We start from the raw sequence: 105,942 nt of genomic DNA, 5'->3' as shown, positions 1-105,942 counted from the left end.
ATGTCAAATAGACCGTTTAAAAAACACAAAAGTAAATAGGCTTGTCTAAAAATGTACCCAAGTAATCTTTGTTCAGTACGTCCAAAAATATATCGAAACTTAAATGTTGATGGCTGGGTAATGGAACAATTGGATAACTAGAACAGTTTCTACTTTTTAGTGGAATCTTTTTGTCATAGTAACAAATTTTATTTTGAGAACTGGAGAGAGTATGGAGACTGTAAAACAGTTAGATATCCCAGTAAAGGGAAAAGGCTGGGAAGAGACACCAGTTTAAGACACATTTCTACCAGAAACCGGCAAAAAAAATATGCCCAAGCATATGCCTCTTTTACTGTCATCTAATGAATTTTATAAAATTCTCCCAAGGAGACTGAAGGGACTCCATTAAACAGAATTGCTATATAAAGATCAGTTAGGGGGAAGCAATTTAGTGAGCTGCTTATTAACACTAAACAAGAGATTATTTAAGAGATACTGAAATATACTGCAGAAGTGTAGGGCTGGATCTGCAGTGAGGAAGGGGAAGAGCCTTCCTACATATTTTAACAAACTGGTACGATATATGCTGCCCGGTATTGTATGGGAGGAAAGGGGGGAGGGAGGGAGGGAGGAGGCAGCAGGGGTGGCGGGAACTGCTGGGCTCTTCCTTTTCCCTCCTTTCCTCAAGGCCGTTCCTGGCCGTGCCTGGCTGCTGGCAGATGCGGCTGCACCGGCTGCTTTCATCCCCAAAGCCCACACAGGAAAGGCAATTAGCTGAAGCGCACATTTGAGATCAACAGAGCTTTGTGTTTTGTACGGCCAGCTACAGCTGGCTTCCTCCGGCCCCCCCAGACTCGCTTCATCTGCAGTTACTGGGCAGGGGAAGGCAGCAGGACTAGGACCAGGGCCAAGGCAGGGCCAGGGCCAGGACAAGGGCCGGGACCAGGACTAGGACCAAGGCCAAGGCAGGGCCAGGGCCAAGGCCAAGGCGAGGTCCTCCGGGGAATGGCCGGCAGAGGGGGCATTGGCCAGCCTTCCTGTCCTCCTGGACAGCACCAGCAGGAGAACCATCCCTGTGAATAATTCCCCCTCCAGACAGCCACATTAACGATACCGGGTTTCATAAGAAGTGCTGAAGGACAACTGTGGTGGCGTTGGTTGTTGTTGTTTTGGGGTTTTTTTCCACAGCTTTAGGACCCAGCATGGTCCTTCTGGAAGCTTCAGGCTTTTCGCACAAGGCCACGCTGGTTATGAGGGACTGCACATCTGTGAGCCGTTCTGCAAGAACCGTTTATTGTAGTAAATAACCACACAATAATCCGAAATCTCTAGAATCCAGAATGAATAAGCTGTGCTGCCAATTGAAATCACTGAAAGAATTTTCTCCCTGCATGCTTCATACTCAGCTTTTTCAATACCTTAACAAAAATGTTAATGCAGGGAAGATCGTTTTGGTCCGGCAGTGGAATAGTTGTGCTCTGCTTTAAAACAGTGTTAAAATATCTCATCTTAGTATTTTTTTAGTTAGGCAATTAATAGCATACCTACCAAATGATGGCCATACAGACCAATTATGCTTTTGAGAAGCATCTCAGGATACTTGTGTCTCTGTGAATGACAAACAGTGCAGATGTTAATGGGGACAGAACAAATACATGGTCAGAATAGGATGTTCGTCTTGGGTTCAGCAGGATTTGTAAGACTGCAACACATAAACGATGGTAATGCAATCTAACTGTGCTAAACACTGACTGGAGATCAGCCTCAAAGTAATTACGGGGCGGTAATACCTCGTTTTGGCAAACCATGTTTTTTGAGTCTGCGTTTAAGCCCCAGGAGGTTCACCTGATTCTGTGTGCTGTCAGACATCGCTGGCTGCCGAAGGTGAACTTCGGGGTCTGTGAAGGAGGATGTAGCGGGGCCTGTGTTTGCCCATATTTCAAAATCAGTGTGTTGTTCTAGATGCTGGACTACTGATAAGTGCAAACAACTCTCTCTAGAGAATTGGCTTTATGGAGGACCATGGTGCTTTGCCAAATGACATTGTGTTTGGCTGAACAGTTTGAACGAATTGTTTCTTTTGGGATTATGACCAAAATAAATGGAATATTTAACAAAGGCGTTGAAGCTCACCATTTGCGCAAGGCAAAGCATTCGACCAATTTCTGTGCTTTGTTTTAAACAAAAAAAACCTCTGTATCATGTTGCTAAGAGACAAATAGGAATTTGATAGTCAAAGACAAAATATTATGTTATAGCCACATCATATGTTTTAATAGGTATCTGATAGTTCATTTTATTCAGCAGTTGTGTGTTCCATGAATGGTACATTCTGTGCTTTTTCTTCTGAAAAGCTCTGTTTAGGCTAGTTATGCTCTTAATGAGTCCAATTATAAATACTAAATCAGCACAAATATATGTTCTCACAAGCAATAATATTTAATTATTTTCTATCTGTTCAGAATTACTTATTATCTACATTTCTTTGATAATATGTCTAATGTCACAACATTTTCCCTTTCCTCCCTTTTTTTTTTAAGGGCTTCTGGGTTACAAAAACATAAGCATTGCTTTGAAGCCCAGTCGTGGTTCGTTAATGTTAACATCAAGTTCTGACTGTGGAAAACTGGCGTTGTTACAGCTTGTGAAGGAAGTTCGGGTTGCTTTCGGCATTCATGTTAGCGGTGAAGAAGGTCGCTCCATAGTTTCCGACATAAAGACATATTTAGATATTTAATTTTAGTTTGTGATACATTTGAGATATTCTAACCATAACCAGTTTCTCAAGACACTACAGTTAACTGATAGCCATGGGAAAGTAGTGTTATCAGTATTAATACCGCTCACAGTTAACATCCAGGCAGGAGATCCTGGCTCCCACCTCTGCCTCACTCTTGCAAAACACACTTCCAGTACGTGGAAAGTGATTCTTGAAAGAAAGAGCTTGTGGGAAAAAGTGTTCAAATGCTGTATACTAGGATCTCTGCAACGCAGAAAGGGATCATTTGCTGTTTGTATATTTAACAAAGTACACTTTCTTCTACTGACTTCAAATTGCATCTTTATTCAGCAATTAAAACATGTATGTCAATTAAAAGGTAAAAAGGTGTTCCTGAATTCATTATTTTTAATTGAAAAGCTTGAGTAAGTTTTGTTAATCATATAAAAGAAAAAATGTCTTTTTGATATGTTCATATAAATTTTGAAATTGAAACTTTTATGACTAGATGTTTCTGTCCCAGAGCTTTATCTTCTCCTCTCTTCTCTTTTTGCAACGTTCATCATCCTTAACATAGTTTTGTGCACTCTGGTTTTCCTGTCTTTGTGAATTACAGTTTACAGCTTAAAGAAAATATAAACCTTTTTGATTAGGACTCTCATCTTTCCCTAAGAAAGATATTGTTTCTACTCTGTTATGAAGAAATCCTGGAAAAACTTTGACGATTCGATAACAGTCAATTCCTGCATTAGGTGGTGATACGGATAAAGGGTAAGTATTGTAGTAGAGAGTCAGTTTACAGCACGTATTATTTATTTAGGCAGATAATCAATATTCAGACCTAAAACCACACAATTAAAAGATGGAAGTGGTAGATGTTTGGGCTTTGCAACAATCTAGGTTAATAAAGACCTAAATAGAGGTTTGAAATCTTGGAGAGTCAAACCCATCAAAGACCTTCCTGTCAGTGCAGTCCTCCCGAAACAGCAGGGACCGATGCCCAGGATGTTTTCTTGAACATCCCCTGTCACAGTTCCGAATGCAAACCCTGGAGAAATGGTGTGGCGAGCGGGTGCACCGCATACCTATCAGGTCTTCAGTTAGAAGGAGAGAATGAGAGAGAAGCAGGGAAGTTACAGACGCCATAATGAGTGCAAAGGTTCTCGGGCTGGATGGTAGCCTGTGTTCACTCAAAGTTGGAAAAAAACCTGTCTGAAACCACATTGAGCACCTTGGCTTTGAAAGAAGTCACACACAGCGGTGTATGTACTAACTAACTGTCAAGCAGGTAATGGAATATATTCCTATTATTCTATGCCACTTATAAAACTTACTCCTACTACTAGGCTTTGGTTAAGGGAGGGATCAAGATGGTAGTTTGTAGAAATAAACTTTTTGTTTTGCGTGCACTAGATCTTTATGCAGTATTCTAGAACATAAGGATAGAACAAAATAAAAGTATCATTTCCAGAGAATGGTGAAATCTGGGCAAAGAATGAAAAAAATCATCTTATATGATATGTACAATATGTACAATAGAAATTTGCAATGATGTTAGAGGCTTTACACTTTTTCTGGTTTGTCAGATCTTTCCTGGTCTCTGCAAAATGGTAAAGTTTTCTCCCAGAGGTTCATCAAAATCTTCATGTTTTTTAAGTAAACTGTGTTTTGTTTTGTTTTGTTTTGTTTTGTTTTGTTTTGTTTTGTTTTTATAGAGAGTAAGGCGCTCTCTGACATGTAAGGTCTATCTTTGCCTATTCAGATGTGATTTTTTTCCATTAAATAAAGGGAATTGTATAAATAAGTATTTGTATTTTCTTAGTTCAGAAGCAGGAATGGTAATTCTTACAGTTACCTAGCTTTGTTTTCAACTCAAGGATAGTATTCTTATAGCTAAGCAATTCCAAACATTTTTATAAAATTTCAGTTCAGTCTGTTGTACTTTTATAAAGGAAAAAAATCGTCTTTTTTTCACCAGCACAAACACATATGCAATGTAAAATGTTATAGAAGAAATAGCCCTTCATAGATACATATTTTTTTGTTCACAAGTTCCAAACAGTTTAATGAAGAATATTTGCAGCTGAACTGGCCTTTTTTGTTCTGGTTTTGTAGAACTTACTGTAGATCTCTCAGAAAACTGGACACAAGCCAACTGAAATGAGTATGTTCTCAGTGCAAATGTAAGGCAGGTTTTTGGTTTCCTCTAGATTGAAATTTTGCCCCTTTTTTGAAAACACCATGGTGAGATTATCAAATGGCAAGTGTAGGATAAATTTCTCTTTCCTGAATTCGGTCCAGACATTTAAACAGAGAGGTGGTTACTGATACCGCTGAGGAAACTGTTCCAGTGCAAACAGGTCAACGCTGTACGCTCTGCTTTTGGTGGGACTGGGCCATTCAAAGGCAGGGTTATTATGGGACAGAGACAGTCTTTCAAGAATCAGTGCTGTATTAAGATTTTAGTGAGGATCAATACTAGGCATTTTATTTCCTTCATAATACTTATTTTACATTTTCACTAGCCCTCTTATTTCAGTGTGAGTTTACAGGCCATCTGTTAGATCTAAAAGGAGGAGTTGTTAGAATTTAAGAACAACTTAAGAATTTAAGAAGCTCTTCATTCCAGCTTAAAACTCCCAGGACAAGGCAACCGCCCTGCTTTAAGGAACACCACCCACTGCCATAGTTCATGGTTTGCTGCAATCTCTCTCCAGTGACTCTGGACAGGTGCCACATCTACCTCAAGCCTTTATAAGTCAGGAAACATGAGCAACGTAATTTTTTGGTCTTGTAGCTAACTGCTTCTTGAGCTTGTCTTTCTTTTTTCAGATTACAAAAATATCAAGATTATGTAGAAGGTACCAGTTCTGGAGTGATACCGAAACCTTCAGTTTTGAAGGATCACAAATCCTGGCTCCAGGTGAAGGGGAACACCGAGGGTGTTAGCACAGCTGTTCCCACCGGGAATGCATCTTTGGAGCCAAATGCTTCTCTGAGTCTCTCCTTAGTCCTTCAAGATTTGTTCTGAAGATACTCTCTGAACTAAAACTTAAGCATAAATACGATGGCAAATAGCAAATCATGAGGAAAGGTTTACCCATTGCTACTGGATGTGTGTTCCAACTCTTTCATGCTATAAGTATTTACCTTTACGGTTGCTTTCTAGGTATATAATTTCAGTAAGGCCTAAAAGTTATTTGGCTTCCTGTGTCCCAAGGACGTGAAATAAGGCATGTGGAAAAGCATCGGGACCACTTTCTGCAGCTCATTCGCTAGGGGATAAGAGACAAACGATCATTCAGTATCTTTTTTCTGGAAGTTGATTTGCCTCTCCTCTCCACTCCCTTCTCAACTCTTTTTTTTAATGGCAAGACACGTAGAGCAGGATCTCGTTCAACTTATTTTAGAAATCTAGCAGTTAAATGGCTACAATAGTTTTGCAAGGCTCCCCTTATTGTCAGTGGAGAGAAACAAGTGTTTAAAAGGACCAGTTGTCTATCTATCTTACGTGCTTATTTTATATGAAACGAGCAACCTTCTGGAAGTTCCCATTACTCTCTATTGATTCTAAAGGGATCAGGAGTTGACTGTCTCTGATTTAGATGTCTAACTTTTAGTGGAGCCCTTCCCTGTGTTTCCTATTAACTACCATGCATGGTTTAAAAAGAACTGCTAAAACTCATTAAATAGTAGATAAGTAAGTCCTAAACAGGTCATATCAGAGAAAGGTGACAAACTTCACTGAATGCAGAACTTTTTTGTCCCACCCCTAACCAAACCGCTCCCAATTTCATCATGAAGGCAGACAAAGGGATAAAAAAAGTCCAGATCCAAGGAAGATCACGAAGCTCGTTCAACTCCAGTGCTCAGGGAAGTTTAGCACATTGCACACAACCCTCCAAGTATCACAACCTGCAAAGCAAGCAGGAACAAAAATGAACTGTACGTACTCTTTCTGAAGATATAAGCAATAGATGAAATTTTGCTCTGTTTTTGTTTTCCTGAGAAATACAGCTGTTTGTAGCGAGTCATAATGCCAAATGCCCAAGGTTGTGTTTGAAAGTAGGAAGACGGTCTGTTTCCAATGACCTTGTAACTGAGGATATGGTCTCCGATGCTTTTTTTCCCTATTACCCAAACCAAAACAGAAAAAAAATTGAGACAAAGACAAAATACATGTTATTTGATTTTCTCGGCAGTAGTTTCCATCTCTCCTTCAGCTTTCTGGGTGACTTGAGACTAGCTGTCTCTGCCTCTGCAGGATGAGCTTATTTATTAGGTGCCGCGTCGCTCACGGTACCTGGCAGTACGTGCCGGGGAGTTGTGACGGATCTGGGGAGCTCCTGTTTACAGGATGTGCAACTTGCCTGCAGGAATTCCAGGAAACAGCCTGCTTGCTGTGACCTCCGAGCAGCCATTTCAATCTACCACAAACCATCTGACAATAGCATTGTATTTACACACGATACACACGTTCACTAGGCTTTTTATTACTACCTGCTAGTCATAGATCACGAGAATATAATTTCCTACTCACTTAAGCTCTGGCCTCTGATTGAGTGATTGCTTGTTCCACTTTTCAGTCAACAGCTGCTAAAACTACCAGAACCACACTTGAAGTAAAAGCTCTGGTCACTTCCTTCTTGCTTCTTCATAAGGTCATAAATATTCTTTGTTCTTATCCCAAATATTTACTTAAAGGGGCAAATGATTTCCATTATAAATAATTAATCTGACAGCATTTTTCTGACCACGCTCATTCAGGTAAAGAGCAGCTCTATACATTAGGAGCGAACAGGGCTTTAGCTCCTTATTTAGGCAGAAAAAAAATATTCCTAAAGTTATTAGCTACATTATTTTTAATGCGACATTTACTTTCCAGCCACTGAAGAGATTACAACTGACCCCCCGGCACAGCTTTCCCAGCCTGAACAGGCAGACTCCATCCTGAACAGTTCCTGTTGCAAGTGAGTGGGAACTTTTTTCTCCCAGGGAAAACATACCTAAACATGCCCCAGGAGGCAGTCTTCAATACTTGTTACGATCATGAGTATGTGCTAAATTATTATGTCCAAATGATTTTTAAATTGTTTTTAATTTATTCTGTTTTTTTTTTTAAAAATTTTTTAATTTATTCTGTGTTTTTTTTTTTTCCACACAGCTGGTCAGCATGCTTGTTATAAGATAAAAGCAAGTCATGTGCAGTAGTGACTACCATCACCTCCTGACTGTAATTTTTTTCCTTGTTTGCTGTCTAGCAGGAAGGGAGGGAATAAGCAGACACAAAGCACTGTCTGTCTCTGCTCCAGGTAAGGGTGGATTTAGAGATTTACTGAGATTCAGAGAAGGTGAAAGAAAGATTATGTACATACTGGGATTTTTTTTTCATATGGCAATGAAATTATCTGCACTTCCTTCTCTCTGAGGTAGCCTTTTTCAGTGAGTCATCTCTATAGCTATCGCTTCTGTGTTGAAATGGGTTGAATACTTACATTGCTTGAAAACTGAAATAGAAACATGGCAAGCAAATTATTTTTAGTGTATGGATTGGTTGTGTAATACTGCTGTTCGTTAAATATCAAGAATGGTTAAATTGATCATTTAAAGACAGTTTGAACTACAAATGAACTGATTATGACTTTACTGGGGATGCAAAATTGCCACAATCAATGCCTTCTTAAAATTTAATAAGATATCTGGACTTCTACAGTCTGGCAGTCAATTTTGGCAAAAAAAAAGTTATAGCGAGGTATGCTCTAAGTAGATCAGATGAGGAGAGGGACTCAGTCACATCATGATCTCCAAGATTGTCCCTTGGCAGTTTTTAACATACTTCTGATCACCTTATTATTTGGCTGTCAAAACATGTAATAACCCATCGCTTTGCTGCAATCTAACTGACATGCCAAATAATATTCAGTCAGATAGCAAGATTACTGCTTCTCCATCACCAGTATGATTGTGTCCTGGAAAGCTCTTCGGCTCCTACTACAGATTCCAGAAATCAAAGCGCTGCCTGAAATATTTTATTCACTTGTTCTGCCATTGTTTTCCTTCAGATTTGGTATCTCTGGATGTGCCTCCAGATCTTGTGTAAACAGATTGAGTCTTTGTTTATTTTTGCAACAAACAAAATCCAACCACAGTCTGCCTAGCCAACATCTTCTAGCTGGAATGGCATCTTTGTTCCCATAAAGAACTCAACAAATTGAAAAAAGCATAAGCAAAGCTTTCATGCAAATAGGACACTCAGCAGCAATGAACATTTGCTGAACATTCTATATTTTTCAAGACTTTTTTTATATTTGTACTTTACTCCTTAAGTGTTATAAAAAAAATCTTCTGCAATACTAGTGACAACGCTGATTGAAAAAAACATCTAAAATTAGGAGATAATAAAAAAAGTCTCTGCAGATCTATAGCTCTAGTTTGCAGTTAATGACTGCTCCTTCTCACTGATTGAAAGAGATTTTGTCATTTTAGCAGCATTTTAGCCTATTACCAGGCAATTTGCTCATTTGAGAGAGACCTAGACTCTTGGTCATCGATAAGAAAATCATAAGGGCTAATACTCTCATCAGATAAGGAAAATGTTTAATTCACTTCCATTCCCTCAGTTCCAATTTCATTATTGGACTGAGATAACATCTATGGCCCATAGTTTATTAGTCCATTAAGGGCTGGGAATACAGGACCACTTAAAATACTTTGTATAGTTTCTTCTTGAGCTAATGACTTTCCCCCCTCAAAACATAAACTTCAGTAACTCAGAAACAACTGAGAAGGGCTTCCTAAACTGATCCTCTCCTCCTGGCAAATATAAAGCTTATGAAATTCCACCTTCATTGCAGATTTTATCAGCATGTGAAATCAGAAAACTAGAAGGTTGCAATTAGTACATTTTTTTGTAATTTGGGTGCAGAGATGAGTAACTTACCTAATCAAGAGATGACATGTGAATTTTACTCTCAAGCCTGTTCAAAATGATTGTTTCTTTTCAAAGCATTTGTAGAATCAAATCTTCTTGGACAACTTACCAACAATCTGGTGGTCATCGCTTATTTGGATTAACATTAACTTACTGTCAGTATGTATTTGCATTGTTTTTTTAAAAAACAAATCTGATGATTGCATTAATTTCTACCTGAACTTTTGCTTATTATTTCTAAGTCTTCTTTTCTGTAATGTGTTTTGCCCACCAGGTTTCTTTCTTTCTCGTCTGTTATTGTCAGCCTGTTTCTTTACCTGGTTAATATTTTTCCTCTTGAGTCCTCACATCTACCCAGAGCATTCCCAGCTTGTAGTTTGGAGAGACTGTAAATAGCACCAAACAGCAGCAAAAATATTTATTTTTTCCTTTATTCTACTGTTCAAACCTGCTTCCAGGGGTTTTTAGGGCCGGCTGAATGTATGTATTGGAAAGAACTGTGGGCATTAAACAACTCTGAAGATTATTTCCTCTCCCTTTTTCTGTTTAGATAAATCAATGGGCACAACAAGGCTAGGTGGATCATAAAATTGCTGATGGAAATGGCAACTCAAAGCAGTAAAATATACACTATAAAAAAAATTAGCTTTCTGCTCTGAAGATCAATGGAAGGATGGAGGACAGGACTCAAAAAAGCAGCTCAGGTTATCCATCCAGCAAAGTACACTCAGAAAATGTGACCAAGACTGTATGAGTCTATTAATACTGAGCAGGACTCATGACTGAAAGTAACATAAATGGCTTGATTCTAGGCCTTGAGACAAGTTTGGTCTCTGCAAAAAGATAAACATATGCATTTGTGGGAAATACTGTTGCAACACTTTATCTGCAATATAGCACGCACCAGTGCCAGACCTTCTGAGGGAAAGGTGGCTTTATTTAAAACAGAAATTGAAATGAAACACCTTTAACTCTCCGTCACACCCTCAGGGTGTCATGCTCAGGAGCACCAGGATGCATGTGTCCAGCAAGTCTGTACAGCCATGTGGCACCAAGGCAGTAGTGATCAAGCTGCCCATCCAGCACTGAGATGCCTGTGTCCAGACATCAGATGTAGGTCTAGCACCCATTGCAATTACATGGAGGACAAGTGATGTAAGCTGTGAAGTCCTCCTCATGTCTCCTGGGTTCTTCTTACCTTGGCAGCCATGTGCAGATTTTGGAGACAGCTCTTTGTAGGCTTTAAGAGCTGATAGTGATCAGTGTCTCCATCCTGTCCCACCTCTGTGAGTCATCAGGATTTCTTCATTGCTCTTTTTCTCCAGATTTGGGTGTCTTGTGAAACTGCACACAGATGTGCTGGGGTCTTGATGACCTGCTAATTTGGGTCCCATTAGCATAGACCATGCTGAGAGCCCTTTTACTGCTGTGTGCTCCATCTGGTGCCCCCACGCCCAGACATTATCATTCATTCTCCATTCACACCAATTCCAGCCTTTCTATCACAGCTGTCTACACCCAGAGGTAGAGAACACAATCTAAATAATTTTCCTTACAAGCATACTAACCCGAAGAACCACAGGCTCTGCTGCTGAATGGCGTAGGTGACCTAGCGATGAAGGATGGGGGAAAAGGCTGAGATACTCAAAGCCCTCTGTCGCTTGTTCTTCACTAGCAAGGTTAGCCCTCAGACCTCACAGGTCTCTATGCCTAGTGGCAAAGTTTGGAGGAGGAGACTACTAACTGTAGAAGAAGGTTGAATTTGCCACATTAGCAAATTAGATGTTTACAAGTCCTTAGAGCTGGACAGGAGGTGCTTTTGAAGGTGCTGAGGAAGCTGGCTAATGTCATTGCCCTGATTCCTATCACCTTTGAAAGGCTGTGGCAATCTGATGGGATTTCCAGTTACTGCAAAAAAGCAAATGTCACACCTATCATCAAAGCAAGGTGCCGGGAACTACAGGACAGTCATCCTTACCCAGCCTCTCTCTCAGAGAAGATCATGAAGCAAATCTTTCTGTAACCCATTTCCGGGATGATGGAGGACAAGAAGTTGATTCAGAAAAACCAGCACAGTTCTACCAACATGATTGCCTTCTATGACGAGATGATTGGCTCTATGGATGAGGTAATAAGAGCAGCACACGTTGATTTTAGCAAGGCTTTTGCCACAGCATCCATAGCGTCTTTGTAGTGCAGTAGGGGAGGTAGGGACTGGGTAAGTGGACAAGGTGGGTGGAAAAGAGTCTGAACCACTCTACTCAAAAAGTTCTGGTCAACGGTCCAAACTGAAACTGGCATGTGGTTATAAGTGCCGTTCCTCAGGGCTGAGTAAGGGGGTTAGACTAGATGACCTCTAGAGGTCATAAATTATTCTATGATTCTGTGATCAAGCCCTGCAGGGTGCTCAGCAGTATTTGGGCCCTCATATTGAAACCACAAGTCATTTAAGTTTCTGTGGATAAATGGGTTAGGCTGCAGCCCAGGGTAGGCACCTTCCTTGATTCTGAGCTTATGCAGCTGAGTCTGCATGGTATGAAGTGGCACTGCATTGAGAGGTGTTTCCATTTAATAAGCTTCTGATCATGAGATCTTCTGCTGAGGTGCCCTGACCAGCAGTGACCTCCTCCAACTCCAGAACACAAGCATTGCTTGAAAACAATCCATTCCATGCTTCCTGATTTGGAGACTCGTAGTTGAAAGCAAGAGGTCAAAATGAAACGACTTTGCAGGGGATTTTTAATAAGGATCATTTTCTACTTCAGGCCCACATCATTTTCACTGAAGTGCTCTCTGTTCGTGTCCCCGTCTGACAGCTATTCCGCGGTATGGCATTTCTCTATGGGACTCATGCAGTCCATATCCTTCGACTCCAGTGGCTCTCAGTCAAAACAGTTCACCCTCGTCCAGGAAACTTGCCTCTTTCATGTACCCTTTATAAATACCTCTCTCTTTGTATTTTAAAATTAACTAATTAATTAAATTAACAGCTGGGGTTTTTTTTTTGTTTCGATCTGGGGAATTTACTCTGCTCCAGCTCCCCTCCCTAAAGTTAAACAACACTGAACAAGCTTTCGTAAGATGAAGGCATTTCATTGTTCTCTTTGCGCGAGTTCTGCTCAGATATTGTTGGTCTTTAAAGGCTGCTGTATTCAGCCAACAGAAATGATAAGGCTATGCACAGACTTCACAATTCAAACAGAATTCATTACATTTAGACACATTTTCCAAATCTTCCTATGCTATATGGCTACTTTAAAAGTATTGTCTTGTTTTTTTTTTTCATAAAAAACATGTTTCAGCTGGGATAGAGTATGCACGTTAACTGTGTTGCTAGAGAAATTATTTCCTGCTGCATTTAATAGTGCTGTAATAATTTCACAGTTAGCTTTCTGGACTCTGCTGACCTGTAAAAGCGCTTGTACCACGCCATTTTATGCTCCTGTCTCCTGTAGGCTTTACAAAGCAGGCAAAGGCTTTTCTCAAGACCCTTTCAAAACACTTCTGTTATTTCTTAGGTGATTGCAATAGTTAACAGTGAATGTAACGTTTATATAGCTTTTACCATCCACGCTGCATTGTTTTCTCTTGTATTGTGTATCTGAGATGTTAGATTGGGTTTGGTCTTCAAAGCTGTGCTATTCTTGGTTAAATGACTCAAACCAGACTGGTTGAAAATCCCACAGATTTGGGCAGGACAAAGAACGATACAGATTTTATTCCCATTCACTGGCTTGGTGGGAATGTCTTAAGCAAAAGTTTTTTTGTTTTTGGATTGTTTTGCCAAGGTCCTAAACACAATTAAATCAGGGTTTAATCTTTGTGAGGGCTTAGTTTTATCGATTTCAGTTGTATGGGATCACATTTAAAACACCTTTTTCTTTGTTTTGTTTTGAAAGGGCTGTACATGCCGAACTGAAACTACTTTCACACATTCTTTCCCTTGAGAAAGCTCTCCTCAGGTGACTGCATTGCTTGCAGTGTCGCTAAGGACAAATTTCACGAACTGCAAGGTCTCCTCTTTCCCCCCCCGTAGCTAAAGCGTCGTTATGAGACGGCTTGCCTTTCCCGATCCCGCTGAGTAACCAGCCTCGATCCGAGGGCGTTCAGCGGGACAGGTGAGGGCCCCGCCGCCCCCGGGCCGCCGGCACTAAACCGCGGCGCGGTTCGCGGGCCGGGCGGGCAGGGAGCCGGCCGAGCCGCCCCTGCGCACCGGGGAGGAGGCACCCCCGCGGGAGCGCTTCGCCGCCCACAGCGGCCTACAGGTTTGCCGCCCTCCGACGGAGCGACGCGGCAGCCCCCCTCCTCCCGCGGCCCTGCCGCGGCTGGGCGCAGCCCGCCGCCCCGGCCCCGCCCCCGGTGACGTCACCGCGCGGTGACGTGTCGCCCGGGCGGCTCGGCGGCGGCGGCCGCCGGAAGCGGCGGGAGGCAGCGTGGGGCCGGCGCTGAGGCGGGTTGGTGCCGCCGGAGCGGGCAGCGTCGCAGCGGCGGAGCTCCAGCCCCTTCCTTCCTTCCCTCCTTCCTTCCCTCCCTTCGCTTCGCTGCAGCGGCGCTACCGATGAGCGGGCTCCGAGCGCCCGGCGGGCGGGCGGCGGCGACGCCGGTGCCGACCTGCCTGCTTCTGCTGGGGCTGCTCCTGCCCGCTGCCGCCGCCGCCGCCGGCGCGGGATGCGAGCTGGAGGCTGCGGACGTTGGCGGTGGCCGGCGGGGAGGACGAGGAGGCGCCGCCGCCTCTGCGGCGGAGACGGCGGCGGTCGTGACAGGTAACGGCTGCCGCGCGTGCCGCCTGTGGGGCGGGGGGAGCATCCCGCCGGCGGGCGGGGGACGGACGGACGGACGGACGGTCGCCTTCCTGCCGGGGCCCTGCCCCGCCCGGCGGGTCCGCGGGGTCCTGGGCGCCTCTGAGCCGCCTCCCCTCCGCCGCGGGGCCGGCCACGATGCGGCTCTGCAGAGGGCGCCGGGCCGGTCTGCAGGGGGTCCGGCTGCGGCGGCGGCACTGCGGTACTGCCCCGGCGGGGGCTGGCCGGCCGCCGGCCCCGCCGCCCCTCCCCGGGACGGAGCCCGCCGCAGGATACGTGCAGGATCCTGTTGAATAGCGATATTGTTGGGATCCGGAGCCGCCGCTTCCGCGTCGGCTGCCGCGGAGCCGCCCGGGCGGGTGGGTGTCGCGGGCGCCGCCTGCCGCGGCGCGGCCCCGGCCCTGGGCCGCCCCCTGCGTCCGCCGCGGCCCCCAGACCCGCAGGGCGCCTTCCCGGCGGGGCGCTGGCCGCCCTCCCGGCCGGGCTGGGGGCCTGCGGCGGGCCCGGGGGAGGAGGTGAGGTGATTCCCGCCCCCCCAGCCGGCGTGCGGGTACTGCTGTATCGCAGCACGGCTGCCTGCGGGGCCGCCCGGCAGCCCGATGCTGTAAAGACGAAGATGTCCATCCCGTGCCCTCAGAGGGGTTTTAGTCCTCCAGAAAAGTGTGGAAAGCTTTTTCGCCTTCACTTAATTATTTTAAAAAAAAGTGAATATATTCATACTACCGTACTTATGGCAAATGGTAATGCCTGCAGTTAAAAACAGCAGTTGCATGGAAACATTTAAAATAGTCTAATTTCAGCAGGCTTTGACGGCTCTGAATTGCTGATATGCATTCTGAATATCTTGTAATGAACAGTAGGAAGCTTTATGGTCTTTAGTCCGTTTACTTAGGAACACGGGATTTGTATGTTAGGAAATACTCAAAAACATTTAGAAGTTTGTAATGTCTCCTAATGTGCTTTTCAGAAGACTCTATAATTGGAGAGAGAGCATGGAAGGCAGAAGAGAGGAGAAAAAAAAGTACCCCTTCTGATTCAAAGCGGTGTGCATTTCTTATCGGAGAAAAACTTCAGATGTTGTCTGAAATAGTATTGACATCCTGAGCTAAAATTACCGAACTTCAGCGGATGGAACATGCATGGGTTTCTTCACAATGTAGCGCTTTAAAAACGTGAATTTTAATTATAATTAATGAAACTTCAACGGTATTGCTGGAGTAACTCTGAGATGGAGATGCAAGGCTATGTGATCTAGTGATCTTGTTTGAGGACATGGCATTTCTGAAATCTAAATTGTCCAGTCTGTTGGCTTGCCATATAAACTGAGGAAGTTGGAACATCCGTAGTCTGTGAAGCAGCAGTCATACCTCCCAAGGGTGTTGTGAAAATGCTGTATTGGAACAGCTTTTTTTTTTTTTTTTTTTCCCAGACCATAATTAATCTGGTTGTAGGTGGTATTAAACGATTCTTGCTATGCATGGTGCTGATGCTGTCTACATTTCTTGCTTAATCAATTTTGATGTGTCAGTCTGTATGGAAAAAAGTAATTTTTTCTATATTTTATGGTCTGTAAAAGTACTGAGACGCTTGTCAGCTGTTGTGGCGCCCGCTTCCCCCGCCCCCCGCAGTGAATCTTACAAAGAAATACATTTATTTGAGGAAATCTAACAGTGGATTTGTTGTGTTACACGACTGACTGGTCTGGAAAATACATATGGTTAAGAGCCATCTTAGAATCAGTTTTAATCTTTAGGAGGTTTTTACCATAGTTCCATGTTCATCGGCTTGATAAATATGGTGTTTCAGTTGATCACGTAAATTGTTTGCCTGTCTGGTAACTAACCTCCAAATAGTTTTAAGTTACTCTTTGCAAAGGTGGAAGAATGCTTGAAGGTTGGGAGAAAACCAGATGACATGTTCAGGGGATGATTTGGGTTCTATTATCTATCACTCTTTCCTTAAAAGATAAACTTACAGATGTGCCATCAAGTTAGGAGGGATTGCCAACACTCATCTGGAAAAGAAGAGAATAAACTTCTAATTCAGTCATTTCCATGGGTTTGAGAAGTACAATCCAGAAGATAAAAAGCTGCTAAGTATAAAATGGTCTGCTAGGAAGAGGCTATCAGATGCTCAAGTAAAGGTGTATGGACAGCACAGCTGTAGGAAATAATCCAGTTCTAGTCACAAATTAATCTGAATAAGTAATATTATGCAGCTGGCAAAAGTGGATACTATCCTTGGATGTGTTGATCCAATTGAAATTACAGAAGGCTTTTATTTTTTTCTTTTTGATTGCACTTTTGTGTCTAGTCTTGAGTATTAAACAATCCAAAAAGTACAGAGGAAAGTAGCAATGTGGATTGAGAGGCTCAGAACCTATGACTGATAAAAAAAAAAAAAAAAAAAAAAAAAAAAAAAAAAAAAAAAAAAAAAAAAAGCTTTATTTTGGGGCGTGGAAGAGGCTGTGGGAGGGGTGTGTATGTAAGAAGTAGTTCACAGAAACGTTTTGGTGTTTTTTTTTTTTTTAAATTATTTCCATTTTCTTTGTTGTTAAGATGTAGGTTAAGAGGAAGTAAATTGTAGTGGGCGAGATTTAGGTTAAATATAGGCTGGAAAGTTTTTGCCTATAACAGTCAAATTACATAGATCGTTCAACAAGTTCCCATTATTGGAGGTTTTCATTTGGTTAGAGAAGAAGCTGGCAAAGATAATCTAGACACTTCACAGAAAAAGGATGTACAATGAATTTTACGACTAGGAAAGAGCCAAAGATTCTACTCCTGTCATATTTCATCAGATATTCAGGGATTTACAATTGTTTATATAGATTATCATTATTGTTGTCTTCCTGTGCATATGTGCCTCTTTAATGGTAGTTTATAAATGACAGCTGTGTATGTAACATCTGACACTGTGCTGAAGGTATTTAGTCACAGTTATGAAAATCAGATCAACAAAACTGTGTTTCCACTGGATGGGACACCATGAGGCTATTTTCTTTTCATTTTGGCTCTGCTTGTTCACTACTTAATTTGGTAGAAAGTTTTAAGGAGCCTGCTATTCTGAGCCTGAAGATAACACTGGGTTTTCACATTCAGTATATTCATTGACTTTTAATTAAGTTGCTTTGTAATTCTGGATAATTGTGGATTCTTTTCTTGTTTAAAACTCTAAATTTAGCATTAATTTGGCTGCCTTTCAGGTGAGACAGAGAACCTGGACCTGTATTTGGCTAATAAATTTCTCTCAAATAATGGCTTATATAGTACTGAGCTAGACCATTTTTAACTACAGCACTACGTTGTATTTACTGAGGAAACAATGGACAACATAATGTAACCTTTTCCTGAAAGTCGTTCAAAGATTTTTTTCTTTTAGTTGAGTTTCCAAGCTGGAACTTATCCATCATCTTAACACACTGAGCTCTTCAAATTAATCTGACTTCGGCATTTGAGAAGCGAGGGTTTCTAGAAAACATGTATTTTTAGCTGCAACTTCACAATTGGTTTAAGCCATTCTCATGTGGGTGGCTGTCAACAGGTAGCTTGCTTCTTTGGAGCTGACCCCAGCTGGCCATGCAAGCAATATTGTTAGCACAAGAGAGCTAGTGGGACTAGACATGCTCATCCCAGTACTTGCAACCCACAAGGAGGGAGGGAATTCCTGCTGCCTTTCTACTTTGTACCCTCTTTGCCCCCAGTGTTGTGATGAGTGCTGTCTGTTGCTTTAGCTTGCAGGAATGTGAAAAGAAATGCAGGCAACAGAAAAAACGATGGATCAGACTCCTTCCTGACATGCTTTAAGCAGTAGCACCAGTGCAAAGAAGAGAGAGGTTGGGACTGTGCAGGTGGGGTCAGCAGTGCAGAAGGGTGGCCTGCCTCCTGTGATGGCATGAGCCTTGCTGCCCGTAGAATTGCCTCACTAAGGTGACTGTGAAACTGTGGTAGTGACCTTTTTGGGCTTGAATAATCCATTTGGAAGTTGGTGGCTGTGTGTGAGACTTCACGTATGGTGCAGTGATTTTTGGTCATGTAGCAAAATGATCTTTGCATGATTCTTTTGGCATGCACTGGTCTTAAAAGGTTGTCAGTGATGAGACTTCTGCCACTTCCCTAGCAAACTGCTCTTTAAGGCTCGTAGATTTCTCTCATGATGAAAACTGAGTATTTCAGGCTTTTTTTTTTTTTTTTATTCCATTACTTCTATCTGTTTGTCTCTAGTTAAGCTTTTCATGATCTGGTCTTATAATTTCTGTTGGGAGGCCAGAAATTTTGAGTCCTTTCTCCGCTAAAGCATGTCAACTTCAAGCTGTCATTTATTTTCTGTCAGCATCTCAATGCAGTCATCTGTCCCTGAAATCTAATTAGTTTCTGCTCTGTTCTCAGTTTCATTTAGTTTTTTCTTAGCGTATTTTTTATTTTTAGTGATAATGAACAGGAGAAACTCAGCAATAGGAGAAATCCAGTAAAGAAACCTTGTGCAACAAGGTTGCCAGGTTTTGATAGCTCAGTCAGCAGTTGGTGAATTGTCATAACTGCAAGATGGAGCTAAACCAGCTATAGCTGGCTGGATTTGCAGAGGGTTTTGAAACAAAGATTAAAAAACAGTTAACCAGGAAAAATCTTGGCATTTATGTAGCTGAGTGGCATTGGAATCCCACTCAGAGATAAGATCTCAAGCACTTGTAACTTCCTTTGCCCATAGCTGAGTATTTTTGCCTTACAGCCTTCCAGTGTTTTTACTGTAACTCTTCAGTGCTTCTGGTAGTGCATTCTGCACCTTCTAGTGTCCTGTGAGCTTTCTTTTCTTGACCATCAGCTTCACCTCTTCTGAAGATTTCCCTGGTCTTACTGTTGGGAATTACCCAGATTATTTAGCTAGTGTTTTCTTTTTCTTGTCTTACAGTTTTGTGTAGTAGACCCTTTCTTAAAACCCCTCAGTGTCCCTCCCTGAGATTCTTTGACTCAGTATCATCCCTCCATCAGCAGGTTTTTGTGTTGCCCTTTCAGCTCTAAGCTTTCTGAAGACAGCTCTGCTTTTCTGGGGACCTCCTACCAGATTCTGGCTAGCTGCTCCTACACAACTTGGGCATGACTCATTTTCTTCTAACTAACCTCAGTGATGCTGATCTGTCATAACTAGGTTGAGCTGCCATGTATTTGTCAAAGGAGGCCTGGACCAAATGACAGAGGCAGTTGATCTTGATAAGATTTCCCATGATGATAACTATCACTATGAAAAACACCTACAAATGTAGTTTCCTTTTTTTGAAATTTGTATGAAGTGAGCAATTTGATATCCTTTTAATTGATTTTTAGTTTGTGTGCTGTAACTTGTATGTCCTTTTTATATTTAATATTTGTTCTCAATCAGCATCGGTGGAGAGGAACATATTGCAAAGAGCTGTGATGTGGGAAAGCTAGGAAAATTACTACACGTTTGGTTTTTTTGGCCATTTTTAACGCATTGTCAAGAACTCCTCAGAAGTCGAAAGTGTATTATTTTGCATAAGAGTTGATTCTAATTTACTGCAGAAATCCTGATGTATGAGAAGACTTCGTTGGATTACTCTGTTATATCCTACCAGTGAAACTGGCTTTTTAAAATACAGGAACTTGAAATGTTTATCTTGACCACATATGGTATGTGTTAAGAGTAAATAACCACTATGTATGGCTTCCCCAAATAAGCACGTATGCATTTTACAAACCAAGGTGAGTTTCAAGTTATTACATAAGTTAGTGTTATTCTGCCTTTGGATATTAGTAAGTCTCTCCTGTTACTATGGAAACTATCTTTGCATATCTGAAAGGGGGAAGGGGTGAATAAAATGATAATGCGTGGTTAACATTTAGAATCAGCATAAACAGAATATGATGATTGTCTGGGTACTATAAAATCTGTATTTGTTTACTTGATCTCTGTGAGCACTTCGATCTTAACCGAAGAGAGTTTATTACTATATCTTTCATGATTTTTTTTTTTCTTCTTTTTTTTCCTCCTTCTGGACCTTGCTCCTTTTTCTTCCAATCCCAAAAGCACGGCATTTTTCAGAGACCTGTTAGAGGAATCCTTAAATCTGTATAATGAAAAGTACTCCAGAGTTTTAACTAAAATCTGTCTTGGAAATTGAAGATAATGTTCTTGTCAGAACAGTTAAGAATTTGAGTTAATAGCACTCATTTTAACAGAACTGTTGACTCATGTGAGTCAACAGAATTTGAATTAACAGGTAAGAACCACTGACCTTTTCTTTTAATCTCATTCTTGTGGTCTCTAGCAAAGACTTTTACGTATATCAGGAGAAAATGTCTTCTGTATGCAGATAATGCTAACTACTGCAGGTGAATCCTGCTTCTCCGATGATTCCTGGATGCAGAGGTGGGAGGCAGCCCCTCACTGCCTATTGCAGCTTGTATCGCAAACCACAAGCAGCACTGCAGAAACGTGGGTAAATTGGCATGGTTGTTGAGGCTACTTGGGTTGTGTGAAGCTTTAACTTTCGCAGTAGCTCAGAATTGAAAGGAATGCAAAGATAGCTTTGATCCTTTTCCTCTAGGCAATGCTTTCTGTTTCCTGCCTTTTCTTCTGCATCAGGAGACATTTAAAAACTGCCCTCTGGTACTGTCTCCAGTTAAAATTTTAATAGCTGATTTTTTGTGTGTGTGTACTTTGTTTCTGTGGTTATTGTTCGTTTGTAAGAAATTGTCATGTGCTCAGCTTCTAAAACTGAGGTGAGCAATAAACAGTAGTTTATCTGAACCTATTTAAAGCTGTGTTTAACAGCAAACAAACCTTGTGGTAGAGTATTAATTTAAACAAATTTTTGTTGAATAAAAACTTGGTGAAGACGTTTTGGATTTCTAAGCTCTGTGTAGTTTCTCCTTAAAATGGGGAAACTTTCCGTACACGAAGGTGTGGTATGAATGCTCTTTCTCGCTTTGTGGTTTGGAATAAAGGAAGGGATTAGTTGCATGTAATTATTGAGCACATGTAGTAATGTTACACAGATGAAGGAACAGTTTTTCTCGGTTCCATCGGGTGACTGTGTGAACTGAATTAGTTAAAATTCAGAGTTATCTGCAAGTTAAATATGTTATTTAGACAGGAAATTTTCACACAAATGGTATTTTATTCTTAATAGTAAATAACTCCTCTAGGCTCCCATTGAGATTGGTCATCAGTAACTCCTGAATGTTTCTTGTTGTTTTTTTTTTTTTTTTGTGTGTGTGTGTAGCATTTGATGAATGAGTGAATGGCTCAGTAGGTGATTTTTTTTTTTCCCCCCCTAGATTTACACTACAGTCTCCCTTTACATGTTGAAATATGTTCAGTGAGCTTTGCTAGGAAATTATCAACAATACTGTTGTCAATCTGTGGAATTTTTTTCGTCCCAGCCACAGGATTTTACTTGAAATGCATTCCTCCCTCCTGCCCCCTCGCTAGATGAAGTAAGCAGGTGAATTTTCTGTTTGTATGCCTAGATCTAAACCAAATAAAAAAAATAAGTCTTGTGTTGTTTCCCTCTAGTTATAGTTTGAAAATGACAAGCTTGATTTGCTTTTCTTCAATTTGAAATGCTACCCAGTATTTTTATTTGAAGAACAACAAGCAAGAAGTATTATATTGTTAACAAATAAACAAAACCACTCAAACCATGTGGTCTGTGACGATTCTCAAACAAATACGAAAGCTAATTTTTCTGAGTAGGAGACTTCCTTCTACTGTAGTTATAATCCTAGATTTCTATATATAGAAGGTTGCAGGATAACTTCTTGCTGTAACATTGTATGCCTAGATGAAAAGTACTGTTGGCTTATGTTATTTTCATTGCCTAAAGACTTAAAAATGATTTTGAAGTGAAAATGAAATTACTTTTTTAGTGCTACGTATTGTTTACTGTTTTGCTAAATATGAAAATTAGACTACATAGTGTCATGTAGCTCCAATTCTTGTATCATGATGTGGCAGGAAGGAAAAATATATTTACATCCTTTCCTGCTTGCGATTTGTAGTTGCAAATGAAATGCATCAAGACAGCTCTGTCTTCCACAGAGTATATTTTTAATTTTTCTTTGAAAGACTTAACTTTGCCAGCACTTTTTTGGAACATGGCTGCCTTAATCTCTTCTCTCCTACCTGGGTCATGTTCTCTGAATATGTCTACTGAAACACTGCTGTCAGAGCCATAGAGGGTATTGTAGTTACTTTGGAAACAGTAATATGTCAGTCTAAAGTACAGATAAGAGACAATGAAATTCATCCCATTGACTTCGATGTATGAACCTGTATGATGTATTCTCTGGGATTTCCTTTTAAGGCTGCATTTTAAGTAAATTAATATTTCGGTTTTGGTCTTATGAAACTGCACTCCTGATAATTGGTCTTATTTTGATTGTGTTGCAGGCAGTGATATGAGACCTGTAGCTCTGCAGTCTTTGAAGAATGTTGCTTTGTTGTTGATTTAAACTGGCCTTGGTGTAGGCTGTTGCTGCAGAGAGGGGTGCTCCTCCTTTGCGCTTGTTGCTTTCTCTCCCTCCCTGCCTATTCTGTGTGTTCCAGCTGCTGCCTTAACATTATTATGGCTGGAGGTGAGTTAGTTTGGGGGAAGTGATTGAGCTGGAAGTTGATATTAATATTTTTTCAGCAGGATCAGGTCCTTCTTTCAGGTCAGTGCACAGCTGTACAAGGGCATCTGTGAGAAGTTAACGGGTTTGGAAGAAAGTAGTATTAACCATTTTAGTAGAAGCCCACGCGTGCCAAGTACGTAGTAAGTGATTGAGAAAGGTGGGTAAGGGAGACTTAGCTACTCATGAAAAGCAATGTTTTACACAGATGTTACCAACTGTGAAGTTGAAAAATGACATTCAAAATTGGTAAGGAGGTATTTCAGCAATCCATAAAATTTGTAGAGGGAGACTTTTAGATTAACAGTAGAGCCAAGATTTTAGTAGGTCTTCTTAAAGAGGTTCGTTATGGTAGATGATAGCAACTTAGCTTACAGAAAAATCCACGTTTTGAAATGAAACCTTTGTTTCTGGAGTCAATTTGGTTTTTACCAGTTGATTTATTTTAAGAGAGAGTTCATGTATCAAAACTAGAATCACTTGCCTGGCATAACTATTTACTTCTATAAAGCATAACTGATGAAATGTGATTTTATTAATACAGGATAATGAAGACGCGTCCCATTCTGATTCAGCTGTAGATGTTTGAAAGAAAAAAAAAAAAAAACAAAACCAAACCAAACCACCTATCTCAGCTCTAAATGCATCCAGTTGACTGCTTTTAAACTTCGTTATAAAGGAATCCAAGTAAAACTGGTTTGCTTCCTTTATTAAGTAAACATCCTTCCTAAGAAACTATGTATCTGTGATGTGTTTCTTTTTTGTCTCAGAAGCACTCAGACACTTGTTTTATGTTGCCTTATGTCTGTTTATAGTATCCTGTGAACAGTAGTCAAGGCTCTAATTTCTCTTGATGTTGACGAGTGGTAAGACTTCTTATTTCAACAAAATGGAAGCTCTGTACACAAGCTTGGCTGTGATCAGGTCCACAGAAATTGCTATTTCCTTACAAAAGAGTGATAAGCAATCACAGGTAAAATGTTATCTTAATGGGAAGAAAAAGGAGGCATCTTCACTGTCCTAGAAATCATGAGTATTATAAAGGAGCCAACTATAGAAGACCGGTAGTTATTTTCATGCTATGAGACCTGGGGGCATTCATTGACAATCAGAAGAGGGTTTAAAAATAGATATATCCCCCCACTTCTCATTTTCCTGGGGGAAGGGGGAGAGCACACCTGCATGCACAGGTAGAATTAAATTAGGAAACTCATTGCAGTGGACTGTTTTGCAAGCCAAAAATGTGTTGTTTAAGGGGAAAATTGTTCTTGCCACCCCCCTTTGTACTGCACCATCTGCTGCGAGCTGGTGCTGCTCAAGGTTGAACGAGATGGACACCTCTGAGTCAGTGTGGCCAATTCATATGGTTTTGCTAATCTTCAGTGAAATTGCAAGGTACCGTTGTGTTTGAGACAAGACAGTTTGTCAAATACTTGCTGTTTTCCATTAGCATTTCAGTTTTGGTTTTGTGCAAATGTTTAAAGTGACTGCTAACATAGAAAGAATAAGGGTAAAATAGCTAAAGGAGAATGTCATGATGTTATAGTAAGCTGCATCATAACTTCTACAGTAAGTTTTTGGGAGATGTTACTAAGTCGAGGTTTTCAACTTGAGGACTGGCAAAATTTTTGCTGGCACTGACTTACTTTGTAAATTGATTTTATTGAACTGTGTTTCTTCTGTTGACTTGTATTGGTTTGCAGTCTCCTAAATGGTATCCTAAGGCTGAAATTTCTTTCCTGCGAGAAGTTAGTAAAATTACAATGACTTTTTTTGTTTTTGATTTTTTTACCACTTTTAGTTTTCTGTGGCCAAAATGCTGTCAGCAGCAGATTAACATTCTTGCAGAAGCCAAAGAACAAGACAGCCATTGTCTTGTTACCCAAATTATTGCAATTATTCTTTAAATATGAAAGTAGTAGTTGCTTATTCATTTGAGTAGATTTTTTTTAAGTTTTAGCACAAATGTTTTAGGAAGTGCCTCTTTAATTCTGGTCATTCATTGTTCTGATGCTGTATTTTTGGGGTCTGTGAAGTGTTTGAGAAGACTTTAGGCAGAGGACTAAGCATACCAACTGAAGATATTGAGTTTTTAGAATACTATAATATTGTTAACCTGCTTAAAGTCTAGATGTAGTGCCTTGCTATCTGTGACAAAAGAACCAGTCTCTAGTCTTTTACCTTCAGATATGATTCTGGGTGAAGTGGAGATTTTAGACAGCTGTGTCTTAGGTAGTAGTGCGACAATTCTGAAGATCAATCAATCAAATTTTTTTTTTTTCTCCAAAAGGTTTCTAAGGCTTATTGGAATGAAAATGATTGTTTCACTGCATCTAGTACGATTGTGAATACGTTAAGTGAAACTATCTGGTCTTGTCGTGGATTCTGCTCTGAAAACTGACTGCAGACATGTTTCATGAATGTGTCTAGTTCCGTTTGCCTTTTTCAGATTTGTTTTGGTGTACACAATAAAAATGAAAGTGGAACTGAAACACTGTAACAAGGACATTCTGCACATGAAAATTAAGAGAAGTATGGTGTTTGAAGGGGTGAAAATTGAGGTTGCTTTTCCAGGGCTGTGCTGTATTTTTGATGATCATAAAGAACAAGCTTAAATCTGGTCTGTTTATTGGGAGTGTAGTAAGAGACTTGTTAGAAGCAGGAAGGAACATGTATTTCACTATCAAGACAGAGCTATAATTATGTTTTCCTTGGCAAGTTTTGCATTCAGGATTTTGGAGAAGACAGACTTAAATATGAAGTTCTCTGGCACTTTCTGCACACAGACCAGAACTGGAAACATCAACTGTAAACTGCTGTGGAAAACAACGGCATATGTCCTGGGATCACCGTGGAGGCTGCCATTTGTACAACTGCTTGGATGTTTCAGAGAGCTCTGTTTGGCTAGTGAATTTAAGATCAGAACTTGAACGTAGAGCATTCTGTATTGTGTGGAACTAAAGCATATAAGGCATTTCTCTTAAGTACTTAACCGCAGGGTTGTTGGATACCTAGTGGAGTGTATACTTCCTGGATATTGTCTTAGTGTTAGTATGTGAAGTAAGTGTAAGTTAGAGACGTGGTAGAGGGTGAATTGTGATGTTCATACTGGTGGCAAGTACAGGTGCCAACACTAATAATGAAGTTCGTAAAGTATTGCAGTTGTAAGTGCTAGGATAAGGTAAATACTGTACTTTTCCTATGCATCTTGTAAGAGTTGTAAGTAGCCTGTTACGCTTGCATCAGTAATGAGCCTTTGGCTCTGACATGGTCACTTGTTGTATGAAATAGCCTCACCTGATGGTCTCAGGTTTCTCACTTAAAAATATTTTGAAACTTGCTTCCTCTTTGGACTATCTCAAACTTCTGTTAAACACAGATTACTTCAAGGTGCAAATTCTAGTTAGTTGATTTGTTAAACAGGCAAAGCCCCTTGATTTTACTGATTGCATGTTAGTAATTTTCTGTTTACTAATTGAAATAGATATGAAGTTTAGTTGCAATGAAAGCAACCTCAATTATTTCTTTCCTAACCTAAAAGATTATAAAGATAATTGGTTATATACCTGGATGTCTGAACATGGGTTAAATACTTCTACTATCATAAATTATATTTTATTTTTGTTACGGTGTCATCATCCAAAGGATGACTTTAAGGTGTCCTCTAGCTCTTGTCTGGTTGTCATTCCTTTCAGAGGAAGTAGGGAAATAACGAGTCGCATTTGGCAGGGATGGCAGAAAGCTTTGCTGTTGGCCTCAACGCTGCTTCCAGAAGGGGTTGAAGCATGTAGGATGGTTACTGGTGGGGTACAGGGCCCAGAGCCGAGGGAAGCAGGCAGCCCTAGCAGCAGCTGTTGCTGCCCACACTGGATATTTCCAGCAGTGAGCCTGCTTCCTTCTCCTTGGCTTTTCTGCCTGGCTGTTGCTCATGCCAAGACTGCAGTTGTTATACTGGATTTTGAGAATGTGCCATTGTTTGGGAGCTGGTGTTTCAGACCATGCAAACTTCAAGATGTGGTGGGAAAAGCATACTTGGGTAGCAATTACTGTGCAGTTTTCTGCTTCACCTCTTCATTATTTTCATTTGTTGTTTAACACTGTTGAGTTCGTAGGGCCCAGAAGTGTTAAAGTGCTTACCCATGGTGTTACTAGATCAGAAGCTTTAAGGGTGGGATTCATTTCACATCTCTTGAGGTGTCGGCATCTGAGCTAGGAATCTGGGCTCCTTCTATAACAGAGTAAACTTGTTTTGCCATGAGGTAGAAAGCCCTGTTCGGACACAGGGGTCACACCACTAACTCTGCTTGCTGTGTCTGTTAAATTTCTGTTGAGTGTGAGGGGGACGCTTAGTGCAGATACAGGGAAAAAATGTTGCTCTCCTGGCTTTATATGAGAACTGTTCTAGCATCAGTACCTCATCCTATTTAAGGAGCCTCTAACCTGTTTAAGTTTAGATATAAACTTAAACACTTTTTGAGTCAGATATTTTTGCCATGTTTCTTTAATGTGTTTAAGTTTTTTGAATGCTATAGAATAAATAATTACTGCTGAGGTTGGATATTAATTTGGTATTTATGTTCACAGCACTTCTTAAGTGCACTTAAGTTTTGTTTTCTATGTCATTTAGCTTTAAAACGTTGCAGGATTAGGTTTCAGCCAATCAGTAATACTACCTAGGAAGCTATAATTAATATGTTACTCAGGGGAGGGGAGGTGGTGTTAACTCCTTCTCCCCATCTTTGATAGCCTTGTTAGCCATAATTTATTACTTTCAGAAGGTTTGAGGCTTCTTAGTAGATTACTTATTTACTAGAGAAGATGATCTATGCTTGAATTCAATTTGGCTTTTGAACTGTTTTACAGACTTCATCTGAATGGGTGGGTTGCAGTGTAAGGAAATTAATTTTTTTTTTTAGGACGTAGTGTTTCAGAATGTATTTTGTAAGATTCTTTTAAATGACTTATCTGTTAAGTCATGCTATTGCATTTGTCTTGCCTTGCCTCCTCCATGCCAACGAATCTTGTGCATGTTTGATGTGTTCTGATTGTGTACCCCAACCTCATTAACAGGCCTTCTCACCTCATTTGATTCACCACTTGTATTTTGCTCCAGTTTAAGAATGGGAAAGGAATACTGAAAAGCTAAATACTTCCATTCTCTGTTGCCAAACTTTTGATGAAGAAATTGTGTGCGTCTTGTAAAGCGCTGGGCACAACAGTGCATAACTGAAACTGCCATGTAGGTTCCAGAAGGAATTTCCATGCTTTGCTAGATTTTTTTTTTTTTTTCCTTTTGTTCAGGTGTATAAGGTGCTCAGCTGGTTTTAGACCTATCCACCTATGTTCATAAGGAGTACCAGAAGTAGAGAGTAGACTGCTATCAGGTAATGTGGTTCTGGAACTCTTAACAGAAATATTTCAGATCTGTAGATAAGACTGAAGCACAGCTATGGAAGAAGGAAAGAACAATTCCACCTCTGCATTAATTGCATCTGGGAACTTCAAGTAACACTTTGTACTTCATAGCAGAATGTTGTGCTAAATTAGAAATTGTGATATTCTCGCCCACAATTGTTCGGTATCATGCAACTGTGATTGGTTTAGTCACAAGCAGAATACTGGTCTGCCTACTCTGTCTTTGCAAGCATTGGAGCGGCTCTTAGTGGTTCATTACTATGCATACGTGTTTTGCAGTAGGAAGGATAAGAGTTGTGGGCAATGTCTTTTTTTCTGATGGCATAGACTTGTCTTTGAAAGATACCAGAGAGACAGAGAAAATCTAAAATCTTGAAGAATGTTGTGTGACATATAATCTGCATCTTGTTAGGAGGCTACAGTTGTCCTGTGTTTGAGGATCTTTCACTAGTTGTTTGGAATATCTGATAGAATTCTCCTGAGTTTCTGTTCCCTTTTTGGGCTAACATTGGAATCTACAGAGAACTCTTGCCTGTTGTATCTAACTAATGCAAGTTTCAATAAATCAACATTTATGCTTAAATTCTGTACTGTACTTCTAAGCATAGCTGAATGTATTTCATGTAATTAAGGCTTCTAGAAATATGCAGGGTAACTCTTTATATGCAAATCTTTTAATAACTAAATAATATTTTTAGAAGTACTGATTTGTCTAGTATAGAATGCCTTATTCTGTCATGTAATTTTTTTAATTAATGCCTTCCCCCCATCACTCCCTTGGGTGAAACTCTGGCTTTGGATGCCTGTTCCAACATTACCTCCACTTTTGGTCACACCTGTTATTTACCTCCGCAGTTGAATGTCCAATGGAACTTGCTAAGCAATGTGTTCAAAAGGAAAAAAAAAAAATCCAGAAGTAGATTTCTGTGCTGCTTTTGCTTTTATGTTGTTTATAAGGTGGTTCAGTTCAGCTAGGGGGTGAATGATATGAGGGTGAGTACTTGAGAAATCTGAAGTTTGTTCTTAATGAATAAATATGATGCAAAGCCATTTAGATTAGTTAGGGCCTTATTACTGTCTGAATATATTTTGACTTTTTGTGTTTTCTGCCCAATTAATGAATGCCTGTATCATTGCATTCAGAGCTGATGGTTGACTGAACACTTAATGTTGGGAATGATTTTTCTGTTGAGTCTAACACGCTTCATAAATACAAAAGGACTTTATATGTGGTGTTATAGCATTAATATCTCCTGAACTGGGACCTTACTTGTGCATAGTGATGCTAGTGAATAACTGAATGTTCTATGAATATGAAATAATCCATTATTAACAGTAGCATAGTCAGCTTTCAGCAAAAGGTGTGTCAAAATTAACTTCTCCATTCTGTCCATGCACGTGCTTGGCCTGATGTTTAATGTGCCAACTAGCTGTCACTGTTGCCCAACCAGATTGTAGAAAGAAGAGAAGAAATAGGAAAATCAAAGGCAAATAAGAGTAACTAAGGTGAGGTTTCCAGCATGGCCTCATGAATGTTCAACAGAAGATGGATGTTGGCTGAACATTGGTAGAGAAACTAAATAAAAATTTCTGCTGAAACGAGGGATGGCCCAGGGGAAAGCTCTATCAAGGGAGAGTAGCGAAGATTGTGTGTGCTGCGCAGTGCATTGTAAAAATGCTGCATCTGTCTAGAAAAAAATATCTTGGCATTAATGGCATTTAGACGTGCAAGTCATTAGGATAGTAGTGGTGACAGGTTTGTTTTGTGTAGTGTTTAAAAGGTTGCATATGTAGTTCCGAGCAGTAAACAAGTTGGGGGAGCTGGGAAATGTTGCTTCAGATTACTTCTTCTCTCATTCTTTTGGTGTGTTTGTTCATGTAAGTAAACAATATTTTGTCATAGCTGTTTAAGAAACAAGTATAAAGCAAAATAGAAATGCTAAATTAAGACACGTCTTTAATTATGTTGTTTATTTTTATATGAGAAATGTGGTGATTCTGAAATTTTCCACTCTGAGGGTGCCTGGCAGGTTACAGTGTGTATTCTTTATTCCACTCATGGCATACTCTGTTGCATACTTTTGTTATGTGACTGGAAGTTGTTAGCTAATTCACTGATAAAACACCTTTTGTTTTTAGGGTAGGGTTTAGTAATTGGTTTATTTTTTTAAAAAACTTGGTTTAGTAGAATTTGTGTTAGTGTATGGATGAGAACTGATTGTCAAAAAATTAGTATTACTGAAATTATGCTACAAGAAACCCTAGAGGCTTTTTTCAGTTTTCTGTAAGTAATTTAGCCTTACTTATGAGTACCTGGTTGCTTTCAAAGAGTTGGATAACAGACAAGGAGGATTGTATCCATGTATCATATTCTTCTGTTGCCTAATTTTTTAAAAAGAATTAATGGAATCAAATTTTGGATGTGACCATAGATCTTTACAAACCACTGAAGTATTGTATTTGGAACAAAGTGATCCTGGGCAGTATTTTTACTGCTTTTATAAAAGAGCAAACTTACTTGCATTTCTGCAGAGTGTTTATCACTGTCGTCTGTTCCTCAGAACTGTTTTGCTAAAATTTCAATTCCTGTTAGGGGAGAGGAGTCAATTTCTGTGGCATCAACTTTTCATAAATACTGGTGTCTGCTTCTTTAAGAGAAAAGTCATGTATATTATCCATGGTGTTGTAATGTGGAAATCCATGGAGGCTCTGTAGGAATACTGGAATCGTAGTTTTTTCCAGAGATGGCTCTGTCAGACAACTGATGCTATTATTCACAAATATGATTTTAGGCATATTATTATGTGCTTCTCCCCCCTCACTGGTCCAGAAGTGACTGGTTAAAACCTTGTTTAAGAACAAAACAGTTTTACAAAACTGGAGAAGTAGCTTATCTACTATCTTAAAATAGCCGTCTACCTGGGGCTTGAGAAAAGGATATTGCAACAAGTCTAGCACATAGCTGCAGCACAGTGATTCAGTATAACTCTTCCTAACAAAAACCTTTTACTAGTTGCCTTATGTCCTGAAGTGCGAAGACTTGTTCCAGACTGCTTGATTTTTATCTTCCCTAATATAAACATAGCTTTATGTTCCATAACGTAGATCTCGCTTTGAGAAAAGTTTGGTGGCTTGGACATGATGATCAGTAGAACTCATTGTCATAACTGTGTATTACACCATGTAAAGGCAGTTTGAGGTTTTTTGGGGGTTGTTTTTGTTTTTTTTGTTTTTTGTTTTTGTTTTTTTTGCTAGTAGCTTTTCAAAATACTACCAATTGGAAAAAAAAAATCGCTGTTTGGTTTATTTTTCTCTATTTTCTATCGTATGCCTTTTTGATATGAAGATCTCCCCTTCTGTTGGAATTACGCTTGTTCGGTTTGGAGATGAGCAGAACAGCACACAGTACTGAAGCAAGGAAGGTGTAGTTACCTCTGCATTTCTCTGTTTAGCAACTTTTAATAGCTGCTTATTAAGCAAATAACTTAATGGAATTAACACCAATTAGCAATCTTTCTGGTAAGAAATTCTCTGCTAAAACATTCCAATGTGTATAATTACCTCAGGTGACTTAGTGCACACATCAGCAATGGTCAGTTGTTCTGCGCCTTCGCCTCCACATCTCCCTCTCCACAGCTCAGGCTTGGATTTCTCTCAAATTGTCGTAGATGACATTTGCTGTTAACATGCTTTACTTTGTCAACAGCAAAATTCAGTAGGAAGGAAGGAGACTGTTATGCTCAGTATCATTTCTGCAATTGAACTTGTAGCTATTCAGCATTGATGGGGAAAAAGGGAAGTCTCGGGTTTTGTTTTGGGTATAAACTGAGAAAGCCCCTGGGTATAAAAGATTTGCTCCATACATTGTGTTCTATATTTCTCTGCTGCATTTGTATCCCATCTCTGAAAAGTTGTCTTTTGTTTGGATTTACATGTTGTACCATCTCTTCTGTTGGGTACAACAGCTTATGAAAAGGATTTTGTACCATTTATTGGCTGTTGAATTTGACTTCAGGTAAAATACTCAATTACCTTCAAGAAACAAAGTCAGCATTTTCCAGACAGAACTGAATGTAGCTGTTTTTCTCCTAGAACATATTTCTGCAATATTTATTGTATTGATAAGGGAAGAGAAAACTCAAGGTACTCTGGTAGGCTGAGTAAAAGGAAAGCATTAAGGGGAAGTGTAGTTTTTCCTTATTTGGTAAACATTTTATGTTAAACAGCAAACAAATGGAGGACATTCTGTCAGCAACCTATTCACTCTACGTGACCAAGCATTCCTGTGGATCCAAACTGAAGTGAACAAGGCAAAATTTTCTTGATTTCTGCTAATAAAATGTTTTACCTACCAAATGATGAATACTACCACCTTTTTTAGAGTAGTTCCTATTAAGAAGCAACATTTTATTTACATATTATGTAAATTTACATATTGTGCATGTTTATGCACAAATCTTTGAAAATGTTGCTTAAATTCTAGTGAGTTATAGTACCTCTAAGTCAATATGTAATTATGGGAATATTACTTCCTTTAGTTTCATCGCATTTCTTGTCTCTCTTCTGTTCCGTAACAGAAGGGAAAGTATCTTTAAAAAAAACCCAAGCCAAAACCAACCACATATAAACACATGTTTTTGTCATGCAAAAATGAAATTCTGTTGATGCTTTCTGGGAAAACAAGAACAAATAGGGAAGTGAAATGCTTACAGGTTTGGTTTTTGTTTGGGTTTTTTGTTGTTGTTGGTGTGTTTTTTTTTTTTTTTTTTTTTGTTACACTGTGATTTGGTTTAATGGAGAAAAGTTCTAGGGGGGATAAACAAATGGCAAGACTTTGATGTACTTGTTTGTCTTTTTAACAAGAATGCCACTAGCATCTTTCACCAGAAATATTAATTTGGAATGAAAGAACACAACTACCATTTTGGAATGAAAAATAAGTGTATGATGGACCAAATTTTATGGTTCAACGGAATACTTTGCTGAGATCTCTGAGCTAGCGTAAACTTTGCCTGGTGCTGTGCAGATTCCTAGATAGTCCTAACTGCCCGCACTCAGAAAAGCTTGAAAGGCAGGGCTTTTTAGTTCATGCACAGCACTTAAACAGATTAACTACCACAGCAAGACAGCTGTAAGTATCATTCTGGCATTTCTGCCCTTGTGTTCATCAGTGTCTCTGATGGCATAAGGATGTTCCTGTATCAACAGAGTTGGCGTGCTTATACCGATTTAAGATGATCTTCCTTTACAATGAATGGCAATCGTCTTTGTACATCTAGAAACTTGTCTTTGTCCCTGTGATGACATTTCCTTCATTCTCCTCTTTGCAGTGTCCTATTTGAAGAAATAATTTTCAGAAATTAAAACAAAACAAAAAATTGGTTCTTAACGTTGTTTGGAGCAGTGTGTATGTGTGCAAAAATTACTTTGCCTGGTTCAGTGGAAAAAACCCAAACTGATCAACAATGTCTAGTTATGCATATCTGCCGTTCTGTTGCTGATAAAATGAGAAACTAACCAGAATGAACCACTGTAATATTGCCAGGGGTGGGAAGGGTAAAGACAAATAAATTGTTGACACTGCCTTTACAAAAAAAACCCCAAAACCAACCAAACAAAAAAACCCCCCAAAACCCCAAACAAACAGTTTTAGAAAGTGAAGAGCTGAATTTTTAGAAGGAAGAGGGAAGTAGTGGTCTTTGTAATCAAGTAAGAGAACTGATAGGTCACTACATATGACATAAATTATATTTATGGTTTAAAAAAGTTTAGGAAGATGCAGTAAGAAGATGGATTTGATATCAGAACGTCAAAACTATCTGACAATAGTTTGATAACACCCCTTTCACAGATAAGGAGATTGATGAGAAACTGGAATGAAAACCTTGTGACTGGAAATAAAACATGGAAGACCTTGAGAGGAAACCTGGAAAGAGAAGAACAACAATACGAGCAAAATAGGGAATAGCTGTGTGATGAGGTGGAGGAAGAAGTGACACAAATGGGAAAAACAGCAACCTAATTCATTGTAGGAACTGACAGCATCGAACACCAAAAGTAACAAGTTATAGTCAGTTTTCTACTAATTTTTAAATATTAAACTTGTGTATAGTAGGAATAAGCACTGTGTGCTTCTCCCGTCACCTTGGTTTACATTATAATACTTGTCGGTAGACGTAGCTATCTGGCAGTATATGTAGCATCTTGTAAACTTGTTTTTGTGCTAGGTTACAAGTTGAGTGGAGTGCTAAATATTTCTGTAGCTTGTTCAGATCATGCTGTTTTCCTGGCTGGGAATTGAGCATGCAAAACCACAGGCTGGTGGTTCTAGCCATAGACTGCTCAGTGATGTGCTAAAAGTGATTATGTTCGCTTTGCAAGTCCTGCCTGTGCAAGCTGAGTTAAGTATTTGCACCCATCCGAAAATCTCAAGACTGACTTATGAAATCAGCTTCCTATTGTCTTCCAGATTAGTTATGACATAGCACAGAGGCTGCAGCTTCGGCTTGCGCTGGGCTTGTGCTGCAGTTTGTTCTTCTGTCTCATGCTCATGCGAGGGACCTTGGGGTGGCTGGGCAGTGGAGCTCTGATCAGAGAAAGGAAGATGCTAATGAGAAGCGAGAGGTTTTTGAGTCAGTTTGCAATCTCGGAGGTGACAGGAAGACATGGTGCAACAGACATGGCTGATGTTTGGCCCGATTTCCTTGTTTCTGTTTGAAACCTCTCTGAGGTGTGGCTTATATCGGCCACATCTTCGTGTGGGTGGATAATTCTCTACACTACAGAAACTGATTAATCAAACTAGTGCACAGTGTGCGGGCAGAGCTGGGGTGACACTGTAAGATTTGGATCAAGATGCTAGGGGTGACTGAACAAATTATGGACTCTGGCATTTTTTTTTTTGAAGGAAAATGGAAAACAAAACTGTTGCCCAGGTTTGTTGTTTTTAAATTGCCATTCGGCTTAATTTGGACAAGGTTGAAAACCATTCTCAAATCCTTCCTTCCTTGTGAGTTTGACTGGGCTACTGCAGGTGTTTTTCTTAAGTAGGTCAATGGGCCTGTGCTCAGTTATTGGTATATGAACGTGGCATATATTAATGTAGTTTATTATGTAGCAATACGCATGGGATTAAAAAGAAAAGTATTGTGAGAAAAGGTAAGTCTTCAGAGGCCATTTGTATCAAGATGTCCCTGTGAAAAACTGCAGCTAAAATCCTGCTTGTCTTCATTTAAATTTTATTTAGTTGCTTGCTTTTTGTTAAATTGGATATTTTTTTATTTAGCAGTTAATGTACACACTTATTTGCCCTCATGAGTGTACTGGTTTTTGTGCATACATGGAAGCATACAATTCTGACAAATGCTGATCTATTTTGAAAAGTGAAAGTGGGTGTTTAAACATATAAAACATTATCTCCTTTTATGACAGCCCTCACCCTCTTGCTGTCTCTTTTTTGGAGTTGTTTCAAATTGGCCTGCAGGTAGAAAGCCTTTTCAGGTAAGAAAAGTGTGTGCTTGTGTTCATTTAAGGAGTTTTTAAAAAAAAAAAAAAAAAAAAAAAAAAAAAGTGTGCGTATGATGTTGCATATTATAGAGAGTGGGCAGGAATTACTTGTTACTTGTTTTTGGAATAAACGGAATACTTGCTTTTAGAGTAAAAGTATGTGAAAATCCATGTTCTGGAGCTGGGTATTTCATTTGTCACCTTGCTGGTCTGCATTTGTGGAATTTCTTCTATTTGTTTGACCTTAAATGATGGTGAAAGGAATGATTTGTTTCAAGGCAGTGCTTTGGTAGCAACATAGGACTGCATTTTTAGTAACGTAGATTTTTTTTTTTTTAGTTGTCTCTGCAGGTATTTGCAGAATTCTGTCGTCATTTGAAAGACTGTACTTGGCTCTCAACCTTCCTGTTATCAGAGTTGGTTGTTTTGTTTGTTTGTTTGACAATTTCTGTAAGTTTTTGTCATTCTGTACTTGGAATTGTAGATATTTAATTTTTGCCTCTGTCTAGTAGTCTCGCAATCTTGTCTATGGCTTTAAAATAGTGGTGTAATATTTATTTTAATTGCCAGGCTAAAAGGACTCTATTAATCAGGCTTTACTACAACAGATTATCCTTTGTAAGGGATCAGTAAATCAATAGCCATGTGATCTCGTATGAAACAAGGGAATTTAATGAACTCCAGTGTTTAAGTTTGTTATTAAAACTTGGGTTGAAATAATTACACTTGAAAAAAAAAAAAAACAAACCCACAAAGAATCTTCTATACAGTGCAGAGGTCAGTAATTTACATTACCTACTGACTTCTATACTCTCAAAACTTGTAGATTTAAAAACAAAACAACCCAATGAAGCTTGCAGTTGTTTATGCCAGTAAATTTAGTAAATTCAAGTAACATTTGATATGTTGATGTTTACATGTCAGTTTGCTGCTTGAGACTGATTAAGTACTGTTACTTAATGTTAATGGCTTTACTCTGCTTCCTAGGTAAGCTATTCCTGGCAAGTGTTAGAGAAAAGGTTTTAGTTAATTGCATTAAAGCCCACCTTTTCAATAAATAATGCTCAAGTTCAGTGTGCATTTATATGGAGCAGCTGATGCTGTTCAGAAAAGGTTGGAATGAACTCTTGTTACAAGTGTTCTGTTTAAGCCCTGAATTTGCTTCAGGGTTTGCACTTTCTGTAAGGTGCTGCTGCGGGTAGTTACACACAAATGAGCTCCGAGCTCAGTATTTTTCCTGTTGAGGTAGAACTTCTTTTGCATCCTGGCTTGTATCAGTAGTGTGGCCAGCAGGACCAGGGAGGTGATAGTGTCCCTGTACTCGGCACTGGTGAGGCCGCACCTCAAGTACTGTGTTCAGTTTTGGGCCCTTCACTACAAGAAGGACATTGAGGTGCTGGAGCGTGTCCAAAGAAGGGCAACGAAGCTGGTGAAGGGTCTAGGGCACAAGTCTTAAGAGGAGCGACTGAGGGAGCTGGGGTTGTTTAGTTTGGAGAAGAGGAGGCTGAGGGGAGACCTTATCGCTCTCTACAGCTACCTGAAAGGAGGTTGTAGCGAGGTGGGGATCGGTCTCTTCTCCCTAGTAACAAGTGATAGGACGAGAGGAAACGGCCTCAAGCTGCGCCAGGGGAAGTTTAGGTTGGATATTAGGAAGAACTTCTTCACCAAAAGGGCAGTCAGGCATTGGCACAGGCTGCCCAGGGAAGCGGTTCAGTCTCCATCCCTGGAGGTATTTAAAAGAAGGGTGGACGTGGTGCTTGAGGACATGGTTTAGTGGTGGACTTGGCAGTGCTAGGTTAACGGTTGGACTTGATGGTCTTAAGGGTCTTTTCCAACCTTAATGATTCTATGATTATTTTAGTTTAAGAACTGAACTCTATTGGAATAGATTTGGGTACCTTTTCAGGGTGTTGGTTGTATTAATTCTGCGTATCTCTTTAATTTCACTTAAGTTATCTGATTTTGGTTCCTTCTCTATATTAGTACCTTTCATATATGCAATCATTTCTAAGCTTTCCAATCAAAATATGGGTAAAGCCTAAGGTTACAAATAATTATTTTTTGTGAATATATTGAATGTTTTTGTAAGGTGCTTTTCTTACACTGCTCTAAGTAGATCAAATAAAACTAGTGATTTACTCTCTTATCTCCTTTCCCACCATTTCCACACCCTTCTCTCTCCCTTCCCTCAGCTGTTGACTGCAACTTAGCTAACAGCATCTTGAATCTTATTTTTGACCAAGACTGCAGTTGTAGTGCAGTAACTTATGTAACACTTTTTCATAAATTACTTTTTCTGCTTATAAAAACAGTGAAAGCATTTTGAAACAACGCTGTCTTTTCTCTTCTTCCATTCTCCTTATGAAAATTGTTAACCTTTCTCAAAATATTTAGCTTTAAACTTGTGTAAATGTCAATAAAGCCATTGAACCTTTTTTTTTTTTAGGTATTCATCCCTAGAGAATCTTAAATGTCTCAATTTTTAAATCACTGAAAAGAAAGGTGAGGCTTCTTATGAAAACAACACTGAACCTTTTCGGAGCTTTAGAAGACTGACAGTGTCAGTTTTTTTGCTTTAGCTGTGGCACAAAGGTGTAGACTTTTGCAGTAGATATCTCACTTAAAAGTACAGGTTGTCATTTATTTGGGGCTAGACATGGCCATGTAAAGTAGAAATCTAGCTTTTTTGCCTTCGTATGGTTGTGCGTACAAAATGTCTCCTAATATAAAAAGTATTTCTTAGGGAGCTGTAAGATGCAAAGCAATGTTACACAACATAGCTTTAAAAAAAACCTCATTCTTGAATGAACATGCCTATTCTAGTTGTGATGAATTCATTCTTCTGAATGGTTATCACCCTATTTTCAAGCTCTGGGCTTCTACAGGCATACCAATTCTTCACAACCTGTTCTCTTTATTGTCTTTCAGCATGCCTTAAGTTCTGCTGAAACTCTTCATTATATACAGTGTATTGGTTTGAACTGATGTGATGGTAAAAACTACAGATTTTGGAAAGGCATTCCTAAGGAGAAGTTCATTTGTATGCGTGAATGCAAACATTCTTTACTATTGACATGAGAAATGCACATGTACATTGAAAGGCAGTAAAACCTGTGCACAGATATCAATGCTGTAAGATGCCATTTGGGATTGGATCAGGATTTTCCAAGGGCTTCTTCAGGCTTGCCTTGTTCTTTCTTCTGTTTGCTATCATTAGATATTTACTTAATACTTTGGGATGTAAGTGTGGTGGGTCAGCAACTTCTTCACAACAGCATGCTTCCTAGGAGCATCCTAGGAACATATGGTGAGGATACAATTAACGTTTCATAAATGACTACTGCTATTACATTTGTATTTGTGTTTGTGAATTGGAGCCCTCAGTGTTGGGGGCAGTTGTTATTCTAGAATCTGCCTTGCAAAAGAGATGGTAGAGATGCTGATTGAAAGGGACCACTGGATGTCAAACTCGTGCTTTGAGGAAGAATCTCACCATCGCAGGAACAGGTCATCTGGCCAGCTCCTGAAAGTCTCTAAGGGTGAAGACTCCCCCTCCTCTGAGTAGCCTGTCATAGTGCTGCAATGCCCTCCTAGCAGAAAAGGGTTTCCTGATGTCTAACCTGACCCTCCCAGTGTATAATTTGATTGTTGCCCCATGTTATATGGTCTGCCCCTACTGAGGAGGGTTTGCCATCTGCTGTCGAGTAGTTAGTTGCAGGCTACTATTAGATCACCTTAGCCTCCTGTTCACAAGACTGAACAAGCCCAGCTTTCTGAAAGTCACTGATCTTCTTGAAATTATGTAGGATTGAAACTTGTTCAATTTTATTAGGATTAAAAGAAAAAGTTAATTGAGCACAAGATTTGGAAGGCAAAAGTTGTAAGAACATGTAGTATTAATGGATTCAAAATGAGCCTCCAAAACAAAAAGAAGGTTGCACGCTGCAAGTACGTGTGTGTTCATGTGTATACGTATGGTGAAACAATGCAACATTTTACTAGGAAAAAAAATTACTTGTATATCGTAGCTTGTCAGTTGGCCTTTTGCAAAACTGTAATCTGGTTCTGCGTAGAAGATATTTAATGTTTTGCTTCAGTCTAAGTACTTCAAAATATGCATTTTTTTTTTTTTTTTAAAAGAATTTTTCTGCATGGAGGTTATTTGTGTGTTAGACCATCACATAGTAGGCTTTGGAGAGAAACCAGGTGAAATCACACGTAGAAGGGCTCTTTCATTCAACTGAGTTTAAGAAGGCATGTGAGCAGAAAATAGAATAGTTTATTACTCCAGTGAGAAGATGATGGAGAGTTTATCACTCAAAACATTTTACAGCTTCAGACTGTTTCTTGAGAGTATTATCTTGCATGAGATACGGAATTAGTAGCTCACAGAGAAGTACATTTGTAGACTTGTATAAAAGAAAGATTGATAAATTGAATTTCTGATATGCCTAGATGGAAGACTTTTCTTTAACACCTTGACACTTCCTTCTTTAAATAAATCTTAAGATTTTTAGATACCAAAATTAAATTTCAAAGAAAAGAAAGGAAGGAAAAATTGAGAACTTAATTGCTAAGCTAGTAGGGGAATGGGTCAGTAGCATAGTCTGTCTGGTGTAGGCTGTTTGTAATGTTACCATAGGTAAAGGAAGTGAGAAAATAATTCTGCAACATCGCTGTCTGCTTGCAATGTGGTGCACATACTAAGCTTTCAATTTGTGATGCTACCAGTTTGAAGTAACATATTAAATCTGTGGTTTTTGAAGTTGGGTTCAGCTCTCCTCTTATAATAGCCCCATCTTTGTCACATGTACAAATATTGCTGTTCTTTGATCTGTCTCAAGCATGTGTCTAAGACTTTTGGTTCATGTTGTTTCCAGAGAGAATTCCTGAATAGGAGTGGAATTTTTCTGAGTGTTTCCTCCTAGTTTGGAAACTTTTGATTAATTTTTTGATAATGTTGACTGAGTAAGTTTAAAAATGCGTGCTTGTTTTATGATTTTAGAGGCAACGTCACCTGGCTTTGCTTTGGCATTGGTAGTAAAACTTCACTTGCGTAAAGAGAACTTCAGCAAACATTTTAAATGTCAGAAGAGTGTTTTTATGTTTATCTGTTTTCATATTAACTGGAAGCTTTTTCCATGTGTCAACTTATATATGTTAATTTAAATATTACTAAAGAAATGAAACTTAATGAAAGGAGGAAACTGTTTTCTTTGTGTTTTAACACAGAGCTACATTCTCTATTTACATTATTATGGAGAGTAAGGTATAAGTATGTTACCCATTTTCTGGTATCAACTGAATGTTGATTGTGCTCAGTATTCCTCAGAAATGCAGAATAGAAAACATTGTCCCCCTGCCCCCAGCAGATGACTTGGTATAAAACTTGCTTTAAAATGGTTACAGACAAAACCAGATTTAAAGCAAAGATTTATAACCTACAAATCACTGTGTTAATATAGAAAAGATTAAAACATGCTGATCGATAGATGTGACTGACATGGAATAGTTGGTTTTTGGATGTCAGCTTTTTCAGGTATTGCATTTAGGGCATGAGAATAGACCTTGGAGATAAAGCCTGTAGAATGTATGTTCCTTGTATTTGATTAAACCAAAGCAAAATTATGAAGTAGAATAGTATTACAAAACATGCTTCCCTTGAAGATGTGAATGCATAACTTCAGATGTGTTTTATTGTCTATGGAGGCCATCAACCAGCAAAGGACACCTAACAGAACAAGACAGAAACCCCAACATATTTGAAAACAATCCGAATTTAGTAAAAGTGTTTTTTCTATATGTTCTATCTGTTACATATTTCTGTTTCTGTGGGAAACAGTTGTTCTCATGTGAAATTAACTTCCTAGGGTTTTTGAAAATGGGATCTAATTGAATGCCTTGAAGTTAATCTTCTTCAGTGTATTGAAATTAATCTTTCATGGTTATGGTTTACTTTTGCTTATGCATAATGACAGGCAGGTGGCTTTTTTGAACTTCTGGAAGTTACTTTCTTTTTGATATTAGAAATGATGGACTGCCTGTAGGTGTTGATATTTGATATATTAAAAAAAGGTAATGTAGCGGAAACACTTATGTCTGTTGGAATTTGGCTCTGTGCCTGTTTTCCTACTTCTGTCTGTTGCAGGGAGCAAATAGCAACAGAAGCATTGGTAATTCTGTGCATGAGATACCCAGTTCCATTTGCAGTATGTGTCCAGCAGAGTTTAAAAAAAGTCTAGGATATTATTTTTCATGCTTTAGCTTTTTCAAATCTGATAGATACAAACCAATATTAGTGTGTAAAGTCTTATGTAAGACTCTAAAATACACACTGAAATTTCATGTTTAAATAAACTATATGTATATATGTCATAAAGTACCTGTAGTGACTCTCGTGAGTAAAAGTAGTGATCATCTGGAAAAAGTTTGCTGCCCTTCATTTCATCTTGATTTTTCTTAAGTGAGGACTTAAGAGTAGATTGCGTATCTCTTAATGTCATTGGTTACCTTTAAGATATCATATACCAATATTCTTTTGCAGTTGGTTGTAACCTCAATTGTCACAGTGTTAAATTTTAAAAGATCTTTGTACTTTCTTGTTCTTTCCTTTGAGCTTTCCATAAGTATTTTCGTGGCTGTTTCTTCTCTTCAGAAAACTTTCTTGTGCTGCCAATAATAAAAACTTAAAAAAAAAAAAAAAAAAAAATCAAGCCCCTAAACAAAACAAAACAAAAAACCCCAAACACAAACTCACTTAGCTTTACGTAACCAAGTGTCATAGTTTGTCAGCTTTGGGACAGATCCTATTATGTTGCCTTTTTTTATAGTCCTGTGTATTGAATCTTAATGCATGTTCTGGCTTCTAGGTTTTGGAAACTGGTCAAAAAATTGGAGGTTGAATGAAGGGACTACATAAATTATAGCAATATTTGGGACAGATGTGCTTAGCAGACACCTTGAGCTTGCTGGTGTAAGTTCATAGAGATGAGGTTTATGATGTGGACTGACTGCAACCAAAGTAGGCTACATCTGGAGCTTGTGATTACTCTAGGCTTGTGGGGAGAGCCCTGGAGAAAGGACAAATTCTGAGCTTGCCGGCAGTGGTGTTAGATACTGTCCTGTCAAATCCTGTGGAACGTTTTATTTGTGCTTGCTATTACTCCAATTCCTGCTACAGTGTTACAAAAGTCTGGTTTAGGTTTTATAGGCCACAAAATCTACTTGAAAAAACACAGGTTGCTTCAAGTAGAGAATTCAATGTTGTATTTAAAGTCCAGCCATGACATCAACTTGTTGCAGGTAAATATATATGTAATTTTTCCACTTGATAGTTGTTAATTGCAACAGGTAGTCTAGGACATGGCCTTGTCCTGTGCCTCCTAGTAGCAAAAGCAAGGATCTGGAAAATGGAGCTGGAGTTTTCCGCTCAGGTAGCATAGGTGTTGTTCCACTGCATTAATTCAATTTTTCGGTTTATTGCTCACATACTGTTGCTGGCTAGATTCAGTTGTAACATAGGCCACATCAAGACCAGGGTTTAGCAGTGCTACTGGCTGTAAAGTGCGGTTCTGCCTGCTTCTGCATGGGTTTCCTCCTCCTCCCCCCGTGCTTTTGCTGTCGCAAGTGTTTGTGCACGCGTACAGAGAACCAATTCAGGCAGAATCGGTTTCCTGATCCTTCCTGCAGCATGATTGCACAAATGTGCTTATGTTAGTACAAGGAAGGGAATAGTACAAGGACAGGAACGAATGGCAGGGGCATGAACAGTTAGCAATCCTTTTAGCATTAGTCTTTGGCTTATCCTGCTTTAGAGCATATGTGAAATTATGGCTCTTCCTTGCGTCCTGAATGTGCTCATGCTGTTGGGGAGCAACTCCTGGTATTTGGAGCTGTACAAGTAGTATTTGGCAATGTGTGTTGTTCAGGCAAATGTAGAATACTCAGGAACCTTATGGTTTTCTTTCACACGTGACTTCTCGAGATTTGTCTAGATGTGGAAGACTACCACTTTAAACTTGTATACAAATTGTATCTAACTCTTTGATGGGAAGAGCCACGTGTTTGTAGTATGAATTCTTTTATTTTAAACAGAATCAGTTTGAGCTAATCCTCTTTAACATTATATGATTTATTCTAAGTTCTGGAGTTGTTTAACTGAACAGAGTTTCCTCCTTTGCTTCTCTGTGTGGTTCCAGTGCATGACTCTGTGCACAGAGTATGAGCGTTCAGTGTATGCTCATTGTGTAAGAACTATCTTCTATTTTAACGACCCACTTTAACTACTATGGAATACATAGTGGAAAACTACAGCATTTGCTACTATTTTTATGGGCCCAAAAATACATTTATCACGATGGTATCAGCACATATCAATCTAAGATATGTGCAATTGTGGTTTATTCTGACATTCTGATAATTGTAAAAATCAATATCTGTCTTAAGTTTGAGCAATAGCATAATGATGATATGTTATTTCTGAAGATGTGTGACTATTTTTTTTTTTTTACATTCTGAAAATTAGTTTGTTTTTTTTTTTGGTTTTTTTTTTTTTTTTTTTAAGGGCTCTTTAGATCTTACTTGTGTCAAATAAGCCAAGGTGAACTGGGACACCATCATTAGATTTGTCAGCCTGGTTTATCACTTGGTGAAATTCATCATGAGAAAAATATTTAGCAGCATATTAGTAGGAGCAAAACTGCCAGTTGTGCAGTCTGGAGTTGGATGTGAGTGCTAACTGCAGAGCAGTTCATGTAAGCTTCTGGAAGTAGGATCGTCCTTAACTAGCCAGCAATCTGCACTACTAAATGTTCACATAAGCTAATAGGAGTATTTAAAGAAACTGATGTTTATATATCCTTGAAAGTACTGATATGTTGGATGGTGCTAAAAGGAAGTGTTTCATTATGGTGTTATTGATTAAATAAAATGAATCTACACATTCAGTGCCTTTTGTATTTCTGAAAGTATAAACATTGCATAGGCTGACAAATTTAATACTCAAATGCTAGAATCTTAACAGATTGTGTATTAAAAAAAAAAAAGTGCCCTGGAGCTTAGCAGCTTCCTTTATTGTAAGTACAATGTTAAATCTTTTTAATTTAGGTTTCAGTTGGATAATTCTGATATGCTCTCTTAAGGTATAAATACATCCTGACAACATGTTGTTACAGGAACTCTGAGGGAACTGATGATGCTACAGATGGTGCTCACAGAGGATTAAATTTGATTCCTTGGTTAGAACAGTTAATAATATGCATACTAGATCAGATGGTGTAGAAGACTGAAGTAATTCAGTAATGTCAGCAATGTCATGCTTACATGCCTGATTCATGGATATAGGATATGATTATGAATCACATGTGAAAACAAATATATCAGAGGAAAAACTGGTGTGATTAGAAGTATAAGTTTGAAATTATATATAATTCTATATGAAAATAATTAATATGACTGTAATACACTCCTAATTTATAATTTTAGCATGTTTCAGTTTATTTGTCCAAAATTGTAAGGATTTAGGTCTTAAAAGATGCTTTTTTAATCTTAAAACCACATCTGTAAAACTTTATGCCTTTTACTAAACTTCTAAAAAGTTTTGTAAAGTGGTAAAATCCTTTTCAAGTGCTTCCCCCCTACCTTTTTCATTTTAAGAAGTTGTGAACTACTTTTTCAGCATGAAAAAAGTTTGTAAACTTTTAAATTATCGGCCATACTATCATGGTGGTTGTATTCTGCAGATCACTGTCTTCCAGATAGGAATTTAGTGGCTTATGCTCTGCTTAGCTCTTGAGCCATATCTGAATAGAAATTGGTACACTGAATGTTGACTATACACTTTCACCAGGAGGCTAAAGATCAGGCTTCCAGATTAGTGCATAGCAGAGGTGTTAACAAGTTTGGAATTCTGAGCAAGAAGATGAGGTTTTATCTAGAAAACAGATACTAGGAAGTTTGCTTCAGGAATCACATGGACATACTGTCAGGCACTTGAAGGTCACCTGTAAATTGCTTTTCTGATTTCCTAACCAAATTAAGAAAGCGGCTTAAATGCTGTGCTACTGCTCTTCCTTAAGAGCTGACACATTCTTGGCCAGATTAAAGTATATGATCAGGGATATCCTGCGTCTTTTCCAGCTTCCTGCTGTTAGAAAAGAGAAAGTTGCTAGAACAGCAGAAAAGAACTAGTCAGACCTAAAATATATAGAAAGCTTAGATGTGTGTTGTTATATGTGCTTAGATGTGTTATGCATTAATTGTTACTGAATAGATATGAATACACATCTGTAGTTTATTTCATCAGCTTAATTAATGTTCTGTTGACAAATGAACTCAAATAGTAAATTCACAGTTCTGTTTCTTTGATAGCTGTAACTTCTAAACATGTAGGGAATATAGGGCAAAAATACTGACTGTGTTGCTCATTTTGTCTGAGTTAAGGGTGTGTTTTTATTCCAGGTGAAGTTACGAATTTAGGTCATCTTTGAACCTATGTAAATTTGTTTTTTCTTGGAGCTATTCTAATTTTAGATGTTAATAATTACTGTAATGTGCAAAGAGTACATCATACACTTTTAAAGGTGCGTTAATCTTCACTACCAAATCAAGATACATGGATGAAAACTTAGATTTAAACCACATTAAATATTTCACTTCTTGGTCTTGTACTAATAAATATAAGTGAGACAGACTTCCTTATTGGTGAGAGTAGGTATCAGACATCTGGCTTTTTTTTTTTTTTTTCCTGAAGGTTCATATGTGTTTGTAGGTTTGTATAGTAAGTATCATTAAAGTACAAGTAAGGTTGGAAGGAGGAAAAAATGGAGAATTTTTGATGGCTTGTGTAAGATGCATCTCCCAGTTTCCTCTCATCCTGCTTTGTTAGGGTTGGCAGGAGTTCCTCTTCTAAATCAGTCTACTGTGACCATTGTATACAATGATTGTCCAACGTCCTTTTCCCTTCAAACGGTGTCATGGCTCAGGGAGGATGTGGGAAGGAGATGGAAAAGCCATCAATCCACCTTCTTGATTTTTGTTTAGTCAGACAGAGCAGTGTTGTAATTTAATAACTAATTTCCTAACAGTCTAAATGAGGTGTTTGTACTGATATTTTGTCTTGTCAGAATAATACTTGACATGATAAACATATTCAAAGTCCTTTTTGTAACTTCCTTTTTAAACAAGCATTGCTGATTTGGGATAGTTGCTTTTAATGCTGTTAAATTAAAGCAAAATTACATTTGACATCAAATTTAGTTCTCTAGAGAATTACTTTTGTATCTTTTCCTTTAAGTAAATGATTTTATTGCTACTGAGCTCTTATAGTTTTCTAAGGTAGCGTATGACGTTTTGAATGTCTTAACAGATGATCAGAAAGTTAAGTGTCTGCTCTTCTGCAGTTTGTCTCGAAGCTTTTTATCTAGGAAAAATTAGATAGTCACAAACACTGTCTTAATGCAGTAGTTTCGTGCTAATGGCATACGTTCAAGGAATTTGGACATTAAATAACATACTGTGATTTATCTATTTTTTTTTTTTCCCACTGTGTATAAAATTGTAATTTATGTTCAGACTAAGACAGCTTTTTTGTGGTGTGTGGAGAAAGCAGAGATGATTCGAATTGTGATTTAAGGAAAATCAAAGCCTTTCTTGCCTCATCAAGTTTTCATGTGGGTGAAAAAATATAATCGATTTGCATATATTAAAAGATACTGAAATAGCAGAATAAATGTACACTTCTCAATAGTGACAAAACCAGGTTTGGATCTCTCATGCAAAGATTATTTGTATACATATTGAAGTGATAACGATTTATTTTAAGGTTGTTTGAAATGTCATCTTTTTTGTACTGAAGGATGTTTAGTGGATTTTAAGAGTTATGGTAGCTTTCATGGGGACGAACTGCAAATAGTTGTGTGTTTTCTGTGGGTTGTTTTTGGGTTTTTTTTGGTTTTTTTGTTTTTCTTTTTTGAACTGAAGTGTTTGCCAGTCACTAAGCATTGCACACGTATTCAGAAACAAGTGCTTTCGATACCAGACTTTGCAGTCCACAGTTTCATCTGTGAGTCTTATCTGCTGTCATTGCACGAGTTATAAACACAATTTCAGAAATTACCTGAATTTCTAATATGGAGTAGTGGAAAAGCCTAATGTGAAACTTTACTTTTTAAAATTCTTTGAAGACAGCAATGTCCTGAATCTCCTTTCCCATTGCACCCCTTCCCCTTTCCCCGCTGTCATTAGTATTATTGCGTTTTCCTCTTCAGGAAGCTCATTTAAGTAACATCAGTGTTGTGATTAGAAGATAAATGTATTCTGCCCCTTTTGTCAAAATTTTGTCTGTTTTTTTAAAATGTTTTTAGTGGAAAGATGTGCTGCAATGATGAACTTTATTTTTCACTCTAATCGTTTAAATAAATGTCACAAATGACATTGTCAAGTTAACTGTTATATCCTGCTCAGCCTACTTGCCATATGGAGGAGTTTAATTATTAAGAGTAGGAGTGATTTGCTTTGGGAGCTTTTAATTGAAAGATTAAATGAAGCTCACTCTGAGGATGTCTCTTCAAGCATTTGAAGATTTTAATGACACCTTATGTAAGGATTTAAGATAAAAGCAACATGTTTGTTGCTTTTACTGTGAATAGCTGTTTTGAACATCTGGTGCAATTCTTGAAAACAGTTGCTTTTCAGTAGTTTCAATAATCCCTACTGTACCTGACACTCAGATTTGTACTCAAATTTTTAAAAATTATTGTTCCCTTAAAGTTTTTTTTGCCTTGAAAAGAATCATATTGAATTGATGAAGAAACTGTAATGTATTAAAGTACAGTGTAAAAGTAAAACACAAAAGAAATGTAAGGAAATAGAAATCCTAGTTAGATGAAGATGCATTTGGTGGGGGGTTGGGGATGTTGTGGCCACCTGCTTTGGCTCTGGAAAACGCAAAGAAATCCTACTTCTGTCATCATGGCTTGCTGAAACATAGTTATTTTAAGCTGAGAGTATGTACTTAGGAAGCTGACACTTGCGTATAGTGCTTGCCTTTTCTGTGAGGCTTCCCTTTATCCCAGATGGCTTTTTAGGAACGAGGAATTGTAAAACTAGCAGAACATGGTGCGCTCCTGAATTTATCAGAAAAAGGCAGTCACGGAAACACTGCGGGCTTCCATAGGACTGCCATATGTTAGCGTAAAAAAGTCCTCTTCTTTCTCGGTGAATGCTGAACATCCTTGTAGAACAAAAATGATGCGTAGTAGCCAATCTCTCCAAATAACTCCCAATGGCTAAGTTGCTCTGACTAAACCAATGGGGAAATTTAAAGGCATTTAAATTTTAAATTTGGAGGTGTGTATCTGGTTCCAGGTGCCTCTGAAAATCATAAAGGTTTTGTGTGCCCCTGTATTCTTAAAAAGGCTCTGGGGCATCAAAAGGACTTAAGGACTCTGGCGCTTCGGAGGCCAGATTGGAACTGCAAACAGCTGGCTCGTGTCCCTCTGTCACAGGCTTTGGCACAGTCATAGCTTTTATGCTCCGGTGTCCATATGCAAAAGGGTGTGTGTGTGAGAGAGAACTGCAGGATTATTAGCTGTTTGTCAGTCTGTCTGTCCTTTTCATTCTGAAGTCTGTTATGCTCACAACAGTTTAGGGGAAAGTAAATGCAGGATAGATGAAAGACTGCGAGGTGCACGTACCCTTTTGCTTTGGAACCATTTCTAATGGTGTATTCCTAAAATAAATTTCAAGGGCTTTGCTGACATGAATGCTTGAAGACACGGGTGTAATCAATTTTCCATACTGGCTTGTATTGACAGTGTCACTTTAAGTTTAACTCCTGTTGCCTTCAGGAAATGGGATGAAAAAGCTGTGATTCTGAAGTTTAGGACAATTTTGAACTGAAGTTTTTCTTGTAGTCCAGCCTTATTTTAGCCTCATTGAAAAAAGACAGAAGGGGGGGGAAGGAAGGGGCGGGGGGGGTGAGGCGCAGCGCTAAGTGTTACTTTCCCCTTATCTGTAAATACAAAGTTTCCTGTATACCGGGTTGGATAACTGTACTCGGTTCATTATCCAACTCTCCTGTACAACTGATCTGTACCCATGGCTTTGCACAGCTCCCTGGACTGGTGAAGACTACTTACTCCTCTTGCCTCAGAGCTAGGAGGCAATTATTGAGCTATTCAAGGCAGGAGGAAGGTTTGGTTCAAAAACCTCTGCCAAGTCTGTTGAGCCATAAATTTTACATTTAATTTTTTAGTAACGAATTCCCTCCTTATCATGACCAGAAGTTCTGAAACTTCCTCACCTCTGAACATTAAAAACTGGGCTGTAAAATAACTCCTGCCTAGAGTGACATATGGTGTGCCTGTATGCCTCTTGTCCACCTCATCTGAAGTGTACCTCTTTTGTTTGCTTCGCTAATTCTTCTGTGCTGTTTGTTAAAGGAAGGGTCAAATTCTAAGCTATCAGCTTCACTCACCAAGGGAACTACTTGATATCATCTGCACTCTTTCCTGTGATGACGATTTTGGACTAAGTGTATTTATGACAACACACCAGACTAGGACAGAGAAATTGGTCCAGATATGAAATTAGGTTTGTCTTTTACAACAGAAGGTTTGGAATCCCAGAACACCTTCGATAGGGTGGATTCAAAGTGAAAAACAGATTGTCAACCAGTCTTATAATTTGTTGCAGGGTGTCAGGCCTATAGGGCTATGTAGACTTTTCCTCTTGGCTTTTATCTCAATTGACTGGATGTTTGAGAAGTTTCTGACCATACTTCATCTAGTATTAATTTGAATTGTTTCTGCTGTGCAGGCGAGGCAAAATACTGCATTTTAGAATCTTCTGCAGAGCTGCAGATGACTAAATTTTCATCAGCTTTTTTTTGGATTTGGTAGGGTATGCTTGTGAAATGCTTGTGAAATGCTTTTCGCTTATTCTTTAGGTTGTGGCTTTGTAATTTGTTTTTGAGATTGTTCTCTGAAGAGGGGGATGACAAGTGTTGTCAGTCTGGAAATGTTTAATTTTACCATATGCAAATGAGCTTGAAGGTAAATCTGGATTCTGTTTAGAGTGGGTTAATTTTTATTACAGTCGATGTGGTCCTACTCCATGTTTCTCAGTCCCAAAAGGAGCAATTGGAACTCTATCGTCTCTTGAGAGAGATCAAGTGTTCCTGGAGCCAGTGCATGGGACATTTGAAGCACAAGCAGCCTGTTTACTTCTCTCAAGAAGAGCCATAGCTCTTTAAAGTGCTTTCATGCTTAAGTAACCAAAAAAGGCATATTTAAGATAAATAAGTACTCTGATTAAGAAACTGATCAACCTCAGTGCTGAGAAAATGTACTCTGAGAAAACCTTTTTGATTTGAAAAGCTGGGCTTTCAGCTGAACAAAATGGAAAAGCATTTGAGTGGGTGCTTGCAAACTGTGAACACTATTTATCTGACATTTTCTTCTATGTAAGAATAGAACTAATTACAAATTAAACAAGTTGGGTATGTTTGAGGGACCTGTTTATCTCTTCTGACAATTATGCTTTCTTCTAACTTAAAACATAGTATACATCTAGTCTTGCAATACAAAGATGGTTCTTCTGATATATGATTGTATTTAAGTAGTGTCGTATTCTTTGTTCATGGCTATTGGAATTTAATTATTAGCAGAACCTTGAGGTGATTCATTACTATTGCAAGGGAAGTCTTTCTATACCAAGCACTCTGTATTACAGGGGTAAGTCCTTAAACTCCCTAATGACAGTAATTTTTTCATTGCAAGGCAAAAATGTAAAGGCCGTATATTGTGCAAATTAAACCTTTTCTAATGAAACAAAGGTGGGAAAATAAAACAGATTTTTTTTTTTTCTAAAATATTACTCAGTTTCACTTTTTTTCCAAGAAATTTTAGTTGCATTCCAAAGCTGACAACTGTTTGTGGTTGGCCTGGTTTAATGTTTAGTAATTTGTCTTTCTGATTTGTATAAAGTAGTTCTAAAACCAGCATCGGTCTCTGTTCTGGGGCAGTGTCAGTAAGGTGTTTGGGTTTTTTGTGGTGTTTTTGTGTGTTGTTTTTTTGTTTGTTTGTTTTGTTTTTCTCAGTTGATAGATGCGTACATATAACAGGTAACTGTTAACTTCTGTATAATAAAACTGGTGTATAAAGTAAGAATGCATTGACTCACATCTAGCTGTAGGGATCAGTCCTGTTAATATGCATCTGAGATTCTAGCTATGCCATGGTTGCTACCTTTGTACTTCTGCTTTGTAGCCTTGTGCGAGCTGAGTCTTATCAGCATTAATTGTTTTTAATTATTTTTAAATTTATAGTAAAGACAGAAAAGCAGAATCATACCAACTCAATTGGTATGGAAATACTAACACAATAAATTTATTCTTCTTTGCAAACTTGTGATCCTATCCATTTCTATATGTGCTTTCTTTTCATTACTTATGTAAATGAGCCTTTAATAAATTCTGTAGTAACAAAAAAACTTAATCCTTTGATAGACTAGAAGAAGCAAAAGTTACTCATATGCTGCCTCAATTTGTATATGCTTTGATATGATTAAAGTGGAGTGTACCAGTTCATGGGACTAGTCAGTGCCTTTTTATAATGGCTCTTACAGTGGAAATTCACTATCTTGTTAAAGCTGAACTTTAAAAAACCATTTCTGTATCCTTCTCCACCTTCTGTTCTTTGGTATTCGGTACATCAGAATTAATGAAATAGCTAGCTATTAGTTAATGCCAAGGTCTGTGAAAGACCAGTCTTTAATGATGGTTGATCATCATGCATTGTAGAATTTTGGAGCATTTGGCATGTGCCTTGTGGAAGGGAAAGAGCAGAGAGAGAACAATGTGACATGGTGGAAGCAGAGCCGTCAGATGCGCACAAATCATGAGCCTTCAGTAATGAATGCAAATGAAAACATACTATTTTTGACCTGGAATCCGGCTCCACAGTGACTGCTGTTTTTGATCAGAGTGTATGGGACTGAGATATCATGTATTGTTATCAGTCGAATTTTCTTTGTGGTGTGCTTTCTTCTCTTGCAGTCCTCCTCGAATATTTTACGTTCAGTAGTACTATCTACTTTGAATTTGATCTGCAGTGTGGTTACCATCCCTTTTGTTACCTGTTTATGAAGCTATGATTATAGGACACGGCAATTCTTTTTCTCCTCCTCTACTGCTCTCTGTTTAGCTTGTGCTTTCAGAAAGGAGGCTGGAAAGCACAGGGACTTTATTTGCTATTGCAGTGATGTATTACTAAGGGTAGATGATAGATAGAAGAAGAGATGGAGACAACAGTTACAGGGGTTGGAAAAAAAAAACAACCACCTCAGGAGTCAAACTATTACAGCCTATTCTTTGGGCTTCCTTCCTCGATAAAACAGAGTTGATTTCCCCACGCCCCCACACCCTTTTTGCTAAGAATTATTATTTTACAGCTAAATTTGACATCTATAACCTGGTGGCTATATGCAGTGAAGTACATGTACATATACAGAAATTTAAGCCCTTCCTCTTGCTTGGGAGCTTTATAGTCTAGAGTGACAGTAGTTAATATTTCTGTTTTGTTTTTTTTTTTTCCCTCACTGTAGATCCCTGCAGTTCACTCAGTCCACCATGCTTTACTGAGGAGGACCGATTCAGCCTAGAAGCTCTCCGCATGATCCATAAGCAAATGGATGATGACAAAGATGGTGGTATTGAAGTAGATGAAAGTGATGAGGTAGGAGTAAAAAGCTTTCACTTGTGCATACATGAGGTCTGTCTTTTTTCCCCCTGTTTTATATAGCTGCTCTTTAGGTTCCAGCACTTGAGTAGTCTTGCTGTTTTTCTTAATTCGGCCCTTCCCACAGCTGAGTGTGGAAGGAAACTCTAATTTCTAGAATTGTCTGAAATGGAATATTATTGTCCCTTGTTCTAGCCTAAAGGAAAGTTTTATATGACTATGTATGAAACCTGTTATTTTTGTGACTAGTGTAAGAGGCAGGTAAATGGTGTTGGTTTAGCTTGCAATGACGTAACTAAGAGTTGACGTGATCTGCCACCTGGTATTTTAGTTTCTTTGCTCTAAGGTTTTCTTGCTTAATGCATCGCTGGGCTTTCCTGTTTACCTTAGATCTGTTCCAGGCACTTCATGGTGCAAAACAATACCTATTACAGACAGCAGTCTAAAAAGCTTTCTTATGTGTTTTTGCTTACATTCTACAGGCAAGTAGTAAGCATCTCCTGCTGTAGGTTAATGGTAAATTAAGTCCTATGAACTAAGGAAGGTTATTCAGACCTGCCTGAAGTTTTTTGTGATTGTGCTCAGATGAGTTTGGTAGGCAGGCTCCTGATAAAAGACTTGCTCTTGCACTTACTCAACTTTGCCATCGAGATTCTCAAAATTATTGGTTAGGAATGGAAATATCTATGTAATTTTATTGTTCTTGCTTCTGCTTTCTGGCAGTGTCAGGTACAAGCTTGAGAAAGGAAGGGGAGTGAAGATCTCCTGTCCCCTAAAAACAAGGGTATTGCCATGTGGTTCTGAAGCCCGTTCTCACTGGAGGTGAATGGGAGAAGAATCTAGCCCTGATTTCTCTTCCCTTTTTTGTAACATTTCAGGGAAGATTGTTCTCGCTGAATGAGTTAAACTTGACAATGATAGTTCACAACTTAATGTGATGCTACTTACTTTTCTGTGTGACTGTGTACAAATGGGATCAACAGTGATTGATGCTTGGGTGATCTGAGTTTTCTGAAGGAATACAGTAAAATGGAGAGAATGATCCAGAATAAAATAATGTACTTTTTAACTTTGGAGGAAAAAAATCTGTTCTGTACCTTAGGGAGTGTCACGGTGAGGTAGTTCAGGCACTGGAAGTAGTCTGGCTCTGTTATCACAGAATGTTTGGTTATTGTCATTAATGTCTGGGACAGGCACGATCCAGCCTGCAAACTGAAACATTAGTGATGGGGTGTGGGCTTTCTGAGGAGCTTCGGCATTGTGTGATTCTCTTGACTTGTGCTGCATTTGAAGTTAAGACAGCTAAAATACAGAAATATTTATACATTGGAAACTTTTAATTAGTATTTAAAAGATTTGTCCTGGTTTGCAGTGGACCATCTTTATATGTGAACTTAAGTTTCTTCCTGTTCCAGAGAAGAGTTGAGATAAATCCAAGCAACAGAAGCTACTCTTAAGACCTGTTAAAATGGCTGAAATTAGAACAGTTCATGAGGGGTACTGTTATAGGTGGGGTAATGAGAGATGAGTGAAACTATATATTCAAACTACTCATAGTGCATAAAATAAAACGACTGACATGTAGCCCTTTTTTCTGCTAGCTCGTTTTTAATTATTGAAGAAATATGTAATAAAAAAACCCCTAAATGAGCTTTTTGTACGTATAGTTTCCATGCAAATCAGTGGTGACTATGTATTTGCGCAGTGCTCTCTTCTAAGACATTAAAAGCAAACCTGAAATTAATGAGAAATGCAATTTAATTGCAAGTCCAACTAGTAAACTATATGCTCTTGTTGTAGTGCTTTTACTGGATCTTTGCCATAATCTTAAAAGATCTGACATTTTAACAACATAGTTACGTAGTTACCTGATTACAGTAGGTCTGAATATATACAAAATATTTCCTAATATGTGCTATTTCAAAAACAGATTTTTTTTTTTCCTGTCACAGTGGGTAGTGCTGCTTGTTTTGATTAAGAATGAGGACTGATAATTTAAAAAAAAAAAAAAACCAAAAAAACCAAAACCAAAAACAAAAAAAAACCCAACCCACCAAAAACCAAACAAACCCTCCCCCCCCCCCCCCCCCCAACTTTATTAGAAGTAAAGCTTGCATGAAATACAGGGATTTTACTTAACAGCAGGGTGATGGATTTCCTGTTTCATGCTGCATGGTTTTTGCTTGCAAGACTCCTGAAAGAGCAGTATATTGAGTGTGTTGATTAGATATTCATTGGCTTCTTATTTGGCAGGAAAAATGTGACAATGTACAATAACTTTCTGCTGTTTTACCAGCACTAAAACTGTTGCAAATTACAAGTGTATATTTACACCAAGGAAGGAAGTTCTTGTAAATAAGTTATTTTGAGAGGGGAAGGTACCAAGAGCTAAAAAACTATTTATTTTAACTATTTTAATTTGCTAATCCAGTTGAGAACTCTCAACAGTGATTCCAGACACTTCGTCTGCATACTATTATTTTTCCTAATGTTCCTCATGGTCTGTTTTATGCTGTAGTTTTGTTTTTCCTCTGTAAAATGAAGTCTCACATAATATCATTCTGTAGAGGATAAAATAAAATTTGAACTTTTATAAGAAACTTTTTATTTCATCAGAAATTGTCTGATACTGGAAGCCTTTTGGATCTACTTGTGTGGACTGGAAAGAAGCTTGTATTTGACCTTGATGAAATTGATGTGGGGAAACTTGATCTAAATTTTTATCACGGGATTTATTCGTCATTGAAACATGTGAGGGATTTGTTGAAGTCTTCTAAGGAAGGTAGAGGGCCTCTAGTTTGAGCATGGACTGGTTAAATATTTTTTTCCTTATTCTTTGGTCTGTTACCTAGATTAGACTAGATAGTATAACTTAGGAGACTTACAAAGATGAAAAAACTTGAAGTTTTAAATTCACTAGAATATACTTTTCCAATTATAGTTATTACAAAATACTTGGAAAAAAGAGCTTTTGTCATAGCTACTCATATGTTTGAATTTTTTTTTTTTTTGCATTCAGGAGTCACATAACTTTCTAATACTTGCCCTGAATTTTCAGTGTAGAATTATGTACTTCAAAAAAAGAAGCATAACTTAAAGAAAAAAAAAATAATAAATTTGTGTTGTACTTTAAAGTAGAGTATGCTTTACTGTGCAGTTACTAATTTCTGTAAAGCAGGCTCTCACTGTGTGAAAACCAGAAAGTATGGTACAGCAGAGAAGAGAAAAAAGGAAGTATATGGAAACAGATTATACTTGCCATTAGGGCAGGCTAATATGAATTTCTCAATCAAATCTAGCTCCTGCTATTAGTACTTTATTATTAACATACAAAAGATTGCAATTGTTTAAACTGGTTTAAAGAGGTAGGCTGTAAAAGGGTAAGTGAAAGGGAGAACATATTACTAACTGAGGTTTTAGTCATGTGCTGTGGGAGGCTATCTGCCTCAGGAAGCATCTGTTGCACCACGTGTACAAGATTTTGTTTTAATGATGAAGAGGTACAAGCAGCAAGACAGACTTATCATATGTTCACTATTTACATAGTTTTTTTCCTGTTTCTAACGAAGCTCTATGTGTAGATCCTACATCAAGGCATTTCCTCAAGGAATCTCCCTGTAGAAATAGAATTAGTTGATGTTTTTGAAATATTAATATCATACTGTGTGTCTAATGTCTCACAAAGCTAATGGCATGAATTTACAGCTTTGTGTGGGATCTTAGATCACATAATAACTTGATATTTTGTTTGAGTTTTTTTGAGTGCACTTGCATAATTACTTAACAAAAAAACCCTACCCAACAAACCCTCCACAAAATAAAAATAATAATAATTAAAAAAAAAAAAAAAGACACAATCACTATGCGGAGAGGAAGAGACTGTGGTATTGAAAGCGTGACACATTACTTTTAACAGTATGGTCAAAGAAGTTGGAACCTCAGGGGTGATAATGCAGAAGTGCCTGACTTAAAATGTTGTCTGGAGGCAAGAATCAAAAAGAATCTAGCTTTAGTGGCCTAAAACAGGAAGGATGGTTGTCTTCTATACAGCAATTAAAGCAGAAAAAGTAGCTATTATGATCTGATCAGTAATAGCAATAGTAATATAGCACTTTGGCAATAACTTTCACAAGTTTCAGAATATTTGACAGCCCAAGATCTTCCTTTAAAGTGACCATTTCTGCATGGATGGGCTCTGTGAAGCTATTGTTTGAGGGCTTGAGGTCATATTTGCATCCAAGATGCAAATAATCTAAGAGAGGTGGAACAAACATAATGTCTTGAGAGAGTATCCTGTGTTTTGAGAGGAGATGAAGAGGTGGAGTCTAAAAAAGAAAAAAAAGTCAAAGGAAGAATTCAGAAGGAAATAAAAATGGAGGATACAGAGGCCAAGTGTTACAACAAGTGTACCAACTCGGATAAAAATAAATAATTTATAGATCTGGGGTGAGTTCAGAAACATATGCTTCAGTATACCTTCCCTTTAGTGCTCATTTGTGATTAAAGGTTTTATAATAAAGGAGATCCAGTTCATGCTCTTACTACTTATTTCTATTATGTAATTAATTTGCTAGTCATATTCTTGGTTGTTTATGCTTCTTGTAGCGATTAAAATGGTACATGCATCACAATTTATTTTACAAGCTTGCTCAATTAAAATATTACGCATTAGTATTACTATTTTAGCAGAATCTGGAGAAATAAAAATTAACATGTAATTTTCAACATGAAATTATTTTCTGAATTACTGCTGAAAGACCTGACTATTCAATTTGTGTAAAGATGAGTTGGTGAAAGAATTCTGTGGATATCTTTGTTCTTTAATTCCTTAACAGAAATAAAAAATGAATGAAACATCATTTACTGGTTTGGACCAGAGACCTATTCATTTCAATAATCTGTTCTGCACAGTAGTGAGTACTAAATACTTCAGGCAAAATTGTAAGAAATTCCATGACAAGAAATCCTGAAGAACTACATGCCAAAATAGCGTGGTGCTCCCATTTTAAGTATCTATAATTTGGATATTAGGAGCGTAAGGTGTGAGGTGAAAAAACACTTTCAGATTTTAACATTAAACTCAGGATGACTCTAAGTGAATAGCCCTTCTGTATTCTTGAACAAAAGCAAATTTAGGCACAGAATTTCCCTTCCTTTTGATTGTTACACCTTGGAGTAAAGATTTGCCAGAAGAATTTGGGGTGGGGGGAAGTACAGCTATGTATGGAACAGATGCTAAAAAAATAAGGGATGGTGGTGTTCAAAAGCTTGATCTCCCTTTGTTCAGTGCATCTTGGCACGTCATTAAACTTCAGGAGCCCACTCCAGGTGTTATAATTTGAGTTGGGAGAGGTTCTGCTATAGACTGAGCTCTTGCTTCATTTTGTTGTCTGCAGATACACACTCAGCAAGATGTTAAATATCCTTGAAAGTTCCCTTAGTATTCTGGTTTTGTCCTTATCATTTATATAATAAAGGTCCTTAAACTGGTGTTCATATTTGTGTAAACTAGTTTATACTTAAGTGTCAGCAGGTTAGGCAAAATTCTGTGTGGTAGGGAAATACCTGCTGCAGTGGTTTAGAAACTGCAAACGCTAGAACTGTTTTGCATAATACTGGGATGCTTCCTGAGTGTGTTTTACATCTCAGGGTGCAAGAACATTCTGTTACGAACATTGATCTTTGAGTATTTTGAACTCCTAACCAGCGTAGCAAACCTTGTCCCCCAAAGCTATTGGGTTACTTTTGATTCCCTTAGTTTGTTGTAGATCTGTTAATAGAGGTCTTTTTTGCATTGAATTTTATCATTCGACTGCTAATGTATTTGTCCCCAGGCAGAGTGTCTTTTAGCCTCCTGCAGTTTTGTAGGCAACTCTGAGCATATCTACACAGTCTGTTTTTTTTTTTCAGAGCAGGGTGGGTAAGAGCCAGGTCTTCTCTGTGAAACATTATGACCATGTTAGTCTACAGCTGTGCCTGTGCAAAGGAGTCCTGCAGAGAGGCAGCACGTGTTATCATGGGTACGGCTGCGTAGAAACCTGTTCCAACGTGATTTGGATCAGACCTACCTCATGCCTTGCCTCCTTGGAGGTACTTAAGCTGATATGTAGCTGTCTGCACCTGTTTATGCAGCACTGCAGGCATTTAGTTCTGCTACAATGAAATGCTGCCTTGGAAATTCTAACTTGGCTTGGAAGAGAGTGCGAAGTTTACTTTGCAGTAGAATAGCTACAGTTTTGTTTTGAGCTGCAATAATATTTTTTTCAATAGAATTTATAGGTTACTTAAGATATACTTGATAACACTTTCATGGTTATGTCCTACATTTTTCTAGTAATGTTTCTATTATGCTTAAATACATTTTCTTATTTTACTGTGTAATATCTTTAGAAGCCATTTCTATAGGGTAGGCAGTTGTAAATGCTCTCATACTTGAACCATAGTATGTTGCCTTTTAAAAGCACATTTGCCATCATAACTTAGTAAGTGTGACATTCCAGTAGCTGCAATGAGTCTGGTAGCAGTAGATGGGAGGGAATGTACTAAAAGGCTGTCTAACAGCAACCAGCTCTATCTAAAAGCAGGATTATAGGAAAACTGAAGTTGTACCTTTTGCAGGTTTTCTTTTGAAGGAATAAAACTGAAGGAAGTAACACTGTTTAAGGAACAGGTGCTCAAGGAAGACGGTAATACTTAGCCAGGAGATGTTACTAATTGCTCTTAAAGTAAACTTGTCAGTTAGAGGGTCTATTTTAAGTTGGTGAAACTGAAAATCATAAACTTGAGCCTTCACTCAGAACAAAATATAAACATAGCATATGAGTACTTCCTTCTGCAGTTAGTGAGTGTGGTTAATTTTACTTTTCCACTGAGATTTCAAAAAGTATGCAATTGTTCATTTGCTCCTCAAGGAGCAAGCATCTCTTGCAACTTCCATATTTTAACACATTGTAACTTTTTGTATCCTTGCATGTGGCTTTAGTTTGTAAGTGCTCTCTCCATGTCAAACCAGTATTGGATTTTGGTGTGTCTTTCTTCCTCTTTTGGAAGGGTCGGAATTTCTTTTTTTTGGTGGTTCTTGCTTCAGGTTAGTTTTTGGTTATGAGTTGACTGGATTTTGGTGAATGTTACAGTATTAAAAGCTTTCTGAAGAAGAAGGAAGGTTGTGGCGTACCTTACCTTGTAACTCTTTTGCAGGGGTCCACAAGTCCTGTCCCCTCCAGGGAGGAGAAAGTTTCCTCTCCACCTCTTACGCTGCTGAACCTTGGGCTTTGGGATGTGAATCTTTGTAGAGGCAGAGTTGTTATGGTACTTTTGGGATCAACACTCCAGTTTTGAGTCTAGGTGTGGTGTTTTCTTACTCTCTACTTGTTTTTGAAGTAACTACTTCGACAAATGATTTTTTTTATTTCACACAGAGTTTTTAGGTAACTTATCTGCTGCTTTCGTGGTTTCAACTTTGTAGTCTTTAAAAGGCCTTCTCCCTCTTGAGTAATTATGTTGGCTAAGATAATCCTTAGATGTTTTTTGTTAGAGCTTATTCCTTTAACCTCCCTATTTAGAGTTATTTTTCTAACCTTTTCTTTGTGTACTTAATGACCAGGGTAACAGAAGAGAGATTAGCTGCCATGACAAGGAACAGAAAAATCCTCTCTTTTTACCAGAGCTGTTCTGTTTTTATGGCTTTCTTCAGTTTAGGACACCATTCCTTTTCTTAAAGGAGAACTTCCATACTAGGCCAGTTTTGAAACTAAGATCTTTTAAACAAAAGAAAGATGTTTGATGTCATATATCTCTTCATTAGTAAATGCGTTCATTCTTTGAAATATGACGGCCTCTTTCTATCTATGCACATTGTAACTTTACCGTTGTGACCATCCGGTGTTAGAGAACCTCACTGAGGGAGGTGTCGTGGGTATCCTCACAAGATCTGGGAGCGATATGGGTAGGATTGAACAGAAGAGGGGATCTTTTCTTGAAGAAATTTTCATAAATGCATAATCTCTCCCTCTGAGGAGTAACTGCGTACTGATTACTAAATCCAAACTGCTTACAAGTTTGTATGTTGTCAGTCCCTTTTTTAAAAAAGGGACTTAGTCAAATACTCTAAACAGTCTTTCAGTATAAAGCAGATCTTTTCCGCTGTCGTCCTCTTCTTCAGGGAAATCTTGTGCTTCGAACTTGGATTTGTTTTCTGTATTTGTGATGAAATTTGAAATCAGGCTTTTCGGTTTTTTTCCCCTCAACTCGTTAGCATAGCCGGTCGTGTTCCAGCAGTGTGCCCAGAACGGGAATTCATCTCTTAACTTGTGCTCCCTCTGCGGGCTCCGTAGCAGAATGACATGAAACGCTGCAAGTTTTCCAGGAGCTGCTGTTTGCATTGCTTATCTGGGTGCTAAGGTTACCTGTGTCCATCCCACTTTTAAAATCAGAACACTTTCTTATAGTACCTTGTAGTGCTTTGGGGTGAGATGTAACATATTGAAGGTTTTCTGTTTAACAGCTGCCATCTTCCTTCTCTTCTTTATTCCTAACCCTGTAGGTAGTATTGTTAACTGCAATTTGGATTTTCCCTGACGGCACCTGTAACTATTCAAATGTTCTTATCCTAAAGTATTTTACAACCTTTGTGGACAACTAGCAGTAAAAGTAGAAGCAAGTTTATTTCTTATGAGCAAAACTGATCTGAGGTATGAGTTTTAGCTGAGGAGATGCAAAATGTGCTGAAACCTTTACATACAGCATACACTCCGTTCTGTTCCTCTTCAGAAAGGCCTGCAATGTTTGTTTTTAAAACAATTGTCCACAGCTGACATTTGGAGTCTCCAAGGGCAGTGCATCACCAGTCACTAAAAGATGAAGAGTGAGTGTTAACATGTACCTTAACCCCCATATGAAGGGAGATAGTCTTTACAGGGAAAGACCTATAATATATTTTTCTTTGTCTTTTTAGTACATTTTTCACAAGTTCCCAAAAGACACATTGGGGATGGTAGTTGATAGCAGGTACTTGCAGTCTGAAGGGAAAAGGTGAGGTGGGCAACCATCAGTTCTTTTCTGCTGCTCCAACTGTGAGACTGTACTTTAATCGGGAAAGGCTTAGAGACATCAGTGGATAAGATTTTTTTTGTTTTCTTATTCTTTGATTCCTTTTCTTCAGTTTACTCCTTAATAAACATGGAGTGGGAATGAATAAGATAATCTGCCCTTGATTGCACGTTGCGTGTTAGCTGTGGAAATTGCCAGCTTCATGGTAGTTGTGCCAATTTGGGAAGTATTCAGAGTTCACACTTGGACTATGGAATGTGCAACAGAGGTTATGCAGCAGATATTTTTACATTTGCATATGGTTACAGCAATCAGTCCTTTTCTGTGCTTATTGTAGCTTTTTACAGTTGCTGGTCCATGGTGTTCCTGTGACTCTGCCCCAACAGGCTGCTATTTTCAATTGTTCTCATATATTTCATAAATTTCTCCTGTATTTCTCATGTATATATGTGCGTGTGTATATATATATATATCTGTATTTATGCCTTTCTCATACACATAGCGAAGAGTAGTTAAAAATGCTCGTGCAGTTTGTATGGGCTAAATGGAACTATTTTAGGAATCAAAAGGCTTTGGAAAGCTAATGTCTGACAATCAAAAAAGTTTTGAAGTGGTAGATGAATGAGAGAGGGTTTGCATCCAATCTGTACTTGGAACCAAAAGATGTGTGTATTTATGATTCGATTAGGGAAGGCAACTAGTACTTTATCCCAAGTCTAGCAGTTAGAGGAGAAACTAGAATCCCTTCCCATATTTTTAGACTCCCTTACTTCCTAGTAAGAATGAAGTTTTTAATAAGGGGAAAATGATAAGTGTTAGATTTTTCTTGCATATTTCTGCTCTAATACACTGTCTCTTTTTATTAAGAGTTAATATTATAGTTTAACATTGACTACTTTTCAGTCTCTCCTGCAGTTTCTTGAATGATGTCATCTCTAGATTTCTTAGAAATGGGGCCTATGCAGGAAGCTCTGCAGATAAATTACCAGGACTAAATTTTAAGTGAGGTCTTTTGCAGTGCATTGCTTGGCCTTCTTCCTCACCTCTGCTTGCAGTGGTGATGACATGACCAGCCACATAAAAAGCTGGTTTTTGACTGTCATGACTAACTATAGCCATTTTTCTTTTGAGCAGCTTATCCTTCAGAAACGGAAGAAAGCAAACAACCTACTGTGAAAGATTACTTAGCTCTTATGTTAGCTTTCTGGTATTCAGGTCTCCACCCATAGAGACTGCTCGTGCTGTGCTTTTAGGGACTGATATCTATGCAGGGTTTCCACTATTAATGGGAGGTAGTTTGCTAACCAGTATTCCAACTTCTCTAGGCCTGTGTGAAATAAAAATAAAATGGGTTTTACAGTTACATGCTTTTTTTTCTTGTATGTATTTGGAGAACCCATTTGTAGTGACTTGTGAAATACTGATACAACACTGCAATATATGCTGTGATTGCAGGATCTTCCTTTTTATCATGTTTACTAAAAGAAAAGCGTGGTATTTTGGCATAGGCTTCCTATTAATTACTGCAAATGAAACAGCTTTGTGTAATGCTTCTGTGCTTGGAGTGTAACCACCGAGGAATAATTAGCAAGAAGAAAATTGGCCCTAAGATGACTTCTGTTTTTTAATTTGATGAAACAGAAGTCAAATTTTTGTTGTCTAATCAAAAGACGTTAGTAATACTTAGTCAACACCTTTCTCTCATCCCTCAAGCAGTTGCATTTAACTGGTATAGCAGGATTCAGGTATTACTCACCTATAAAGGACTGGCACATTTTCAAATCTTACATGGTCTTATCTTCAAGGAGGTGAAGTTGGTTAAACGTACTCAGAATAGAAAAGTACGCAGTATGACTTGTGTGATGCATTCTTGTAATCACTGTAAATCTAAGGCATACTAATAATGTTGTTAAACCTACTATACTACCAACTGCACCTTCAGTTTTTCTAGGATTTAATCGTTGTGAAAATAAAATCCTTTAAGAGTGTTTAACTTGCTTTCCCAGTGTTTGATGTAGTCAGCTTACACGAATTGTGTGCTGCTTGCATGGGGAAGAGATAGTAAAGATTCTCCTCTGCCTGATTTCCTTGTAGTTTCTGTCTAGAAATTGCTATTTTGGCATTTAAGATGTTGTTTTCCCTTTTCTTCAGTTCCTAAGGGAAGACATGCAATACAAGGATGCCTCTAATAAACACAGTCACCTGCACAGAGAAGACAAACATATAACCATTGAGGATCTGTGGAAACGCTGGAAAACATCTGAAGGTAGGTAAAGAAGAGTAGCTAAAAATGATGGTGGTTATTGAAATAGCAGTAATTCAACAATTTTTCCACCAAGTTGTTTAGAGTCATGAATGGATGACCTCTTTTAAAGCATCTTCATGACTCTGTTTTGGTACTGTTATTTATAGGTCTACATAAACCTGACTAAAAACTCATTCAGTCCAGCTAGTGTTAATTGCCTCTTGATGTGCTGGGTGTATTGTAAGTAAACTAAGCTAGCTTACACACTTGTCAGTATGAGGTTGTAATTTATGAAGGTGACTGTTGCATGTGCTGAATTCCAGATAAGCATGTTTTAAATGTAGTAAGCCCTAAGGGCTGCTGTCAAGCTGTTTTTAAACATTTATTTTACATTGTATTAAGTGGAAAGTCCAATGTGCTTCCATTTTGATGTAAACTTTCTTTGGGCTACAAAAAGCTAGAATTCTTAGTCCAAAGCATTTTGGAAAACCTTTTTAAACTTGGGATACAGGAAAATAGACTGACAAGTCAACACCAGCATCCCTCCCCCACTTCGATTTGAATGAAATAAGTAAGTTGAGCCAGATACTCGAAATGCCAAAAGACTCCTTAATGAGCAGTACAGTGTTCATTGCCAAATATGTTCCAGGATGTAGTGATTAAAAAAAATAAATTTCCAGAAGTCCAGAATGTTACAGTTGTTACAGTTGTTGGGAGAAAAATACTTCCCCCCCCCCCCCCCCCCCCCCAGCATTGAGAAGGTGGTGTGCTAATGGTGAGCATATAGAGATGTAAAAATTGGTATTAGTCATACAACTAGAAGTAGGAACAAAAGAGGAATGAAACTAGGAACACGCCATTGGTTCATTCTGCTGGTGTAGGAAGTCATTTAAGTGCATACTGAGATAATGTATTGATTAAGTGTTTGCTGTGTAGTAAATATCTATGTTTTAACCAGCGATTTTTAGCCTCATCTCTTCAAATATTCTGTAAATGCTTATTCAGTAAAGATCTTGTTTAATGAAAATATTGCAACTAAATTATCAGAGAAAATTATCTACCTACAATTGTTTGTCTAACTTAAAAGTAACTCTTCAAAAGTTTAGGCTATAGTGATATCAGAAGTATCTAATTTGTGTATTGTGTATATCATTGTTCCAGGTTTCTTGAATGTAGTGATCATTGTGAGTAAGACTCAAAAGATTTTTAGAGGAATGTACGTGTCTGCTTATAACAGCTTTAGTGTGCATCCTGTTGAGGAAACTAAAGGTGCACCACAGGGAGGCCCTTAGAATGAGACTCCCAAGCAGTGTTAACAGTGGTCTGGTGGCTGTTAGAAAGCATGAAGCCTCTCAAATAATAAACTATTTTCATTCAATATTGGGAAACATGGAAAATACTGCTTTTCCCTCCTAGATGTTTCAGGAATTTTGATTTGTTTCTTTCTTATGTGCTGCTAGTATAGTATAGTGCCAGTTTAATGCAATTTGACAGCATTAAACAAGAGGGTGGAAGGTAGTGTAAATGACGGTATCAGTAATTTGAAACTTCGTTAAGTAGTCTGTTGAGGTATCTGTGTGAGAATTACAAGCTCTAAATAGTGCCCTTGACAGTGCCCATTAGTGCTTATCCAGCTGCTTAGTTTATGCTGAGTAGAATTGCCCTTTCCTTCCCATAAAGCTTGCTTTATGTGGATGTTTGTCTTAACTATTTGTCAAATAGCTTAAAGTTGCTTTCTGTTTAAGATATTGGTGATGTGAGACAGAAGATTTGAGGGAAGAAAGTGAAAACACTGTTTATGGTATAGAAAGTGTGCCATTGCTGTTTGGTGTTGCCTTTTATGATTAAGAAAAACAAAGGTTATTTTTAAGTAATTGCTTGAGAAGTACCTTATACAGTGAATGGAACCCTGAGGATTGGCTCCATTCAGAGCTTTAATAATGGCCTAATAAAAGAAGCAGCTTCAGAATATTGCTTTTTAATATTTCTGGCACAAGGCAGGCTTTTGGTATCCCTACCTGGTGCGGAATCCTTAAGACATGGTCTGTACTGGTGCAAATCAAAGGCATTTCAAGGTTGCTATAGGCTTTACCTGCATGGAAGGAATCGTATTGTAGCTTAAATCAGCATCTAGCCTATTGTTGCTGTGTTGCCATACAGTTTCAGTGAGTCCTTTAGTACAAAACAAGACTGTCACTTAGTTTAGTTTAGTTGATGTTATTTATGCTTTTTGTGACCATTTAGATTTTTTAATCTCAATCTAATTCGACAGAGAGAACTCCGTTTAGAGGAATGGCTAGGAGCTAGCACAGCTGTTTAAAGCATAGAAAACACTGCTTTCTGAAAGTCTTCTGACTTCTGTTATTGTGTGTTTGTTCTTTAAATGTAAATGCCGGTATATACTTGTTGTGTGGTATTTGCTTTGACTGTTCTTTCTAACCAAGCAGTGTTTACACATATACAGAGCCTATCAGCTATTCTAAAGTATCAAGCTTAGTAGGTATTGTTGGGTTAAAAATCAAAGGTGCATCTTCAGTACTTTTTTCTACAAGGGCCTCGAAGAGGTGGTAGTTATGAGTGCAGCAAAGGTGACAGATGAACATTTGTTTTGATGTCTGAATACCAGTCTTTGTACAATTATCTTTGAAAGTTCTGTGTGTCAAGAGTGTCTGCCTTCTCTTTTCTTGCCCCTCTAATGGGCTAAGATCATGTGAATTTGCTGTCTGAAGAGAGATAATGGGTATTTAGTCTCAATAGTAAGGGAGTCTGTAAAATCAGTGCAGGGGTCTTCAGCTGGGTAGTTCTCTGACCTGTCTTGGTGAATAGGTAGGGTGCTGCATTCTTGGTGATGTAGCATTGTCCCTTGGGACTTGATTTTGTAGCAAAGTAAAACTGTGGTGGTCAAACCTTGTGTTCATGAATGGTTGCTGTTGTCAGACTAATCTGAGTCCTACCAAAAACTATTTTTTACAAACTGCCTTAAAAAAAAAAAAAAAGTAGTTTTTCTTTACCATTATGGCATATTTGACCTTTAATATATAGTATGTCTTGTAGACTGCCCTATAATACAAAAAAAGTTTCTCCCCAGCCTTGTGTGTGTATTTTTTTTTTTTTTTTTTTCTTTGACTCTCTTTCATTTTCTGTGGAAAGCAGAAGGTGACCTAAAGCCTGGTACTTTATTAATTAGGGGAAAAAGATAAAAAATGGCTTTATGTTTGTATGTGTGATCACCTGTTGTATTCTGAGGTAATGTTGCACAAGTATTCTTGCAGCAGCTGGGAGTAAACTGCATACCACAAAGATGTTACGGTTGCCTTGCACTTTCTTAGTTGTTCGCTCTCTCAGGTTTTAAATATCCCGAGACTGGAAATGCATGCAAGCAGGGCTTGGCCAAGGATGAGTTACATAATGCTGCGTGCTGTTCCAGGCAGGACCAGTACAGCACTGGAGACTGGCCCTTCTGCGTGAGAGGAAACAAGAGCTGTAATGTTAACCTGTTGAAAAGATAGTCAGGGTCACTTGTCTCTTTTGCTTTTTCACACTATTTAAAAACCTCCTGGTGGCAGCATATTTCATGCTGATGTTGCTGCTGAAGGTCCTGCTAAAACAAAACTAACTTTTGAATCTTTGTGTGTGCTTGATGCAGAACAATCTTGTGTTTTTCTATATTGCCTGGTCAGCCTTTTTTCAACTTTAAGCCTAATATATGGCTGTCACTCACTCCTTGCCATGAAATACTCTTATCAAATGTAATTTGATTTCTGAAAGGAGTAGGAAGCCCAGAGGAGTAGTGGGGCTGACACTGTAATGTTTTACTTCACGCCTCCCTGCCCTGAAGCACTGTGCTACATGATAAATATAATATGAAAAAGTGATATATAGCCTGATCTTCTAATCAGCCATTAACGTGGGCTGGCAAGGAGCCACTTTCATACAGGGCCAGTTTGAAGCTAGTTCTGCTGTCTGCACCTTCAGGCATGTTGTTATAGTGGTTTATAAAAAAAAAAGGGGGCAAAAAACTTTCCTAAACTTGTGATCTGAAATAGAACAGCTGGTGCAAGTATAGAGACTGAGTGCTGCACTGGGGTGTAAGCACTGTGGCTTCTACACCTGCCTGCCCAAGGCATGTTGCTGCCATCCTTGTTACTCAAGATATCTATTTGTGAAAATAGGTGTGAGAGGGAAGGATGATGTGGTTGCTCTTTAATGCTATATGCGTTTACCTTAAAGTAATTGTCAGTTGCTACTCCACTGTCTGAAGCACTGTATTCTTTTTGAGTGTTTAAAATAAGGAAAAGTTACAACCTCAGCTAAGTAGTAGGAGCTGTCACATTCTAGTTGGCAATGCTGATTGAGATGAATTTCAGCTGATCTGCTTGACTTACAGTATACCTGGTGTATATCACTTGCCTCGTGTCATGTTTCAGTAGGCTATAACTGCTTCTGCTGAAGAAAGGCCAATTTGCTTCTCAGTACTGTATGCTGTTGTAGAATAAGACCTCATGACCAACATATATGTTTATTGCAGACAAGTCAAGTAATACTTGTTACCAATATATAGCAGATAGCAGATCTCAACAACAAGAAACAGTCTGAATGCTTTCATTAATATAAATCAATCTCCCAGGGCTCCACTGTGGTGCCATTGGAAAGGGAGGACAGGGTAGTTTAGGGTCTGTTTCCCCCTGGAAAATTGGGGATTTGTGGGCACTGATGCTGGAATTAGTTTACATAATAAATTGTGAAATATGTGCACAGGCAGAGATTCAGACTCTGAAATCCCAGATTAAGAGTTGACTGTCTGTATTGGTTATACTTAGCTTAACTGGTCATTTAAAAGGACACAACATAGAATCATAGAATCATTTAGGTTGGAAATAGACCTTTAAGATCATTGAGTCCAACCTAGCACTGCGAAGTCCACCACTAAACCATGTCCCTAAGCACCACATCTACATGATCTGTTTACAAATAGAGCCCAGACATTTTGCATAAAGGCTTAGAGTAATATGACAAACTGAGTCTGTTGCAAGATCAATACCTGGAAAACAGTTTGTGGCTCAAAAGCAGAGGAAGAAATGGGACAGCATGCTGGGAAGGAGGTGTAGCCATTCATACGGATAGAATACAAGTGGTTTGTATTCCAAGTTTATTTTTTTAAAGCTGTAAGTGGGTCTCTGAAATGTGTTCTGTCTCTGGTTATCTGGAATGATGAAAATCTGAAATGTTTAAGCTTATTTTTCAGCTGTGCTGAGTGTAGGCAAGAGACCTAGAAGTCCATATTTCAGTTTCACTGTGAACTGAAATATGAATTTGAACTCATAAAAATTTCCATTGCCTGCAGCTTACTTGTCCAGCTTTCAGCAGCTTTTTCTAAGGGATCATTGTCAAAATTCACCACTGAGGATGTGTTCTTGTGATAAGGTTTCTAAAGAAATCTCTGCCCAGCAGTCACATGAGAGAACAATATAATTTAAAGAAAATGATACTTGTTCGTGCAAAGATATGTCTGTCCAGAAGGAGGCTGTCACTTTTTCTTTCATGTGCACACAAACTTTTGCAGGCTTCATAAATGGAGAGAACAACTCTTCAACTTACCTTCAACTTTGTCAGTGTGAAGCTGTAAGCTGTAGCAGCTGGCTTGTAAGGGCCAGAAATGTGATTTTTCTTGTGTGTGTGTAAAATCTGTGCATAGTGTTTCCTTATTTTCTTAGAGCATCTGTAGCTATGAAAAGTTATGTAGACTGTTGCTGTTATACAGGAAAATTGTTGATTGTTCTCTAGATATTTAAATATTTTTTCTTAGTGGGAATATTACTGTGTGTAATACAGCTGTTTTGGGCATATTTGGGAGAGATTTAATTGTTTTCCTGTTAAATTTCTACTGTCTTCCAGTATTTTCTTTCCATCTCCTCTCTTCTCTGCTCCCATTTTGTGGTTAGTAGGCATGAGCCTCTATGAAGATTCTTGTGAAAACACGTTCTTAAGCCATCATCCTGGGACAGATCTTGGTACATTGCCTTAAATGGCTACAGCACCTGCTGACGTGTTTAGTTCTGCAAGGGTAGCAAGGACAAAAGGATTGAAGCTGAGATCAGTTTAAGTAGATAAAAGTCACAAGATGCTGTCATGATTTAAACGAAAGCAAATCACTAAATTATTCTGTGGAATTTTTAATAAAGAAATGTTTGTATTGGTTCCATGCTTGGTTGTTTATAGTTTGCCTAAGCTTCCTCTGAGAAGTATATAATGAAAAAGGCAAAATGCCAGAAACACCTTGGTGAATGTTAATGCTAATTTTTCTGCAATTATATTTGGCTAAACCCTCTTGCTCACTGTAACTTGCTTTTCTACTGCTTGTCTTCTATGTCTTGCTATTGATTTTTTAAAAAAAATTAAACGTAATTAAACAGATTTTTTTTTCCAGTTCATAACTGGACTCAAGAGGACACTCTTCAGTGGCTGTCAGAATTTGTTGAACTGCCCCAATATGAAAAGAATTTTAGAGACAGCAATGTCAATGGAACAACACTTCCCAGGTGAATGTTTCTTCTGGATTAGTTTCAAATAATTCCCTGTAGGTTGCTACTTTAGTCTGTATGTGGGAACAACTATGTGAACCTAAAGTCTAACAAGATATGATCAAATGCAAGAAGACAGAAGTGTCCTTGCAGTTTTGAACAGCTGGCTACATTTTTTTTTTCCTGCCAAAATATTTCAAAATACAACTGCTTCTTGCCACTCTTTCAGTCTTAGTTTTGTTTCTTGCTGTTGAAGCTTTTATCAATGATCACATAATTCTGTATGGTAGCGAACTTTCTTTCGAACAGCTTCCAATCTATTGTATGGGTATACATCAAAAACTATCTGCAGAACCCCTTTCCTTGAGCATAACTACTAAATTTGAGTACCGAGTGTATTTCGGACAGTTGGTGTCACAAGTCTGTAAATATACCATTACTTTTAACTATGCTAAATGGATTTATTTCATGATTATTCCAGAAAGAAAAGGGAAGTGATTTGATGTTCTTCCTTTGCCACATGCTGATATGCCTTTTTTTTATAGCACTACTGTCATTGTATTATATCTCTCACTCTATTATGTAACTATGATATATATAACTGTGGGAAATGCTATTGATGTATTTCTTTCCATAGACTGGTTTTGAATATGGCTTGTACAATAGGTAATGTTTTGTCTTATTAACAGGATAGCAGTAAATGAACATGCTTTCATGATTTCTCACTTGAAAATAATTGACCGGAGCCATAGACAGAAGCTTCAGCTTAAAGCCTTGGACGTTGTTTTATTTGGACCTCTCACACGTTAGTAACTTTTTGGAGTTTTTTTTCTTATCTCTTATTTGTAAGAATTCAACAGAGAATACTTTCAGTGACACTTGATACTGTAGGTAGGACAGCTTATCTATTTTGTGGATGTACTGATGGATTGCTTGGCATGCGTTGTGGAACTATGCAATGAATTAAAAAAGGTTATCAAGATGTTGGGATCAGGACAAAGGTTCACTTCTGTGTGTAAGATTATGTAGAAATCTTAGTATAACCCCACTTGACAGACGGTTGTTGGCTTTTGTGTCACAAGAAGTGTCCTCTGAATGTTTTTCACTGGTTAAATTACACTTATAGCTAATGTTACATTCACTTCTCAATTAGCTGGGATGCTGAAATAAGAGGGGACAGCTTTGCCCAAGGAAGAAAAAAAGGAGATGGCGGTGCAAATCCAATACCAGCGTCTTTTGTGCAGACTTGAGTTTTAAGTGCAGTTAAATTTAATGCAGCAGTTCCACATATGACCCATTTAGGCATATGCAGACATTTCCTTACCACATCACCAGTGGTCTGCATGCTTGCTTGTACACAGTTGCACGTCTGTTGTGGTACTGTGCATGTTGGGCATTCCTGAACTAGGAGGCCCTTCCAGAGCCTGGTGGTCAGTTTGGAGACTAGTGAATGACTTTGCAAAAGTCAGGTCAGATCTGAGCTGTCCTGACTGATCTGAGTTAGCCTGGCAGATCTGAGCTGGAGATTTTTAGGGGAAAAAAAGCACTTTGTGTTTGCATTATACCTGTAATGCTAGCAGAGACTATCTTCTGAAAGTTTGTTTTACAAAGGTGCAAGTGATTATAAAAGTTGTACTGACAAAGAAGTGCCTGTGAATCTTGGATATAATACTTCGACAGTCCAGGTTTTGCGTTTAAAAAATGCTGCGATTAGCTACTTACCCTTTTAAAATCTACTTTATTTTGTACAAGTGCATTTTTAACTCGGCATAGGGTATTCTAGAGGGCACAGACTGGGGAGAACTTACTCAAACATAACTGAAGTTCCTACTGGCCTGATAAAGTGTAATTGGGGAAACTCTCAACTCATTTAAATAAAGATACAGACTATGTATTGTAAAAGTTTAGTAAACTTTCCTCAATCTAATATATGTTTTAGTATAGAATAAATAGGTTGTATTAGAGCAGAGTTGCTTATGTTGTATGGAAAATGCTCTGGAATCCATTTGAAATGTTGAAAGGTAGTTGTTGGAGATGGTTTGAGATAAATGAGCTGCAATTCTGTTTAGCATCAGGTTCTGTCACCTTTTAGGCTGGGGCGGGGGGAAGTCCATAGTCTGTTGTCTGTATCAATGAACTAGTTAATGATCATGTTATTCTCTGCACAGGTCCCCCTCACAACTGGATGAAGGATTTTATATTAACAGTTTCTATAGTTATTGGTTTTGGAGGCTGCTGGTTTGCGTATACACAGAACAGAACCTCACGAGAACATATCACAAAAATGATGAAGGACTTAGAAAGTCTCCAAACCGCAGAGCAAAGTCTCCTTGACTTGCAGGAAAGGTATAAAAACTAAAAAAGTTAATGTTTAGTTGTCCTTTTGTTTTGAGGTTAAATACAAATACAGATTCTTTACAGTCATAAATTACTTGCATTAAGCTGCCTTTAGATTTTGTTCATCTTCATTTTGCACGGAAATTTTGATTGCAGTGAAGATGGGTTTTTGGGTAGAAATTGCCTATTAAGATACCCAGAAGCAATATGAACTTGGGGATGAAGAATAGAGGTTCAGTCTTTTTTACCTACAGATTTAGAAGTGTGTACTGTTATTTTCATATAATAGTTTACTTTGGAATACTTGCATACATGGAGATGAGAACACTACTTCTGTTTTTAAGCTCCTAAGATTAACAGACATGGACTGATTACTTTCTATTTCTTATGTAGCAGCGTGAGGGTTGATAGTCTTCTCTGGTGCACCTGTAACTGAATTGTCTATAAAGACTTGTACTTTGATCTTATTACACCTTTAATGAAGATTCACCTAGAAGTTTGCATATTTTGTCTGACATGGACATCACATTGTGTGATGTAATTGCTGCTGGTTCATGAAGCTTGCACAGTCTTTATTATCACAGAATGGTTGAGGTTGGAAGGGACTTCTGGAGGTCATCTTGTCCAGCCCCACCTGCTGAAGCAGGATCATCTAGAACAGGTTGCCCAGGAGCATGTCCAGGCAGCTTCTGAATAAGTCCGAGGATGGAGAGGCTACCACCTCCCTGGGCAACCTGTGCCAGTGCTCAGTCACCCTCACGGTGAAAAAAAATGTTTCCTGATGTTCAGACAGCACCTCTTGTGTTTTGGTTTGTGCCCATTGCCTCTTGCCCTGTTGCTGGACACATTTTCTTCTCCTGAGGACTGCAACTTTTAACAAACATGCTGTATATTTTCTCATATTTTTTGTTCAATTATGAAGGCTTGAGAAGGCACAAGAAGAGAATAGAAATGTTGCTGTGGAAAAGCAAAATCTGGAGCGCAAAATGATGGATGAGATCAGTGATGCAAAACGGGAAGCCCATCGCCTAAGGGAGTTGAGGGAGGGAGCTGAATGTGAGCTCAGCAGGCTCAAATATGCAGAGGAAGAGCTAGTACAGGTATCTGCAAACTGTTTATAATTTTAGTGTTGACTTTAAAAGGGTCCTGGTTTTATTAGATCCTTAAGAGTGTTTAAAACAGCATTTCTCTAATGCTAGATTTGAATGGAAAAATTCTAAGAGCACTTAATGATTGTCAGTCATGCCATTATCTGGTAAAATAATTCTGAAACTATAAGAAGACACACACTTTGTATATTAGCTTATCATAATGTTGTTGGATTCATGGAAAAAAATATATACAAAAGGTTTTTTTTTTTCTGTCTTGTTATCAGATGAGAGATAGTAGCTTTGTCTCACTCTTCTGAGCAGCAATAGATTGGATTTATTGTATAAATAATAAAGCTGTCTTTACAAAAAATATTTAAGCTTCAAGTTAGGGACTATATAGATCATAGGAAAAAAAATGGAGTATAATATAGTATATGGAAATTCATATGCTATATTTCAGAAATGCCTGATCTGCCTTCCTGACAGCAATTGGCACACACCAAAGCTCTGTAAAGCCTTAGTATGTTGCTGTGGGGTATAAAGGTGCTTATATTTCACTTTCTTCTGCTGTCGGTTGTAATGATACTCTTGGTGACGCTTTTATTTATTTTTGATTGCTAGGTTCGCATGGCTTTAAAAAAGGCTGAGAAGGAGTTTGAGCTGAGAAGTAACTGGTCTGTTCCTGAAGCTTTGCAGAAGTGGCTTCAGTTAACACATGAAGTTGAAGTGCAATATTACAATATCAAAAGACAGCATGCAGAAATGCAATTAGCAATCGCCAAAGATGAGGTATGAACTCTTACTCTTCAGCTACTTAAAGACTTTTCTGATCTGTTGCTGGATATATCAAAGAGTAAATACAAATTATTCAGTTAAATGTTTGGGTATTTTTTTTCCTTCTCTGAGTTGTTGTTTGCTAGCTGTCAATATTGCTAATGTTTTGTCATCTTTGTTAAGTATATAACTTCTAGTTTTATGCATTTCATTTTATCTTGCTTTTTAGGCAGAAAAGATAAAAAAGAAGAGAAGCACTGTATTTGGAACATTACATGTTGCACACAGCTCCTCCCTGGATGAAGTGGACCATAAAATCCTTGAAGCAAAGTAAGAGTATTACCAGGATGCATATTTTTTCTGATTTATTTATTCTTGGAACAATGGAATTTTTTTGAGAGTTATGGAATTTAGTGTCTTCGAGTTTTTGCACTTTTAAGTAAAACAGTTTAAAAGATATTACAGTGCAAATATTTGGACAGTCCTAATGGATCTTCTGGTATGCTAGAATGACTGCACTTGTGTTGCTTTGCTTTATCATTAAGAACAGTGTATGTAATTTTAATGTGTGCTTTTCTTCAGGAAAGCACTCTCTGAGTTGACGACATGTTTGCGAGAGCGTCTTTATCGATGGCAACAGATTGAGAAGATTTGTGGTTTTCAAATAGCACACAATTCTGGGCTACCAAGCTTGACCTCCTCTCTCTACTCTGATCACAGCTGGGTAGTTATGCCTCGAGTTTCCATTCCTCCTTACCCAATTGCAGGGGGAGTCGATGACTTAGATGAAGATACTCCTCCAATAGTTTCACAGTTTCATGGTAAGTGGTGAGCTTAGTAAAAAGAAAGGGAAAAAGTTGTGGAGGCATGGGATTTTAAAGTCAGGTGGGAGAAGAGTGCTGAAATCAAACAGGATTGGATCAAAGTCAGAAGGACCAAAATTCTATCTAGCATTTCAGATGCATCTTTTGGGACTTGCATAAATGGAAGACTGGGTTTGGCAATAAAGATAACATGGGAAAAAAGCCTTTATGCCCTTTCAGTGGGGGGGTGGAGGAGTGGGGGGGCAAATCCAGCTAAGGTTTTGAAAGTCTGCTTGTCATGCTTGGATTGTGACTTGGACAAAAATTTATAATGGGTAATGCTGAATTTCTATTAGCACATTTATTCTTTCAGATGGAAGGGATGGAGTTAGTATAGGGTCCCTTGAGCTACTAGGAAGATCACACCCTTTGAGAAGCTGCATAGGTTTTCAAACATTCTTCAGTGGCTGGAACAAAATCCTGTTGTTGTCCAAGGGAAGTTTCAGGCAGAATGTTTGTGTTTGGATACAGTGGGTTGTTTGAGTGTGAGGCAGAGAGTCCAAGTGCTGGAGGGAGGGAAATCCAGCTTTGGTTAAACTATGATCAAAACATACACACTGGAGATTCAGACCACCCTCGTTTCTTGAGTCATTGCGTCAATACAAGAGCTTGTTTCATGGAAGTTGTGATTAACTGGACTCTAGAGGGAAGTCAAAAAGATGAGCTCCCATATAGCTATTCAAACAAGCAATATCAAGCTGAGGAATGAGTAGGGAAGAAAACTTTGTCATATATGTACATTTTTCTTCCAGAGTTGGGATTCTCAGAAGAAATTAGAACTGTATTTTAAAATAGCATAAGGAGAATAGTTGTGACTTTGCTGGCTTCGTTTAGCGTGCCTTGGGCACACACTTTTCTTCTGAACGTACCAACCTTTTTTCTACAGGCCACATAGAAAAGTTCATTAAGCCCCTTGCAACACTACTTAGTGCAGCTTCTGATTGCTTTTGAAGAATACTGCCTCTCTAGTTGTCTTCACTGTGAAGGCTTTGATTTAAACCTTAGCAACAAATTTCTTGGATGGCCCAGTAAAATATGAATGCCTAGAGTTAAACTTCCAAGTCTATATGGAGTAACCTGTGGTTTGATTTCAAAATGAAGAGCTCCATTTATTACCACGACTTTCCAGGTGGTCTAAAATGACAAAACACTTAGATATGTATATAAGACTTCAGACTTGTGATTTTTCTAGTCACTCTTCTCATTCAGGTCTTACACAGAAGTGAAGCCAGAGAGCAAAGTGCAGTTGGTTCAGAGGAACTACAATTAGAGGAGGACTGTACAGTTTGTAAGAGCATACTTAGTCGAAACTTTACTGTATGCTTTTGCAATTATGGTTTATTTCTTTTGTTAAATTTCAGTTCATTTGGAAGTATTTAGCTAATGGATGTTGTCTCAGTCAGTGATAAAAGTTACCTGAATCTTAGTAACATTATAAAAACTTCAAATAAGTTTTTCTGAATTTTGGTAAGGCATGAGAGCCTGATTCTGTTACATTGATCACATGAGGGAAGTAACTTCTCCTTAATTTACTAGCTTTTAAAATTTCTACTCAGTAAAAAAAAAAAAAACCAAACAACCTGGAAACACTTGGGAGTGGGGAAAGAGAGGGGAAAATATGCTAAATAATCTGTTGTTGAAACCAGTTCAGGAATCAAATTAGTGTAGGTAGGTTTGGTAACTGCTAAATTATTCCCATCCTTTAGACAAAAATGAAAAATGCACGTGAGGAGGGAAGCAAAATGTCTCACTCATGAAGCTTCAGGCAAAATGCAGTGTGCAGAGAGGTCACTTAGGAGCAGGACTCAGTGTCTGGACCTAAACTGAACTGTCTGGGCTGTTACCTTGCCCCAGCATCCTTTGATCTCTTAAGACTGACAAAATTTGAAGTCTGCAAGACAGGCTTCTTTGTGCTGCAGCAATTGGGATGATAGGCTGAAATGGTGTAAAGTAATAGATCTGTTTAATCAATCCTGAGCTGAAGAACAAAAGGGGATAAAGAAATAGATGTACGAGAGTGGAACAAAGCCATTACAGGAAGGTGATAGTGAAATTTCTACTTTTCCATTGACTGATTAGGATTGAGCCGATTCCTTGATTTAGTGAGTTTCCTTGTCTACAAAAATAATTGAATTTTTTTGTGTTGTGTTTGGTAAACATTTTGAACATCAATAAGGGTATGGTCTGTCTTACCTAAGCAGTGATACATTCTGCGGGACAGTTTGAGGAGTGGTATGAGACATCCTGAGGCTCATAACAGCTGGCCTGCAAACAGGTCTGTAGATTAATTTCCATAGAAGTATTGCTGCCTAATCATCTTCTGAAGGAGGAATTGGATTAGGAACATTTTAGTTTGTCACTTCCTGTTAGATACTTTCCTGGTCAAGTCTTGAGTTGCGGTCTCCACCCATTCTTAGTATTTTTGTTTCCGGAAATTCATAGTTAGCCTGGCAAAAGAAAGTTTTATCAAATAGGAAAGTCTTGAGCTTAAAATGAAGTTGAATTATATATTTTCTGTCATGTTATAGAGATGAAATTGGTCTTCCATGTCTAATGTAACTTTCAACTAGTGCGCTCTATTTCAGTTGGCTGTTTGGTTAGGTATACCTACATTGCAAAAAACTTTAAATATTCTTTTAAGCTCCAAATTGCCACACAAGTAAAATACAGGATATTGTGTAACATACTAATTTCAGCACTGCTATTTTTAGTTTGTAAAGGGTTGGGAGTTTCAGTAGAATCTTTCTCTTTGTTCTCAAGAGAGCATAGTGTGCCAGTGCTTTGGTGCACAGAGTAATATTTGCAAGGCACAAAACTGCTGCAGTTGCATCTTGGTTACCTGCTTCATCTAACTGTAGAATGTATAAAGTGATGCCAGTCTTTCTTCCCTCTAAACAGTAGAGCAATGTCAAAGTTGTTTAAGAATCACTGTGGCTGAAGCAGATACCTGCTATTTAGTCTTCAGAGTAGATATTGTTAACATCAATGTCACTTGGAGGGTTTTGGTTTGCTTTTTCTTTGCCTCAGGGTCCATTGTAAAACCTCCCAGCACACTGGCAAGAAGCAGTAGCTTGTGTCGATCAAGACGCAATGTTGTGCCATCATCTCCACAGTCTCAGCATGCTTTGCACTCCCCTGACCCTGACATCCTTTCTGTGTCGAGCTGCCCAGCTCTTTATCGAACTGAAGATGAGGAGGAAGCCATTTACTTCTCTGCTGATAAACAATGGTACGGAGATTAGCAAACAGCACTTTGGAACTCTAATAGGATTATTTGAGACTAACAGTTTAGAATTAGAGGTTGAACCAAGCCAAACGTTAAAGTAATTTGTCGGATAATATAAATTAATGTAGTCCACATGGAACAGAGAGAGTTCTTGTCTGGTATGTGTATGTAAATAGCTAGCATGTCATATACAGTTAAGTAATGTTACAATCCAGGGTGCACTGAACTAACCCTGATTCTCCATTACAATATGTTACTGGCTTTTACATCTGAAACTAGGATCAAAAGCAGTGTCAGCTACTGGGCGAAGAGAAGATGGATGGTAACACAATTCTTACAGCATGTTGAGCGTGTACCTACTCTTGTTACATGGCCTCATAGGAAAAGGTTAAATTCCTTTTGGAAGGAGCAAATGAGCTTGTTGAAAGGTAGGGACACTTGTCCTGAAGAAACTTTTTGTATATGATAGGCTTAAATCTCCTTCTTTCACTTCATAACTTTTCTGACTTCACATGCCAGAAAGATAGTTTTTGTTCTTTGAAGTGAGATACAAATGTCTGATTCTGGGCAGATGCTGCTGCCCACAAAAACAAGATTTCACAACTTAATTATCTTAAGTTTAGATAATAAAATGATGTAATGCAAGTTGTAAGTTAAAATGTTTAACTTAATGTTTTTTGTTAATTAACTATTAAGGAAAAGTGTGGGTGGTGCTTTTAGACTAATGCTATTGATTCTAAATTAATTTCCTTTTTAACTGCGTGAAGGGAATAGTAGCTTCATTATGTTTTCTTCTCTTTGCTCTGACTCAGGGAAGTACAGGAAACAGGTTCGGAATGTGACTCCTTAAATTCATCCACTGGAAGGAAGCAGTCTCCTCCAGCAAGTCTTGAGATGTACCAGACACTTTCTCCTCAGAAAGTATCCCCGGAAGAATTCTCACTGGAGGAATCATCTACAGGAGACTCCTCTTCTCTAACTGCAGATATTTCTAGGGGCTCTCCTGACTGTGTAGGCGTGGCAGAAACTAAGAGCATGATCTTTAGTCCTGCAAGCAAAGTTTATAATGGAATCCTGGAGAAGTCCTGCAGCATGAACCAGCTTTCAACTGGGATCCCAGTCCCAAAGCCTCGGCACACCTCGTGTTCTTCAGCCAGCAGTGATAGTAAACCCAGCCACGAAGCTGCTTCTGTCCCTAGGATAAGTAGCATCCCACAGGACCTGTACCAAAACGGTGAAAAAACCAAAAAGCCATCAAAAATAAAAAGCCTCTTTAAGAAGAAGTGTAAGTGAGGTGGGCAGAAGAAACCTATAGCAATGTTCTAAGAACTCTATTTTTTAAATCTTTAGGAATGTAGTTCCATTTGAGCATTCCAGACTGGATGCCCTAATGGAATGCTCTGTAGGTCAACTATATTTAACTGACTGTACTGTCAAAGGTCGCGCCAGCTGTCAATGAGAAATCATTAAAAAGTTCAGACAGTTTACATTCATTTCTGCCTATTTATTTCTTTTTTTTAGTTTGTCTTTTTTAGTAGGTTTTTTTTTTTTTTTTTTTTTTTTTTAGTTTATTCATACACCATTTTAAAGCCACTTTGGACTTCTAAGCTTTAATGGACTAGTAAGCCTTCCTCGGCTTGCCAAAGTTTCTTGTTTACCGGAGCATCTTCCTATCTTTCCATAGAGCTAGGACATTTATCTACTGGACTTTAAGAAAAATAAAAGAAGTAGAACTAATTGAATTGCACTACCGTTTTACAGACTGGAAAAGTCTCTCTGCAAGTGAAACTGAAAGACTTGTATTTGACTAAGAAGACAAATCTTTTCACTTTTAGATCTTTTGGGGTTTTTAAGTAGAACTTAGGATTTCTAATTGACTTGATTTCTGGAAATGGAAATGCCATGCTTTTATTATGGGAAGCTTTGTTAGATGCATTTATTATTAGAATGGTTCAAGTCCTGCTGTAAAGATCATGTTTTTCCCAGGACTTTCACTGTGATTTTACTTCACTGCAGGCTGTATGATAAAAAAAAAAAAAGTAATTTAACAAGAGAAGAGGCTCTTGATTCCTTATGCAAGTGATGGATATGAAACTTGACTGAGGACTGAAAATATTCACCCTCTTAAAATGAGGAGGGGGGATAGTAGCTTTTGTTTACAGACTGACAGACAACGGACATTTGGTTTGTGAAAGTTTGTACTGTGGTAAAGATAATAAATTGGAAACATTATTGTGCTTGGGAATGTTCCAATTTTAGCTGATGCTCGTTTCAGACATGTTTCAGAGGTCCTGGTAATTGAAAGCTGTTGTAGGCTACATTGCTTATGCTTACTGCTGTGTATAAGTTATTATATTTTTTGGATTAGCTATTGATGTCTTAATGTCCTCCTTTTGTAAGATTTCATACACTTTATTTTTGTATAGTTTGAAGATTTAGCTGTTCAGACATGTCTGAAGTAAATGGTATAATTTTATAATGCATACTGTTATACTAACTCATAATTTTAGATATAAAGGTGAGACTCGACATGCTTCAGATAAAAGCAATTTTTATGTTAAGCCTTTATAGGGAGAGGTGAAATTACTACGAGGTAACAAGGAAGCCTTCTAAGGTCAACAACAGCTAGTTGTTCAAAAACATCTTTTTCATTTTTTTTTTTTAAACAGTTGGAGACAGCAAATGTACTGCTTGAGCAACAGTGCCTTTTATTCAGTTTGTCTGAAAATATTAATACTGAGCAGGAACTTCTTTTGAGGTACATTCCAAAGAAATACTTCTTGCTCTAGTGAACACAAGCAATTTACCCAGTGATGACTAAATAGTTTCAGCTCTTCCATAGGGGTATTCTAGTTGCCTCAGTAACAGGTGCCACTGCCAGGGACCTGTGATTAGGGGCTCACTTCTTGCCAATATGTACGTGCTGTACTGTATGAAAGAATTAATTCACTGACTGCCTAAATTTTTTTCTAGTGGGGAGCCTTCAAAACCTGTAGCTAATTGAAATCAAGTGATACATGTCTTTTCTATCATTTTCTATTTAGGTTGCACTGTACATAACTGATGTATTAGTTCTGTCCTCAAGAAGTGGTGGTGATGTTAACAGAAGCATTTACTGTGGCTAGTGAAATGGTTAGAAGAGGAGGGTTAGAAAATGGGATGGAGACCTTACATGTGCAAGTACCTTAAAAATCCTGGTACATTAATTCCTTGAGAGAACAGAAGGAATCCAGAGTTCTACTGTCTAACAAAGAATGATTGTATGTCATCTATACAGAAAAGCATAGAAGGAATCAACTGTTTGGTAAAGTTTGGAGAAGAGGAAAAATTGGTGGAATAGAAAATAATGAGAACATGCTCTTGTTCCATTATTCTCGGAATCATCAGATTGAACAGCTGTAGCTGCAAAAAACGTCATCACAAGGTAACAACGGTCTCTTTGAACAAAGATTGTACACTCTGTACGTGGTAGACAATAAAAGCAGCGATGCAAAAAGGCTTGTGCCAGAGAACCACCTCAATGCTGAGCTCTCAGAGTTGTAGATAAAGCCTGATGAAGTACTTGAATATGTGCAAAGGGAAAAAATACATAAAAGTAGGGAACTTATTTTGCTTCCAAACAGCATTGAGAAAACTACTACCAGAAAAATGTACGATTTTGAAGTCTGCACTTGAGAAGGCTACAGCAATAATTGAGTTTAAAGTAAGATCTGGGGCTGGATAGTAGATCTTGCAGTGTGAGGTTTGAGGAACTCTGTCGTTACCAAAGAAGATGAAGCGGCATTTTGATACTGGATAGTAAATATTTACACATCGAAAAAAATATCTGGTACTGAGGAGTGGGAGGACAGCACTTCTTAATCCTGACATCAAAGTCAGGCAAGCTCAAATACTGAGAAGCCAAAACAGACAAATTCAGTTTTCTGTAGTAAGTATAATTAAATATTATAATAGAGGAAGTGTTGGACTATTCATTGGCTGTCAGTTTGTGTTAAGTATCTTTTTAAAATACACAATTGAACTATCTTCTGAAAAAAATATGGTGTTGTACAAACAAATCAGATGAGATTATCATGGTGATAGATTTTGGCTTCAAAATGGCAAACCTTTGGAGCACAGACTGCTCTCAACACTCAGTTTATCACCAGCTGTCCTGGAACTTTATAGCTGCTACTTAATAAATATTATAGAACTAAAAGCTTAAGTTAATATGATCAGAAGTAGTGAGAATTGTATGTTGGAGCACAAACTGTAATTTTAAATTCATAAAGTTGGGTTTTTTCTTAATTACTTTAATAGACCCCTTGTACATCTTGCCACCTAAATTTGTCCATGATCTAAGTGACTTGCATTGCTCCTACTATGGCTACTGTAGAAACGTTTGTTTTTAAACTGTTGGCATCCTTTTGCTAAGGTATGTTGAGAGCACTGACTCTAAGGTAGGTCTTCACTGGCAAACATCAAATCCAGTCTTAATGATGAAATACCTGGCATATGTCGACATCTCAGAAGTGAGACAATGTGCTTTAAAAGGTTCTCCGTTTTTCCTGTTTGCTTAACAATGTAATTCAACTGGCTAGCAGTCAGTGAGTCCAGCCAGCATTCCAACCACTAGGATTTCTGTAAGGCATGTCAGTCATTTGAGACAATCACCTAGTGTCATCATCCTTAAATGGCTGAGGATTTCCTGAGCTCTAAACAGAGTGGTTGTGATCAGATGGGTTTTTTTTGAGCTTTTATAGCTAAAATCCATGTTCTATTTTAAATTCTCCAGTATTTTTCAGATGAGGATTTTTGCTTTCTTAAATATTTTGTTAGATTCCTTTGTCAGGACAGCAACCCCTTTGTGGAAACTGCCTGAAAGGCTTCTCCCTGAAGAGGTTACCATTTAAGTCTTTCACCTGTAAAAAGAAGAATCAAGTGTGTAGTTCTATATAAAGAAGAAGAAAAATACCCCAATTCTTCCAAAACTGAACAAATCCAAACCTTTCCACAATTGTTACTAAAGCTATGTGACACTTCTTTCCTAACAGTGTAAAAAAATTTAGGAAAGGCATTTCTGGTTGCCATGGGGAATGCTTTTGACCAGTTTACGGTAGACTTTGAGATTAAAACAGTTGATTCTCTTTAGCTGCTCGCTGATGGAATTTAAAATTGCTCATTGGCAGTTCCAGGCATATGTCAACTTTCCTTTCCACACTTCACTGGTACCTAGGTAGCAGATTGCCCTTCACTTTCTGATGAGCAGTTTGCTGAAAGAGGGAAGATTCTCCATCGTAGCCAAGGTGATAATGTTATAGTAAGAATACAGTTCTTCCTCGTTTGGAAGCCTTGAAAATGGTAAAGCCAAAGATACTTGACTTCAGTTTTCTTGTGCTATTTATGGGTGCCAGCTTGAGTTAGGCATTAACTTATGACTGATTGAAAGCCTAAAAAGGTAAAATTAATTAGGAATTGAAGCTTTCAAGATTTTGACCTTTTGCTTCCCAATGTGTGGGAGAACAGCATCTCACAGAAGAGGGATGAACTCTAAGTAGCATTTCTCACACCACCAGCTTTTAGAGCTTCAGGATAGTTTCATTCCATTTCCAAGATACATTGCTGGAGAGGGATTGCTACCTTAATTTTATAATGTATGCAAAGAAGCATTTATTTTCAATTTACTTGCAAGCAGAGGAGAAGAATGTAAATAAACTGAATGCTAAAATTTTTTTTAGAAGCCACATAGAGGAATTACTGGTTCTTGGACCTCTTTACTATTTGCTTATCTCCTTATACAATATGTTAGGGTGAACATAGTTTTCTAATCTCTTCCAGTAGCACTGACTGAAGTGATGCATTACTATCTCATGTTTGAAACACTGCTTGCTCTGAATTGCTGTAGGCATTTTAATCCTGAGTGTTGCATCTTCATTGGATAATGGTTAAGCCTACTAAGGCTGTTTTGATTCTAAGTGCTGGTAAATTTTTCTACTAGTGACTTAAACACAGATGTTGGTATAAGTGATAACCGAAAAAGGCTTTTGCCAGCAGAGTTTGACTGCCTGACAGCGTGTGAATGTTTAGATTACCATTCTTTGAGGCTTCAGTAGCAGTTCAACAGTGTCATACCCATTTTCAACAGATAGCTTTCCCTTCCAGCCCTGTAGAGATGGTGCTGATCTGAAACTCCACTTAGTCCTCTTTTGCATAAACAGAATGCACTGGTTCATATAAATTGTAACAATATTAACCTTTAAACTGTTATTCCCAGTTGCTCTTGCATCTGACATTACTTAAGCAAGATGGCAGTACTTATCAATCCACTTCAGTCTTTCAGAAATAAAATGGATTTGTTTTACCTTTTTTTCTCTACAACTTTAAATCTCAAGTTTACCAAATTGTGTGTGTGTGTATATTTAATGTTTCGCTGAAATGAAAAGTGGGAAGGTTGGTCTCTGCTTAGATGTTAAGGAAAGCACATTTGAGCAGGGTAAAAAGGAATTCCTCTTGCTCATTGCAAAGGATGAAAAAGAGTTCAGAGGTATTTAATCTGCTCCTAAGTCAGAAGACTGAGGAATGCTCATGACTTAACATTGCTGGAGATGAGGTACATTCAATCTCAAAGCTTTCAGATCAGTAACTCTTTATCCAAGAAAAAAAACCTTTCTTCTTTGGATGTACTCTGCGGGGCATTACCTTCATATTTCTATTCCATTTTTGACCCAGCATTAAATTTGGTAGTACAGCACTAACTTATGTGATTGCCAGACCTCAGAGCAGTTTCAGATAATGATTTCAGTAGCATATCTTGAAGTCAGTTTTGGTTTAATATGTGCTAAAGACATCTGAATTAAGACTTTCTCATTTACATTCCTTTAATTCAACTCAGTTCTTTGTGATCCCTCTACTGTTAAAAAAATAAACAGGTACTGATAGTTGATTCATGTTCATGTTCAGAATACAGATTTCTTTTTTTTTTTCAGCTGAGAATTACTAATAGATAAGTGGTAGCTGCTTTTTAAAGACTAGATCATGGTTGGATATTGTAAAAACTGCTGTACTTCAGTTGAACTGGGTACAGCATTGACTAGTGCAATTTGTGTATGAGTGGTAAAGTTATCCTTCTTAAATTCTCCTTTGTTTTTTGTTTGTATCTTAACTTGATGCTGCACAATTATATTTTCAGACTTGAATTCATTTAAAATTAAGGTCAGTATGTCCAGCCCTACAAAAGTCAGTCTTCAATTGTCAGCCATCAGTCCATTCTTACTGAAAGGAATTAAAATCTTGAATATTTGTACTAGCTTATTAGCTTGTTAGGTGGTAGAATGGGTTCCTGGAAGTCTTCAGGTGGAAGGCAGAGAACTTCTGAAGTGAACCCGGTAACCTGTGTTCTTTATCAGCTTTCAAATCCATCTCCCAATAAGACCGAGTCTCCCTAGGGGAATGTAGATGTACTTACTGCTTGGAACTTTGTAGTTAATTATACTTGGCTATCTAATTCTAATAACTTGCATGTGCGCTATGCTTGCTTGCTTTTCAATAGCTGACAAAAGCTATAGGAGATCTTGGGGGTTTGTTTGAAAAAATTGCTGTTTAAAAAAAAAAAACAAAAACCTGGCAAGAGAAATCTGTTGGGCTGTGAACTGACTAGAACCAACAAAGATCCCAGCTTTTTGTCTAAAAGAACTGTTTAAATAGTTCTTAATGAAATGAATTGGATAGCATGTGTATTTTCACATTGCTCTCCTCCAAGCAACAAAAATAATTAAAATGCCTACATTTCAGCAAGGCTATTTGGGAGATGTCTTGCCCTGTTTTTATTTTTAATTTAAATAACATTGAGTTGTAGTGAATGTTCAGCATACTAATGTCTGACTTAAAAGATTAGCAGAATTTGAATGACTTGCGTTGTTTTTTTTAATTACAGCTTTATAAAAAATGTAGATATTTGCATAAAGCCCATCATTGGATCTAGGTGTGTTTCAATGACATAGCAAGAAGAGGACCAAGGCAAGTAAATATGTGCACAGTTTAAATCTTAATTAAGATGCTTTACTGTTCTGGGAAGAGATGTTGTTCTTCATGCGGATTCTGCTCTTCCTCTATTTGCTCTTAGCTTCTGTTTGTTTTCATTAGTTGAACTAAAATAAGAAACAAAGCCCTCAGACTGACTAGTTTCTGTCTCTCTAATATATACACACTGTACTTGCTTTTAACTTCATCTACTGCATGTTGTTAATGCTGTACACAAATGCAGTTGGAGTATTTCTTTGGTGTTGTACAGCGTGATGCATTTCATTCTCCTTTCTAGCTTACCTCCCATTAGCTATATATTGCTTTACAACTGGAAAAAACTGAGTTTTTGGGAACTGAGTCTGTTTGCATATAAAAATCATAATTTTTTTTCTGTGAGTCTTATGAGAAATGTCCTGCTTGGAGAGTCTCAGACAGTATTTTCCTGTGTTTATTCATGTTACTTTGCTTTATTTTCTAAGTGGATATTGATTTCTGATGTGTTGTTACACTTAATGTTGAATAAATCTGACTTCCATTTTGAAAAGTGAAACCGTGTTAGTGAAAATGTTATGTAATGTTAATTCATCTTAGGCTGTTCCCAGAGTATATAAACTTTAATTTTGTTATTTATTTTAAACTTGGGATAAACTTTCTTTGTTCTGCTTAGGATTCAGGCCAATATTTCTTTGCTTCATGCTATTATTAAAGCTTGACAGCAGTATTACTGGGAAGGGAAAGGTGAGACAGTTTTGTTTGGCAGTTAGGGTGCTACAGTTAGGCTTGGAAATCCTGAGTCTTACTGCTTTTGTCTGAAAGAGCCTTTCTGAGTTTAAGTCGCTTCATATTTTGAAGATTTGGGATTTTGGTTTTTTTCTTCTGAACAAGGTGAAAAGCCTTTCCAAATGACTGTTGGAATAATGCACAGCTTTGTGATTTTGAGCATGAGGATTAGTTTGGGAACCCATGGCTCTCTTAAAAAAAAAAAAAAAAAAAAAAAAAAAAAAAGTCCTTGCTGTTTAATATTCCTTTTAACTTGTAGCAACTCTGAGAAGGAAGAAGCACTAGCTATACATCAAGAATAGCTTTTTAAAAGTGGCTTCTCTTGTAACCAAAAGTCGCACCTAGGTGGAGGTGACAAGATTGCAGTGAGATAAGTGAGTGAGTGACAATACAGGTGTGGACCGTGGAATCAATGTGAATAGTGTTTAGAAAACTTACAGTGCAAAATAAATTAGTTACTTTTTCCTCGATAAAACTAGGATACTGGTAATTGAATCTGTATATAAAATATTTTCAGCAGTAGTTGCCTAATAGAGCCCTCTTCAGAAGCAATAACTTGGTGTGAGTTGGTCACTGGTTTCGCTTCAGTTTGTCCTTAGTGCTCCTGATTAACCAGTGTTCACTGTTTATCAATGGAAAAAGCATATATGTTGGCAAAGCCTAAATCAGCTCTGAATCCTCAGAGAGCCAAATACATTTCTGTTGGGCACCTGCTATGAATTTCTCCTGCAAATTTTGGTTGAGCAATTATAGCATAGCTTATAAGAAACATCTTATTTTGCTACAAGATTTGGCACCCAAGCAAGTGGAACACAGAGCATTGTAATCCCATGCGATATTACTGAGGTTTGGTTAATTAACAGCTTCGGCAAGCTGGTGTTCAGTCACTGAAGTCAGATTCCCCCTCTCCCCCCCCCGATGAAATGCTTTGAATTAAAGTCCACTTCCTAACCCTGCCAAATTTAGGCTTTTAAACCGACAGTTTTACCAGTTCCACTGGATGATGGCATTGTTTGTGAAATTCTCTAGCATCCTGCGTGCCCTCAGTGAAATGGAGAATGTGGAATAGGGTTGAAATGGGACAGGTAATCTCTTGTAAGGTCCTTTGGGCATTGAGCTGTTCCTAGGGATAGAGTGCTCCTGGTTAAGCCAGTTCTGGGTCAGTTTTATAAAGGTCTCCCGTACTCCCTGTTCTTTTTGAGTGCCTTGTAAGGATGTGCAAAGTATCCGCTAATGCAGCTATGCAGCGGAAAATATTTCTATTCAAGGAATTTATCTGTATTCAAGTAAAGTTTAGCTGAGTTTCCTATCAGCTTAATGCTGCGGTACTTGTCTGCTTCAGTCCTGTTTGTCTCCTACTTCTGTATTTAAAATTATCACTTTTCCCCCAGTGTTTCCAAGAGGAAGTTAAATGGCGAACTCATGAATCTAAGATATGAATATAGTGAAATTCTGAAGGCCGGGGTTTGTCTATGTTCTAAGAGGTCTTATCTTTCAGCTAGTGGCTGATAATATTTTGGAAGTAACTTCTGAACCTCATGATAGATTTCCATTTGTTCTGTGTACTACTTACATCTTATGAAGCTACTCATTTTCCAGTTTTTCTTATTGGTTTTACACAGAGGAGGCTTAGCAATAGGAAAATATTTCAGAAATTATAAGCCACAATTACAGCATGTGGGTGAAGGCATGTGAATACATGTGTGGGTGAAGAAAGAGGCTGGGGACAGGGGCACAGGAGAAAGAGTATACCATTATTTGTTCGTCCTCTGAAATGAAGGAAGAATGATTGGAAGGATGAGGTATATATGTGGGAAGTTAGAATACAGACTATGTAATTGCTGAAGCGCTCTCCCTCCCTGCCTCCCCACCCCCTTACTCCTGCTCTCATGACATATACCCTGTTCTTAAGGTATAGAGATAAAATCCTAAAGAGGATTGTGACTGAAAATACTGCTTCGTGGAAAAAAAATCCGTTCTGCTTTCTGCTCAACCTGTAGAATCTGTTAATCTTTTTGCAGCAATTTTAGATAAAATAGCTTGAGAAAGATAAAATATCAGAAATAACATTCTATCTCCAATGCTATATCTGATGTTATATGCCAGGAATGCTACAAGATTGATGAGTACCCTAAATCTCTGCAAGAAAAAAAAACCCAACCACCAAACGCTGTGGTGTTTAAAGTGTTTTCTTTTTTTGGTATTCTGTTGCCTAGTTAGGGCATATAACAGCTTGGATAACTGTAGTTTACATTGCCAGAGATTTTGATTAATTTCTGTCTAGGGTGGAAGAAGCAGCAGAGACAAAAGAAACACACACTGAGTTTTGATGAAGTTGATAAAGTTAATGTATCACCAGTACCTAACGAACAAAGGGCTTCTAAATGCGGACTTTTTATAATGAGGTTCATGACGCTTGAAAAAGTCCTTGCATTCATACATCTAGGCATTGCTGAATTGTTTGGCCAAAGGTGTGCTTTAACTGTGTAGTTTCTGCTTTGATGTATGTCTTCAGATTTGTAAACAGCAAAACCTCCAAATTTAATATGTAGAAGTAAAACAAACAAACAAACAAACAAACCCAAGCTCAAAAAACCTCAGCTGAGAAACTTCAAATAGGAAAGAATACATCCTTTTAAGACAAGTCCTCTAGTGTAAAATAGCTAAATATAACAATGAGTTGTGTATCAGTGATCTTGATTTCTTTTGATAAGCTGCTCAACCCATCGCTCCCAGCACCTACCTTAACATGAAGTTATGTTTTATAGTAAATCTGACTTCTTTTTGTCTTGTGTAATGCAAAGAAAAGTTTCTGCACTGCAATTTATGCCCTTAAGTGTACCTCTGCAACCTCCACTGTCTAAATCAGGCCTGGGATACCTCTGCTACTTTGCTGTTATCAGTGTATCTCCTCATGTTACATACAAACCTAAGTTTTTGGGCAACTGCAAAGTTTTTTTTATTGGAATTTTGTTTTGTCAAGCCTGGAATCCTTCATTCTTGGCAGGTCTGGCCAGAGCTACTGGGCATTGCTAGGGATCATGTGTCTGAGGCAACCACTGTGTAGAATCACAGAATCGTAGGATCATTTAGGTTGGAAAAGACCTTTAAGATCATCAAGTCCACACCGTTGCTGTAGCTACTCAGTGCCATTGCTAATATTAGCCATACACAAGTATACTAGTTGCGGCTTTGCAGGGCATGGAGAAAATTCTCATTCACCAAAATATTGAGGCTTTTTCTATCTAAATAATGCCAATATAAATTAAGAAAAAGCCTTGAAGGAGCTCTAGTTACTGCAGTCTTGAATGAGGTTATTTTCTTGAAAAGAAAGAATTAGTATTACTTTGTCCTTCAACATCCCAAAGTTGTGTGAATAAAGGAAAACATAGTAGTTCCTCTTGCAGAGGTCTACAAAAGAAAGTGTTCATGACACGGCAGCCAAGAGTTAAGAAACTAAAAGGAGTAATATGCTTGCATAGCTGATGGGAACAGTGAAGGCACCTCAAGGGTCCACGTTGGATTTATCGGTATTTAACTTCATTAAAGATGGGAAAGACTGAATGTGTATAAATGACCGTAGAAGAGTGATTAGATGATCAGTTTTGGTAAATGTATGTTAGAATTGTCAACTACTTTGTCCCTAGAATGCTCTAGATGTAATTTAGAACTCGGGAAAGAGACTTGGCAGCCCAATGTAGCATTTGGTGTTGAGCTGCTAATCAACTTGAACATGCACGATGTCAGGATTGGAACTGGGTGTGTAGAAAATACAGTGATAAAGACATTTAAAGTATGGCCAGTTGTGCAAGGTAATAATTAGCTGCCATGATGCTAATTTCTCTTAGAAGAGCTAACTTTGCTTTTTTTGAATCAATCATATTGAGAGTTGTAGTGTACTCTTCAGCATTAGAGCAAGCTAAAGAGAAAACCAAACAGAGCTCCTCCACATGTCTGAAGAGGCTCCTGCTGTTCAGAGCCCTCATTAATAACATTGGTAATAATTTGAGGATTATCTGGAGCTCCTGTAACTTAAAAATAAAGGTCCTGCAGGAGCCCTGTGAAGGGGAGCTGCACAAAAGCAGAAACTCCTGCTGGCATTTTCTCTACACACAGCTAAAGACCATATACTTTCTCATGCCTTGCTCCTGAGCATGTAGCAGAGAATACGGTTCTGCTGCTAACGCTCCCCATTTTATCTCGAGCTACTGAAATGAAGCGTAAGATCCCCAATAAGATGTACTCATGCATTCCTTTCTCTAGATTCTCTTAGATATACCTTTTGCCAAACTTGGGAAGAATATTTGCCTCATGCTTCTTACCTGCATACACATCTGTAGGTAAAAGGTGATGTATTTTGGTTCAGATGATCATCTTGTCTTTCTGGTTTCTGCCAGATCTTTCAGTATTCCTGTGAAACCAAACTGCTCTGAGATTTGTATGGAAATAATTTGGCCTTCCTCGGCACTAATTCGCTGCAACTGCCAAGGCTGTTTTGGATTTGTATCTACTGTAGTTAAGAATTCTCAAGTGACCTATTTTCCAGGGGAGCGCAGACAAACCTACTATCAAAGAGCTGTGATTGATTTTGTTGCATTACAACCAAACATTAATTTTCTTCTTATGATCTGGAGAGAGAAGGGGGCGTATGTTTTCCATCCCTTTAAAGATGCTCTTCATCTCCAAGCACTGTGTAAGCTGGCATATGTTAAATTCTGAACATCAATGGAGAAAGCAGCACTGTAATTCACACATTTTGATTTGACAGCTAGGTCGCAAATATGCTAACGTTCAACTTGTTGGTTATTATTGCTGCTCCTTTTCACAAGGGAAAATTAGTATGCACATTAGAGAATGACTTCTCTACAAAGAATTATATAAACTAGGCAGGCGGCTCAGTTTTAGCTGTTTGTGAAAAAGGCTGTTATTTCTTACTGTATTCCCTGTCTGGGAGAAGTCAAACATTCATTTGAACAGAAAGACTTGGAAATTAAACAAATACTGCTCTCACTTGAAATGCGGCCTGAACTCCACTGAAACACTAGCTGTTTCCTCTTCTTTTTTTCTTGAGGGTCTTGCACTGGTGAATTATTGTTTTAGTGCTGTATTCATGATATATCACATTCATAATTTGCCTACTGAACACTTTAGGGAAATCTGTGTGTCCTACCAGTGGATGCTTTTCCATTCAAGAAAAGAGGGGATTGTAGCAGCAAAGGACACCTGTCTTTGATCAATACTCTACTGTAGGGTGTAGTTGGAGCAATGAAGAATTTGGGGGAGACAGAATAATAGAAAAGGCAGGAATTCAAAGATTGCATTGGTATTACTTTCCAGGAAAAGAGCTGGACTGTGAATCTATAATCGGAAGCCTCCTTGAATTTTTATAGCTTACTGGTATGGACACCAGAAAGATTTACCAACACCTGTGGTGTTTAAGTTGGTTTAAAATAATATCCTATCAATTTGAAACACTTAAATAGTGCTTCATCAACTTTCCAACTTGAAATTATAGCTCATGCAAGTTACCTTGGGCGTTTGTTCCAAATTAAGTGTCTTCGAATAATTATTATTAATGTTTCTATTGCACTTCTGCCCCCATCTCTGGTAGTACGATATGGTCAGCTGAAACCAGCAAATTCTTGCTAAGTTGTGCTGGAAGTGCAACCAAAACCTTAATTACTGAACTTTTATTTATACTTTCCTTCCACAGCATCGTAGAATTGAATTGTAGAAATACATAGAAAATGGCTGTTCTGTATGAGACTGGACTTTGTGTCTTTATAGCATAAGAACATAACTTACCATTACATATACTCTGCACTATTGCAAATCATTTACCTGTCCTTAGTGAAAATGAGGTGGTGTGGTGTTCTTTATTTTTGTTTTTCAGTGGTAAAACATAGCAATAATGTCTTGCTCACAACTGTCAAGCAGTTTGTTTCATGAACCTTTCTTTACACAGCCTTCTTCATCTTATGTGGTGATGGCTGCTCTCAAAATACTCTACAAAACTACAGGTCTTTCAGAGCTGCTTTTAATGAACCAGTAGGACTTTGTTCTCTTCCATTTCAGCAGCCAGATAAAGCAGCCCCAGCTGAACTTTCCCAGTGCACTCCAAGATAGTATTTGATCGCTCTGCCTAGACTGCTACTGATTGTGCTTTGTACGTTTTCAGGGCCTTACCTGATAGGACCCAACCCAGAGCAGCTCAGCCAGGTTCAGTCTAAATGAAATAGCTACTACCTAGCACAGCAATCTTCACAGTAATAAGACGGGGGGAAAAAAAAACCCAAACCTTCCTTAAAAGAAAATTGACATTGTCTGCTTCAAACCCAACTTCAGCTAACTATGTGTATGTGTTTTTATATATACATGCCTACATATGTATAAAATAAATATATGGCTAAGGATCCATATAAATTCCCGCTAACACCTTAGAGCCATGAATCTTTCAAGTGAAAAATTCTGTTGTTTTGTTTACTGTCACTTTGAAGTGAAAGATTTCTGTTGTTTTCTGGCTCTTCAAACGCAAGTATCGACAAAGGTAGTACCTTTGGATCTTTGCTTTAATGAATACAAATAGATAACATAATACATTTAGTTAAGCTTCAGACAGGAGGTTGAAATCTAGTTCTTATTGTCACTTATTTGCTTTGTGACTTTTAATTAGACAGTTCAATTGTTCTGTAAAATAGAGGCAATAGTGACTGGCTTCCTGCAAGGAGTTGAATGAATGTTAAGCTTCTGTTAATTGAAAGTACTATTCTGAATTCTAGATATTATTAGTAATTCACCAGATTAAGGGATAAAACTCTTCTGAGAGCTGAGCGTTTTCTCTTACAAAGAGAAGTCTTGATTTTCAAAGCTGCATGAAACTCTGCTCTGTTTTTCAGGATACTCTAACCTATTCATTTTTTGGGGGGGGGGGGGGGGGGGGGGGGAGAGTGAGTGGCAAGGAAAATGAAAAGCCAGAAAAGAGTATAATATAAAAAGCAGGTTTGACCTTACTTCATCTTAAACAGGGAGTTTCATAAAGTGACATGATGGGGGGGAGAAGAAAATACACATACTGAGAATGTAAAGTGTAAATGGTACAGAACCATCACAAAGACTTTCAACAGTGCTCTACATGTATTTCACATCTGTGTTGCTAGTTATTCTAAACACCTCTAGAAATTAATAGAATACACACAAATAGGAGAGAGGAATGTTCAAGCTTGTCCTGCTCATTAGCTGAAGACATTAACATATGTACTCTGCTAAAACATAGTTCCTGTTTCTGGAGTTTGTGTTTCCTTTCCTGGAAAAGTCTTGCAGCTTGACTTCATTGGAACTCAATATGCTCAGTAAGCGCACCTAGCATTTCAAAAGTATTCTGAGATCTTATTCTGGGTGAGATGACTGATGGCTTAACCTGCTGGTGAATTGCAATTAGTGTATGTTTACTGAGAATGTCTAACAATTTCTGATCTCTTTCCATATGTTGATTTTTAAACATACTGGGAAACAGTCAGTTTCTTTTTTTTATTATTTTTTTTTATTTTCACCTTATTCAGTCACCAGAATGTAGATCACAGAATCACGGAACTTTTAGGATCAGAAGGTACTTCTGGAGACTGTAATCCAACACCCCTGCTGAAGACAGGGTCACCTACAGCAGGTTGCTCATGACTGTGTTCAGTTTGGTTTTGGGTATCTCCACAGATGGAGACTCCACAGTGTCTCTCTGAGCAACCTGTACCAGTGTGTGATCAGCCTCAGTGTAAAACCGGTGTTTTCTTTGAATGGAAATTCCTATTTGAGTTTATGGCCTTTCACTGTGTACCACTGTGAAGAGACTAGCTTAGTCTTGCTCTCATCAGGTATTGAGGTCTCCCCTGAGCTTTCTCTTCTCCAACCTAAGCAAACTCAGCTCTGTGAGCCACTTTTCAGATATTCCTGTCCTGCAATCCTCTTCATGGCCCTGTCCTGGAACTGCTCCAATATGTCCACTTCTTTCTTGTACTGGGGAGTACACAGGACTGGTCACGGCACTTACGGTGTGTATTAACACTGGAAGTATCATCTCCCTCAACCTGCTGGCAAGGCTTTTCCTAGTACATCCTGGAAGACTGTTGGCCTTTGTTTCAAGGGCACGTTGCTGACTCATGTTCAGTTTCTTGTCCACCAGGATTCCCTGGCCCTTCTCTGCGGAGCTGCTTTCCTTCCAGTTGCTCCCCAGCCTGTGCTGGTGCATGAGGTTATTTTTCCCCAAACACAGGACTTGAAATTTCTCTTCCTTGAACTTCATGAGGTTCCTGTTGGCTCACTTCTCCAAGGTCCCTTGGAATGGCAGCGCACCCATCTAGTGTATCAGCCACTCTTCCCATTCATTTATCATCTGCAAACTTGCTGTTGGTGTGCTCTGTCCCATCTTCCAGTTCATTAATGAAGAGGTTAAACAGTGCTGGCCCCAGTATCAACCTCAGGGATACAATATTAGTGATTGGCTGCCAGCTGGGCTTTGTGCTGCTGAACACAACAACCAGTTTGAGCCTGGCAGTTCAGCCAATTTTCAATCCATTTTATTGTCCACTTATCTAGTTTGTATTTTGTCAGTATGTCTATAAAAAAGTTATGGGAGACTGTGAAAAGCCTTGCTAAAGTCAACATAAACCATATCCACTGCTCTCCTCGCCCACTGAGCTCATCACTTCATTGTGGAAGGCTGTTAGGCTGTTCAGGCATGATTCCTGCATTGTAAGTTTATGCTGACTTGTCACCTCCCTGTCCTTCATGTGCTTGGAAATGGCTTCCAGGATTATTTGCTCCATCACCTTGCCAGGGTTTGAGGTGAGGTCAGTTTATAGAATCATAGAATCTTTAAGGTTGGAAAAGACCCTTAAGACCATCAAGTCCAACTGTTAACCTAGCACTGCCAAGTCCGCCACTAAACTATGTCCTCAAGCACCATGTCTACCCTTCTTTTAAATACCTCCAGGGATGGAGACTGAACCGCTTCCCTGGGCAGCCTGTGCCAATGCCTGACTACCCTTTCGGTGAAGAAGTTCTTCCTAGTATTCAATCTAAACCTCCCCTGGTGCAGCTTGAGGCTGTTTCCTGTTGTCTTGTTGCCTGTTACTAGGGAGAAGATACCGACCCCCACCGTGCTACAACCTCCTTTCAGGTAGTTGTAGAGAGCAATAAGGTCTCCCCTCAGCCTTCTCTTCTCCAAACTAAACAACCCCAGCTCCCTCAGCAGCTCCTCATAAGACTTGTGCTCTAGACCCTTCACCAACTTCGTTGCCCTTCTCTGGACACGCTCCAGCACCTCAATGTCCTTCTTGGAGTCAGGGGCCCAAAACTGAACCCAGTATTCAAGGTGAGGCCTCACCAGTGCCGAGTACAGGGGCAGTATCACCTTCCTGGTCCTGCTGGCCACACTGTTCCTGATACAAGCCAGGATGCCATTGGCCTTCTTGGCCACCTGGGCACACTGCTGGCTCATGTTCAGGCGGCTGTCAACCAACACCCCCAGGTCCTTTTCCGCCAGGCAGCTCTCCAGCCACTCCTCCCCCAGCCTGTAGCGTTGCATGGGGTTGTTGTGACCCAAGTGCAGGACCCGGCACTTAACCTTGTTGAATCTCATGCAGTTGGCCCTGGCCCAACGATCCAGCCTGTCCGGGTCCCTCTGCAGGGCCTTCCTACCCTCCAGCAGATTGACACTTCCACTCAACTTGATGTCATCTGCAAATTTACTGAGGGTGCACTCAATCCCCTCATCCAGATCATCAATGAATGATGATCAGTTGGCCTGTAGTTCCTCAGGTCTTCCTCCTTGCCCTTCTGGAAGATGTAACGCTTGCTATCTTCCAGTCCTCAGGAACCTTTCTCAATCACCATGACCTTTCAAAGAGAATTAATAGTGGTGTCACAATGACACTGGCCAGCTCCCTCAGCACTTGTGGGTGCATCCCTTCTCTACTGACAGTAAGTTTTCCTTGCTCCAGACTTTTCCACTGATTTCAAGGACCTGAGATTCCTGAAAGGCAGATCTTGCCAGTAAGGACGGAAGCATAGAAAGCATTGAGTACCTCAGCCTTATCCATGCCAGCTGTCACCATATGCTGTGCGTCCCATTCAGCAGGCCCACGCTGCTCCTAGTCTTGCTTAAGTTGCATCAGCAACTGTAGAAGCATTTCTTATTGCCCTTCATGGACCTCACTGGATTCATCTCCAGATGGGCTTTCGTGTACCTAACCCCATCACTGCACGCTTCGACAGTGTCTCTATATTCCTCCTGGGTCACTTGTCCCTGCTACCATCTCTTGTTTTGTTCCCTTTTGATAGCTGAGTTTTGTTGGGAGCTCCCTGTTCATCTGTGCAGGTGTCCTGCTAATTTTGCTTGACTTTCTGCACATTGGGATGGGCAATTCTTGAGTTTGGAGGAGGTGATCCTTGAAAAAAATGAAACAGCTGTCCTGAACCCCTCTTTTTTCCAGAACCATACTCCACGTGACTCCTCCAGGCAGGTCCCTGAACAGGCCAAAGTCAGCTTTCCTGGAGTTCAGGAACCTGCTATTTGCCTTCTTCCCTCCTTGCTGGACCCTGAACTCCACACCTCATGGTTACTGCAGCCAATGCTGCCCCCAGCCTTCACACCCCCTGTACTGGGTCTGGCTGGGATGAAGTTAATTTTCTTTATAGCAGCCCATATGGTGCTACGTTTTAGATTTGTGACCAAAGCGATGCTGATAGCAACAGCAAAAACATTGGTGTGTTGAACGGTGCTAACACAGTGTCAAGGCCGCCTCTGTTTCTCACTCTCTCCCCCACAGTGAGTAGATTGGAGGTGAACAAGAGGCTGGGAGAGGACACAGTTGGGACAGTTGACCCCAGCTGACCAAAGGGATATTCCATACCATATGACATTGTTCTCAGCAATAAAACTGGGGAGCAGTTTTCCAGGGGTTGCTGTTGCTTAGGGACTAGTTGGGCATCGGTTGGCTGGTGGTAAGCGATTGCTTTTGCATATTTTTTCTTTGTTTGGTTGGTTCCCCTGCCCCCCCCCCCCCCCCCTTTTTCCATCACTTATTAAGCTGTCTTTATCTCAACCTACAAGTTTTCTCACTTTTGCCTTTCCAATTCTCTCCCCTCATCCTTCTGTGGGGGGAGTGAGTGAGCGGCTGTGGGGGGCTGAGCTGCCTGTGGGGGTTAAATCACAAGACCGCTGACAAGTTGTTCTTTCTTTCTAAGTATAAAGTCCAGCAGAGCATCTCCCCTTGTTGGCAGCTTGATCACTGGCATCAGGAAGTTGCCATGAATACAATCCTGAAACATCTTCCATTGCTTATGCTCTGCTGTGTTGGCCCTCCACCAGATACTGTGGTGGTCAAAGTCTGCATGAGGACCAGGGCCTGTGCATCTGAGGCTTCTTCATTTTTCTGAAGAAGGCCGCAAAAATCCAATACTTCCTCCTGATCAGGTGGTTGGTAGCAGACACTACAGCATTACCAATTTTGATCTGCCCAATGATTCTGACCTGTAAGCAGTCAGCTGGCTCATCACCCATCCCCAGGCAGAGCTCCATGCATCCCTGCAGTGCTCTCACATCAAGGGCAACTCCACCTTGTCGCTGTCATGCCCTGTATCCACCCATTGCAGCAGCTGAGTTGTGAGCTATCCTACCATGCTTCCATGGTCCCAATAAGAGCATAGCCCTGCAACTGCATGCAGACCTCTTAATTAAAGTCTTAATGTCGGTTCTGCGTGCTGCGAGTGTTAGTGTGCAGGCACCTCAGACAAGGCGCTCAGGCATGCTGGCTTCCTCTTGATACCATGACTGCTACTATAAAGACCTATCACAGCACAAAATGAACCCGTTATTGAAACTCTAAGGACGCATCCTTCAGCATGTTTCTGCTTTAATGGAGATGAGAAGAAAGGAAGTAGTGGAGGACAATGAATGCTGGTTGCTGCTCTTTGCTCCAGAGATCCACTATGCCTGTTTACTCCCCGTTCCTAGCAATAGAAAGCGGTTTGCTCCCGAGGGATTCAGAAATGATTAGTGCAGTATTGAGAAATGTGGTGAAGGTTGAGAGAGGAAAATGTTCTCTGACTTCTGGGGGAGGGGAATGTCAAGTGAAAGAATGTGAGGGATAGGGTGTTTGGAGGAAATGTGGTACTCAAAGGACAAATGATTGGAAGTAGGTCAAGACTAGCAGATTTGAAAAGAAAGGTGAATGTACTCAGGGTTAGGAAGAGAAGAGATCAGAATAAACAGAAATAGTAATAAGACTGGGAAATGTTAATAATATATAATCCCACAACTGACAAGAAAAGAAAGAATGGTCAGAAGAAACCAGTACTTTTTTTCAAGTATCTATGCTTCATAAATCATATAAAAATGAAATCCTCTGTTTTGAGTAATCCTTGACTTTACTTTCTTTGTCCTGGGATGAATGTAGGTTGATGTGATCTGAAACGGAACCAGAGTCACTGTGCTTTCAAGTGCTTGCTTCCCTATACTTTGCTACAACGCCTTTCTTTCCTGCATCCCTTGGGTGTGATAATGGCATTCTGCGAATCGTAACAGCAGTGCAGAGCTTAATTAATGTTTGCAAAACACTTGGATCCTCAGATGAAGCATGCTATGTGCATCCAGTGCAACATATTATTGCCAATAAGCACAGGCTATTTTTAATTCCAGCAACAACTCATTCTTGGTGCTTTTTCTATCACAAAAACAACCACATGAGGATGGCTGTGATGGGTCGTGCCAAGGTCCAGCTATCTCACTATCTAGTTTCCAGGAATAGCAGGTGTTTAAGGAAGAGAACTGCAAAAAAGACAGATGCTTTATCTGGCAAACCCTCCTGGCTTGTAGCAACAAATATTTTAAAGACTTTGTGATCCGGAGGTTACATCCAGAACCTGCCTCTGAAAGGAATTCTTGTCCATGCCTTTTCAACTAGCACTTGGTGAGCCGGGGGATTAACCTTGCATACCCTCCCTAGGGTGGTGTTCTCTGTCTGAGAGAGAGAGAACCCAGAGGAAGAAAATAATGGGTTTAGTCTGTTTAGTTGCAAGTAAATCTCCATCTACCATGATGACAAATGTATTCCAGTCACTAGAGGAAAAAGTATGTGCTATTTGGTACTTTGACATAACTGCTCATGGAAGAGCTCAGCATATGTCCTTTCAGCTCTCAGAATAGGATGATTTATTGCTTTAAATTTATCTGAATCTTTAAAATCACAGATTCATATCCAAGGAGACATCAGTTCTTTACCCTTGTGAGCTGGAGAACTGGAATTAGATGCATTAATTCATATTAATAAGATGCTAAAATCCTAGCTTTTATATAAATTAAACTAAGAATCATCAGCTCTTTGTAAGGAATTGCTTTGCCTTGCTCTTCTATTACCTTCCAGCTAATGGACAGTGTTTTACATATCAATGGGCAGCAGTTTTTGGCCTCAGAAATAGAAATATTTGGAAACGTGAGAGAGAGATATGAACTGGAACCATTTTTCTGTTAAATTGGGTTACGATTTCCTGATTTGCACAAACAGGCCAATTCCTAATTTAAAACCTTGTTAAAGGAATTCTATCCCATTTATATGGGGAAATGGATAACTACTTTGTGAAGTTTTGGAAATACTTGGAGATGTGTGTAATGAAAGGGCCAATAAAAATGTAAATTATCTCAACAGTATTTATCACATATGTCACCTAGTTCTCTGGCAATGCTGCTGATTTTGATAGCAAGCAGCCTACTAAATATTTTGTAGCACAATTTAAAAAAATGAATAAACTCATAATATTTGCATTTAATTATCTGCCACGCATGGTATGTCTTCCATTTCAAATTAGTCAAGCAGATAGTGCAAGTTCACCAAATCTTTTTATCTTGGTCTTGGATTTTACTCTAGGTGGCAGAATTGTTCTATCTATGGCACATGAAGAACCGATTAAGAAACAAAAAATGGTTAATGATGTATACCTCCCCAGTGTGAATAATTCTTGTTTCTTAAATCAGCTGCCTTATTTTTCCAATAGTGTCAAATTTATCAGTAAGCAGGTAGAATTCATAAGCTGTGTTTTTTAAGAGGGGGAAAAAAAAGAAAAAAGCTTCTTCATAAAAACTGCCTGACTCAATTAGAAACTGCAGAATATTTTGTACAGTATAATTGCTATGAAATGCTGCTATTTAGAGCAACTTTGCAGGAATGCGTATGAACTGCCACGTATGTATAGTTTCCTAGGAGGGGCTGAGGTTGGGGAAGAGTTAATATTTCCACCAGTCTTATGTCAAATTCTTTGCATATGGAGGAATCCAATTCTAACACAAAATGCACGTTAAACAGGGAGCTGGGGCACTTTAGACACGTTTGTAAGGAAACAACTCTTTTAGGCTAAAATACATACGCGTATGCTGAGCAAGTGTGAGTTCTGTCTGTCAGGTGCATTGTAAGAGCCTAGAAGGATTGAGCTGGTCTGATGGTTAGATGATTACCTAGATTAACACTTTGACAAAAGCTCCACCCTAGATGCTTTAGTTCAAATAATTTTGTTTTGAAACATTGGCTATAATTCCTTTGTTGCCTAACGTAATAAATTTTAAGCATAATCTCATGTCCATGACAGTGTTTCTGAACTTCAGATTACAGGAAAAAAAAGCAATAAATGCTTTCAGGAGGAGGGAGAATTAAATTAGACTCTTCAGGAGATCAGACATTTGAGGTCTAGAAACTCTTTCTGGAGCTGTGGAGGGGAGTGGAGAATTCCAAAGATGTCTTTTTTTTTTTTTTTTTTTTTTTTCTCCCTCTTTCTCCAGCTTTAATGACGTTAACTTCTTCTGTTTAGTATGTGTGTTCATTGCCCACGTTGTTACACTCCCTGGCTGTCCTTGGCTAGTATGTTATTGCTACTCCTAAATGAAAGCTATTTAGGAAAAACCCTCTCACTGTGCTTACCATTTGTTCTAAATTTTGTAGCAGGTTTGCTGTTGTGGAAGCTTTAAGCACTATTGCTCAGTGCTACTCTGGAGACTGATGTTGCCCTTCTTTGCAAGGAGGGAAGAGTTAGCTGGGCATATATGTGGGAGTACATAGAGGTATGTCACGCTACTGATGAAGGGTGTGGGGAATGTGGGAACTTTTGTTTCTGTAAGATTATCTGGTCAAGGACCTTGACAAGTGTGATGAAAAGGAGAAGGGGGAAGCGATAACCCAAATCTAGAGACACAGACCTGACAGACAAACGTAATGGGACAAAGACAAGAAACAAACAACAATTGATGGGCTACCAGGAAACTGAAGGCAAATTGGGACTTTGCAACTGTCGCGATTTAATCCCAGCCAGCAACTAAGCACCACACTGCCGCTTGCTCGCTCCTTGCTCCCCGGTGGGATGGGGGAGAGAATGGGAAGAGTACAAGTGAGAAAACTCATGGGTTAAGAAGAGTTTAATACTTGAAATAAAGTAAAATAGTAGTAGTAATAATAATAATATACAAAGCAAGTGATGCACGATGCAATCGCTCACCACCTGCCAACTGATGCTCAGCCTGTCCCTGAGCAGCAGTCCCCCCCTCCCAGCCCACTCCCCCCAGCTTATATACTGGGCATCATGTCATATGGTATGGAATAGCCCTGTGGCCAGTCTGGGTCAGCTGTCCTGGCTGTGCTCCCTGGCTGTGTGGGAAGCTGGAAAGTCCTTGATTAGTGTAAGCACTGCTTAGCAACAACTGAAACATCACTGTGTTATCAACATTATTCTCATACTAAATCCCAAACACAGCACTCTACCAGCTACTAAGAAGAAAATTAACTCTATCCCAGCCGAAACCAGGACAAAAACAGATAAGGTTGCAAACCTGAGGGTCCGGGATGCTGCAGGGGATCAGTGGTACTGCACAAATTGATGGGGGAGTGTGCAGGGGAAGGGGATCAGGGAGGAATAAAGTGGGCATAGACAAAAAAGGGGTTGCTCACTTGTAAAACTGGGCTGGTCAATATGCTTGTCTGCCTGAGCCCTATGCCTGATCACCACAGTCTGTCCTGTCTCTGGATTAAATCCTTTCTTAATGATCTCTCTGTGTACTCTCAGTCCGTGTCCCACGTGTGTGAGGGCTGCAAGGACTGGGTGCCAGCTGCTGGGATGCTGGTGTGAATGGATTTGGGGCAGCTGGAGTCACACCAGGGGTGTGGGCACCCCTGGCCTGTGGAGTCAGCTACTGGAGCCAGTGGGGTCTCTGTGCCACCCACTGGCGGGAGTGGGGGGGTCTTGGCCCCAGCCACCGGGGCAGGAATGGTGTGAGCGAGGGGCTCGGCGCCAGCAACTGTAGCAGGACTGTGGGTCACAGCCTGCGTGCCTGGTGCCGGCTGCTGTGGGGGTGAGTGTATCTCCCCCAGCTCAGAGGGGTGTGTGTATTCACTGGCAAACCGCGGGCAGGACCAGCCAGCGAGTAGGAGACCTGTGGGGCTGGTGGGAGGGCCCAGGATCTGGGCAGGGGTGTTGGAGGGACAGGGGAGCTGTTTCTGGTACTCGGGGGGGATCTGCAAATACGTGTGTGCTTGTGAATCTAGAGAGTGTCGTGTTCGTGTGCGTGTGTGTACCTTCACTTCTATTTTTGTGCATTTGGCTGTCTGGGCTTGTGTTTTATGAGTCCTATATGCAGGCGCTGTTGAAGACAGCGCCTTGTCTGTGGCAGCCTGTGTGACCGGTCGCGTCGGTGTCCTCTGTGTGCCTGTGTCCGTGTGTGTGCCTCTGGGACACGTGTGCAGCTTTGCTACCGGTTGAACGTGCGAAGGGGAAAGCAGCGGCAGTGTCCCTCCGGCTGTGCAGAGACCCCGGGCCCTGGCCTGGGTGCCATCGGCTGGGCGGGAGGGTCCTGGGGGGGAGCTGCTGGAGGTGGCTGCTGCTCCCCGCGTCCCTTAACAAAGTTCTTAAGTTCTAGAAAAAATTAAATGGTAGGAAAACTGTGCTGCTGAGGGTTTTTTAACTGTGAAAAGCAAAGGAAAGTTTGAACAAAATTTTTAACATAAAAGTTTCAGGAAAATACGAATATTTAGATTTATGAAAAACGTGCCAGTCGACTTGGCTTAAAGACTCTTAAACATTTTTAAACAAGAACGAAAGACTACTTTCCCTATTTTTGAGTTTCAGCTTTATTTATGTATAAATCCTCAAAGCCTACAAGTTTAGCATTTCTATAGACTATAAAAGCAGCTTTTTATTGACTAAAACGGGTATGAATTTGTACTCTTACCACTTCTAAAAAAAAATAAATCAACCTGATTACTGAATAAAATTGAAGACTGCCTTCAATTCCTGAATTCGTTTGTGAG

The 105,942-nt window shown here is 38.9% G+C and overlaps 1 protein-coding gene across 2 annotated transcripts; it reads left to right on the top strand.

Annotated features, from left to right (window-relative positions):
- The first annotated feature begins 14,079 nt into the window (after positions 1–14,079).
- Positions 14,080–82,048, top strand: STIM2 (stromal interaction molecule 2). 2 transcript variants are annotated; one of them, XM_082315226.1, is made up of 13 exons: positions 14,080–14,395; positions 53,587–53,717; positions 64,920–65,034; positions 71,441–71,552; positions 72,224–72,339; positions 73,703–73,880; positions 74,794–74,971; positions 75,584–75,751; positions 75,966–76,066; positions 76,319–76,557; positions 79,627–79,828; positions 80,105–80,253; positions 80,638–80,801. In XM_082315226.1, exons 1-13 carry the CDS (start codon positions 14,191–14,193, stop codon positions 80,673–80,675), a joined length of 1,932 nt encoding a protein of 643 aa, XP_082171352.1. In that variant the 5' UTR covers positions 14,080–14,190; the 3' UTR covers positions 80,676–80,801. The 2 variants fall into 2 exon arrangements, with proteins under 2 accessions (XP_082171352.1, XP_082171351.1); XM_082315225.1 differs by lacking the exon at positions 80,105–80,253 and having other exon boundaries at positions 80,638–82,048.
- The last annotated feature ends 23,894 nt before the right edge of the window (positions 82,049–105,942 follow it).

The sequence above is a fragment of the Platalea leucorodia genome, assembly GCF_965183815.1.
Source record: "Platalea leucorodia genome assembly, chromosome: 6".
NCBI lineage: Eukaryota > Metazoa > Chordata > Aves > Pelecaniformes > Threskiornithidae > Platalea > Platalea leucorodia.
This window is presented reverse-complemented; position numbering and strand designations above follow the sequence as displayed.

Coding starts and splice junctions, on each gene's coding strand:
- STIM2 (XM_082315225.1), top strand. CDS start 14,191: ATGAGCGGGCTCCGAGCGCCCGGCGGGCGGGCGGCGGCGACGCCGGTG. Junction 53,718..64,919: donor AAGTAGATGAAAGTGATGAG/GTAGGAGTAAAA, acceptor CCTTTTCTTCAG/TTCCTAAGGGAAGACATGCA. Junction 76,558..79,626: donor AATAGTTTCACAGTTTCATG/GTAAGTGGTGAG, acceptor TCTTTGCCTCAG/GGTCCATTGTAAAACCTCCC.